The sequence below is a fragment of the Falco cherrug genome, chromosome 1, assembly GCF_023634085.1.
Source record: "Falco cherrug isolate bFalChe1 chromosome 1, bFalChe1.pri, whole genome shotgun sequence".
Taxonomy (NCBI): Eukaryota; Metazoa; Chordata; class Aves; order Falconiformes; family Falconidae; genus Falco; species Falco cherrug.
Genome location: NC_073697.1, coordinates 1,378,691 through 1,497,378, shown reverse-complemented (window position 1 = coordinate 1,497,378; position 118,688 = coordinate 1,378,691). Strand labels below are relative to the sequence as shown.

Sequence of the window (118,688 nt, the reverse complement as noted above, 5' to 3'; positions counted from 1 at the left end):
ATACATCAGTTCCCTATAGCAGCACAGGTATCACTCTGTAAAGGACATCATTTGTCTCGCTGTCTAGTTTATAAGCAATTGCCAAGCTCCAAAAATAGTGTTGCAGAATCCCAAAATGCTTTAGCAGGCATTTCTGTGATCAGGTTGAAATTTTATTGCTCAACTCTCTAGCCAGAGAAGGAATGCTGACACCCCCAAGAGATGTTAGAAAACCCAAAGGATTTCTGCCTTGCTCATGACTTTGCATTGTGACGATTGCCAGTCACGTCAAAAAAGGTGATCTGACTCTTCACCAGGATACGGTGTTCCCTCTCTCAGTCTTTTCATTTGGTCTTCTTTTGAGAACGGATTACTTCCTCAGGAACTGATACTCAGTTCCTGCAAACCAAAGCATGAGACACCTGAATGTTTACCCCTTTCCCTTGATGATTCACCATCTTCCATTCCTTTTCAGTGACTCTTCAGTATTTATGTTCCTACTGGAAAGGTGTTAGCTGAGGAACTTACTAGAGAGGAAGCTTTCACAAAGAAGAATGCTTACTCTGTTGCTAAAGTATATCCGCCTAATAAAAATGCCGCTCTCTGACATTTGCCCTTGTTAAAAATAATTTTAATTTGCTTCTGTTCGCTGCAAAAACAGTAGTGAGGGCCTCTTCAGGAGCCCCTGTAAAGGACAGTCAGATGCAAGTAAGAGAACTACTTAGGAGTCCATAATGTACGTACTCTGTAATGGAGCAAGCTGGGTGGTTTGGGTTTTCATCTAGAAATAAAACTAGTAATTTGTGGGTTTATGTACCATACTGTGGTGGTGTGCTCTCCCCTCCCCTTTCTGCTTAAGCAATAGCCACTGGTGATGGTCGTGGTGGCTGCATCTAGCTTAAGTTGGAGTTTGGGGAGACAGGTAACGCAGTAGTGAATGGCCATCAATCTTCTCAACGGCTGAAGGCTTGTTGAGCGTGTGCCGACTGAAATGCAGCTGGTGTGCAAATGTGACTATAAGTCAACTGTCTGACTCTATAAATAGCAACAGCCCAGGGCCGGTTGAGCTCTCCTGCACGGCAGCGGGCTGCACGCCAGGATCTCCCCTTGAGTAGGGACACCCCTCAAGGCTACTCCACGAGGCTGAGAGATCCCTTGCCACAACAGATTCTTGGTAAGTGATTAACAGCCCGCTAAACCTTGAAATCTTAGCGATGTGATACAAAGGACTGATTGCGCACATACAATGCTTTAGACGTAAACTGTTGACCAAGCCTGGGAGAAAGTCTGGATCCAGCCTCGCCTGAACTCCCCTCTGAGAAGGAGTTTAGAAGGCGAGGGTCTCACTTCTGAATGTCATGACTCGGTGGGGGGGTCTCCCTGATGGTTTTGTCTGACTCTGTGCTCTACGCAGTAAACAATCAAGTGTACCTTGCCACCGAATCTTGTTAAACCACTGTCGCATTTACTATCAAGCTTTGTTAAATCACTTTTATATCAATAAACATACTGCTGCTTCCCTCCTACGAGTGAAGTGCATAACTCATTCTGTGACCAATATCGTTACTGTGTAGTACTTCAAGAAACAAGGAAGTGCCAGGCCAACGGTGGCACCATCGAACTTCTCTATGTAGAATGAGATCATTTCGACCCTCACCCTCGGCTGTGTGCAGCGCTTTTCAGGTTTGACTCGGGGAAAGTGTCATATAAAAAAGGCGCTCTCATGTTCTATACAATGAAATTAGGTTTCGGCGCGCATGGCTGTTCTGCAAAACACCTGTTGGAAGCAAAATTAGATGATGGTAGGAGTTTTTCTGAGAGTCACATCATTGCAAAGTCATCTCATTGCAAAAGGGTGTGTCCGTGCTCTTGTGGCATTTGCAATGTCTGTTCCCACCGTTCGCACTGATCCTTGCCGTCATCCAAGGAGTGAGCAAGACCATCTAGAGAGCTTACAGGTATTCAGCGCTACTGTAATTCCACAGAATGGTAGACTAGCTGGGAGAGTAATCCCCAACTAGCCTGCAGTAATACTATGACTTCAATTGTGGCAACATGCAGCTCTCAACATAATCTTTAAGATTTTGCTACCAGTTAATTATATGAAAATAGAGCCCCTTTGGCGGGCTGAGCCAAGCTGGAGCGGGCATCGCTCCTGTTACCGTGTAACAGGAACAGACAAGGTAGGGCAGGGGTGTTGCTGCCCTGGCAGGACCCTGGGCTGAAACAGGCCTTTGGCACAGCAGACCATGCTAACGCCACATACCAAAACAAGGTAGTAACGACATACCTGACATTAGTCTTTGGTGAAGTTCTTTCCAAAAAACGATCCCTTGTTTAGGCGGAAATGGAAGGAAATGGGCTGGTTACAGCTCTCGTTACGTGGGGCCCTGCTGCAGGGGGGCTGTGGGGCTGTTGGCTTCTCCGTGGGACAGAAGCGTTAAACCGCGTATTGAAACGCGAGGGGCAGGATCTGGGCGAGGATCTGGGTGAGTGAGGGGCAGGATCTGGGTGAGTGAGGGGCAGGATCTGGGTGAGGGCAGGATCTGGGTGAGTGAGGGGCAGGATCTGGGTGAGTGAGGGGCAGGATCTGGGTGAGGGCAGGATCTGGGTGAGTGAGGGGCAGGATCTGGGTGAGTGAGGGGCAGGATCTGGGTGAGGGCAGGATCTGAAGCAGACGTCGAGCCCTGTCAGAGCCCTGTCCGGGGCTGCCGCAGCGCCCCGAGCCGCCGAGGGCCCTTCCCCGGCTGCAGTATCAGCGGTCACGCGGCCGCGGCTCAGCAGATCGCGAGGCGTTGTCGGGGGGCGGGGGGACGACGACCAACAAACGAACCCCAACCCAGCAGCGTGACACCCCAGTTCTGCCGGGGCACCCAGCCGAGCGGTCCCTGCGGGCCGGCTCCGGTGCGGCCCCCGGGCACACGTGGGTACCCCCCCACCGCCGGGCTGAACGGGGCCATGGCCGGCCCTGCGGCGCGGCCACAGCCGGGGGGCGGCCGGGGGCTGCGGACACCGTGCTCCACCGGGCGCAGCGCCTCGGCCGCTCCCCCCGCCCCGGCTGAGCGGGAGCCGCGCCCCCTGCGGCCGCCCCGGCCGGGCTGGCGGCGGGGCCCTGCGGCGGCCCGAGCGGCCGGCGGGCTGCGGGACCGCGCGGGGCCGGGACTGGCGGCAGGGGCGGGGCCGCGCGGGGGTGGGGCCGGCGGCGGGGGCGGGGCTTCGCCGCCCGGCGGGCGGGGCGGGGCTGCGCGCGGGCGGGCCGCTGGGGCGGGGTCACCCCCTGCGCGGGGGCGAGGCGCGTGCAGCACCGGGCCGGCGGCCGGGCGGGGCCTCGGGTCCGAGCCCTCCCTGGGCCGAGTAAGGGCCTTCTCGGGCAACCGGAACGCGCGGTGCGGCTAACGGAGCCGCGCGGGTGGCTCCCTCGCGCCCGTCCAGCCCCGAGTCTTGTTTTTTTTTCCTGTTGCACAAAGTCTCTGGCGGAGCAGAAGCGGCGTGGGAGCTGCGGGGGGCGGGGCGGGGCCGGGCGGCGGGGCGGGGCGGGGCCGGGCGGCGGGGCGGGGCGGGGCCGGGCGGCGGGGCGGGGCCGGGCGGCGGGGCGGGGCCGGGCGGCGGGGCGGGGCCGGGCGGCGGGGCGGGGCCGGGCGGCGGGGCGGGGCCGGGCGGCGGGGCGGGGCCGGGCGGCGGGGCGGGGCCGGGCGGCGGGGCGGGGCCGGGCGGCGGGGCGGGGCCGGGCGGCGGGGCGGGGCCGGGCGGCGGGGCGGGGCCGGGCGGCGGGGCGGGGCCGGGCGGCGGGGCGGGGCGGGGCCGGGCGGCGGGGCGGGGCGGGGCCGGGCGGCGGGGCGGGGCGGGGCCGGGCGGCGGGGCGGGGCGGGGCCGGGCGGCGCCGGGCGGCGGGGCGGGGCCGGGCGGCGCCGGGCGGCGGGGCGGGGCCGGGCGGCGCCGGGCGGCGGGGCGGGGCGGGGCGGGGCCGGGCGGCGGGCACCCTGAGCTGTAGCTCAAGGGTCTCCCGTAGCTCGTCGCGCCGCGGTAGGAGATGGCCCAGGCGGGGGGGAAGGTGCGTTTAGCGGCGGTGTGGGCTGGGAGAAGCCGTGACCCCGCTGGCGGCTTCGGGGCGGGAGCCCCAGGCCCCTCGCTCGGGCTGGTCGGGACGTTTGCGTACGGGCTCCCCTGTTTTCCAGATGAAAGTGGAACGGCAGAAGCTAGAGAACTCGTAGTTCTTTAGTGATTTTTTTTTTTTTGTCAATGATGTAATCAATTCCTTAACACTTTTTCTTTTTTCCTTCAGAACTGAAGAACTTCAGGGCGGGGAGGCTGGTTACTGCCGCTGTTACGAGGCACCAGAGCAACAGCTCCAAAGGCTGCCGAGAGTAACAGCGTGAGGCCAACAGGAGGGATCATGGAGCCAGGTCTTAACAGAGATAGAGGGTTAATGCCATCGGCAATATGCACAGGAGAGGGACGAGGGTCCATGTGAGTTAAGTGTTTTTGTTGTTAGGTTTTTTTGGAGTTTTTGGTTTGGTTTGGTTTTTTGGGGTTTTTTTCCCCTTAAAAAGCAGAGCAGCAGGACCAGAGCTTGGGACAGTCATATTCCACCGCAGCTACAGTGCTACGTGTCAGAGTGACATGCGAAGGCAGCGAGCAGCGATGAATTGGTCACGCGTACAGACTTCTGAAGTTTTTCCAGTGTGTCACGGTGTTTGTTGACTGCTCTCTGGCTACGTCCAATAGTCCTTGGGTGGTATATCACTGTTACGCTGCTGGAGTAAAACTTAAATTTAATAAATAGCACTTCCACCATTAACATGTGATTGATAAATGCTCCCCTCGGCCACTCCTTATTGCTGAAAGAAGCTGCTGAGTTCCTTAGCTCTTCTTGGCTGAGTCATTACACCTACAGCAGAGAGACTATAACTTGTCACCAGTATTCTTTAAAGAAGTAAATGGCTTTGGGTTCAAGGGGATAGCAGCGAGTGTGGTAGAGTGTCCTTGTAGTCAAATTACTGAGACAGAAGATGATGAGGCAGATGGAACACTGGCTGGCCGTCACATTCAAAGGGCTGTGATCACAGGGCTGTAGGTGATGCCCAGCTGATGGCCATTACAGGCAGTGTCTCCTAGGGATCACCTCTTGGGCCACTATCGCTTAATGTCTTTATTAATGACCTGGAACAATGGAATGGAGGGCACACAGAGCAAATAGGGGAGTGACTGACCCGCTGAAGGTCCCTCCGGGTTCATGAGGGACTTCAGCAGGCTGGAGAAATGGGCTGACAGGACATAACAGTCAGCAAAGACAGAGTGCACTACTGGGGATGGAGTATCCAACCCATGCGCTGCTACAGGCAGCGGCCAGTTGGTTAGAACAGAGTGCTGCGGAAACGGACGCAGGAGCGCTTGATGGAGAACGAGGTGGACGGTGCCCTTGCAGCAGTGGGGGTCAGCAGCACCTTGGGCTGGGTCACTGAGGGTGTGATATGGTGGCACTTTTGGAAGCAATTCTGAGCCTCTTTATGGCCCCTGTGAGACTGCACCTGGAGTACTGCACTCAGTGCAACCCAGTACAAATCATCCGTTAACATACTGGTGCGAGTCCAAGAAAGGCCACCAAGGCAGGTGGTGGGCTGATGTACAGGGAGTGGCTGAGAGGACTGGGTTGGTTCAGCCTTAAGATGAACAGGGGAAGTAATGATGCAGTAGCTGATTTTTTCCTCCTTCTGCTAATTAGGTTAATTTAACTTATGTGGATAATGAGTGTAATGCATTGGATCCATGGTATTATCAGATGGTCTTCAAGAGTTAAAAGGACATTTTTAAATTAGTCTGAATTCATAATTCTGTTCATTTTAATGTTGTTTATTACTGCTTTCTTCTGTAAGGCAAACTATATGACCTTTTTCAGAAAAATCATACTCCTGTAGCGATCCAGTCTTGCAACTGTTTGTACATGTATCGGTCTTACTGCAACCAGTTCAGGTATTTTGAGGTCTAAAGAGATCATCAGCCTGTCTAGTTTGACATCCTCTGCCTTGTAGGCCACAGCATTTCACTTGAATTTTCTTACATTCAACTTCCTAAGTGTGTCTTTTTTTTTTTTTTTTTTTTTTTTTTGGAAGACACTGTCTCAGTAAAAAGACATCATGGCCCTATCAATGATGCTTCCCAAATGAGATCAAGTTCTCCTGTTTGTTTTGTTTTGGAGCCCTTTTCTGCACCACTGTGAGCTCTCAGTGTCCTTCTCAAAATGCTGGTACCAACATGGAACCCAACATTCCCATACGAGTCCATTCTGTGCCCCAAGCCAAGGTAAAAAATCTCTCCTACTTTTTAATGCACCATGTGTTGCATGTACAGGGGCAGTACTTCCGGCTTCTTGATGTCAGTGGTAGTTGCAGGAATAAATGAAGCATATGCAATCAGAATTTAAACATTAAACTTCAGGTCAGTTGGTCTTTTAGCTGCATCTTTAAAATTTCTGAAAAGAATATAGCGATCGACAGACATTAAATGAAAATTTTGTTCAGGATCATCAGAAGGATGGGTGTGATCAGAGTCTGTCAGAGGTGGTGTTTTTGGGGGGTTTTTTATTTCATTTTCTTTAATATCGGACCTGCTTTGCCAAGCAAGATGTTTAACTAGAATGACTTAATGATTTTACTCTTCAAATAGTTAAAATTGTTCAAATCACCATATGTGGTTTCAAGACATATTGTGTAATCTCTCAACATTCAATTTCATGCTTATTTATGATGATCTCATCAATGCTGAAAGCATCTCATTTTAGTTGTTTTCAACAGATGCAAACCATTTGATTTAAAAGATTTCCCATACAACCTTTTGTTGTTTAATGTTTCCCCTTCTCTGTAGTGGGTTCGTTTCTTTTTTTGGTGTGTAATATTCATTTTATACAGCTGCCAAAGATCACCCGGGTGTCAGTCAGGTGGGGGAAGGGTAGTAACTGCCAATAAACTAGAAAACTGAAAAACTTACTGATCAGATGCTTAACAAACTGCTGAAATGAACAACTTGTGATTTTTGCTTTACAGGGTGGTTTACCATTAGCCCAAGTTTGGGACAACATGCAGTTCACCATCTTTGTTCACCACATCCCCTGAGAATATAGCTTGTATCCCAAAGGAAAAACTGCTTGTCGGATCATGTAAGTTTGTTTCTCACATCATGTAAGTCTTCGTTTTATTCTTTTCAGATTGCAATGTTACATGGTTTTGGTTTACTTTGGTTATAAAGGCAACAAAGAGATTTTGAGTTTAGAATTTGAAGACATGAGATACAATTTCTTAGAAAACAGGAGATTTGGGGGGGGTTGCCAGTATTTTTTCTTTTTAATATAAAATTGCTTTGAGCTTTTTCCTGGCATGACATCTGTAGAAATTACTCCAATATTCAAAATTGCTTCTGGTATGTTCCTCAGAGCTTTGATTTATTCTGCGCACTGTCACTATACTGAAATTGATGTTCCTTCCTCCATTTATGTAACTGAGATCTTTATCCTGTTGATGAATGTGGGATTGGGCAGGTGTTCTTGCCCTTATTTAATCAATAATTCGCACAGCATTGACAGGTGTCTTTACTGTGTAGGGAACTGTAGGATACGGTGCCAGAGAAGTGGGATATTCATAGTCAGCTCTAGAGCAAGTCCGAGTCCTGTTCACAGGCGTGCTGCTGAATAGCTGCCAGTGTGTTTGGCTGGTTTGGACGTTGCTAGCAATACTCCCAAACTGATCGGTCAGATCAATTTTCAGGTTCTTTGTACATATTTTTCCCTTTTCCCACCACCACCAGTCTACGTTGGTTCAAATGCTCGTACCCTCAGAAGACAGTAATGCTTTGGCATTATGTATGTGTAGGGCTAAAAATGCTGCTTTCATAAGGAAAGATGAAGCCTTCTTTCACTGTTGAATGATAAACTTGTACATTAAATTTAAACTAAAAGGTGATTAAAATAGCATTGTCACTTTTAAATTATGGAGTTTGAATACCTCGAATCTTCAAAAGCTGCTGTTTCTTTTAACATAATTTTCCAGTATTTCTCCCGCCACATGCATCTAGAGATCTCAGAAACAAGTGGCAAAACAGGTCTTCATTTTAAAGAAGGCCAGGTGAAACAAGCTGACAAATCCCGCTGGGATGGATGCATGGACAGTTGGTACCTCCCAGGAGGCTCCTGGAAGGATTACCCAGAGAGTGGGACTTTGAAACACAAACCCCATTCTGATTGCAGTAGTGTTGACTGCATGACCAACAAAAAGAATTTCAAATTTACTGTCTGTTAGGGAACAATTTACTTTTAAGCAAATAAATTGAAAACCTCTTTGAAATAACCATATTCTAAAATATAGCTTTTATTATTATTTCTTAACTTCTGCAATACTGCAATTTACTTGTTTTTGTAACATAGCCTTGTTTCCTTTTCAGCTCAGTTTCTTCCTAGAGCTGGTTTAGTGTTTTTATCAGTGGATTTTTCTGACATAGATGTTACTGATACACATTAGAAGCCACAAAGTATAATTGTTGCATGTGAAATTTTCACTAATTCTGAAAGCGTACTTCATATCTTGACCTACTGTGCAAATGGATGCTGGTCTTCACAACTGTTTTTTGAAATATATTTCCCATCCTCTGGTTTTAGCGATTTTTATCTACAGGAAAGGTGATCCTAGATTTCATTTGCTTCCTACATAAATATGAAATATTAAAAAAAAAAATAAAAAATCCACTAATGCCTATTGTGAAAAAGGTATCTAGACTCAGTAGTTTAGTTTTCTATGTAATGAATGTTTCTTGTGTTAGTGTAATCTTAAATTTTTGTAATTTTTTATTTAAATGATTTTACCCAATGAAGAAATTCAACAACATGGATATCAAGTGTCATATCTAATTTTAAAGGCAGTCTTTGCAATAAGAAGAGTTTATAGCATGACTGAATTTTTTGGTATTGTTTTGGAACCCACCTGGGAAAGTCACACATGTGACTGCAGTCTGTAAAGCTTATAAACGTGTCAGTAATGTTGGTCAGATTCTTTCAGTAGAACAATTAATTTAATTTTGTAGGGATAAAGTGATGTTAAACTTAACTGAGATGTAACAGTAATTGAAAAGCACTAGCTGTATAGCTTGATAGATTTCTTCACTCAGATAGAAATATGACTTTTACAGAAGAGTCAAACAATCATTTGAAGAGGAAGGATTCTTTAATATTACGGGGAAATATTTGCATTTGACTAGCTGTGCCAGACAATGAAGTCACACATTAGCAAACAATCTCAAATTATTTTTGAAAGTGATGAATCTATAGTTTGACAGTTGCAACCACAGTTGTAGCAGCAGACACAATTACAACCTTTTCTGCATGTTCCCCGCACTCACCACATAGGGTACAACCACCTTTAAGAAAATGCAACCTCATTTTATTCACAATTACTGTTACCTGATGGATTCTAGATATAGAAGTGCCCTTTTTAACTTGATTTTCATATTTTAGCAACGAAAGAGTTCTTAACCCTCACTGTCCAATTTAAAGAGGGAGGAGATTTGTCTAAGATTCCATGTTAAGGCACAATTTAAGCGCAATCGATGCAGTTAGACTACATATCGGAAGATATTTAAACTATGAAGTATCAGTAAAAATCCTTAGGTCACAGCAAAAGATTTGAAATATAGTAGAGTGGCAGTTGAGTCAATCCTTCAGATCCCAATCCTCAGTCGTGGGGCTGCATGTTCAGCTCTTACCTTTGCTCTCCAGCTCTGTATTAACAACTTCTACACGCAAGGTTTTTCAATTTATGTGCTAGAAGATAGCTAGCCTTTTATTTGACAGAAGCAACACATCAGATACTGACTGCTGGAAGATTCTTTTAAAAACTATGAATTTTTATTTCTAAAATCCAACTCTCATTCCCCAAGCTCCACAAGGTTAAACAAAGGAAAACATTTTCTAAACAACACCTGCAAAAAGGAAAACATTCTGTTCCAGCATCCAAGTATGTACAAAAATGTTTTTGTACATACAAAAGAGCTAAGTCCCCCACCCCATCCCCCCCCCACAATGTATTCTTAGGCTAGAAACCCTGTAATAATACTCCAGAACACTGACAGAATGAATTTAAAGAGGGGCATTAAAATTAAAAAAAAAAAAAAAAAAAAAAGCCTGAGGGTGGGGAATAATTTTTTATTTTAATCTCCATCCCACCTTTCCAGCAAAGTGGCATTGTTATTTCTAGTTAAACGAGGGCATTGCTTACCTATATATTGACGATTTTATTCAATAGGGTCTGCTAAAAGATACCTTGTGTTATTTCCAGTTGTACAAGTTTCTCTAGAAATAGTTCTGCCAATTTTTAATCGGAACTTCTTTACATTTTATGTAACTATCAGGATTTAAATATTTATTTTAAAGCAGCAGCAAAAAACTGTAACAGATAAAGTCGATTTCTGATTGTATGCCATTAATTAAGCTAATAAAGAATACTATAACCAAGGCATCTTTTCTACAGGTGATTAATTCTAAGAATTATTAATAAGAATAATTAATTAGAGTTGCCTTATGATTAAATTCCATACTATACATAGCTTTAAAATTTAAATACTCTTGGTATTCTATTACCATATTTTTCTTTCCATTTGAGCATAGCTTTAGTGAATAAAAATATATGCAGAAGTATTTACTCCTGGTCTGTCATACTATATGTATATTTATAACTAATACAAAATATAAAAAGAAAACAAATATTTTAAATGTACATAACATATTTAAATAATTGTAATACATTTGCTGTTTGTTCCTTACAAATCCTTTGTGTTTTTTTAAAAAAAGTTTTTATAAATACATTTTAATTTCCATGAAAGTGTAAGGGGGACAGCTGCCAAAGATTAATTTATTAGAAAATAGACTTTTATAATCTAGATATTCAAACCTATCTAAACAAAACATTAGTAAACATCTTTGTACTGCTGTTAAAGCACAATAATCAATGTATGAAACAAAAAACCTAAGCACTTTTTAGATTTTACTTTTGCTGTAGAATCCTGTACGTAAATTTTAGTGAAAATTAAAAAGGGGGCCACAAATGTGTGAAACTGCCACAGGATTTCATTCATTCTAAAACCAGGTTGCAGTGGCTATCAATAAAGTAATTCTATTATTATGCATTTGAAAGCATGTTGATGGATTTCACAGTTTGTTATCAATATCCTGATAGTGTGCAGATAGTTGCTTACTTCCTTTACAAAGCATCTGTTTACACAGAGTTGACTGAAGTATGTCTGTATTGTCTGACAACACTACTCTTATTTAAAGAGAAAAAAAAAAGACATGGCTGTCTATGAAGTTAGGACTTTTTTCTTTGGATTCTCAAATAACTTCTTCTTTGGATTCTCAACAAGCATTTGTATAGAAATCCTTTTCTTGTTCTCATTTTACAGTTTTTGAAGTCCAAGTAATTGCCCTTCAGGAGGAATCAACTGCCATCTTTCTGTCCTTTGACAATCAAGGTTAAATCAGTATTAACCCCCAGAGTGTTATTTTAAGCACTACAAAGTACAGAGGAAAATACCTCATCAAAATGGGTTAAGTCGTATTCCTGTTCCTAGTGGTGAAAAAGGATTCACTTTTGCCCACATCAAAGCATCATTCAGTGAAATAGCAGATTTTCCGTCTTCAAGGAAGAACACTGGACCCTGTACAGCAAAAAAGTTTGGGGAGGGAAAGAAAAAGAAGTACACGTAATGTGTAAAGCTACTGCAACAGGACGCACATTTTGTTCTGAGAAGAACGTGAAAACCTGACAACTATCATCTGTGTTTGTGCAAGACTTGTACCCCACCGACTTCAAGCTTTGATAACAGTTATACATTATAAATTAGTTGAACTTGCCATGTTCCAAGATCTGGAGACCCAACATTTAGTAACCCTTAAATTTTTAGTTTCATTTTTAGTAATGGTGGTGTTTTGTGTATGTTTGTCAATTAGTCTAGAATTAAATTTAACCTGAATTAGAAACTGAGGTAACAAGGGGTTTTCCCTTCAGAATACCATACATATTTCATTGTGTCTGACATTACCTGTGCTGATTTGTGTGCTTCCCCATGTGCAAAAACCCCCAATATAATGCCTCCAATGAATCGTTTGAAAACATGGAGTCTACATGCAGTCTGCAGAATAATTTCACATGTTCACTGTAAAAAGGACAAAATACTAATTTATCTGATGGAAGAGGAGCTATTTGCTAATTACTTCCATTTGACAAAATGTGGTCTCAAAGCTGCAGTTCAGATAAGGAGTGCTTTCTTGAAGAGTTAAGCTCTCCAGACTTGCTACTTAAAGCTTACAAACCACAATTTGTAAACTGCAGTTCAGCTACTATACCTTAGTTAATAAATACTAAGTGATTAGTGAGCTGATCTGCATGCCTAAGGCAATGACTCCTAACGTTCACTAATCCAGAAATATGTAGATGACATGGACAGCGTAGATGACAAGCCGGTGACACCATGTTTGCTATTCTTGTTGGATGGATCGTAACAAAGGTGGCTGTACGTGGCTGTTCGCAGATGTTGAGAGTAAAGCCATAGCCAGGGACCACTGGTCTAACATGGAAGTGTTGGCAGCAAGTTTTTTTAGACTTGATGGTTGCAGTTGTGAATTTTGTTCATCTCTGAAGTCCCACTAGCATTTTCCAATCTCCAGTTTCCGACACAAAACTCTCCCTGTTAATCCCTGAACAAGCCCGTTACTTTTCGGGCTGGGATGTTGCATTGGACAGAAGAAACAGAGTCAGGCTCTTACAAGGGAGCAAATTCACACTGAGGCACTGCCTGGAGACAGGAGCCCGAGAGTAGTGTTTCCAGGCTCTGTGACTCTTCCCTTTATGGAAATAACAACATATACCAAGAAGTATGGTATATACTTATATATGGCATATATTAGGACTGGTATGTTTTGATCATAAATTCTATGCAAGTAATGATCGCATATAGTAAAGAATCACTATATTTGATCTTTAATATCTGACTTTGATTAATCATGATTTACAAGTTTTATAGTATACATTTCCCTAATGATGAATACTAACAACAGAATAATGTTACTATGTGGTTGAAGATAACTAATTTCCTGGTTTTTATTCAAGCTGTGGTGAGGTAGTAGATAAGAAGCTACATGCACTTTAGACAGAATATTTGGCAAAGGAAATCTGTCTTTCCCATGGAAATTAGAAAGTTTCGGATGGGGAAGCTGGGCAATTATTTGATTGGACAATTCTTCATATGGCCTTTCTTGTATAACAGATGTCAGCGCTTGGCCTCTTTCACTTCTGCTACTGTGAGAACAGGGAAAACATTTTTCCTCCCCAGTGATATGCCAACCTCACAACTGGTCAATACCATCACTGAGAAAGAACACGTCAGCGCTCTGAAACCGTACCTGTATCCTCAGCCCTGTCAAACAAGAAATGTGAACATCTGAATGACTAGGCAGATTTGATCCCGTGACATAGTCGGGCCCAACCATTCCTTTCAGAGGCTCCTCCTGTATTCGTGACACGAGCACTGAATACACCGTCCTCTGCCATTCAGACGGCGGGGTACACTGCAATTCATCGGTAGGCCTGTGAGCAAAAGACACCTGTTTCTCAACGATATCTCTTAATTTGTGTTAAAAATGAAGACACAAAGTACTCATTTTTTTACATTCCTATTCAGATTTTACAAAGGAAATACTGTACTTGCAACTAAACAGTGAAATACCAATAGTCTCATTGATGGTAATTTTATATGTTTCCACCTACTTGTTTAATTGAGTACAAGCTCTCCATGCATCTAGTTCCTCAGAAAGCTGTTCAATTTTCAAAGGTACAGATACTTCCCGTCTTTTTAAAAGCTGACTGAAAAGGAATGCAAGTAATTGAAGTCCAAATCTTTTCTAATAGTGAATATTTTCTTAGAAGTAAAACAAGACAGACAGTAGTAATATAAAACTAATTTTTAATTGGATATGGAAATAACTTTATGGAAATATATTGATCCTTCACAATAATCACTATATTAAACCTTAGAAATATTAAATTACTACACATAAAAGTATACATTTTTATTTAAGTTTGGGTTTAGTTATCCCTATTTACACCCTCTTATTAAAACTGTCTTCAACTAGCTCTATTTTTTTTTTCTTTGAGGCCATTCTATATTTTAGGAATATATGCATTCTTATTTCTTAATAATGACAACTTTACTAAAAATAAGGACCCATTTTGCCTATATACAGTAGATACGATAAAAACACAGTTAGAGTAACATGGTTCAACACATGCTCTGGGACAGCCTTGTTTCACCTGATTACTTGTGGAAAACAGTTTCAAAAATTTTGCCATGGATGCATTTTTTATTTATCAAAATATAATACAAGGGTCAGTTATTACCTGACCTAATTCAGCAAACTTCCATTTGTGTTGGGATGCCTTAAAAATGTCCAATTTAAGCATGTAAGTGTCCAGTTTAAATGGGATGGAATCTAAAAATCTATGAATCCTGAAAATATTGGGGGCAATCTGAGAAAAAAAAAATTAAAGCAGTATCGTCCTGTGGTTCTTTAAACCTCAGGAAAACTTGAAGCTTGACAAGCCAAAGTATCACAGACTGAGTCAAATATAGCTTGTTACTAGTCTATTAATTTCCATATCAGAATAGCCCTTCTGGAAAAGGTTATATTTCATCTTCTTGTTTTCCATCCATTAAGTCTGACTGCTCAGGAAAAAAAAAAAAAAAACAAACAAAAAACCAAAACCACCAAACAGTTCTTTTCCCTTTTCCCTACCTCTCACCATGTTTCAGAGATGAGGATGACTAAGAGGAAAGGCGTGCTGTTGAGACATCTGCTGAAGAGGACTCAAAGAAAAGGGGCAAATGCACAATTCTAAGATGTGTTAAATTTATGTTGTTTAATTATCTTTGGCAGGCAATTCTGATAAAGTGTCAGGAGGTGCAGGAAAGCTCAGAATTCAAATAAGGTGGGAAAGGACTGGACAACATACACGTAACATTTATTTTTGATGCAGAGATAAATGAGCTGATATAGCAAAGCTACAGTGGTCAGTTAGAGCAGCTAGGGGAGAAGTAACAGCTAGAAAAATACTAACACAGCTTTCACTATGAAATCAGTGACATCCTGGTGTGACACCCAGCAAGTCAGGTGACAAACCCAAAAGGATCTGACAGTCCCAAATTGTAAGAGAGAAACGGACATGAGTCAGCTGGATAGTAGTATCGTAACCAAAGCAGACAGGAAGCCTAAACAATTGTGGTTGTACTCCGAGTAAGGAATACTAAAGTATTGTATGCAAGCCTGTTTTATTTACCAGATAACATAAAGATTACTGATCTTCATCAAGTCTACTGATCAAGTCTAAGTTGGTTGGTTCAAGTCCAAGTGGGTGAAGCCAAGTCTGGTCAAGTCAAGTGGGCTTGGTCAAGTGAAGCCGAGTCTAGTCAAGTCAAATGGACCAAGTCAGGTCACTTAGTGGGTTGGGTAAAGTCAAGGCAAGTCCAGTCACGTCAAGTGAGCCAAGGTAGGACGTGTGAAGTCATTGAGGTCAAATCAAGTCAATTGGTTTGGGCTGAGCTGTTTCAAGTTAGTCAAGTCTAGTCAGGTGGGCCTAGCTGGGTCAGGTCAAGTCAGGTGACTGGTTGGGGTTGAGGTGGGCCAAGCAGGCAGGACCAGACCAGGTTGTATCAAGTGGGCCAGGTCAAGTGTATTAACGCCTGGGAACATTAGTTCATTCAGTAACAGAAAGGAACATTAACTCATTGAGTAACAAAAGGTCAAGCCAAGTTTCTTAGTGGGAATCAAGCTAGTGCCCAGTCATGAACTCTAAATGCAAGTCCTTTTTGCTATGGAGCAATTCTTGGCAGATGGTCTACACATCAACGCAAGATTAGAACTGTTACAGTGAACATATAATCATGCATGGAGGTAATGCTGAATACTCATCTACTTCTACAAGTTTGTCTTACAGAATTAAGAATTTGCCTGAAATCTGGGATTCATAATTTGCTGCATTAACTCAGAAACTTCTACGTGTATAACGCATAAAGAAAGTAGAGAAAGAGTAGAGAAAGTTTTATATGCAGGTATGGGTATAACCCTTCAACTTTATAACAGAACTGGGAACTCAGATACTTTTTTTTACCTTTTTTTTTTTTTTTTTTGAGGGGGTGTGTGTGAAGCAGGAAGTAGGGACAATGCATGGCATACAGAAAACATAATATTACCTTGTATACTCATAAAGTGCAGGTACAATGCTATTGTACTGTCTTCTGATAGCAAGTAAAGCACCAATGTAACCACATAAAATCAGCAACTCATTCCGAAATCTGTAAGTTGACAAGTATTAATCATGAACAAAACCAAGCATTTGCAAAAATATTAAACAAACTCATATTCAAATTATAATTTTAAAACCTAATTTATCCACCCATCTTTTGTGGAGAATATATGATTTCTCTTTATGCTTACTTTCTGTGTGATGTAATTGTTACAAGAGACTCCATCCGCTTTATACTGATCTCAATTAGTAAATTTTAAATAACACATACAACAGATAGTTATTAAGCATAATCATGTAAAGTTACAAAAACAATGTCGCTATGACCTTTGAATGTGATAAAACTCTAAACGTAAATAAAATTGCCCCTCATATTAGTGTGAACTTGGGTTTTGCCAAGTTCTCCCACAGGCTGCAGGTAAGAGTTACGCTTTTTGCTCCTTCTAGGTCTTCACACATACACCTGTGCAGTCATAGCTTCAACCACCTGTCATAAAGGTGAACCACAGCTATCCAGCTATTTTAAGAGTTAATTCTGAGAATGACAGCTCAAATTTCCTTAAACACTTTAACATAATAATCCATATTGTGTCTGGCACCACTGCTCTTCTCCTTCAGGAAACTGAAACCAAGAGCTTATCAAAGTGAGATTCTTCACTCATTGTAAATGCCCCACAGAGAATGAAGCAATAAAGTATCTTTTTTCTTCTTGCCAAACCATAAACATTTAGGAAAATTCCACATTCTGTTCTCCAGATTGGGAATTAGCCTGCTTGCTGAAGTTCTTCTGTACCCCTCTTCTGATAAACAAAAAATGATACTAACAGTGTACATATATATATATATATATATATATATTTATTAATTCCAGAAGTTTCCTTTAATGAAAATTCCACTTTTATAAGTAAGGAAAATATACTTACTCACTGCATTTATGCAACACTAATCGTTCAGTGCGTATGTAACTTAGAAGATCAAGATATGGACAAACTGAATCTAAAGTCCAATCTGAGCCACAAAGTTGTTCTGTTGAAAAACAAACAAAAATATCTCAAGAAGCAAGCTGTACAAATGACTTAGGCTTTAAAGGTTTCTTCATCCAAGTATCTACCTTTCACGTACTGAATGCCAACAGGGAGAGCCTTTTCAGGTTCTGTGCTTAACAAATAGTACTTTATAGTTTCGAATATATCCCCATCTGCCTGAAATGTCTCTGCCAACCGCATACATTCTTCTACATCAGGAAGATTACACTGGAAAACAAAGATTTTGCCAAAGAATTACTGTAACATTCAAACAATTCTCTAAGATGCATAGATATACTGAAGTTTGCACATAACAATAAGATCAAACGTTCTCTGAAAGAATAGTCATGATTTGAAGCACATACCTGCATATAACGTGCATTAAGAAAGTCATCTAGATCAGAGAACAACATAGAAGGAGAAGGTTCTGCAACTTTAATTTAAGCAGTATCAGTTTCCATTGCTAATGTTTTTGTGAACCTTTAACTACTGTTTAATAGATATGCAGTCTGGGTTGAACCTTAAGGAAGTTAGTGGAGCAGACCCTTCTACTGCTGAAGAGGAAAGTGGTGATTTAAAGGAAATAATAGGCATAAAATGTAAACCCAATTCAGGATAGTACAGAAAGCTGAGGTGCCAAGACATGATTAGGCTGCACTTCAGTGATGAGGAGGTTATAAATCATACTGACAGGTAATTCTGAAGATCATAAGCTATTTCAGGAAATAACCCACGTCATTGAAAGACTACACACAGAGTAGACTTAAAGAACTAAAGTTCTTGTGCAATACCAAAAATGAAGTCAATGAGGACTAAAAGAGCAAAAAAGGATATGTAACGTATAAGACTGTTAGTGACAAATTTATCCTACAAATGTATTTGGCCTTCAGTTTTCTGAAATAAGTATACAAATCAATACATAACCCCTTGTTAGCATTCAGGTAAATTCTTTTTTGTCATACCTTTTCATGCAAGTCACTTATTTCTGCTGCGCATCCCGGATAAAAAGCACATAGTTTTACTAACTGCAGTTTATTATCAGGAATCATCATGAGAAGATCAGCTGCTAAATCCCTGCACAAACAAAAGATGACATGTAGTTACTCTTGATGGTTTTTAATAGGAGGAGACTGTTTTCTCTTTTACATTCCTTTTATAAAGAAGAGTTTACAAAAAAACCCAGCAACCCAACAACTATATCCAGAGAAGAGCAGAAGCAACCTCAGCCTTGGAGACTGGTGCACTAAATGAGGCTTAATGTATTTATTTGGAATACATGTGTTAATTTTCTGTTGCTTTAGTTGGCCGAACTAAACAGCTGTGCAATCCTAAAGCATCAGAACCACCTCAAAGTGAGGTGGGTGTATATGTGAGCAGGGATGGGAAGGTAGAGTAGGGCCCATCCCGTATGAAAGAAGGAAGGATGTTCATGTGGCTCTGTGTCGTGAAACCATCCTCAAACTTCCAGGATAGAGCTCCATGTCATCAGTAAAAAGCATCTGTCAGTCATCCAGAAAGGCTAGTGCTTTGTGACATTACAAAAGAGATTAAACAAGAAAAAAAGGTGACACCTATTTTCATCCTTCTGAAAGAAAAACTGTTTTAACTGACATTTCTCAAATATTCCTAAATTTTTACCATTTGTTACCCCCTCCTTAACATAACAAGCAGCACTAGGGAAAACATGGAAATATTAAGAAATTATTTTAAAACAATTATTCTATTGAGCATTTAATAACCAATTATTCTGGTTGTTCTATAACTCTTCTAATCATGCCGGCATCATTTCTCCTGTGACCCACAAGACTGACTTGCGCCTGTGTAAGGCAAAAACTCTGACCGAGTTCCCTTGGATTTTCAGAATGTGGTCCTTGGCTTAAAAATATTCAAGTAAGCTACTGTCCAATATTTACAGCTTTACTTTACTTTAAAGTAATGATCACAATTTAAAAATTAGAACACTTAGTTCAAGCTTATTGTAAGCATTAGTAAAGTCACACGCATTTCAAATCTCTCTCTATATATAAAGAAGCAAAATACCTGTATCCAAGTGATGGAAAGCTAAAAGGAAGACATTGAAACAGTAATGAACAAAATTTTGTTTTGTATTCTTACTTTATGAAGGAAAAAAATCTAATAGAAAATAACTGAACTACAACAGCAAACCTAAGGGTCAGGTTAAACAGACTTTAGCAATGCAAAAATAGCTTTCCAATGCCTTTTGACAATCTAAAGAAGCTAATGCCAAAAGGTCTTTGGAAAAATCTGTTATCCTATTACTATGCAATAGCTACTTTTCCAAGTTACAGACAGGCTCTTTCAGAATATAGGATATTTCACAAGTTCTTAAACTATTTTCAGGATCAGTTACTCTCATGTACTCATCTTCATAGGCAATTTAAACATCTTTTTTTAAGTGATTAGAAATTGCTCGGCCAAAAAATTGAAATAAAATGTTTATTTAAAAAATAAAGAAGCCAACAAACTGTATTACCTGGAATGTTTTTTTTTTTTAAGAATCAACTGTCAGTATATAAAGAACAAAATCAGGTGACTAAGTCTTGAGTAAAATACCACTAGCCTTCTGAATAGCAGAAGGTTGCTTTTAGTAATATTTAGGTACTAAACACAAAATGAAAACTGTGTTCTTAAAACACTCACACATTTTTCCAAGGCTGTAAATTCAGAAAGATGGGGAAGGGCACAAATGTTTAGTATGACTTATTCTGATTTCTTATTTTAGAGTACTTCTACAAAAAAAATCTCAAAACCAAACCAAAACAAAACCGAAAAAACCCAAAAAACCAAATTTCCACCAATTACTGATTTCATTATTAACCCATCAAGGTCCTTTTGGTATTCCTTGAGCTGTCTACACCTAAATTAGGTGTGTCCCTGCAATGAAATGTTCCCAATAGATGGATATCCCTAAGCCTAACAACCAGTAAGAACAAAAAAGGAGCTTTTCAAATATCAGAGGCCCTGGAACTCCAACTTCCCCACACATGATCTTATACATGCAGCAGACTGAGGGGTATTATGCTGTGCCAGTATCTCTTTTATTACAAAACACAAATAGATTCAGGATATCTGATCTCCTACAGAACAGAAAAACATGCTGTAATGGCTGCAAATTAGAACCCAGGATTGCAGGGTGTAGCTGCAATAGGTGTTCAGTATAGTACATGAAACCCTGTGACAAATCCAGATGTATACTTGGGCAATATGCAGTACATCAATTTAAAACTTTATCATGTATACCATGTAGTGTACACATGCCATAACTTTACAGAAGTTTTATGTACATACACACAAATGCCATACTATTACAAGTACTTGTTATGGCACTGAGATCAGGAGAAGCTTCTGTTATGGAACTGGAAAAATACACTTTTTCTTAATTCTCGTCCAGTGCTCCTATCAGAGGCTACATAAAAATCATTCTTCACAATAAAGGCAGGGAGATCGGAGAAGGATCTTCAAAGGCTTTAAAAGCTGCAGATGGAGTTGCCAAAACAACCCCGTTAGAACTGGTGCAATGCAGACACGCTAAATCCTTGCAAAAGCCAAGCAGCAAGTCATCCGTTTCCTGGTTTATCTTTTTCTACAATAAAATTGCATAAGGCAAGTGAAATGCTCTGTAGAAAGGAGTTGCACTGTTTCTCCCAGGCTACCTCTAGATACTTAAACAAATACCAATCGTAGCAGAAAAATTGATGCTCAATTGCAATATCTGTTTAAGCACACGTTTTCTTTCAAATGTTAATTCTGAAACACCTGTACAGCTACCAAGTATACCTTGGGAAGATTTTCTGCTTTTCATTTGTAGACAAAAACCAGACCAAAACTGTATCCTTCAAAGTAAAACCACAAGAAAGAAAAGAAAATTTACCAGAGGTAAAGTTTCCCCATATGCAACAGAGAAATTACTCCTGCAGAATTAAATAGTAATCCTGTTTCATCCTTAAATCTTGTCAACTGTCTTGTATTCCTAACACCAGTATAACTCCTCTGCCTCTTAATTTTTTATATTTTTCAAGCAAGTACTTAAAAATCACTTCACACATCCTACTGAAGTTTCTGTTCCTTTTGACTTTATAATTAAATTCTAGCCTTGCTTTGTCTGGAGCAGTCATTTTCACTCAGCACAGACTAGGACTTGCTATGCTACCTATTGCCCAAGTACCTAGGGTTTTTTCAGCAGGTTTCATACTCTGTTTGACCATAACTCTTCTCTCATTTACCACGCATACACAATGTATTTTGAGATTAAAGCAGAACATTTGCATGCCCTGTACTTCAAAGGTCTAATACAGCAATTCTTATTCTACCTACCCATGGTGGTTTGCTGTCTATACAGGTTTCAGAACGAAACAACTTTATCGTTTCGTCAGGGGTGGGGGTGGAGGGTGGGGAATAATCTTTGGATTAAGAAATTCTTACCATGTTGTTACTGTCATACATTTTCTTGCTAGTAATTCTAGGGCATAATGTGTTGCTTGTGCTGCACTTTCTCCTAAGACAGTACCCACACTGATTGCCAACTCCAGTTCGTTTCCACGAATCAGGTTTGCCATCGCAAGCTTGCTCAATGAAAAAATTACATCATTAAGGGACACAAGCATTTCTGGGGATTCACCATTTTGAGCATATGACATTCATGAGACTGCTTTTTACAGAAGGACAAAATATGCATTAATTAAAGCAATTTTATATATAATTCAGGTCTCCCGAATGAGTAAATAATTGCGCACCACACGATAATCAGTTTTTAAATAACCAAACAGATTTCCTTTAGCAGAATCTTCCTTTAGTAAACTAAAGAGGTTACATAAATATCATAACGAAAAAGCATGATAGCAATTCCTTCTAGTCTTAAGACATTAACTTTCAGACTATAGTATTTCCCCTCTTTTTTGAAAACAGACTCAAAAAAAGAAACCAAACCAGGAAGGCTCCTGTTCTGACCCTTCCTGGGCAACTGGGGTTGCTGATAGGCATAGCAGAATATTCAACAGTAAAAGACTACTCAATAACTTGAAATATGTCTATTTTGAAATACAGACATTAACTGATTACTGTTTTCTTTCTGAACAGCTCATTAAGATGGAATTTTATTTATTCTGAGGGATAGAGGAGCAAAAACATATTGAGTCAGCAACAACAAAATCCAGAGAACGAGGAAAAGAAGTAATTTGTAAAACCACAAACAAAATGAAAAATAAATAAAAAAATTTTCCTATATTTCATCCCTATTTTTATACTGAGGGGTAGGGGGTTGTTCCTATTTACTTCATCATTTAGCCTACAAATTCAAGATAGAGATTGCATCTTTTGTAGCACAATGAAGTTCCAGTTCTGAATGGGTCTTCTGAGTCACCATAAATGGGAAACAGTAATACTTATGTGTCTATGTATATATGTAAGGTACTTCTGTACCTTATATTTTCTAATATAACAAGATACTGTATATATAAAAATACAATTAAATAACAACATACTACTTTCTATGCATGACAGAAATCTTGAAGTTAGTAGCAAAACTTCCCTGATTCTATTAACTTGAATAATGTATAAAGATCAAACTCTATAAATATATACAAAGCAAATACCAAGTAAAAGTAGTACATTTTAGAATGTGGTACACACATTTTAAAAACCAGTTAAGATGTGGAGATGTAAAAAGGAAGTCAATGTTAGCTTTTCCATAGTTAAAGAGAAAAACAAAAGAAAACAAAAAAAAAAAAAGATTACCTCTATATTTTCAACAGCCAGATGGCAACATGCTGCAAGCACTGCATGGCCATCCTGGAAATACCATTCTGCCAGCTCTTTACTGACCTTGTGCAGAAGCCTGCAAGAACAAAACATGAATTCTGCAAGATCACATAAATGTTGGAGCTCTTTGGCTCTTTATTTACTTACAAGTCACCACGTTTGCTTCTGTACCCTACAATTTCTGTATTTGATTTACAGATAATGACAGCACTAGCTTTCAAAATGCAGTTTGAGCTTCACCCCCCACTTATGCTGGTGCATATTCAGTAAGTCAGTTTCCCAAAATCTACATCAGTATGGAAATGCCTCTTCAGATTAACAGAAGAAAAATGAAATATTTGGATACTCATTCTGTACTTGTAAACTCTACATAAATACCTAATTGCTCAAAACCTGCACATGTAAATGAAGTAATTACACAGCCTCCAAGCTGCTTTTGTTACTACACATATAACTTGATTATGTAATTTAGGATTCTCAGCACTCTTCTAAACAAGGAGAGATGCATGGTTTCTTTTATGGACACATACAATGAAAATATGGCCATTAGTTTATGTTGTCAGAAGCTTCACTGATGACAAACGGTGAAGCTTCAGGAGGACAAGGTGCATCAAACATAGTGTCTCACAGATACTTCTTAATGCTAAATCTTACTGAACTTATCAGAAGTTCTAAGTTAATATGCTACATATTTAAACATATTTAAGTGCATAGGAATGGTCCTTAAATATCAAGCAAATGAAAAGGATAACTATAATACATACATATGAAAAAATCTGTTTGGTGCCAGGAGGCACAGCAAGGGAATTATTCGGTGTAGTTGAGCATCAGTGAGTTAGTAACTGTTATACGTACTAGAAGATGTAATATTTTCTTGTCAAATTCTACGTTGCTGATGCCAAATTAAAGCACTAAAGTTTATCTCCCTTGATGACTTTACTTTCTGCACTAAAATGAACTAGAACAACTTACTCGTTGTAATCATCTGTATTGTTTCCACCAGAATTTGAAGACTCACTTGTTGTGGAGAGTGGTGAAATCTGTATATTTCCCTCACAGGCTGCCTAGAAGTGAATATAAAAATGGATTAATGCACCGATCAAACTGATTATTCAATGTGATTTTTCACCCCCCCCCCCCCCAAAAAAAAAAAAATCTAAGATCTGTAAAAAGCCTTCTAAAGCACGGTTATAAAAAAGGAAATATTTAAACAAATGAACTTATTCATAGCAAAATCTTAGACTAGTTTTATCCAGCCATACAAGAAATTCTACAGAAAAGACCTCTTCCTTCCCATGCATTTGTACAGGATTTTTTCCAGTATTTGAATACATTTAAAATGGACAGTGAGGAATACAACCTTGAGTTTTAAACCTCAAGGAACAAGTGGCTGTGAGTAAAGGATGAACTCCATAATACTCCTCAGTAGGCATGCTAGCAAATCTGCAAAGGTTTATACAATGGCACAAGTTGAACCATTTTGTGCGTGGCAAGAAATTATTTCTAACATTAAATGAGAAGAGATCAGTGTGAGTTAAAAGGAAATTCTTTCATGTGCTTTAGGGTGTAGCTGGGATTGAAAGGCAAAGAAAGTCCTGGTATTTTATTGCTTTAAACTTTTGAGAAGAAGACTATTCTATGAATTGTAATAAAAGCAACCCCTTCAATGTGCCTCTCACAAATAAAATTAAAATATTTCTAAAGCTTTAAGGTGCTTTAAGGTTCAAACACTGTTCTGTGCACTATTCAGCTACTATTAGAGGAACAACAAAGAGATAGACAATTTTTATAGGACAAATTCACATATGTTTTTAAAATTTTATCTTTGAGGCAACTAAACTTTCAAGGACAGGCAGGCATGACAATGTATGAGAGACAAATCTTGAGAGTGTATTTAGCAAACTATACTAAGCATGCAGAAATTAGTAAAAAAGAATAAAGAAATGGTGAGGCAGAGTAAAACAAAGTATCAGTCTCACATGTCTTGTGTGCTCTTTAACTTGTGTTTACATTAAGAAGCAGAAGGGATATATATGCTTTTGGTAATCTCTTTACTGTTTTTTGGATTAATTTAGAAGTTTGATTTCTTATACTGATTACTGCTGCAACTGAGCAGTATCACCCCAAGATTCTAGACAAAGCAGTATAACCAAGACCTCAGGAGAAATACAAGAGAAACCCTACACGTTTTTGATGTTGAGGGCAATACTGACCACTGCTGCACATCAGGTTAATTTTCTACTTCAACCAAAAATGAATATATCAGTTTTCATTATGGGAACCTGATTGAAATTTAGAAGAATCAGGCTCAAAAACCTGTAAACATGAGACAGCTTTTTATGATTTCTGCATAAAGATCGGTCAAAATAATATGAAAGAGTAGAGTATCATTACTTAGACATTTTGCAAAAGTGAACAGAGCTAGCCTATTAAATATGCTTGTCATCTTCAGTGTTAGAAAAACAGCTACATACATCTCCCACAGTTATATGTAACAATACCTGTGCAACAAGAAGAGCCTCTTTAAGCTGGCCTCTTGAAGTAAAAAAAGAAACTAGTTTCTCCACATCCCCGACAGCTATACAGTATGGAATGACATCATCACTTTCTTCCTGAATTAACTGGTCAGCTCTCCTAATTAAACAAATGAATAAATAAACAAAAAATAAAATCTACATATATAATTGATCACTAACCTTATCTCTATGGTACAGGTGTTGGATGAAGCCACATAAAGTTCACTGAAACCCATCTGCCTTTCCAGACATGAGAAGACTTACTAACTGTCGATACTGCACCAAAGAGTTTACAGTTAAATGTTGCAATTTATGCTTAGCCCTTCACCTTGATTCCTGTACACAAAATCACTGCTGAAATTCTCCACAGTTCAACCCCAAAGCTTACTGAAGAAAAAGCAATGTCACTAGTATGCTGTAACAAAAGCCACGGACAACTGACACTAGTATCCATCCCTCCTACTTGCTTGTGTCCTTTTAGGGACAGAAGCTACAATTCAGCGTCATGATTTTATTACCTTACCTTTGCATTAACTTCCTCCAATATTTCATTGATACACCAGGTGCAACTGAGAGTGCTTTGTCCCACTAGAAGAAACAGCAATACATTTAACCTGATCATTTTATTTTATATAAAATAGCTGTATCTTAAACTAGTTTCACGTTTCTTCCATTAAAAATAAATTTGTCAAGAGGTTAAATAAGGTATGAGCTATGCATTTGACTGCACATGTTAAACATAACATAACTGGAGCAAGATTACTCTTTTCTGGACCTGTGACCCATTTTATTACTACCCCATCTTCACTAGGGCAGCTAGTTTTCAGAAACCTTCATACTTTATTGTTCTTCAGTAATGTTCTGGTATTTTACCTCTCCAAGTTCTACCATTAGTTCACAATATCGCTGAATTTGTCCTAATCTTAAATGTATTTCTGCAGCTTCTTTAAGCCTCTCCTCTTTGCTTGGTGCACCAATACCACCTCCAAACTTGGACATTTTTACTGTTGTCAGTTCTTGTGCCTTGGACTGAGGGGAAAACAAAAAGATTAAAAAAAAAATTAAAAAAATAATGGTTTTCTGTGATGAAAGCAAGTTTTCTTTAAGCATGAACTAGTGTCAAACATTACAATGGATTATAAAGGCTATCATTTAAGAAAAATTTTGAGAAAAGGCTAATTGGAAGAGATTATGAGATTACAGTGAACTAATTAGAAAAGTTTACAATGAGATTACAGTGAACTATATATATTAAAGTAACTGCATTAGTTTTGTGGCACACATTTTCCTCTATTATCTTCCTTTAATCTTTTTTATATTTTTTATTCTCAACCACATTCTTATATGTAATAGTAATTCACCCAGATGTCCATCATAAAAAACTTGACATTTCTGAAATTTCACAAAAAATATTTGTGAACATAAAACATACAGAACTAGAAACTGTACTTATAACATTATAATAGACATCCATATAAAGAAAGAATAAAGACAGTGGGCTCAGCCTGTGTCCTGATCTGTCATACTCCATTAACATTATAACTAATAAATTATTTATGTTCCCAACCACTACAATTTTTATATTCTTTTAAGAGATAAGACTAAATTTCTCCACCTGGCAGTGTTTGAGAAACAAGCTGCAACAGGATCACATTTAACATTAAAAAAACGCAAAAGGAGCTTCGTATTTCAATAATTTTCAGGTGTTTAACTCTATCATCAACACATGCAAGATGGTGTTTGGTTATTCATGGCTTATGGCTTTACAATACCACATATGGAGGAGGGAGAACAAATTTTGAACATTCTTTATCAGTGAACTGCAATGTAGACTAGTGGCAGCCGCTGAGAAAGGCAAAGGATCTGTTTTGGGGTTTTTTTGTATGTTTTGTTGAGGTTTTTTTTAACAATATTACTTTTTTACTTGGCACCTGTATCTTTTTTTAGTTTTCATGCTCAAGTCGGCAGTGTATCCTCTCTGTTTGCTAGAAACAAAACCCACACTTGTTCTAGGTCCCTACTTGATCCCAAAATGTCTAGGTGCTGCACTGCTACTACCCATTTTCCTAAGGAAAAATTGGTATTAGCAGCCATGCACAAGCAGCCAGCATCACTCTACTCCTAACTTTCTCTTAAAGTTCTCAGGCAAGATTCTGAGTTAGCAAAAAGACGATAAAAATGCTTTTAATTAACGTGAATGCTTCATCCAGATCACTGAATGCTCAGCAATTATTGTAGTTACTCTAGGTCACCCAAATTAGATAGCCATGAAATCATGTTGCAGGGACAAACTGACTGCTTGCACTTAACGAGTCAAGAATTAACACCACCTTCTCAGGCTAACTGGCTGAGAAAACTGGGTTTTGGACACACATGCAGCTTCATAGTAGCAGAGCAGCTGCTATTAGTACAGTTGACATCACCAATCAAAAAATTCCATCACTTAAGAGTCAAGGTAGGACACTAAGAGTCTGTGATTTTGCAAAAGGGACAGCCTGCAACAGCAAACAGGTGATACCTGGCAGGTATTTAGCCCCGGAGGGGGGAGGTGGGGTGTTATGCATTTGCTGATCTATACCAATAGAGAATATTTACTCTATTTCCAGCCCAGTCATTACAGTATGGGATTCTTTAGTATCCCTGAGAAGTCCCTGACGGAGCCACATATTCCCGTATTCTGCAAAAATTGTATGTCTGGTTGCATATTCATAGACGAGACTACAAATAAATTCATGGCCTAGTACTTGAAGTTCCCATTTCCATCTGAGTCACTCTTCAGCTGCCTATCTGTGTTCACAACGCTTATTGTTTTTTCACTCCTCCTTCCAGACAGCTACAGAGCATATTTCTGCTGACTCTCCATTTTCAGACATGAATTCCTCTGTCCCTGCATCTGAACATAACTACAAACATTATGTTTATACAATCAAATAATTTGACTTTATTGAATATAGAAGTACAGTATATATAACAGGGAGGGCAAATTTGCTTCGTAGCTCACCCTGTAGCCATGCTTTCTTTGCAGTTTCCTTATTTAGAAAACTGCTTTTCTAGGTAATAACTGTCTTAGCATTTTAGCACTGAGTATGAAGTCACGCAGACTTAGCTAGATGCTGTTGTTCTAACAAACTAGTATTGCACAGAGAACTGATATTGCAAAAATATCTTTGGACATGAAACTGTGTCCCTTTTGTAAAGCATTAAATGTTATTTTTAAAGGCAGAAATACTATATGGATTAACAACCATTTTCACATACCATCTATGCTTCACTTACCATTCTAAATCTAATGAGATGTTTCATATGCATAATTCCTTTACAGTAATTTTGTGGAAGCAAACTGTCATCCTGTCCTTTTATTACAGCAACCAAATCCCATAAATTTTTGCTGCCTCCTGGAGGCTAAAATTGTTAGGGAAGAAAAGAGTTGTATTACAGTAATGTTCAAAACAGAAACCTGAACTTATAAAGACAATGGAAAACATCTGTCAGGCAATTCCAAGAAACGGTTTCAGACCATTTCAGTATTAGAAGCTTTACTATGAAGACATGAATTAGTTAAAGATACTACAACTCCTTCAGGCTTCTTGAAGGCTGTGAAGATACAGCAAGATCCGTCAACATATTTTATTATGTGTGGACATATTTGAGGGCTCACCATTAGTTTTCCCTTTTGCTTCCAAAGAAATACAAGCTATCTGGTGGCTCCTGCTGGCATAAACCAACATTCAGCTGCTGGGATGCAGGAGCTGCCCCCAGTACTCATTTACCATTTTCTGTAAAGCAAAGGTGTAGGCCAGGTAAAAGACAACTTCCAGGCTCGACTGGCACAACCTGGTTTATTATCTTAGTATTAAATCTTAAAATAGACACACATGGCATAACTGTATATGCACAAAATCTTGCAGGCAATCAAGGTGATTTTTTAAAAAATAACTTTTAAGCCTTTTTATTGGTCTAACACTTGAATCAATCCTTCTGTAGAACTAGGACAACGGTTTAACATTGAATGAGGTCTAGAAGAGACTAAGTAATTAAAAGTTTAAAAAAAAAAAATCATTAAACTTTCAACCTGAAGGAGGTTTTCTAACAACAGGATTACAAGTTTAGAAGTCCAATTTTTTCTGAGCTAGTAAAAAGCAGAAGATCCTAATAGGAAAAAAAAAAAAAGAAAAAAAAAAGAAAAAAAAAGACTATACCTTCTTTTTTCAGTCCCTTAAAGCTCTTATTTGACTCCGCACAGTTTAAGTGGAACCCTATTTTCTGGACTCAAAAAGCACTGAAAACAGCTTATCAAAAAAATATTCTGTTCTTGGAAAATTTTAATCTTATAACAGTTTTCCTCTCAAATCAATATGGGACATCAAAATTTGTAACTTCTTTAAAACAAGGAATTCCATAAAACTACATTTTTAAGAAAACAGGGAATTTCAAGATTTGTAATTGAGGAAGATTGTTTCAGCATTTCTAAATCATACACTTCAATTTAGCTAGAAATCAAAACTAGTGTTTTGGATGAACTAAGTATTGACTTAGACTACAACAGTGTTGACACAAGATGTAGTTCCAAGTCTTTTTTGTCCTTGTTCTGCCTCAAGCTCAGCTCCTATGCAGGTAAGCACTCACAGAGACCCAGCAGTTCATATTTTTAACTCAATTGCAGAGAGAGGCAGCAGTGATTTATAGGAAATATCACTCTGCAATGGAATAAAGGCAATGGATGGATAGTGGGGCACGCGTCATCCAGATATACAGCTCCTACAAGGTAATACAGCAGTTTTCGCACTGACACTCGGGCAGTTCAAACCTTATCTGTAATGAGGGTGTCCCTTTCATGGCTTAAAATTAAAAACTCCAATGTAGTTTGATAAAACACATATTTTCATTTTCTTCAATAGAAAATTCTTGTCAAATCAAACCTTTCCTATGGAAAATTAAATTATCCCACTATCTCACTTTGTGAAAAATCGGTCTTCATAACTGACAAACAACTCGGTCATGGACATTTTTACATGTAGAACTGTTAAGATACAGATATGATTTCTGCATATTTGCTAAGCCACCTTTAAGAAAGAGTGAAAAACAAAAGTAGTAGAGAAGAAAAAAATTTCCATTTTGGAGACTGACTTCAGAAGAGAAAGTACGCACACTGACACCTTGTTTGCAGAATACTTACTGAAAAACATTCTGAAAACCACCTTAGTTTTTTTCCTCGAGGATTTCCTGTCAATTTTTCCACTTCTTGTTTAATATCCCTGGAAACTTTACCACACAGCAAAGGAGGAGCACCAGATTCCACAGCACGATCTAACACACACACACAAATTTATACATGAAGATTAAAAGAAAAGAAACAACCCCTGAGTATAGTAACATACAGAAAATTAAAACATTGGTATATACAATTTACTTACCTGTATTACCGATAATCTCATCCCAACATCTATCTGCTAAGATATTCATTTGTAGAGAGTGTATAAGAGGTGTCAGTGACCAGAGTCTCACAGTGGAGTCACGAGAGCAAGATGCCATAGTAAATGGACGACTAGGATGACATGTTAATCCTAATAGAGAGGGCATTTGAAAATGTAGTCAATTAAGTTTATCTAATAACCAGTTGGATTATTTCATACATTTTAAAATATTTAAAAATGCATTTCAATGCCAAAATAAAAGAAAATTTTAAAATATTACCATATACATCTGCACCGTGATCATAAACTGTGTCCAAACATGTTCCATCTCTTGTGTCCCAGACTCGAATTGTATAGTCCCAACTGCCGGATATTAGAAGGTAAGGAATTTCAGGATTCCACATCAGTCCCCGTACCGGAGCTGTATGTCCACTAAGAACATTTATACAAGCATCCTGTGTATAATCCCATATTCGAACAGTACTGAAACATGATAAAAAAAGACCTATGTCCATCAAATCATCTACTGAAATTCGATTAATCCTTTACTTCAGCAATATTCTAAACTTCAAATTTATCAGAATATTTGTTTGTAGTATGTTTATCGAAGTTGTAATAGGAGAAGCTGAAGCCAATGCCCTTCATGTTTAGGATGGGGTACAAAACTAGAGACGGTTCACCAGAGTAAGAAACTACTTCATCCACCCCAGAGTCTTTGAAATTCTCACATGCACCATTCTTACTGGTCAGTGAGAGAAAAAAGTTTGCTCATACACCTCCATGTGTAATAAATTTGTTTGTTGGGACTCTCAAGGGGAAAAAAAATAATCCAAGAAATACAAAGCGCAACTGAAAGATCTCTTTCCTATGGCTTTAACAGCCTCAAACTACAGATCTGTTAGTCTAACCTCAGTTCCTGGAAAACATACTGGGTACTATTGAAAGGCTTTTAAAGAATAATGCCATCATCAGGCAAAGGCACAGCCAACATGGGTTCACACAGTGAAAGTCCTGTTTAACTCATTTGATATTCTTCTATGATAAGGTCACCCACCTAGTGGATAAAGGGAGGGCAGTGGATGTAGTTTTCCTGGGTTTTAGTAAGGCTTTTGATAGCATCCCTCGCAGCATGTTCATGGACAAGTTGTCTAACTGTGGGACAAGCAGGTCCACGGTGCGCTGGGTGAAGAACTGGCTGAGCAGCAGGACTCAAGGGTTGTAGTGAATGAGGCTACATCTTGCTGGCAACTGGTTACCAGCAGCGTTCCTCGGGGTTCAGCTTGAGGGCCAGTCCTGTTCAAGGCATTTATCAACAATCTGCATGCAGGAGCTGAATGCACCATTAGCAAGTTTGTTCATGATACCAAAATGGGAGGTGCTGTTGATTCTCTCAAGGGACAAGATGCCTTGCAGAGGGATCTAGACAGATCGGAGCATTGGGCAATGATTAACTGGATGAAATCTAACAAGTCCAAACACCAGATCCTGCACCTGGGACGGAGTAATGCTGGGCACAAGTATAAACTGGGAGAGGAGTGGCTGGAGAGCCGCCCCGCAGAAAGGGCTCTGGGGGTGCTGGTGGGCAGCAGGCCCAGTGTGAGCCAGCAGTGACCCCGGCAGCCAGGGGGGCAGACCCCATCCTGGGGGGCATCAAACAGCGTAACCAGCCGGTCAAAGGAGGCGACTGTCCCGCCGCGTTCGGCCATGGTGCAGCCTCACCCCGAGCGCCGTGGGCAGGCCTGGGCCCCGCCATTCAGGAAGGATGGGAAGGTCCCTGGAGGCCTCCAGAGGGGGACAACAAAGCTGGTGAAAGGGCTGGGGGCATGTCCTGTGGGGAGCGGCTGAGGACTTTGGGGGTGTCTGGTCTGGAGAAAAAGAGGCCGAGGGGCGACCTCCTGGCTCTCTGTGGCTGCCTGAGGAGGGGCAGCGGAGAGGAGAGGGAGGTGCGGCGCTCTTCTCGATCCCTGGGATCCGGCGATCCCTGGGAATGGTTCCCAGCTGCGCCAGGGCAGCTTTAGACTGGACATTAGGAAGCATTTCCGTAGGGAGAGGGTGAGCAAACGCTGGAACAGGCTTCCTGGGGAGGGGCTCCGTGCCCCGGGCCTGCCCGTGTTTAAGAGGCATTTGGACGGTGCCCTGAAGAGCACGCTGCAACTCTTGGCCAGCCCTGAACCCGTGAGGCAGCCCGACTAGATGGCTGCTGTAGGTCCCTTCCAACTGAAGTAGTTTATTATCTTCTGTCCTTCGAATGGGGCATTTGTCACATGGCAGAAGCAGACACCACACTATATCAAATTGTGAAACTCTCATCACAATTACACAAGTAATGAGAAAGAATTCATACCACCTTTCTCAATACTTTTTTCTTCCCTTTTAACCAAGTAAGTTTCCAACACTTCCTTTTATTTTCAATAGTTGCGACTGCTGGGTACATCTAATTGAGCAGACTGCAGAATTAGGAAGTTAAAAGTTCAGTTACTTGAAAAGATCATTGTAATTCTGGCTAAATGTTATTACATTATCAAATATGTTAGCAAAGCTCACTAGTGAGCAAAGTCACCTATTACAGTTTCACTTGTGCTGCAAAGAGGCCGTTTGATGGACTTTGCATCACAAAGCAGAATCCACAAGCCAGAAGGCCATTTTATATATCTACCCGTATTCAGTCCTACAACAACCTGTGCTCATGCGTGACCCTTGTGTACTGTTCCTATGTACTGTATAAGCCTAGGTGCTACACAGGTCATCTGAAATCGTTCTGAGTATGATTATGAACAGGAGTGTTACCAAGTACAACTCAAAAAATCACTTACTTTGTGTGTTACCTGGGACTAAGTTATCCAATGATCCCTTTCCCTCCGTAATCAAGTCTTATTACATAGCCATGACTGGTAATTGAATCAGAATATCTCATGATACTATGAGAGAATTTTGGATTGACTACTTCTTGCTCACGTGAAACAGAGGATTTAAACGTAAGTTCATTGTCAGGTTGATTTCTTTCATGAATCATTACACTACAAACTAACAGATTTTGCTGCAAGGATAGACATCTAGTGCATGGTATTGGGGAAAGCAACAGAAGCCAATACTCGAAACTTGTGATCCTTTACAAAAAGGATTCTAAGCCACTTTCCCTGCAGAGTATCACTGAAAAATCCATCCTCCTGTTTACCATAGTGTGATGTTGTCTCCCTAAAAAAAGGTCATAAACCCCAACAAAATAGAAGTACTTTGCACTCTAAAAATCTTCATAGATTCTACTTAATTATACTTTTGAAAGACATCAAATAAGAGCAGGTCTTGCACTTGTATCTTTTGAGATAATGTAAGCGTGTGGTGTCCTCCTAGTAGTATTCCGGGGGAATAACAAGTATCAATCACTGACTCTACTCTTGGGAAAGCATTTGGAGAGTTGCATTGCTACAGCAGTTGTGATAATCTTAGGTAATCATCCTGCTGTTCAAATACTATATTAAGCTAACAGCAAAGCTACAGTCTGAATCTGAACAAGGCAGAGATTTAGTTTATTATTATATTATTCAGAGTCTTCAAAGGTGCCAGCACCAGTATAACTAAAGATCTTAAGTTTATCTAATGTTCCTGCTTGAGGCTGTGAGTCTTCTAATAGTTCAGAAATACACACCCGTCATCAGAGCCACTGCAGAGGATTCCTTCTCTCAGGGGTGACCACCGTACATGAAACACTTTTGCAGTATGCCCTGTAAAAACTTTAAGCGGCTGATCAGAGCTGGTTGCCAAGTAGTAAACACGAACATTTTTATCCTCACAACCAGTAGCTATCATATCTCTGCAAAAGAAAAATAAAATCCTCTAGTCACAGGGCTCATCAAAAGTACTTATGGGTTTTTTTAATTTAAAAATAAATATGATGTGTATTTTGCAACTAACTTTAAGAAATAGCTATTTTTGCTTCTTCTTTGTCTCTTTATGATGTAACTATTGATAACCCAATTAAACATACTAAACCAGAAAATAACCCGATAAAGATCCATTAGTTGCAACAGAGAACAGTGCAAGCACTGACCAAGCACCCAGCACTCAGCTGTTAATAAATTGGATTACTGTGTAATTGTTTTTTGACAAAAAGTTCTCATGTTGTTATTAGGGATTATCTGCAAAATCTACACATATCACAGTGTATTTAGTTGCCTGCTGTATCTTCAGCTTGTTAAATTAAAAGGAAGGCAATCTAAATCCTTCTTTCCTGCTACTGAATGTCTCTTTTTTTTTTTTTCCCCCCCCTCCATTATATATTCAGGCAGAGAACTCCACACACACCATCAATATTAAAAGATCTTTTTATGGAAGTTAATCATGCTGGACAATGAAATACACTGCTGGGAATACAGAGATGCTACAGACATATCTTATTGTGGAACAGAAACAATTTCAGTGCTCTAATATCACAGTAACTATCACATTCTAAATAACTTTGTGTTACTCCATTGGTAATCAATTTAAATAGTAAATGTAATCAGTTCTTTGGGTTAATTTTCACTTACTTGTTGTTTTGACTCCAGTCACAACCAAACACTGCAGCTGGATGTTTGTACTTGTGAAGAACCTTGCCATCAATGGTCCGAATAATACTGAAATCAATTACAATATAATATTATGAGGAAAAAAAGCATTCTGAGGCGGCTATCCAAAGCCAAGTTTGATTCTGTGCAAATAAGCCAGATAACAAAAACGTATACAGAAAGAATATGAGAAATCTTTATTCCTGCAGCCTCTCAACTACAAGATTAACTACGTATTACCCAACAAAACATTTCATTGGACTTCAGAGTCCATGTTTCTTCACAGGGGCTCTAAAGATGTCCACTGTGGTACCTCCCTCCCTGAAAGGATCCTCATAGCTCAAAATCTATGTTGCAGCTATCACTTTAAGGTACAAACAGATCTGTCGGGCTTTAAAAAAAAAAAAAAAAAAAAAAAGTTGTTTTCTAAAATTTGTGCTCACTATGTTTGAGCTAAAATAATATGGGTAGCAAATGAAAGAATGAACGAGGATTTAAAAGTGTACTGAAACACAATCCATGCAAAACTGTTCTCCATAAGCATTTGCAAGTTTTACAAATAAGCCATTATACTCCTGTAATAATACAATTGCAATTACATTGTTGTAAAATAGTGATACCTAGTCCTTGAAATAACAAACTGAATTTTTTTTTTATAAAAAAGACGACAAGAAAAGTGGGATAGCTTTTGAAAACTGTCCTCCATATCTACAGATAAAAACCTAGAAGAATATTCTTGGCTAAATAAAAATAAATATTCAGTTTCACTATCACAGTGTCTTGGACACTATTCCTTTTGCAAACATTTCCTTTATTTTTTTCTTAAAAATCACGAAAAGTATCTCCTAACAAGTACAGGAGATTATTATATTATTATATTCTAATCCAAATTTTGTCCAGTAAGAAAAGTTTTAAAATTAATCACCGATAGTGCTGTCCAAGTCTACTGACTTGCGAAGTACATTTAGCTTTTTTTTTTTCTTCCAGTAACACTCACCAAAATCCATCACTGCTGCAGGTTGCTATTCTTTTGGAATCTTTATGACTCCAGGCAATGCAGAAGATTCCATTCTTTCCATGCTTCAAAAAATGCAAAATACCTATCAATAAGAAATAATTCACCCCTTTTTCTCTCATCTATTGACTCATATTTTTTTATTTTATTCTCCTACGGGCTTCAGCCCTTTGCTCCCAGTAAAGTATACTGTACAAAACCACATTATAATGAGTCCCCAACATAGCTGGGATATTTGAGAATCCAAGCCCAAAAAAAGTGGGACTGAGGAGAGAGACAGTAAAACTGCCATGTTCTCCATGATCCAAGAGACAAAACTGGGTCAAGCTGAAGATCGAGCAATCCGTAACTATATAAACCTGAAGCTTGAATAAAGGTTAGCTGCTTGTTGGAATAATGAAGTTAGTAGGCATGAATAACGGCAGTACATGAAAACTTCAGTGAGACGTATCAGAACGAGTGTTTGAGAAAAGACATTTAGTAGCATAAGTGCCAATCTTCTAAGTGCTAGAGCTCAGGAACTCTTGAATGTACATACATATATTTGTTGTCTGCCTCCCCCTACCCCTCCCAATTCTGTCTTCTTAAAGAGCATCCTTTGTCCTCTGATGCAGATGCCACAGTTAATTATGTCTGTACTCTGAAGCTTACAGCTATATACTAAGAATTCACAAAATAGCATAGAATGCTACAGCATAGTATTAAATAACTCCTTCTGCCAGCACTGTTCAGTGTGCTGCAAAATGGAGCTTTATTAGTCTAGATTGCAGGGACTCAAATTCTTTTATGGGCCTTACATTTCAAAATACAGAACACAATTTTACATTTTGACACCCAGTTTGAAGTCTGTATGGCCACATACATTTACAAGTTTAAGAAAGAATCAGCTATGCTTTTGCTGTGTATCACTACAGGACCGATTTGAAGATAATGGAGATAATATGGTGCTTCATCATTGTCATGTCACAAACCAGTCCGAGGAAGTAAAAATACCTCTGCCTCAGAGATAAACTGGCACCCACATAATTTTTCCTATAGATTTTTATATTATAGCACCTTTTAAAAACATATGCACTTTGACCCATCTTTGTTTATTGACACTAGAGGGAATGATTAACTTACATTTCATATAGACAAAAAAAAGAAGTGATCTCATCTTACCTCACTGAATCTGGTTATCATTTTGCCTTTTAGGACATCCCAGATGAAGGCACCATTTCTGGATGTTGCACCTGCTATGCAGTTCAGATCTCCTTTAGAGAAAGATATTTGTGAGATCTCACAATAAATATAACCCAAAAAATATAAAACAGAAAAAATATAAATAAATATTGTTTGATTAATGTGTTTCTACTTGAAATACAAGAAATTTAATATAACCAGAAGACATCAATGGCACATACGCAAGTCTGTCATAGTTTAAGGCCAGTATTTGATATTAAGTCACAAATACAAATTTTGACAAAAGCCAGACCTGCTTTCCTACATTCCTGTTTTGAGGAAAGGGCAAAAAAAAGAAGCTGTATTGTTGTAAAAAGTAATCTCAATGCCTGCTGAAAGTCTTGCAGTTGAGGTGACAAGAAAATAATGTCCATAATGCGTATGACTTGAACTAAAAGAGATACAATCTCAATGTTTCAAGCTTAAAGTTGTAGCAACTACAGCATTTTCATTTGAAGTTACCTATGTATTAAGACAAATCAGAAAGAATGCAACAGAACATACAACAGTACCTTGTTTTCTTAATCTTGTACCTGAATTTTTAACCACACTCTACAGGCTGGAAAATCTGAATATATGACTCTATAGCAAGAACCTGAAAACTGAATTCAGGCCTAATCCAAAAGCCACCGAACACTCCTCACCACAGTGACTCTCTATCCCAATACAGCTATACTTTTCCTAAATCGCTGTATGACACATTTATATAAAAGTTTTGACTGTTACTTTATAGCACACCTCAGAGAAAAAGGCAATCTATGCAGGAGGAGTCTAGAAAGGTACATACATAAGATAGAAAGAGATTCAGGTAGCAGAATGATAGGGAAAAAAAGAAGAAAAAGAAAAAAATAAGAGCAATCACTATGTTCAAAGGTCTTGTGAGACCAAATACAAATGGTGGCATGCACTGGATTATATATTACGAATAAAGTACAAGGTGGGGAGGAAATCTCTAGGAGTAAGGAATGTGAAAGAAGCAGGATAAGTTCTGCCTGGGATGGACAGGAACCCTTTGACAGGTTGGCAAGGAACTGAAGATGAAGCACAAGCTGCCTATTAGCTTAAATTTACTTTTTAAAAATATAAGATCAGAATAAAAGACTTGAAAGGGACCACCACCATCCCCCTCCCAGGAACAAACTATTCTCTTAATGTGAGATACTAGTACAAACTGAATTTCAATTCCAAAACAAAGTAACACAAAGGAAAACACCATATTTTATATTGCCATCATTTTCATATTGCAAGACAAATTATCTGTGAAGAGGAATAAGGTGCAAGACAGTCTCTGAAATGAAAAAAGTGCAAATTCATTTTACATACGCAGACTACATTAAGATTCCCATCACAGTATTTTTTTCCTGTCAGCTATAATTTCTTAGAGTTTAAAAGCACAGGAGAGAAAGGCAGTGAGCTGAATTATTTAGATTAAAAAAAAAAAAAAAAAAAAAAAAAGAATGCATCTGCTGTCCAAAGAATTAAAACACAAGAAAGCCTACTTATCAATACTGACATCAGTATTATCAATACTGACATCAGTAACATAAACGTACTCCCAAGTTCAACTAACTGGGTTGCAGAACAGTTTAAAGATTTCCCATTGACTTCGGTGACTTCTCTAAGAACAAGTAGCTGCTTTGCAGAAAAAGGATCCCTATTCTAATAAAGCAAAAGCAGAGCTCTTCAGTGATTAGAATCCTACACAAAGAAGGAAGAGAAAGTAGTAAACACCTATGTTCCACTTTTTCAGCACAAAACAGAATGTGAATGCCTTTAATTAGCTGCTTCCCATGCGAAGAAAACCTTTCATCATCTGCGTAATGTAACGCTAGAAAGGTTCTGGAGATTTTCCTCCCTCCACTCTGACTCAGTATGAAATACCGAGATCACTTCTCATAACGGTAAGCCTCAACAAGGTCTGAAACATTGAATTCTACAGGTTTCACAAATAATACTTGTTATGTTCAAACCATATAAGATACCCTTCTATCTAAAACTAATAAATTTCATAACACAAATCCTGCTAGTCAAGGCTAATACAAAGAATACTTAAACCTAAAGCAAAATAATCTTACCTGGAGCCCAAGAAAGGGAATAAATAACCCCCTCATTACCAGGAGATGTGTAAACTGCTGTTAAAGTATTTATGTCCCAAACTTTTATTGTGCCATCAAATGAAGCTGTAGCAAGAAGATCAGGGTTATCAGGTTTGAATTTGCAATCAAAGATGGTCTCAACATGTCCCTTAAATGAAACAAATATTTAATCCGTTTTTATTACATTTGATTTTTTTCAGAAGTCCAACTCCAGATCAAACTCTAAAATACATTGTATTATAAACTGTCATGTCAGTTATGAGTTCCAAAAACCCCTGTATGTTATAGCTCATCAGTCATAATTAAAAGGTATATAATGGCTTGGACTATAACACTCCTCCCTTTCATAGATCATTATTAAAGAGAGAAAAATTTTGCCCTAAAACAACAAGGTGATGCAATGCCAGGGACTTGTTAGCATTTTCCCTTGGAACAGAGTTGCTAAAAAGTAGAACTAAAAAAGATTAAGCTAAAAAAACAAGCAAGAAAAATTAATTTTTTAGAACAGAAATAATTTTGCCCTTTAGGTAAAAAGTACCTGATGGAAAAAATAAAGCTCTGTAAGTTGATCATGTGCTACAAGTTTTCTAGTATTTCATTCTAGTATTCCATCGACCTGTTTCTAAATACAGTCTACGCCCTACTGCAGTTTAAACTTCAATCCATTCAAAATTTTATATGTCAATTGTTTGCTTTCTAAGACATGTATTTGTAGAATTTAACTTGACACACACATGAGAAACATATAATATATATAAAAATTTTTTTTAAGCCTCAGTTGCTTTACAGGACCAACACCATTAAAAATGGAAAAACACCAACCAGCAGACTCTATTCAAACATGTATGGGAGTACAGCTGAAAATTATTCAAGTTTTTCAATGAAAAGGGAACAGGGAAAGAGGAAAAGAGAAAAATTCCGCAGAATAACCAAAAGCCCAGTGAAGAATAGGCTCACTTAATGTGTGATAAACCCCATTTCAATTTCTGCTTCAAAGAAGATTTAATAATTCAGTCCTTGTCATTTTAAACCGATGGACCTCACCATCTGAGTTGCATATATTTTTCTCTCTGATGTGATTGGAATTTTTATTCTGGATTATAGAAAACTTTCCAGATAAAATTTCTGAGAAGGCCATCAAATTCATATTTCAGTTAAAAAACCCCACACAAAACAGCCCTTAAATCTTCTTCTGGATGAAAACTAACTGCCAGGATACTTCCAACAGAATTCAGTCTTTTGCAATAAAGAATTGCTTTCAACTCCAGAAAAGTAATTGTTTCCTAGAAATTTAGACTCTTATTAATGACAAACTGTTTTACAGTTCTGCAAAGGCTTCATCCTCATTTTTCTGCTGTTAGAAGAAAATGTATAAGCCAAAATAAACCCTCATTCCTAAAACAGAGATGAAACATACCAAATCTCTAAGGAAATCCCACTTTTTGGCTCCCATGTCGTAAAGCCCCACTCCACCATCCATGAAGCAACACACAGCGTGACCAGGAGGAAGAGAAAATGCTTGGTTTTGGGTTAAAGTTGGAGGAGGAACAGCCTCACTTGTTGAGGATGTATGGTGATTTTTAGTAGGATACTGTGATGAACATGCTTAACAAAATAAAGCAAAAGATATAAATAGATTTTTCCCATTTAATAATAAGGAACAATTATTAAGAGTAAAATGCTTTATATTCCAATAAGATTAAACCCAAAAAGAAATGAATTCCTGTATGAAGCCTGGCCCACTAAAGAAAGACCTTATCAAGTGCTTGATGCTTTATACATTTGTCTAGTCCACTGGCACAAGAGGGTATTTTAATTCAGAACTACAGAGCCAACACAATTACAGAGATCAATTTGTATATAACAAAATTCACAAAAAAGATTTTCTTCAACTTGCAGCCATTGCAATGTATAACAATCAAAATTACACTTACACTTTTTCTTTGGGGGAGAACTGAGCACATGCAAACCATGGAAACCAGTTTTCTTCAATTTAAAGTTATCTATAGGTGTTGTACGTGAAACATTCCAAATACGTAACACACCAACCTGAGAATCTGAGGTTTAAAAACAAAATATAAAAAGATGGAGGGTTTTTATTATTTATTATCCTCTTTTTACTGTACACAGAGGTATGCAGTTTAAGGACTGTTTTATGCAAAAATACAACAATGAATTAAGCTTAAAATCCCAAGAAGAATTTTATAAGGAGGCACCATTCTCTCCACGGTAATATGGCTATTAACAACAATAATTAATAACCATTTTTTAAACTTCAGTAGATGAATTCTATGGAATATCTCTCAGTATAAAACATTCATACAGTCTCACTTTCCTCATTAGTTCAACCTGAGCAATAACATCTATTGTGTAGAAAAGTGGCAGGAAATAGATTTTTTTATTTTTTTCTTAAATCATTCTGAAAATAGAGAAAAAGTGGGGGGGATCAAGAAGTGACATCCACTAGGACAATGCATTTTTCTTCCTGTTCCCAAAGTAACTCTTAAACTTGTTGCTAAAGTGTGCATGAGGAAAATATTGAGTATTAAAAAATAGTTTAAAGTCACTTGTTTATGTATGAATAAATACAAAATAAGTAAAAACTGCTCAGTGTAGCAGTTTTCCTGTTCTTTTCTGCAGCTTTATGTAATACATTTTTTTTGGTACAATGCACGTATGCTTTTATTTGTAGAAATGTTAAGAAACAGAAAGATCAAACAAAGTCTGAAGTTTGAAGACTCAGCCCTGTTCTTATTACCTTGGTATAACAGGAAATAAAAGGCTTACCTCCAGTTACAAACATTCCAGGTGCGCTAGAAACCCAGGCTAAACACTGAACAGATGCTGCTGCACTGGGAAAATTAAAATTTGTGATACAGGACAACGATTCAGAATCAACTAGTCGAATACCATTATGTAAATTAGCAACAAGAAGGTAGTCTGTTGACAAAGGGTCCCACTCCAGCGCTGTAACTGGATCTTCTTCATCTGTTCCTTCAAGAGACTCTGGTCTTAAGACGTGTTTCTGATTTTTAGAGCCTTTAAGGGCACAAAAAAACAGATTATCTCAAAATGAAGTATCTCCTTTCAATAGTTACAAGGTTTGCAAACATAATTTTTATCTCTCCCTGAAATACCTGTTTAGTAGCCTGCTCCACTGGCTGCACCAGTGAAATTAACGGCGCTGGCTTCGCAATATTTGACCTAAAGTAGTTCTGGCTCCATCAGATCTGACCTTCTTTTTAATACAGCATAAAATAGAAACCACTGACATGTTTATTAATATGATTTTATACTAAAGAAAAGTACGTTCAATCATATACATTGCCCTAACAATTTCCATGAGTAAAGGCCTGCAGCACAGCCTAAAATACAAATTAGTTAAGTAAATCTGCATACCACCGCAAATACAGGCAAAATAAAGGCAGTGTGAACAAGAAATAATTGTGGCAGTCAAAAAAGCTTTCACAAAAAATTTCCTTTTTTTTTTTTCTTTCTCAAAATGTACGTAATTATGAAGCGTTCATAGATTTTGAAGCCAAAATAGGCCATTAAATGTCTAATTTAACACCTCCACAACAGAAAACATATTTCGCTTGATGATCCATATTATCAAGAACCAAAATTTTTAACATCAGGTTTATTTCCCACTTTTTGCTTTTATGGAGAGCTGGCAAAAATACACAGATCTGTATTTTTGAAGTTGTAATTCCTTTATTAAAAAAACAAACTGATTTTCTACCTCTTTTCTAGAAATAAGGAATTGACATCTTCCATTATTCAGTTTCTAATCTAATGTTCAATTTTGATAATGAAGTATACAATTAATTTGTCATATTATGATAAATGCCAAGACCTACCTATATTACTTAATGATTGATGTAGAACAAAAACTTCAGGATTCTCACTTTCTTTAACAATGTCCCCGGCTTACAAATCAGTTCAATTTTTTTGTTGAATGAAAATCAACATTCATATGAAAACCAAGTACTGACAACAAAGCAGAGTTTTCATTTTTTGATTAGCTTTACAAGAACTAAAGGCATTAAGTCCTCAAGTGATGAAGGCCAGTTATGTTCAAACCCTTCAGTCCCAAGAAAGCACAATCAGCTGGTGTGAGAGTACGGATATTGAGGCTATTCAGTTATACCCATACTTCACAAAAATGTCCAGAAGCCAAGGTCATGGAAACCCTAACTGTTAATTTATATTTTTTTTCCATTAAAAGAAGAAATCAGCACTGAATCATGCAACTGAGTCACAGGTCATTTAAGTAAGCTGTGCATATTTTGAGAACAAACGAAAGGTAAACTAGTACAGAACATTTGGCGCTATATGACTGCTCTGTATTTCTTTAAAAATAGATTACTGATCTTAGATCCTTGCATATTTTTTTCTTCACACTAAATGTTCTGTTACATTAATGGATAGTCTGGAGTTAATAAAAAGAAAATACAGCCAGGAGAGAAAAACCTAAGTAGATAACATAGTGAAAAAAGTAGTTGTGTACTCTGCTAATTATGCAGCAGTGACCCACATTTCAATAGAAAGACTAGAGCTTTCAAGGAGTCAATCACACTGAACTTTCACGCAATTAACAGGAACTTATGGATGTTCACATTCTCTAATGATCTGTAGGTTTTGTAAGATATCCTACACAAGGACTGAAACTTTCAGAAGTAAGGAATAGGATTTATTTATTTTTAATTGATTTGACTTGTTAATTTACTTAGTTGATTTCACAAACTAAGCTCTGGTCCGATAACAAGTCATTCTGCACATTCTGACATGAGGTAGATGAGGCCTGAAGTTCAATCTTGAAGCAAAATATTAGCTTTCTATTCCTTATTTAAAAGTACTAATTCTTTGTGTGTGTTCCTTTTTTTCTTAAATGGAGAACCTATATTAATCCTATTAATACCACTTTCTTCTATGTATTGTTAATTTTAAAAAGCTACCGATAACAAAAGTCAGATGAACTTTGACTATAAATTGCAAACTAGAAACCCGCAATTGATAAAATAGCTTGGATAAGCCTACATTTTCTATTGTATCTGATTTTTAAGCCATATTAAATTAATTTATGAAAGTGTAACCACAGTAATGGTACTTATATTTTGTTATAGTGATACAATCTATTTTTCAAGATTACCTGATTTTGAAACATACTGTAATGAATTTATCCGTTCACCAAAATATTTGTGATCTATTCTAAAACACATTGATGTTTTTATCTAAACAAATCCCTTTTAACAGCGTAAAGAAGGCAAGTCAAAAGAAAACTAATATTGGTCTGCAGTATTTCCAAGTCACCATGATTGCTCCAATGTCATTGTCTTAATTACAAGAATATAATCCTTTGTATTAAATTATTCAGATTTCTTATTGCATACAAGTCTGGGCTTTGAATGGCAGCTCTATGTTATTTCACCTAGAAGTAATTCCTGAATGCGTCTGAATTGGTTATACTAATTTATCCCACACAGTCGAATTTGCTACTCAGTTCTGACAATTACTTTGCAAGTAGACCTCTGCAGATCAGTGATACTTTTGTTACATAAAAATCCAATGAGAATCTTATTTGACTAAGAAGGTTTTTACATCCATTTCTTTAAAATAAGTGTGTTCAGGTTTAGAAAACACTTAATATGGTCCAACAGAAAGTGTACTATTTTTCTTGAATAATTTTGAGAAAGTGGAATTCTAAACATTTTAAAAATAAAAACTTGAAAGCTCATTTTTGAAAGCCAAACTGCAATGTTTCCTTCTCAATTCTAACAGATTTATTAAGTAGAAGTAAACCGCACTACTTAAATCCAGGATTTTCAGCAAAAGAATTCTGTCAAAAATTTTCACCCAACTGTGTATTAACCTTCAACAACAACTCTGTTTGAAACCAAAAATCTTAAAGATGTTAAGAACAGCAAACAAATGTAATGGTTCATTTATTTTTACTTTAAAATTATCTCAATGAATATATATAATATTACAGTAATAATGAAAACTATCTTAAATACAGAGACACGCAAAATTTCTGTAATAATCTAAACTCAATTTCAAGCCAATGCATGTAGGTTTTTCCCCAGCAGTAATGGATAATTTTCAATAAAAGATTTTTCATAGCAACTAGAGTTGTGGTACGTACAAAACTGCCACTGCTGCTAGGTTTTTTAGCCAATATTATGTTTGCATTTTCAGAACATAATTTTGACATTTTAAATCCTTTTCCAATTATTTTTATTTTAATATTAAAATCATCCTAGACAAGCTCCATGACAAGTCTCGGTTTGATATATATTTAGAGGTTATCATATTAAAATTATTTTCCTTTTCCCAATGCCTATACTAATTTAGTCAGCACTACTGAATAAATAATATTCAATATATAACATAATATTATATAATATAATATATAATGTAATGAATATATACTGAATATAGAAGCAAAGAAATATGTTCTCTGTGGCATGCGGAGTGACAACTTAGTAAAGTGAAATGAAGGAAATTAAATTTTGCATGGCTGTTGGAGTGAAACGCTATGTAAAATTAACACATAACTTAAAGAACATTTTTTCCTCACAAAGTTCAAAATCAGTTTTTAGTGGAGGAAAAAGTATCCACCAGGAAAAAAAAGACATCAAAACAGTCCACCTAATACAGCTATCTGTCTTTGCAGAAACCTATGAAAGCGAGATAAATTTCAGCTTCAAATGAGCTTATGAACAAGACACCTTCATGAGACTATTTATGAAGTACTCACAAATGTGCTTGGTGGATTTCAGACAAAAAGAGATTGGTATTTTCCCATATAGTCTTTAACAGAACAGAATCATGAAGGTAATATGAAACGTGACATGAGATTCTACCTACAAAAGTACAGAATACTCTGGAATATGAAGCAGAGAACTCCAGAACAAATGCAAGAAAAGCAAAAGACTAAGCAAAAGATTCAAATCACTATGCAGAAGAACAAACCTGCTGGGAAATACAGTTCAGTAGATGATCATGGTTGTTACCATTCCCTAAAAAATCCAGTTTATTGTACTCATCGAGAATTGCAATGTTATCTTGGTCACAAAAGGGAGATGATACAAAGAAAATGCTCTGCGCTATCTAAGAAAACATATTTTTGTGATATGGAAGGAGCAGAAATAGTATGAACTAAGAAGAAGTTTTATATATGTAAATACATTTTAAAACCTAAAGAAAAAAAGTGCAAATTACACACATATACTGAGAAAAAGAGATATACATATATAAAAATAAATACTTTACCCTGACAGTTTTTACCTGGCTGAAAAATAGACAGGCTTCCATCAGTATGTCCAAATACTACTTTTCCTTTCTTCTTTGGATGCCATCTAAACAGACTGATGTCTGACAAGAAACTATGTGCCTCTCTATGTACAGTTACCCCGCTGTCAGGTCCTGAGATAGTCCAAATGTACAACGGACCTCTGTGGGACACAAATGCAACTGCATCATCTGCGTTCCAGCACCAGCTAAGTGACGCAGGAATTCCTGAAACATACAGGTAAACCTTATGAGAACGAAGATATGAAATTCAGTGTATTACTGCTTGACCCAGTATCAGCATTTGTCTTGAAAAGCTGTAGAAATAATTATTATACATAAAAACGATTAGACTGAAATGTAGACAACTGTCTGAATATCTTACAGTGTAAAAGTAAACTACACATATCCATAGGCAGGAAGTAGGATTATTTCCCAAATTATTTTAATGCTATTTTGATGGACCGTATTTTATGTTACCTATACTTAATTAGTGCCAAAGACAATCACACATATGAAAGATGATAAGCCTGATCCTGTAAACAATAGTTTGAGTCGTTCACCATTCCATTCATCATTTTATTTTATTATAAGCTATTTGCTAGTAAGCTGGTAAAATATTGAAAACTTTAAAATGTCTCTTTTTGCAAAACACAGTAAAATTTAATTTAGAGATAAATATAACATAGGCAGATATTTGTGACAAAACTGGAAAGCTAGTTCTATAATCAAAGGGAACTCCTGATAGCTTTCTTCTGGATATTTGACGGTTTTAATTCAGTTGCCTAACATCTAACTGTAGGCATTACAGTTTAAGGATTTTGGCCTTAACGTCTCCTCATTATCCTCATAACTTAATGTGCATTTGAAGGAATAAATGTTATGACACAAGCTGAAAATTCAAACCTGTTTGTATTTAGACACTTTAATATGGCAGTGTCAAAGAGAGTAAAAGCAGCGTTGATAGGAGGTTTAAACATACTAACCTAAAAGTAAATTAGGTTTTAAAAAGTTTAAAATAATAACATTTCTTTCACATTTAGTCATTGCCAGAAGTAGTTTTTTTTTTTAAACAAGCAACGTATTGGGGAAAAAAGCAACAGTTTTTAGATTAATGCGTTAACTGATACAACATTCCTTTTAGAATTGATCAAATCAGTGTGGGATTTTTCCTACTTATTCCTTTTGCAGGATATGCAAGATGTACAGGATTTTCAGATGTATCTTTAGTACTCTGGAAAGAACAGAGTAGGGGATCCCAAAACATCTTAGAAGATCCTGAGATACTGACTGTTCATGGGTTTACCTATTTTCCAAGAATGCAAATGTAGGAGTCAAGGACACTGAAGAGAGACTGACTGTAAGAACAGAAATACAGGCGCTGGTTTTGACCAAAGGGAATGAATCATAGTGGGGCAGGGAAAGGTGACAGACACAGACTTCTAACCCCCTAAACTTCTATTACAATCTCCAAATCAGAAGTTTCAAGTTCTGAGAGAATATGAAGGTAGACAAGCATTAGGGTATTTAAAGAAAAAATTATTTTCAAATTGACTGCTAATTTATACTTGATTCTGTTGAAGGCTACATTTTACTAGCTTTCACTTCCACAAAGTTATCACAAAAACACACAAAGCTTAAAAATTATTTATCCTTTTATACAGTGATGGAAAAAAATGTTTCTTTTTCTTGCTCAACAAGAACTCAATGGCAAAGTAAATTCCTGAATTGGTCAAGTACTTTAACAAAAAGAATAACCTCTTTCTTTACCAGTTACCAGATGGTTCAGAGCAATTAACTCAAACACACTATCACTATTTTCTAAAATGAAGTGCCAAAAACCTGACAAGAATACTGTGTTATGTAACTGTTAAACATCCGGCCTACCAGGTGCTTAGATATTACTCTATATCAAGTATTTCTGATACTTGTGCATGAAAAAGATGTATGGATCAAATAGATCTCCATGTCTGAAATACCTTTCGTATTGTCCAGCTTGGCCACAACTTTCTGTTCAGTCACATTCCAAATAATCACTAAACTGTCTGCACTGGCACTTGCAAACGTGTCAGGATTGTGGGGACACCAAGATATGGCTGTGATTGTCTTCTTATGCTCAGACATAATTGCCCGGAGCTTGAATTCATTGTATTGGTGATCCAGCTAAACAAAAAGTAAAATTAATTTTAGAATTATGTATTTTTTTAAACTCACTTTAAGTAATGTCTGGTTGGAGAATAGTTCATATAACAATGTTAGACTTACAGATGAATTTATAGTGGATTTAACGATTGTCAGTACCCGACATCTCAATAAATTAAATTCTCATACATTTGACTTGGACAGAAAAGATATTAAATATTCAATGAGCTGAACCAGTACTTAGTTTATCCTCCTGTCACTTATGAACTATTATATTCCATTAATAACTGCACTCAAACACAACCCTGAAGTGTTTTGTTTACAGGCATGGTAACAATCATTTAGTAATCTGCAAGGGGTTAAACAGGATAGAATATGAAAATGAGTTTGAAATCCCTCTCATTTCTTAAATTGCTTGGTACACCTAAGAAAAAAAAAAATCAAATGCCCAAACCTGACACAGTAAATTTTATTTTAATCCTACTAGCAGAATAACTCATGAAGCACATCCTCTATTTCCTGACTTATTTCTCAGTCTGAAAATTCCACATCACAGCATTTCTGTTTTTTTGTTAGGTGGTGTTGTATAGTAACTGTGAACTTCAGAGGACCATGGTGCTAGGCAGTTCAGATATGCAGAAAGAACTTGTTCCAAATCAAAGAAAGGTGGGACACTAAACCCACAACTTTGCACAGTGGGTTAAACTATTTCAAAAGATACTTTTACACTACTGCTTCAAATGAAACCATGGAATTGTTTCATTTTTCTCTCAGAATCTGCTCTTCTATCACTTCTATCACAATCATCTCAAATGTTTGCTGGACTGAGAGCCTGTCTTTCAATAATTCTTGACATATACAACTTCAAACATAACATTTACATCAATCTTTTGCACAAGCTGTAATAAGGAGAAAAAATTATTTGCAAGGAGTATCTTGAATGGAAGACTGAATTTTAAATAGGCATCTTCTCAGCAACAATCATACTTTCAAAAGCATTGTAGAAATATTTATTGAAAGAGTTCAAAGTGAGATAAACTACAATGTAAAAATGTAACCAGTCTGTTAAATAATCTTACCTGATAAATATAAATAGCAAGGGTAGCACAGTAAGCAAATCTGTCCCCACTAGCAGCACATACATCCTTGTTCCATGGCTGACATCCAGCAGCTAAAAGTCCCACTTGTTTAACCTGCGACATTTTTGCCTTTAAAACAGAAACTTATTAGACTACAAGATAACAGTGTTAAAGAACAGAATAATACATTTTTGTTCCCATAAATAATGTATTGTATATGTATTTTTAAAATATAGCTAGCCTTTATGTTTTAACAGCAACATCTTGTGTTTATGAGGTAAAATGAATGTATCTGAAATAAAGCAAAGCAGACGTTTGGAGGTTTCAGTGCTACACAAGAAATGGACTTTGATACCACGCACAGGGATCCACTTTAGAGAGGAAAAGCTGGGGACAGCCCATGATCACTTGAATAGTTCTTGATTTGTAAATCAAGTAGCTGAAGCTGTTCTTCATCACTTCTACTTTCTTCTGCAGCTTGGTTTGACACTTTCTCTATTCCAGTGTAATGCCCCCTCTGCTCTCTTCTTCCCTTTATCCCCCAAAAAATAAACCATACGCTAATAATTTTGCTTTAGGTTAAGCAATGTGTCTAAAAAGGTCTTCAAAGCACCTGCATAAGAACAACTATGCATCACTTATTATCATCATCCTTTTTGGAGAGGCTTTCTAAATTTTCTTGATAATTACCGTTTAACAGAAAAGTTGTAAACTGGAAAATAAAAAGCAAGGCTTGGTGTAACATTACTGTATTAGCGTATAGCAAAGTGTGCTACCACTGTCCAAACCAAGCGTCAAGCTTACCGGTCCTGCTCATAATGAGGCAACAACCGACTTGACCACCAGAACACCAGAAATGCTTTGCTCGCCCAGAGCCGTTATCCGCCTAGCTCCCATCTGATTCACAATAATGTCAAACTGTTACCAAGAGCACACACGAGCCTCGCCGTTTTTCTCTGGCCCATTTACGTACCCTACTACGACCAAGAACGTACACATTTGCAAAGGTATCGTTAACTCCTGGGTGGGTTGTACAAGACGATCTCCAGAGGTCACTTCCAACCACAATTGCTCTGGTACAAAGCTGGTACAAAGCCTGCTTCACCAACCTGCAGAAATGACTGTGGCTTTAGCACCACCATGGGAGGCTCTGGTGGCCAAACAACTGCAAGTGAGGTTGACAAGGATGACTAGGTGGACCACAGCCTACAACAGCGAGGGGATCCAAATGGCAGAACAAGGTCTAAATAGCTGCAAAAAGGATTTACTTCTGCATAGAAGTCAACCCAAACAACTGGATTAAAAAGGGACACCTTCCACTAGACCAGGTTGCTTCAAGCCCCATTCAACCTGGTCCTGAACACTTCCAGGGATGGGGCATCCACAGCTTCTCTGGGCAACCCGTTCCAGTGCCTCACCACCCTCACAGTAAAGAATTTCTTCCCGATATCTAATCTAAATGTACCCTCTTTCGGCTTAAAGCCATCATCCCTCATCCTATCAGTACACGCCCTTGCAAAAAGTCCCTCACCAGCTTTCTTTTAGGTCCCCTTTAGGTACCAAAAGGCTGCGGTAAGGTCTCCCTGGAAAATTCTTTTCTCCAGGCTGAACGACCCCAACTCTCTCAGCCTGTCTTCACTGGAGAGTGAAGTCCTCCAGTCCTCTGAGCATCTTTGTGGCCTCCTCTGGACTCAGTCCAACAGGTCCATGTTCTTCTTATGCTGGGGGCTCCAGAGCTGAATGCAGTACCCCAGGTGGGGTCTCATCTCCCTCAACCTGCTGGCCATGCTTCTTTTGATACAGCCCAGGATTCAGTTGGCTTTCTGAGCTGCAAGCACACACATTGTCAGGCCATGTTGAGCTTCTCATCTACTTAACACCCCCAAGTCCTCCTCCGCAGGGCTGCTCTTAATCCATTCTCCACCCAGCCTGTATCAGTGCTGGGGGTTGACCCCGACCCATGTGCAGGACCTTGCACTTGACCTTGTTGAACATCATAAAGTTTGCTTGGACCCGCCTCTCAAGCCTGTTAAGGTCCCTCTGGACAGCATCCCTTCCCTCCAGTGTGTTGACCACACCACACAGCTTGGTGTTGGTGGCAAACTTGCTGAAGGTGCAATTAATCCAAGTTTTCGTGTCACTGGCATAGATGTTGAACAGCACGGGAACAAGTACACACCCCTGGGGAATGCCATTCGTCACTGGTCTCCCCTTGGACATCAAGCCATTGACCACAACTCTTTTGAGTGTGTCCATCCAGCCAATTCCTTATCCACTGAGCAGTCCACCTGTCAAATCCATGTCTCTCCAGTTTAGAGACAAGGTTGTCATGTGGGACAGAGTCAAATGCTTTGCACAAGTCCAGGTAGATGACATCAGTTGCTCTTCCTTCATCCACCAACTTGGTAACCCTGTCATAGAAGACCATGAAATCTGTCAGGTGTGATTTGCCTTGGTGACAGCCAACATGGCTTCACTAAATCACCTCCTTATTTTCCATGTGCCTTAGCGTAGTTTCCAGGAGGATCTGCCCCATGATTTTGCCAGGCACAGAGGTGAGACTGACTGGCTTGTAATTCCCCAGGTCTTCCTTTTTTCCCTTTTAAAAAATGGGCGTTAGGTTTCCCAGTCTGTGGGAACTTCACCAGATTGCCACGACTTCTCAAATATGATGGACAGTGGCTTAGCCACCTCATCCACCACTTCCCTCAGGATCCATAAATGCACCACATCGGTTCCCATGGACTCGTCCCACTTCAGGTTCCTTAGATGGTTTCAAACCCGATCTCCTACAGCGGGCAGTTCTTCATTCTCCCAGTCCTTGCCTTTGCCTTCTGTGACTTGGGAGCTGTGGCTGGAACACTTGCTGGTGAAGACCGAGGTGAAAAAGTCGTTGAGCACTTCAGCCTTCTCCATGTCCCAGGTAACCAACCAGGTCTCCCATTTCCTTCTGGAGAGGGCCCACATTTTCCCTAGTCTCTCTTTTATCACTGACATAACTACAGAAGCTTTTCTCGTTGCCCTTCATGCCCCTGGCCAGATTTAGTTCTACCAGGGATTTAGCTTTCCTAACCTGACCTCTGGCTGCTCAGACAATTTCTCTGAATTCCTTCCAGGATACCTGTCCTTGCTTCCACCCGCTGTAGGCTTCCTTTTTGTGCTTGAGTTTGTCCAGGAACTTCTTGCTCATCCATGCAGGCCTCCTGGAGTTTTTGCCTAACTTCCTCTTTGTTGGGACACATTGCTGCTGAGCTTGGAGGAGGTGATCCCTGAATATTAACTAGCTTTCTTCAGCCCCTCTTCCCTCCAGGGCTCTATCCCATGCTACTCTATGAAGAATATCTCCCTGATGATGCCAAAGGCCACTCTCCTGAAGCCCAGGGTAGCAATCTTGCCATGTGCCCTTCTCGCTGCCCTAAGGATCTTGAATGCCACCATTTCATGGTCACTGCAGCCAAGGCTGCCCTTGAACTTCACATTACCCACCAGCCCCGTCTTGTTGGTGAGCACAAGGTCCATCATAACATCTCTCCTCATTGGCTCCTCTGTCACTTGGAAAAGCAAGTTATTGTCAATGCATTCCAAGAACCTTCTGGATTGCTTATGCCCTGCTCTGTTGTCCCCCCAAAAGATATTGGGATGGTTGAAGTCCCTCATGAGGACCAGGGCTTGTGAACATGAGATGGCTCCTACCTGTCTATAGAGGGCCTCATCTGCTTGGTCTTCCTTGTTTGGTGGCCTGTACCAGACTCCCATTACAAGATCACCTGTCCCTGTCCTTCCTTTAATTCTGACCCATAAGGTCTTGGTTGGCTTCTCATCCATCCCCACGTGGAACTCCATGCACTCCAGCTGGTTGCTGACAGAGAGGGCAACAACCCCTCCTCTTTTCCCGTGCCTGTTCTTCCTAAAGAGCTCATATCCTTCCATTCCAAGACTGGGATGGGATCTTTAGGTCAAACAGATGAGACTATTAATCTTTAAAGACACGGAGAGTTATGTTCAATTTACCATGTGTTAGTACATTTTCAAGCCCCAGAAAGGAAGGGGAATTAAAAAGCAAAAAGGAGACTTCAAATGCCATCAAGTATTTTGAGGGAGCAACTGTTGGTTAAGTGCAAGGGTTGGCTATGCAATGCACTGCTGTCTAACGGCCCTAGGAGAGATACGCTGCCTGCAGATCACACTTCACCTACTTGGTATCAGCTGTATGGAGGGGGAAATATTTTTCTGAAACACATTAATATTAAAGGTGCATATAGAAAAAACTTTGTACAGGTATGGTAATAATGACCTATAATAGCCAAGGGAACCTATTGGTCAATACTGAAAAAAGCATATTATATAAATAATAATTAAAAAATCATTTTAATGCATATATACAAGGGATTAAAATGAAGTTGAATGATCAATTTTATCTTCCATTTTTCTTGCTTGGGGTATCTACTTGGTAGACAAAGAGTAATGAATAAATATAAGAAGCAACCTCCGTGAGATTATAAGTCTCTTACTTTGGAAGGTGTGAAAGGGAAAAAAAAACAGAGAGAGAGACTTATTTTGGGTGCTGCTGTAGCAGATCAGGATCAGATTGAATGTCTGGGACTAATCATCTCTAAGATATCACTGACTGTAGTTACAGTGCTTAATAGTTCTGACCAAATTCTAAATGCCTAGAAAACCCCCAAACACCCATGTTTAACCTCTGAATGAAAATGTTGGTAAAGGAGACTGTACAACAACAGAGCAGAAATATATAGAAAAACAGGTTACAAGGTACAGCTCTGCTGCAGAGTAGTGCTTTGGCTATTAGACCTCCTTTCTGTCTCTGCCAACGATATTAATTCTTCTGACTTCTGCAGCAAATACATTAGAGATTCCAGAGAACAGTTCTATAAACTGCACCACCTTGCAGCTCATTTGCAATCCATCTCATGTTATGAACGACATGAGTCCCACAGAGAGGAATTTATCTTCTTAAAGAATCAGCAAAGTGACCAAAATTAGACTCCAAATTTCCAATTTTGCCACTTAGTGTTCTTTTTACCATTTAGTAAATTACAAGTTCCAGAGGTCACTTCTGTGCAATTAAAGTATCAATTACATATATACCCAAATCCAAAGATTTCTGATTTCAGAACTGCACTACAGACTTTTTCCAATCACAATGAAAAAAATAACTGGCACCACCAACAACCACTTTTTCTGAAATCAGTCATCCAGTTGATTACATAACTTACTAAAATGCAGAGTAATATCTTGAATATCTCTGTTTCCATTCTTGATTCCAGGGAAAAGATAATGGTTAAAAGACTAGATATGTTAGCAAAAACATAAGGAACATTAAAAAAGCCCCAGTGAATTAGAAGAGAATTAGATGTACAATATTGGATTATCATAGGTTGAGTTTGTAGGTTTACCGCATGTAAGAGTGATTAAAAGTTAACATATATTGTAGACACTAAGAATGCACAAATAACTATTTTACAGTAATCACAGATTTGTCTCATTTTGAACAGATCTTCTCTTTTGCCTTCTTATATGGGAGCTAAGAGGTTCCTGATTTGATGAAATTTAATCTGTAAGAAAGTATTAACTTAAATCTTGTTTAATTTGCCATTTGGTTACAGGTAAAATTGATCGTAAAGTTAAGATGTCTTACAGATGCTAAAACAATTTCACATATGTTTTTTTCAGAGTAACAACAAATTGTCTTGTAGAATGGTGCAGTAATCTGTATTTAAAAAAAAATATCCTGTTAATATATTCAGTACATCTTCCTTTTGGCCTTGGTATAAGAGACAGAAGTTATTCCTGACTACATGAAATCTAGTCTACAGGAAAATACTACACTAAGCAGCTGCAAATAAGGAGGATTCCAAGCCTAAATGTTGAAATCTAGAACAAAAAGGTCCTCTGCACTGCTTTTAAAATTACCATGACCACAAAACAGACTTGCACTTTGGGTCTGGAGACAGTTCTCCACTATAGAGCTTTCTTCTCTGTGTTTTCCACGCAGCTGATTAACAATGAAGAGTCTTTTATGTATTTTCTTCACGTCATCAGGACACCTGCATAGTTTAGGGTATTTTAATGGTTTCTAAATGCATATGTCACTGCTTAGAATTTAGGCTACAGTAATGATGACCAAAAAATCATTGTCATCAAATAGCTATAAAATTATTTAAGCCTACTTCTAAATGTATGTCTGTAAGCATTGCCAGATATGACACATTAAGCACCGTATTTGAAATACAACAACACATTTGTCTTCTCTTGGTTCTACATTTAAAGACAAAAAGTAACTGATTTTTTGGAAGAAATTCTCCAATTGAAGCCTCATTCACAACTTCAAACTAAACAATCATTTTTTGATAATGTACTATTTTTCTTAAGAGTCTGAAATTCAAATGAAAATGCCTCCTAAATAAGACTCAGCATTTAGATGAAAAATGCTGCTTTGTGGTATATCATTATTTCACTGAGTTAATTCATGCTTAAGAAGCATTATTAAACATCGATTCTTCATATAGGTAACTTTTTAACATACACTAAAATAGGAAAAATCTAAGTATTCAGAGTTGTATTATAGAAAGGAATGTGCACTTTAAATAATAATGTTTGCTGCTTTAAACTTGTTAATATTCGCTGCTCCCTGTAATGAGTTACACTGCTTTACAAAAAATATAGTAATTAAGAAAAAGCATTCACTTTGAAATTCAGTACAACAGTATCTAGAAGAAGAAATTACAATTGTGTGGCACACCGACTTATTCTAAGAATTCTGCATTAAAGCAGTTTTCTACAAATATTTTCAGACACTACAGATTCCTGTTGAACATACTCATAGCACAAAGGAGAAAGCAGCATTCATTAGATCAGCCTGAGTAAACTGGCAGAAAACTAGAAATGCAGGATAACTGAATATATGTATGATTTCACACATTTTTACATAATTGAGATTTTTCATACTTTGTTAAAAAACTATTTTGTTTCAATATAAGGACTGTACCAGTATTAATATTGGACTCTAAAGCATACACTGAAAAAAACTCCGCATGTAAAAAACATATACCACACTGGGAAAGCTATCAAAGGATGCCCAGTTTCCAAGGAGATGAAGGGAAGAGGGAGGACAACAAAAACCTTTCTTTTCAATTGGCATGAGCAGCAACATTTTAAGTCCTTCCTTGTTACTAAATATAGAAAAAAAAATATTCAATTTTGTATACCATAGAGTTAATATTATTTTAAAACAACTGCATGGACATGGCTATATATCAATAACTTCAAGATAAATGCCTAATAATCCCTACCTTAGCATAGGTATCATTTTTTGTAAACCACTTAAGAATGTCCATGTTCATTCCAATACCTTGCTGCTCTCCAAAATGCAAAATCTTGTCCTGGTTGTAGAATGAAATCGTTTTACTTGACAGATGAAGGAACTAAACCTTGATGTTCACCGAATAATGCAGTTACTAAAGGATGCAAGAGCATTGTGTCGCACCACACACACAACACAGCAGTGTCAGTAGCCTGGCAACTGCAGCTCTTTAACAGGCACCATTTTAATTTTAACCTAACTCCTTTTTCACTGCTTCAGCTACTCAGCGTATTTCATTGCTTGTTGTATTTCCTGATTATACTACAATGGTATTTACAGAATAATAACAGCTCTTTACACTCATCACTTAGCACCCTTTAATTATGAAGAGGTGTGCTTGCATGTTGTTAAGTATTCATAAATTTATAACCATCAAGCACAAGCAACAGCATATGCTTATTTTGTTAGCAATTGTGGTCCATATCATGTATGACCTGTCCAAATGAGTACATATGCAATATGGCATGCACACAGAAGTGAATATACAGTAGCCTTCTGTTAACCAATATGCTTCTGTGCATACAAACCCCTAATTTCTGAACAGCTATATGCAGTAAAGTGCTATACGCAATGCCTTCTGCTTCTGTTCATTCTTTTGTCACTATCTTCCAACGAAGTTTGTATGTTTTCTTATGTGGAAAGCATGCTGTCACTCCTGTATATTTGACATATAAAACTGTTATATCTCATCCAGACTATTGTCGCCAGGTACCAGTATCTTTGTCAATATGTCAATGATAATGTAATAATTAAAGATCTTCTTCAGTGACATAAAAGTGATGTCTCCTTAAAAACATTGGGTATATTTACCCATCTTTGTGGGAAAATCCATTGGAAATGAAAACGTGACCTATGAACCACAGTTTCAAATTCATTACTCTATCTGATGGGACCAGTTTGAAGCACCAGTTAATGGACAGTGAATTTATCTTGCTAAAACCACAAACACCTTCAAACCAACCAAGAAACATCCAAGTGCAAGACAGTGTGGAAGCCAACTTAATCGTAACTATGCCTGCCTCAACAACACCGAGACTCATGTATTAACGTTAAGTGTAATTAATACTAGCCTTCTTCCAATGGGGCTGGAAAACATTTAGCACAGTATAGTGATGTTAAGAAATTGAATTCTGATTATTATATCCAGACCCATGAAATAAAGGATAATTGGAAATATTCTGGGCATATGCAGCTTAAAAGTCAATGGACAAATTTAAATTACTAAGAATAAACAGAGCAATGAAATTTCCAAAAACTTCAATGTTTCTGGAAGGAGCATTTCAGAATTTAGGAAATGTACTATTCTATGCTACCTATCCATTACCTTTATATGTATTTATATCTATTACTTTATGAATCTGGGGAATCTCAAATTTAAAAGTAAGTACATCAGAAGATGAAAAGAAATCTTACACTATGAAAATTCTGACAATATCTATATTGTCCAAGATCAGCTGTCATTAATATTAATAGACCCACAAGGAAAAAAAAAGCTTAGAAAAAAAGATACAGATGGTGGTGTTGTATTTCAGTTGTACTCTTTAAAGAACCAGATATCTCAATTATTAGTTGAGCTACTCCTTTAAAACAAAGACTCTTCCTACTTTGCATGGAGTACCACAAAACGATAAAGAATTTTCAGTTCTTTATACGGACAATCAAACTGCAGTTTCTAATGTAGGTCTCTAAACAGTATTACTGAGACTATTACACACTACTTCAAGCAACTACTTCTGGGCAAAAGATGAGCAAAACCTGACTATATTAATCATGACAGTCACATGTAGAACAATGTAGAATAATTACATAGGTTTATGCACCTACTGCTCTAAACAAAGGTTAAACCTTTCGTATTTCCAGGAGAATTTAATCTAGGTAGTCTAGTGCTTGTAACAGTATCAGGTTGTACCACTATGCAGTACCATTCTGTGTGAAAATCAAATTGTTTTTCTATTTTTTGTATGCAATTCAGGGCACACAGACTATCTGTGGCACCCAGAGAATCAGATTAACGAGACACAAGAGAGTTCCTTGCAGAAGGCTTTGAATTTTAGCAAGATTCTTCTAAAATGCCAGAAACCTCAGCTAGACTCCTACAACCTACATTTGCAGGTGACATTTCCTAACTTAACGATAACCTAGCAAATGTTCAAAATGAGTGTACTCAGTTATCCAGACACTGACTAGCAAAAGAACACTATTATTTAAAAGATCATTCTAAATAAACAAGTGCTCTACTAGTGTTTGCAGCCATTTTAAACCTCCACAATAAACTCGGAGTCAAATAGCTACTAGAATTTTTTTAACTACAGTATCTCTAGCTTCACAAGGGAAGAAGTTGTGGACCTCTTGCTGAAGTCTGGAAAAAGTTTGAATTCACAGTCACAGCCTCAGACTGTATTTTACAGAAACAAACACTTGACATTAAAAACAAAGATATTAATCTAAGATAGTTACCCTGCTTAGAAAACCTAAGGCCAACTATTTAACCTTTAAAAAATAGTAACTTGTGGTAGGTCTTACAAAGGAGAGTTTCTGACTGTCTTGACTATGCTACTTGTGCAGTTTAATTAGAATATCCTTTACTGTACTACTTTAACAAGATAATCTACAAAGCAACACTAGGGCTTGAAATAGGGCATGGAGAAATGCTGGTATTTCTAACATCACATCACCGGCTACGCTGAACTACATACCTAATCAACCCAAGACATCCTATCTAGCAGTGGTAACAAAACCATCATCTCTAAGTATTGGTTAGTTGTATGGTACCAGAGATCTAGTCTTCAGATACTGTTACGTAATACAAAGAAATACATACAACCATGTCTGATCTCAGCATAAAGCATCTAAGCCTCTGTAAGAATATTGTTCTCGTCTTCCAGCCCAGAGCTACCACAATCACCAGAAAATTGCTTTTCTGCTGGCAAATTGCTAAGATGCTTCTGATTTCAGATAAAGTTACCTCTTGACACATCTCACTCCCGAATCCCTGATGAGCAGCTCTTAAAAGATAACTCCACATGTGGAACAGTCATATCATGAATAACACGCAAAATGAGAACAGTGAAGTATTAAAACCTGCTAGTTTTTAGTACTTATAATCATATAGCTGGCATTACAGAGTAATACACAATAACACAATTAAAGCAGCTCCTGGCCTTTATGTTTCAGTAGCATCTCTAATTCATTAGCTAAGAGTATACTATCAAAATGAGAAATAAAAATTACAGAAATATATGGTTACATAAAGGAGCTTGGTATAATGAAAGAAATGTGACTTATATTCACCTCTCACCACAAATCTATGAAAGCAGCAGTAGATCAAGCTTGCCCAAAACATGCAGTTAATAAACATTAAAAAAATCCAAGATATACTGCAAATGTTGCTATAGTAACAACCTCTCCTCCTTGGAAAAATGTTCATAAAAATATACAGATATCCAATGTATAACTTGAAAATTACCCTAGGTGAATTTGATGTCTCCCAAATATTTTTTACTCAATTACTGTTTATAATTATTTTAGTTTACTCCATGCACAGTACATTAATTCCTCCTAATACAATACAATTAAATGTTTGATTTCTATCTCATTACATATTAAAGAATTACTACTCATTAAATTATGCAACCTGGAAAAATGCAACTAGCTGGCCACTAAACTTCCAGTATCTTTTATGCAGTTAGCAACATTAATTTGCAATAAACTTCATTTTACATGTGTTTATCTATGATTCAAGACGTTCATCAAAACTACTAAAAATCCCTTCTTAGCACCACTATGGGAATATTACTTTTGGTACTAGTAATATAGTAAACAGCAGCTTAAAGAAGAAAAATATAAAAGTAGTAAAAGAGAAAATATTAATTTAAACAATTCTTACTCGTTGTTGTCCTTCATACCAATCATCTTCATCAAACCAGTGGGAAATGTAAGTCATCCAAGCCATGACAGAAGGCAGAGTTGAAATAAAAACTAAAGGACCTGAACACATGTAAGTACAATGATCCTGTGCTAAAATTTACTCAACATTATAACAAACTACCCAAAGATCAGATCTGAACTCTGATATGATTCTACATTAATAAGCTTTACATTTATAAATATATAATCTAAAATACTTCAACAGCAATTTAAATGCCACATGTAATGGATTCTGAAACGGAAAACAGAAATCAACACTGAATCAATTACTAAATTTTATATTCCAGTATTTTAAATTAAAACAGGTTAGTGCTTCAAGCTCCATTTTACAATGCTTCTGAGCTCTGAAAATGAGGTGCTGTTTGAGTCTCCATAAAAATTATTTTCCTTTTTTTCAAATGTACTGTCTGTAAGAAATGTGGTTCAGTGCACAAAAGCTTGTATTGAAATGTAAAATACCTTCAGAATCATGGGGAGCGCTACGTTTTGGTTACGCAGGGAGGGTTTTCAACTGGCACAGTAGGAGGAGCCACGATTATCGCAAGTGCCAAACATCTTATGTTTAACATTTTTTTAAAAAGAGAAAAAAAAAAAAAAGCATGAGAAAAAGATCTGCATCTCCATTGTTAGCAGCCAGCAGAGCCTGAAGGGCTCAGACACAGGCACCAGCACCGGCTGGAAAATTTAAAAAGTCTAATTTTCACTAATTCATTGTAATGCATCTGCTTCTTTTCTCTCCTTCAGGAGAGTTTCACTTATCTGACTGTATTTATTCCTTCTGCAGCTAGTTATCTTTTTCTGGTACGCTCCCAAGTTTTACATCAGATTTCACAGTGCATTATACCAATGAGAACAAGAAGTAAAAAGAGGAATAAAAGCTGTATTGTTCACACCACAACTGAGTACTGCAGCAGCACACCTCATCAACTGTGCCGTTTAGGAGACATTATCATACAGATCTTCCTGACTGCACGGTTGCAGAAACTGTCAAATCCTCAACAGATATTATGCAGACCTAAAAATCACCAGTTTCTTCGAGAAATCTACAACCCAGGCAACATCTGCCTTTCTGTACTGGGTTAACAAGCTGTTACCCAAAATTCCTAAGAAATGCAAAAGCTAGACTGTGAAGTCAATTGTTTAATCAAGAAATAAACTAAACAAAGTAAGAAAAGAACAGTTGGAAGTACCAGATACTAATCTAGAGTTACTGGTTAACACTACTCACCATTTCCAAAGAGCAATTCAGTATCATTTCCCGTCCTACTCTAGCACACGTAGTTTCCAATAAGGCTATTGTATATTGTATAAGTAAACTACATTCTCAGATACACAGTGGGGAAATAAAGGCAGGCAGCAATACTTCTCCTTTCCAACCTCTTACTCAGAAATGACATCCAAGGGGAACCCCCCCCACCAAACAACAAACAAACCACACAAAATAATAAAAATTTTAATCAAGAAACCCACTATATTTAGGGGAAGCAGCATTCCCAGATTAGCAGATAATTATTATTTTTTTTGTGCAGTTATACAGTCCTCCAGAGGAAAGGATACATACAGAACAGGACACAGAGGTATTTCCCATCATACTGCTGAAATTTTTCAGGTTACTTGCCCTTTCAGACTTTGGCTCAAACATAAACAATGCAAAATACACAAAACTGCATGGTCTCATAAACTACATGGGAAATATAGGATTAATTCAGACATCTTTATACATACAGCTGAAGAAATGCCTCACTATATCCATGGTCTATGACTAAATGATAAAAATGTTACTGATGTACCACTCCTATGAACAAAAATTTTACAATTTGCTAAACAAATCCTATCCACATTATTACTGCTTGTTACACCCCAAAATCATAGTTTAAAATAAATTAATACTGGCGCATTTAGGAAAGCCTTTGCTTTCAGGCTGCTCTGTCTGTTATAAGGTCACATATACATAGCACATATATTCAGAAGCTTGAGCGAAGTCTTACATGTAGCTCAACAATAACAAATCTGTTTGGTTTACACCTATAGCTGTTCCACAATATATGTGAACTGAATTTTCTAGTCTCAATACCAACCTATTAGAATGATGAGTCTCTCAAAAGAGACTAACACCATGGTTCACATTTTCAGAATCATCAGGAGAGCATGGGCTAAATTAATACGGATACTGTATTAACTGGTGCTACCTTCGGCTCAAAGGTACAGATGCAATTCAAATAATCACAGGATAGTCAATGGGAACTTAAACTGCTTAAACTGATTTGTTAAAATTACCTGTAAATAAAGTAAAAAGCTTTGTGCTAAATTACACTTGAAAAATTAAGACAAGAAAGACTAGTAGATGCAAATGCATCACGGGTCCATTGCATTTGTTTGCCTATTCCATCACTCACCTCCAACTGCTGGAAAAATTATTATACTATAGGTATAATACTCCAGTGGAGGATGAAGGAAACTATGTACTAAATATTACAATAAAAATATGAAAAATCTCAAAGTATTCCATCCCTTAAATGTTTATAATTAATCTTATTATAAATCTTATTAAATGCTTTATAAATAACTTAGTATGCACTTAACCCAAAGCCCAGATGGTACGTTTAATTAAGTGTTCTTTGCAATCAGTTTTAAAGACAACAAAACATATTATGATGTCAAAGTCAAAAAACTGGATTTTTGTTCAAGCACTGAATGTTAATAGGAAATTTTAATAGATCAGACCAAAAGAGACATCTATACGGCCTTGCAATCAATTACCCAATAAATGTATTTGCAATATCCCAGAGGGGATAAAAAGATATAACAGATCTTATTCATTTCATGCAGAAACAACTGTTTAATTCTTCAGCTGTCAAAAAGAAATGGAATGAAGCTGCATCAGGGGAAGTTCACTTTCGATGTTAGGAAAAGGTTCTTCACCAAGAAGATGGTTGGTCACTGGAACAGGCTCCCCATGGAAGCGGTCACGCTACCAAGGTTATCAGAGTTCATGGACCACCTGGAAAATGCTTTCATTCATATGTCTTAGTTTTAGGTAGTCCTGTAAGGACCAGGGATTTCAGACTCAATGATCCTTACAGCTCCCTTCCAATCTGAGATAATCTGTGATCAAGCCTCTGCTGTAGTTTTTTCACAATCCTCTCTTTGGAACTTTGGAACATTTCAGCCATAGTATCATTTTACCCTTTTCAGGGTCAGGACTTAACTCCTAGAAGGAACATACTGGTACAGTAACTGCATTTTAGAAACGACGGTTGTTACGCATATGTAATAACTAATAGCTAAATATATGCTACAACGAGAATAGTACTGTCAATGTATGTTACAAGTCAAAAAGGTCTGTCACTATTTAGCACTCACAAATATTATCTTCTCATCATTTGAGGTGGAAATTGCAATAGCTATTAATGTTGTAATATAAGATTTCTAGAGAAATACATATAATTCCAAGAGCATACTTTAAAGTAACCCAAGATATCTTGCTGGGTTCCGCACTTCACCTTATTTACATTGCCATGTAAACTTGAAAAGGCAAGTGAGATACACAAAATAAGCCAACTAAAAGCATACAAAAATAGCATTCTAGATTTAATGCAGTTCTGGGTCACTTCCCAATGCTTAGCACCTCCTGCATCCACAGTTGTATTAGCACATATTCAAGTACATTATCCAGACTGTCCACAGCCCTCATCAAGTCCCACTGTCATACTTGGTTTGTGTCTCAGGGCTGTGAATGAGCCAGTGTGCTCAGGAGAAGGCCAACTTCTACAATGCCAGAGAGGCAGCTGGACAATACAGGGCCATGGACTCTGCTCTCTCCCCTTCACGTAATTGTGCAGCCTTTATTCTTTATTTCTCAGTCTAGACTCTGAGAGAGACTTTCTGTTCGGAGCAGGGCCCTTACCTGCCTGCAATAAGACCAACAGAAAGCAGTGTAAGCAGGCTACTTAGCAGAGTATGGCAGCCAGGAGCCAAAGGTGACCACAAAGTATGCAGGGGGTGATCTTGCTGACGAGGGACACAATCCCTCAGTACTCAAAAACAACAGAACAGGGCTAGTGATGGTAACCAGGTTCAGCTGACAGTCCAGTGATCACCAGGTAAGTTCACAGGGCCAAAGTAAATCCAAGATCACGACAGGAATTCAGCAGGGCAAGGTCAGAAGCAGCAAGGCATTACAGGCAGGCCCAGCGTGGCTATGGCATAGTTCAGGCACAGACCAGGGCAAAGGCCTGAGCTCCGGTGCAGCTCTAGAGCCCCGAGGTGGAAGGTGCATGGATAGAGGCCCCCACAAGATTTCTCCCAGCTTCACTCTTTCCACACAGTCTGACCTAAGGTTACTCAGCTGCACCGTAGCAGAGCTTGCCTTGTAAACAGACAGTTAAACCCCTGCCATGGGGAAGAAAGGGGGTAACGGGGGAGACTGCAGAGCAAGAATTATGGGCTGGTCAGGCCAATTAAAGCCTGTACGTTGGTGGAACAGATGATGCAGAGGAGCAACACTCGACGCCATAACATCATCAGGTCAAGCTTACAGTCTTGTAAGCTCACAAGAGGTCACTACACTGGCATTCTGACCTGGAAAGAGCCACGGTTTGGGTGCCTACGGCCAGTGTTACCTTCTCAAGGTGTAACGCTGCAGTGCAGAGCAGCTGTTGCTGGCCATGGTTCTGGAAGGTTCCTCAGCTCACAGAGTCTAGTGTCCCTCATCTCAACAGCGTCATGAAAACCGGTATCTTGCTGCCATGACAGGAGATAGAAAACATTCTTCTAGAAGGCAGTTTCTCTTTTTTCTTCTCCCTGTATTACTCTGTTTGGTAAACTTCAAGTGAGGAAGACAGAAGTGGAACAAAAGATGGTTCATAAGGTGAAAGCTACACTGTGGAGATGGAGGGGGTGAACTGGGGAGCTCCAGAGTATACCAACAGCTGCCTGGATGGTGAGTGCACCAAGCCCACCAGCAGAAGGCTGTATAAATGGCAGAGACACTAGACCTCACAGCCGCAAGCTCCACAACTGTGAGTTACAGGGATTCAAAGAAGCTTGCTGACTCAGGAGAAGAGTACAAAATAGGCAGATGAAGGAGACTGATGGAGTACGTAGTTTATTAGCTTTATGGGTCATACAGGAGGTAATGTTCATATAAGGCATTTCCACCTTGCCACACAAGCAACTCCTATGAGGATCGTAATGCATGTAGCGACCACAATTCTAGGATCTGCCATCACAAGCAGTGATGTGCCACTGTAGGATATAGAGAATGGACAAATAAGTTTAGGAATCCTTCACATAAGGTGTTGATACCGGGGAAAAAAGGTCTATACTCTATGCTAAACATTCCCCCCCCTTTCAGATTTACTGGTTTGTAACACGTATAGCCTCAGAGATATTGACTGAGATTGCAGAAGAAATTTCTTCTCAAGTTTATGAGCATCATCTGTCAAGGACAAAAGAAGTCATACATATTCACAGAATTACTGCCCAAGGAACACTGTCTGAAATGACAATGGATCAATGTGGCCAACAATACAATGTTCTTTAATCCTTATTTGGATTCCTAAACCAAATTATTCTCAAAAAAGTTCAGTATTGAACTGATCAATGTGATTCCAGCGCCAGAAAGTTCTCCTAACTTCCAGCAGGAGAGGATTTCATTCCAAGTAAGGACTTTATTGATGATGACAACCTTCAGTTACCTTAAGCGTGGACATTAGGCAGGACAGAAAGCTTAAACCCTATGAAATTTCCTCTAAGATATGATCCAGCAGTAGTAAGATAGTAATTGGGTTTTGCCAGCGGGTTTTAATGATTCTTCCTTATAAGGAAGGATGTGCAATGTGTAAATAGTGACAATTAGTGGAGGTTACTACCTGCATTACCACAGATAAAACAGGTGAATACTTTGCCCCAAAGTTTGATTGACTAGGCATAAATACAAAAACCCTAAACCAGTCAGAAAGGTAAAATGGAAGTGATCCAAATTGTGATGCTTTAGGATAAGAACATTAAAATGCATGGTTCAAGTTCAGTGCTACAGAAGTCGATAATTACAAAAAACTTAAAAAATAATCAATGTTTATCTTCTATTTGTATTTGATATGAAAGTTGAGTTACTTCTGGACACTCCAGTACAGGTATCTTCTTATTATGAGTACGCCACTACCCTGCTCTCTACAAAAACATGACTTTAAAAGACTCTGAAAGGATATGCCGAAAAATATAGTGGCCTCGATCTCTACACACTAAAAGATATTCCCAAATATAACATACATGTATAGTTTACCTTGAAAACAAAGGATAAAATCAGTAACATTAAGTAGGATTCAAAATTAAGAATTGCTTTCAATTAATAGACTGTATTTACACCTCAGAAATTGGTATTTTAGTAAGCTTGTCTCTAGATTCACTATACCCATTTCCGTAATGAAACTAATTCTCTGTCAATCCACATAGACATTATTTCATAGTACATCCCATCATAGCTCTAGAAATTATCTACTGAATTACTATATGCTAAAGATTAACATGCTAGAACTTCCCATTTTCTCTTCTAACACATTTTGAAGCCACAAAACTCATTATAGGAGTTAACGTTGTTATAACTTAAACATAGAACAAAAAAACCCCAAGAACAAAATACTTTAAAAAAATCCTTAAATTACAAGAGTATAAAATTTCATTAATTTCATAATTTATATAACATTTTGTAAACTCGTTACATTAAACAGCTACAGTGAAGAACTCAGTTAAAAAGCTTCAGGTTTTATTTATTAATTAGTGCTTTAAGAACCTTTATATTGAGAATATGAAGCATGTAATGAACCCAAATACCCTGAAATAAACATGAAAACACAATCTTTACAGTAAGGCTGTGCAATAAGCAATCACATGACAATGACACAGGAAACCTGTATCTCTGTGTTCCTATGTCACTTGAGGTCAGTTAAGAATCAGATTTCCTCTACTCTTTCCAAGCTGTTCAGGGCACAAAGACAAGCAGGGCTTTAAATGGTTGCCCTTTTTATTTTTCCCCTCATTTGTCCCTTCCCAACAAGCTGTATGGATTTATCAGGACAATATGACATACAGGATAGCCAGGCCACCCTCACAGTGATTACAATAAGCTGTTAGTAACAGATGTGCAACACCATCATCATCACCAGATCTGGACCAGGATGAGACTTTAGAACAACCTTCTCACAAGAATACAAGGATAAAAACATAGCTACTTTTAAGATTGAGCTTTATCAGTTTATGGAGGAGATTAGGCTCTAGCTGCCAACAATAGCAGTGGATTGGACTTGATCACGTATCTTCCTAAGGACGTTCTGTAACTGGATCTTGAAAAAAGATTCAATGAAATTTCATAGCCTTTTTTTCTAAGAAAATAAATCAAAATCTTTTAAGAAAACATATAAATGAGTATGTTTATATACACAGTATCACTGTTACTATGGCTTACCAGATGCTTCCGTTTAAGTTCCATGAAGAATACAAATAATGTTTTAAAAAAGGGAAAGTTAAATATCTCTGATTTTCAAATTCCTTGGTTAAAAAAGACAAAAAGGGCACACAGCATATATGGAGAAAAATTATAATCTTATTCATAAAGCTATGTCTATACTGAAATGCTTGTCTCGGTTTCATAATTACTACATATAAAATTTGAATGTACTGAAAGCTGAAAAGTGCCCCAGTGTTATGATTTAACCCAGCAGGTAGCTAAACACCACACAGCTGCTAACTGATAGTTCAGTCTGCCAACAAACAGTTAATATTGCAAGAAAGATGTTACATACGTTATTTGTGTCATGCTCACAGGATTTATCTATGTCTAGCCAAGTCATTCCATTCTAACATGTTCTTCAAAAACATGTTATATTATAATAAATTTAGATTATGATAGCGCAAATCCCTGTCTGGGATGATAATGAACACAATTGAAAGGAAATATTTAAATAATAATCACTTTTTAAACTACATTCTGCTGATTTGGACATTAACATAATAATACTTGTTATTTAATTTACATTTAAGTACATTTCTATGACAGATATAAGAAATAACAAAACCACTTCCTCAGTATATTTAACTCAACATACCAAGAATTTCTTTAGCAGAAAAAAAATTCAGCATCTGAAGCACAAACAAGCCCACAGAGAATGTAACTTGAAAGTAGGGGGGAAAAAAAACTAAAGAAAAAAGGAGAAAATTCTCTCTAGCTGTGAAGCTCAAAGTAGTATTTAAAATCCCTCGTATCTGGTCATGTCCCTATGCTATTCATCACATGTATGTACTTGTTAACAGATTTGATGAGCTGATAGGCTGGATAGCCAGTGTGGATGACATCCAGCTGTATATCGTCTTGTACAAACCGTATCCTGTCACACATCTGCTAATAATAATTTTCCAAATTTGCAAAACTAGCTAAAGCTGGACATAGGTAAGACAGAGCTGACTTTATTAGAAAAACAGATCTACTATTGAAAGTTTGCCTCCAAGTTAATGTTATAAAACATGGAGATTTTCTGCCCTAAGGATTTTTACAGAGCAGTCAATTTAACAGTTTTGCTTAGACACTTCAGGGGCCCCTTGTGCTCCAATAACCACAGAAGCATAAAGAACCATGAAAAAACAAACACCACAATCACCTCCAAAAAAAAGAAACTTCTTTAACTGCAACAAGATCGCACTCCAATCTCTGGAAACCTGAATGGAATAGAACTAAATGTCTGTTCATAGCCAGCAGGTTAAGCCAGCAGGTTAAATATAAAAAACATGCTGCAGATTAGTAACAAATTATTACAGAGGTCTTCTCAACACTAACCTCACACTCCAAAGTGGAAGTGTTCTTAATTTTTATTTCCTGGTATCTTAACTTAGGTATGGAATTGATCTCTGGGATCTGACATACTCACTTTCATTCCATCATTACAGTCTCCCACTGCAGGTATTTTCAAACAATAGGTAACAACTAGAAGGGGAAGTTAAAAGAATTAAAATACTAGCATTAATTAGTGCTCTTCGGCCTTGATTTACCTACACTGTGTTCGTGTGAGTCGAGTCTAGCATAAACAACCGCAAATGATTCTTTAACAAGATTGAAAGAAAGAATACAGAAGGTCAAAACCAAAGAGATTAGGGTTTAGACTATCAATAAACTAGGCAATTTATGTCTCATTAAAAGGCTACTGAATAAAAGGCAAAACCAGGTTGTCTAATGGCACAAGTAAATACCAACAATTACATCCAAGACAGAAACAAAACAGACCTTAAAACATACAAGTCGAAGGGATGGGGTAAACTCTATCCCCCCAAAAACCCCTGCAAGTACGTACAGATGATTGGTTTCAAGAGACCATGAAATCAAGTACAAACTATACAACTACAGTACAACAGACAGAAGAGACAGTCAAAGAGAGAGGGAAAAAAACCATACAAAAATTGGATGTGATAAACCATTGGAGAAGTATAAGGCATTAATGGGATGTGGCCATGAAAAGATGTACAGTGAACTGTTAGGAAAGTTACTTTCAACACAGAAGGAAGCCTCACACCATTAAACTAGGTAATGATACACTACATTTGGTTAGCATATTCAGGAGAGATGGATTTAAACATTTTAAATACAGCATTTGAAAAAAATGATGGGAAAAAGTAATTACCAGAGATACGGAAGTGTTATTTAAGTCAAGATACCACACAGACTAAGCAGCTGGGTTCAAACTGGCCACAAAAGCTGGAAAGTAGATAAAAGGTTCCCGTACCTGAACTGAACTTCTAGCCAGTAGAAGCATTAAGCAAAAAAACTTCATTAAGTAGGGAAAAGGCAGTAATAACTTCACCTGCATGAGACACAATATACAGCCCAAGAAAAAAAGATTACAATAGTTTTCCATTTCAACAACTGGCCACTGACTAGAAAGATTCATCACTGATGAAGATTTTAGAAATGACTAATTATCAACTTGTCTGCTTACACACACCTTCCCATATAAAACTGAACAAAGTAGGTCAAGCGAAAAATCTAAGCAGGAGCTTTAGCAGAGGTAACAGTGCAATTAAGGTCATCGCCATAAATGAAAACACCACCAAATGACAGAAAGAACTGGAAGAGACGAGTTCCCACACTTGAGACTGTCCTGAGAGCTAGCATATGATATTGTTAACAACTATTAAAAAAAAAAAAAAAAAAAGGCAAAACTGTACAAGCCTTTACTGCTAATCTATTAAATCCCACACACTGCAGCAATTCTCTAACCGGTGCTAGAATAGGATAAGGAATAAATACCCGCAGTGGCTTCAGCCAGGGTGTACCGATTATAGGACTTAAATGGGGAAAAGCCGCCATCTTTCTCCAGTGCCCAGAGCACAGCTCAGCTGCTACCATAAATAACTGCTAGCCTGTACCACACTATGTCACTGAACTGCCTATACCCCTATACTGGTGAATTCGCAGTTCTCGTAGCCAGTTGCTGTAATTGAAATGTTATATTGATATTTGCTTCTCTTCTTGTACTGCATACTTTTGCTTTATATAGCAAAATATGTCACATGATATCTTCACCAGGATTTGCTGGAAGAACTCTTATTGTCCACATCAGCTGACTGCCAGATTGCAGGAAGACGAACTATCGCTTTCCCTAGGTTACCTCCTATTACCACTGATAGAAATAAAATACTGTCTAATGGTCCATTTAACTCAGTGGGCCAAACTCAGCGAGTACTTTCTTATGTCGTTCTTGCTATGAGGAAAAATTCCACATAGCAAATGGCCAAATGGCAAGTTTATCATTGTGTTATGGGTCCTTTGAATAGCCAGAGATACACAATGAGTCCAAGACCTGGTGTAATAGAACACACAGAATGACACTTCCGTTTAAAGAGAGATGGAAGAAGACAGCAGATATCTCATCGGGGGAATAATTAGTAAGTTACTAGAAAAATCAGTAAGTAAAACAATGCTTCCAAGACATTTTATATTTTTTGCATTATCTGTATTACTCCATACACACTCCGTACTACCTTTGCAGTTTCTTTAGATCACCACGCCTCCATATGGGTTACAACAATTAACCAGAGATGACTACAGTCTTAATTGAACCTTTTGAACAGCTCTGATACACAAAACATAAATAACGATAACACAAAGTTAGCTTCACCGATTTGCTCAATGCACTTGCTCTGTAACAGAAACCTCAAAATAGATCAGTAACCTATACAGTTGTGTCTTTAATCAGGAAAGAAACTGCACAACCTAAATTAATTTCCCCTGGTTACAGGCTACAGAAAAATTATGAAGTGCAAAGGTTAGCAATTTGAACTTACTTTACAACAATGAAAAATATGCCGTACTATGAATAACTTAAGCAAAATAAGATTTTGCTAAAGTTTCAAGAACACCTGATTGTTTACTCTATGTGTTTATTATCAGAATTCTCTGTCCTAAATGCTCTTATGAATAGCAGGAAACAAATTTTTTCAGTGAAGGATAAACCCAGAAAGCTCTACATGCCTAACACAGAAGGGACTGAAACTCTACTATTAGTTAGAAAGAGACGCAATGGACCTCCTAGCGCACGGTGATTTTGAAAGACTGAGTACACAGGATTCACAAAGACAGTCTTGAAACAACCAGTTTTGGGGCTTGAAAAGGAAATTTCCAGGTATTTACGTTCTATATCAAGCAGTGGTCAAGCCAATTATTAGGAACAGTATAGTCTTTATTTATTTTAAAATCCAGGGTTATGATTTGTACTACAGCATTCCGAGCAATTAAAGATCTCAGTCAGACTTTTGAGTTCATGCCTGCATTTGCAAGCCTTTCAAAACAGTTTCTCAAATTGTTGCATGACTGTATTTCTATGTAAAACAACATCTCTTAAGACATCACAAGAATTTATTTAGCAGAAGAAACTTTAAATACTTATTTATTTACAGAGCCTGCTGTCTTAAATTTGTTCTCCAAGACTTTGTTTGCTTAACCTGTAGTTTGCTTTTGTACTTGAATATTTTTTTAAAATCTGTAAGCTTGTTTTTGCTCCCCCTCCAGCACTTGTCCCAGCTGGGAAAAGCCTGTGAAGTATGAGCGAGCCCGAAGCCTTCCCTTCCCTCTGCGGAGGGCAGCGTCTTCCACCGGTCTGCTGCTCCTACAGACCGCTGCCTCCGCATTTCCTGGGTTTTAAATCCACGTTTCCACACAAGCTGGTTCGCACAGCGATGCGCACACTAGAGAAGTCCCCAAACCGGTGTCAAACCCCAGCAACACCGTCAGCCCGGCCCTGGATACTGCAGACAACGGCCCGAGGCCCCGAAGGCTGCCCGGGCCCCCCCCGGCCGCAGGCAGGCGCAGGGCGGCGCGGCCCGGCCAAGCCCCACCGAACCGCCGCCCGCGGGACAACCGGGCCCTCACCCAGCTGAACCGCCCGAGCCGGGCCGCCAAACGCCGTACCCACGCCGCCGTGCCCACACCGCCCGCCCGGCCCGGCTGCCGCGCTCGGGGCCCGCTCCGCGGCGGCAGCCGCCAGCCCTCACCTGTCCACCCGCAGCGCCGACAGCGCGCCGCCGCCGCGCAGGAGAAACACCGACCCCGTCTCCCGGGCAACCGGCCGGCCCGCCCCGCCCCCGGGGGAGGTGCCGGCGGGCGGAAGCCGGGCGGCGCGCGGGCCCTGCCCCGGAGCCGGCGGGCGCGCGCGGAGTGCCGCAGCCCCCTGGCGGAGGGCCGCGCGGCGGCCGTTAACGGCAGCGCCGCCGTGGCCTGGGAGGCGCTGAGGGGGCGAGCCCCGGCCCCGGCTCCGCTCCTTCGCGCGGGTGTCCCCGGGGCGGTAGCTGGGAGAGGGCAGGCTGTCCGCAGTGCCGCCGAGGCGATCGGAAGCCAGCCTCGGGGGGAGGGGCGCTCCGAGGGTCTCCGGGCAGCGCTGACCCCGTGGCGACACCGTCGTCAAGCTCAGCATTGTAAGATGACACGAATCTCGAGCCATTTGGCTATAGCTGTGCCTCGTTCGCAGAGACCGTTGCTCCGTGCTGAGGGACGGCAAAGAGCTGCCGACGACCCCGTTACAGACCGAGTAATCCCACCGAACAGGAGTAACAAACGCATTCCGCGGGATCCGACCCCACCAGCCTGCGGCCATCAGGTACAGAGGTGGACTTTTAATCCACAGACATTTACTGGCCAACATCTGCTTGTTCTTCTTTTCTGCTACTGCCCTCCTTTAGTTGCTGCACAGAACTTGTCTACCAAATACCTTTTTCCTTTAATATTGTTCAGGCAGAAAAATTTGCCGATTAACTCACTACATCACCATTACCGTGTCAGTGTAATAGTGGGGAGGTAGCCCATGAATTGCAGAACTACAAAAATAGGTCTTGATTTCTTTCATTAGAGCTAACTTAGTCATGATTTCTTTCATTAAGGCCAACTCCTCTGTAGCTGCTACCTATGCATGTTCAAATAAGAAAAAATGTCTTCCTACTCTGTTCTCTGGACAAATAGAATCTATTGCTTGAGGAGACCAGTCCTGCTGTGAAATTCCTGACCTTGCCAACAGATTCTTCTGTAGCAGAAGGAACTGAAGAGGTGGATAGGGTATCACTTTATATATGATTTACTGGGCGGAGTATACAGCTCCAACACACATCACCTGCAAGTGAAAACTTTTGCTGAATTTGCTTCCTTCCTTAGAAACTTGTGCTAAGTTTTAACCTGTATGATCTTGAAGACTGTAACAATCATACTTGTTCATACCCAAAGCCCCAAGCACTATATTCCGTATCCAACAATAGTCAGTACAAGAAGCAGATGAAGAGATTAAGGAACAAAGCCATACAGCCTTGCCCTCTTTACATTACCCCTTTTGAGAATCATGAATTAGGGATTTGGTCATACAAAAGGTCCCACAAGCACTGTATTCCACCTCCAACAAGCTTCTAGTGGAAGTAGGTGCAAAGGATATAAGGAAAAGTATTCTTTCCCTCTTGATGTTACATCTTTTGGCAATTACAAACTATGAGATTCTTAATTCTATATTCAGATCATGGATATGTACCCCTGGCATTTATCTATCCCCCTGAAGTTTTGGTCTCCAAAACATCCTACCACACTGAATTCTATTTTTGAAGTCCTGCAGAAAAGCATCTGCACGTGTTACTTTTAAAATATCCATGTGGTAATCCATGTGTTCCCTTTTAATGATGGCTAGCAAATAATTTTCTATTCAATTTCTGTGTGTCATTCATGCTTTCATAGATCTTTTCAGCCATCCCTTTCACTGGCTGAAGAGATCTAGCCTATTTTGACTCTTAGATAAAACCTAATCTATGAATTGAGATGGCCATCCTTGTTTCCTTTGTCTTTATCTTTTCTAGTTCTACTTCATTATTTTGAGATAGGCAGTTCCAGTCACCCTAAAGATTATTCCTGGAAAAGAGATGGTCTGTTGGTCATAGGACAGGTTCATAGGATCATAAATAGTATGATGAAATAATTTGTTTTCAACTGTATGTTTCCACACCATCTCTAAGAAGGTGTAAGTTCTCATTTGAGTCTTTTCCCCTGATTAAGGCACTTAAAGAGCCAAACTCACACTACAAGTTTTGATTTAGAGGGTTCGCTAAAGCAGCATGTATATCCAAGCCTCTTTCTTCATGAACGTTGTAAGAATTGAGTATTTCTGAGGCCTCTCTCAAATATGGTTGGAATTAGCCTGTGGATTCTGAAGTTATTGGGTCACAAAAGAGAACAAATAGGTGAATACAGACATGCATAGATACTGTGACACTAGACTAGCAATGTGGTGTGCAATCTTGTTAGTATTTTATACCAGGGGTTGTATTTTACACTGGACAGGTGTAGTGGGTTAACCCTGGTGGTGATTTATTTTGGAAATCCACATGGTATACTTATGTGCAATCCATGTACAGATGCTCATTTTTTAAAAATGCTGTTTTATCAGAAAGGCCTATGTCCCTGTATTTTAGGCTTGGACTTTAGGGCAGAGTACAGCCCAGGTACCTCTTGAACCTGACTGGTCTGAGGAATGTTTTTCTGGTCTGGATTTTTTTTTGTACAGACTTAAAGAATTAGAAAAAAAGTCAAGAAAGTGGGTGTTCAGATCACAAGATATACACCTTGTAAGTTGCCTGCAAGACAAATTAAATTGTACTAATTGCAACAGCTGAGAAAGTCTGATGGCACATAATTTCTACCCTTATACACACCAACAGCTGTCTTAGTTTTTCTAAGGAGAAATGTTAAAAGGGCATTTTTATAAACAACATTGCAGTTACCTTTCATATCACCTACGATTCACCCAAACCCGAGGCACAGCTGTGATCTCCATCTACTGTCAATTCTCTCTCAATCAACACACACACCCACATAAGATTTATTGTCTGCAATAATTATACTTACTTTACATATAAAATAGGAGCTCAGATGTTTTCCATCATCGTATTTTGGTACTAAGTATCTCAATAGTTGAAATAGAGTATTTTTTATTTTAAACTGCATAATATGAGAAGACAAATCTCAAAGGTGAAATATTCTTACCCAAGTAATGATTTATAAAATGCATTCATAGTTCATTGCCATAGTGAAAATACACTTGGGGCATTCATTTACAGAGTACTTTTAAGATTTTTTTTTTTTCTTAAGGCAGAGTGGATGATTTTAAGAGTGTTTTATTTGGTATTGTGACTGTCTTGACTTAATCGAGCTGCAAACTCTACTAGCGTTCTTGTAGGCCGCCCTGCCATGCCTTTTCGAAGATAGGGCACCTCATCTTTATTCGACATCACACCAGCTATATCTAAATGAGCCCAGTGAGAGGCAGTCACAAATTCTTTCAGGAATGCAGCTGCTGTGCATGCTCCTCCAGCTCTGTGGGAAGCAGAAAAATTGTATTGTTTCTAAAGCAACACCAACAGCGTGAACATTAAATGAATGCACTGAAAGAAAGGGGCACATAAAGGACACTGGCACACCTTACCTGCTATACTTTCCAACGTTACTCAGATCTGCAAGAGGACAGTCTGTTACTTGTTTTGTGTAATGTTCAAAGAGAGGCATTCTCCAAACCCTGTCTCCTGTCAAAATGCTGGCCTGAAAAAGAAACAGTGATAGTTTTGGCAATTATTTTTTTAAAAACTGCATTTATAAGCCCCACTATCATGCATATTTTTGTTTAGCTTTGATCAGTATAGAAGTCTTCAGCCCAATATAATACTAGGTATTGGGAAATACACTGCAAAACAAAACAGTGAATACTACTTTTTTAGATACTTAAGAGTCAAAAGGCAAAATCTAAAGACTGCGCGTTTTTTCATTTTTTCCCCCCTAACAATACAAATCCTTCCCTGCAGAGACTTCCTTTAGCCATTCCACTTCAGCCACTCACAAGCCTCCCCGAATTTCTGTGTTAAGCAAGATCAATTATCTTTTTAACGTGAACTAATTACCATCAGTAGTTCAGAGCTTATGCATATGCAATAAGTGACCAGAACATGCAGATTTGAGATGATGTGCATGCTGTTTGCTGTATATTAAACCTTACTAAAGAGCTAGTAATTGTCATATTTTCAAATACAGTACTAACACCATTCCTAATCCAATAATATAACTTTTAGATTTGCATAAAGTAACACTTTCAGTAACACACAAACTTCCAGTAACACCTGCTATTACTAAGTTATTACTATAATCTAATAATAATGCAGATGGCCTACTTCATAAAGGTGAGTCCAAAGCCAAGATGAGTTTGTGAACACTCCAGTTGCAGCAGACCCCAACGCAACATCCATGGCACCTACAGATACACACCTTCAAGGTTATACAAAGGCAAAGGTAGACCTGAGCTATTCCTCTGCATCCTGACTCCTCACAGAACTTTCCATCTTTAATTCCCATTATCAATAATTTCTGAAGTCTGCAAAAAATATTTTAGTACACTTGAATTTTTAGAAGTTTAAACATTGTCAAAACATTTAAATAAACTAGCAGGACAAGAATTCATAGACATATTCTGTATTTCATTAAACTAGATTTTCTGTTTTCAGCTTGATGTTTCTTAGCAATATTTCTAATACAATGCATTCAATAATAACTGTGTGTTCTAAAAAAAAAAGTGTAAATTATATTTTCCATATGGAAACAATAAGAGTGGACTTTTTCAAATTTATAGACCTCTACAATTTTCAAGCTGATACTTCCCCTTTTGTGAATTTCACTTGAATAGGTTTTTGTATAGCTTAATTTACTCAAAGTGGAAAATAATCCTTATCAAAATACTAAACCATGCCTAAACCAGAGTGATTACATATGTGTTTATTTGATGCCATAGAACCGCTTTTCTAATACAGTGAGAATAAAAAACAAAAAAAGAAAGGTAATTTAACAAAGTGGTATGTCAAAGAAATTTCTACAGGAGCTGTCCTTTTTGCTTGGTGCCCAAGCAACCCAAACACAGAATAATCTATAGTGGGAGTAAACTCCTCCTCCTTATCATGCCCTTTATATGGGAATACTTTTATACAGGCCAATGATCTTAAAATCAGTTTCCCTTCTATTTATTGAAATTTTCCTCAGCATTTGAACTGGTAAAACTGATGGAACATAATTTAAAGCACTAGTAGAAAACATACAGAAAGCTAATGATTTTGTTTAGCACATTCATTAAGCAACACAACGGACTCCTGAACTACTCTTCCATGTTTGTTCTCATTTCAGCTAGTCACTTCACCCATGACAGCTTGTTACTGCAGTTCATGAGATGCATACATAAGGCTGCTGTTTTTAAATTTAAAATTATAACCTCATTCATATACAACTGTAGAGATGAAACAATTGAAGCATATTTTATTATGCCTGAAAGCATGCACACTGTGCATAAAATAAGAGATACTTCAGTCAAACTCTTAGGAAGATGATAACGACTCTCCTGTTACCTAGTTTCATGGAGACCTGAGCTAGCTCACATAATGGAGGAACTGGTGCTGGCTAGGTCAGAGCTCAGGCAGTCCAAAAGCCATTCACAAAGAAACTATTTTGGCTCCAGCATGGCCAGTGCCATATGGACTTGGTAGGATTCTTCCATAACCATGCCAGCATCTCTGCATCATTTAGCCCTGGGAGTTGGGAGGGCTTAGCTCAGAAATGGAAGCACTGGGAAGCTCTGCAGAAACGTCTGCAGAAAGTCTGCGGTTTTCCTGCTTTTAGGTTCCAGCTCGGCTGGGCTGGCCCAACTTTGTTGACATTGCTGTCCCCTGCATGCCAATACCCTCCCTTAGTCCTATAGACACACTGCAGCTGTATAAGTTATTAGAGCATAAACTGTGCTACCTGTTGTCCTACAACATGTAAAATCATCTCAACTACTTTCAAATTCAGGTTGGCTTTCTAAACAGAGTGCAACTAATCCACAGCCCAATTAATGACAGCAACAAAGAACTGACTTGCAAAGTGAGCTGGGGGGGAGATTGCTTACCTGTTAACGTTGCAGCATTCACAATAGCCCTTGCATTAAAATTGTGGGCATAACAGAGAGCATCAGCTAACAGCAGTCTTCCTTCTGCATCTGTGTTATCTACCTTCAGATGAAAAACCAGTAAAAACAGATTAACTACTCAAAATATCCCTTTCACTGACTTATTTCTTACTTATTATTTTAAATACCTGTCAGGTTATAAATGCACTGCCACAGGCCCTAGGAACTTCAAGTAATAAAAATTTACTCAAAATAAACTACAAAAAAAAAGAAAAGAGACAATACTGATATACAGTTATATTTATAAAATAAAATTTGTAGCTGATGTCATCTTTCAGCAATGCAACCTCCTCTACATGCTGGGCCTCTGTACTGCTGACCCCTCAGAAGAGCCTGGAGGCTGGAGATGTGCCCCAGGGGAGTGCAGGGGCTGGTTACCATTCCCAGCAAAGCCCTGGGAATCCCAGGGGCTGGTACTGCGCAAGCACAGTGATCTGGCAAATGGAAACTGCCAAGGAGGAGAGGCTTGCCTTACCAATGTCTACAAATATCTTAAGGGCAAGTGTCAAGAGGCTGGGGTCGGGCTTTTTTCAGCAGTGCCCAGCGACAGGACAAGGGGCAACAGGCACAAACTGCAATGCAGGTAGTTCCATCTGAATGTGAGGAGAAACTTCTTTGAGGGTGACAGAGCACAGAGACAGGCTGCCCAGAGAGGTTGTGGAGTCTCCTTCTCTGGAGACATTCAAAACCTGCCTGGATGGGATTCTGTGCAACCTGTTCTGGGTGAACCTGCTTTAGCAGGGGTTGGACTGGATGATCCCTAGAGGTCCCTTCCAACCCTGACCATTCTGTGATTCTGTGCCACAAAGAAGCACAGATGCAAGCCTGGAAACAGTTCTTTGTTGTACTGCTTTCTCTTTGGATCTTGAAACTTATTCCCTCAAAAAAAAAAAAAAAATCCACCAAAAAAAACAAGAGCCTCTTTGCTGCTTTCCCCATTCAGGGAATGCTCATAATGAATTCTGCAAGATTAACTGCATGATGTGCTCTGAGCTACTAGCACTTTCTTGCATATTTCTTCCTGGTGGTGTGATGTGTGCTCGGTCTTTTCCCTCAAAGCAGAGGGTGACTGAACTCAGTTTTGGGACAAGAACCTCAAGGAACTAGAAGGCTCTTACTCCAGATAGCAGGGAAGTGTCCTGAAGGGTCTGCTGGAAGCAATTAATATGCTACTTATTCTGACCAAGAACCTGTATTTATGAGCATTGTAACCACCACTTGTGCTAAAACAAAGACTGTCAAGCACGTTCACTAAATGCTCATACTTTTCAGCTCTTCCTAGCAATTTATAAAACACGTCTAATCTCTCCAATCTATATTTCAAAGAATCTTATGATAGCAATTTCTAATTAACAGGCTTACGTATTTTTAAACTGCATTTGCACTGCTTATCTTTTTAAAGGGTCTTTTCAAACATGTATTCTGACTGCAGTCTTATAACTTGGTTGATTAAACCAATTAACTGAAAGTAATCAAAATCCAGGTTTCACAGGCATACCTGTATTGTTTTTCCATTCTTGGCTCTAACTACATCCCCAGGCTTGTTTGCCTTGCCACTGGGCATATTTTCACAGAGGGGTGCCAAACCTCAGAGAAAAAAAGTGCATTATTAGTTTCTTTCTCAGAGAAGGTGTAGAAACAATACTGAAAAGAAAAAACAAACACCTCTCTAAGAAAACAGTACTATTCTCATCTTCAATTTATGCTGAAAATCCAACACGGTCACTGAAAGATACATGGTCCAATTTTCAATCAGGAAAATTCCTCTGCATGTTGTACCACCACATTCTCCCACCGACACCATTTTAGGCTTTTACCATTTACCACTGCGATTTAATTCTACTTTATGCCCAGACAACCGAGATCAGAGAAGCAACAAACATTATCCTTATGTCTGCCATATATGAATAATTAGTCACATGTAAAGGGATTTCTTTCTTTCTGAAGATAAAAACTTCTCAAATTAACACTCTGAGCCAGTCAAGCTCTGCTCATTGTGAACATTGTTTAATGTCAAGAGGGGTCCAAGGACTTGCCATAAGACTCCAACCATAAGAAGATCAAATAGAGATGAGCAAAAAACCAAAGAGGGTCAGTGTTAAAACTCTAACTATGAATGGGATAATAGGATGAAAGGCACTCCACCATTCCTAGGAAAAAACTGCTCCTGGCACGTGGAATAAACTAACTGTGGACTACCTCTTTTCAGTAGAATTATGTACACAGACTTTTGCTCCAGATTTTGCCCTTCCCATCCCGTACTTGTTCAGTCAGGAATGTAGTGCGGCTGTGTGTTTCACTGCCCTCCACCGGCTGAAGCGTATTAGTGACTACAGTACTAGTTTCCTGGAAGTCAAGGTTCTCAAACATGAAACTTATCCTAGAAAAGCTCAAACACAAGAAGGAAGTTTATGGGATGTGGGAAAAGGGACAGGCCGCTCGGGAGAAATACAGGGACATGATCAGAATGTGCAGGGAGATGACACAAAGGCTAAGGTCCATTTGGATTTAAGTCTGACAAGAGATGTCAAGGACAAGAATGGCTTCTTCCAACGTCAGTTGCAAAAGGATGATGAGGGAAAAAGAGGGACTGCTTCTGAACAAGAGGTGGGTGCCCTGGTGATGAAGGATACAGGGAAGGCAGAGTTACTGAACGCCTTCTTTGCTTCAGTCTTCACTGCCCAGGCCACCCAGGCCCTGAAGGCAAGAGAGAAAGTCTGGAGAAAGAAAAACTTTCTCTCGGTGGAGGAAGATCATTTAAGCCAACTTGACACCCAAAAATCTATGGGCCCTGACGGGATGCACCCTGGGGGTGCTGAAGGAGCTGACAGATGTTACTACGAAGCCACTCCCCATCATCTTTGAAAGGTCATGAAGAACAGGAGAGGTGCCTGAGGACTGAAGAAAAGCCAATGTCACTCCAGTCTGTTACAAGGGCATGAAGGAAGACCCAGGAAAGTACAGACTGGTCAGCCTCACCTCCATCCCTGGACAGGTGATGGAACAGCTCATCCTGGATGCCATCTCTAAGCATGTGGAGGAAAATAAGGTTATCAGGAGTAGTCAACATGGCTTCACCAAGGGGAAATCATGCCTGATGAATAGCCTTCTATGATGGAATGACTGGCTCAGTAGACAGGGGAGAGCAGTGGATGTTGTCTGCCTTGACCTCAGCAAGGCTTTAGACACTCTCCCACAACACCCTCACAGGTAAGCTCAGGCAGTGCGGGTTAGGTGTGTGGACAGCGAGGTGGATCGAGAACTGGCTGAATGGCAGAGCTCAGAGGGTTGTGGTCAATGGCGCAGAGTCCAGCTGGAGGCCTGTAGCTCGAGCAGTGTTCCCCAGGGTCAGTACTGGGTCCAGTCCTGTTCAACGTATCCATCAGTGACCTGGGTGACGGGACAGAGCGTACCCTCAGCAAGTTTGCTGGCGACACAAAACTGGGAGCAGTGGCTGACACACCAGGAGGCTGCGCTGCCGTTCAGCGAGACCTGGATGGGCTGGAGAGCTGGGTGGAGGGGGTCCTAGTGGAGATCCACAAAGGCCAGCGTAAGGTCCTGCACCAAGGGAGGAGTAACCCCATGCGCCAGTACAGCCTGGGGCTGACCTGCTGGGAGGCAGCTCTGCGAAGAAGGACCTGGGAGTGCTGGTGGGCAGCAAGTTGCCCATGAGCCAGCAGTGTGCCCTGGTGGCCAGGAAGGCCAGTGGGATCCTGGGGCGCATTAGGAGGAGCGTGGCCAGCAGGTGCAGGGAGGTGATCCTGCCCCTCTGCTCTGCCCTGGTGAGGCCGCACCTGCAGTGCTGTGTCCAGCGCTGGGCTCCCCAGTTCAAGAGAGAGACAGGGAACTACTGGAGAGGGTCCAGCAGAGGGCTATGAAGGTGATGAGGGGACTGGAGCATCCCCCTTGTGAGGAAAGGCTGAGAGAGCTGGGCCTGTTTAGCCAGAAGAGCAGCCAGAGGGGATCTTACCAACATCTACAGATGTTTCAAGGGCAAGTGTCAAGAGGCTGGGGCCAGGCTCTTTTCAGCAGCGCCCAGCGACAGGACAAGGGGCAGCGGGCACAAACTGTAACACAAGAAGTTCCATTAGAATGTGAGGAGAAACTTCTTTGAGGGTGACAGAGCACAGAGACAGGCTGCCCAGAGAGGCTGTGGAGTCTCCTTCTCTGGAGACATTCAAAACCCACCTGGATGGGATTCTGTGCAACCTGTTCTGGGTGAACCTGCTTTAGCAGGGGTTGGACTGGATGATCCCCAGAGGTCCCTTCCAACCCTGACCATTCTGTGAGTGGATTATGTATCATTGCCAACTGGTGTGGCCATGGTTCTTGAATCAGCTTATTTAATTCTAGGTGTGCAACATTTTTGCAGAAAAAAAATAAGCACTGCTTGTACTTAAAAATAGTATCAGCAGCAGATTGGGTTTGTTTTAGATTCCTGCAGAGATATTCACCTACAGAAACAAGAGCTGATCCCTCTTCCTGTTCAGCTGTGGCAAACACAGAGTCAGTTAAGCTAACTCCTCATTTTTAATTGCTTTTACAGATATCCGTATTCCTCCTTATTATGATCAGGACTTAAAACTTCAGTAAGTTTTTTGTCAAGTTTGCTAACAATCATTTCTCTTCTGTAATCTAAAAATCATGCCTTCAGAATTTTAATACTGTGTTGCAGTATTTTATTCAAGCAAAGCTAATAGGTTTTTGATAAGCAAGTAAAAACGGAAGAGAGGCTGAGCAAGGGAGTAAGAAAAGTAGCTCTGCAAGAGGCTATCACAATTCTATATGACTGTCCTGGTTTCAGCTAGGATAGGGTTAATTTTCTTCTTAGTAGCTGGTGCAGCACTGTATTTTGGACAATGTTGACAACACAGATGTTTTTAGTTGTTGCTTGGTGACGTTTATACTAAGTCAAGAACTTTTCAGTGTCTCAGGCCTTCCCATCGAGAAGACTGGAGAGGCACAAAAACCTGAGAGGGGACACAGCCAGGACAGCTGACCCAAACTGGCCAAAGGGATATTCATACCATAGGACATGCTCAGTATGTAAACTGGGGGGAGCTGGCCAGGACCAGCAAATTGCTGCTCAGGGACTAGCTGGACACCGGTCAGTGAGTGATGAGCAACTGTATTCTGCATCACTTGTTTTCTTTTCTCCCTTCCCTTTGGATTTTATTCCTCTTTTCTTCTCCCTCTTTCTCATTATAATAGTTACTATTAATACAGCTTGGGGTTTTTCCTCCTATTTTAATTATTAACTTGTTATTATCTCAACCCTCAAGTTTCACATTTGTTTCAGGTTCTCCTCCCCATCCCTCCAGGTAGGGGTGCAGGGAGCAAGCAAGTGCCTATGTGGTATTTAAGTTTCTGGCTGGAGCTGAACCATGACAATGACCGTTACCACTACTGAAACTAGAAAATTACTGTCTAAACAAGACCTTGTAAAACTAAGATTTTTGGCTTCTCACAGAAACACACTTACCGATTATATTAAGAGGTAGATTTAAAGCTGCTGCTGTCACAATGGCTGAACAGATAGTTGCTGCGCCTCCCATATCTGCTCTCATCGCATCCATACCAGATGATGGCTTCAGTGAAATGCCACCACTGGAACAAACAGCACAAGTATCATCCAATATGCAGAAGTTCTATGTTGCATACGTTGATAATATACTGTCCATCAGTATGTTTTAGCACCAAGTATCAGTAAATGCTAGATTGGTGTTTTCAAATATCCCTGCAACACCCTAGTAAACACACTGAAAGCAACGTATCTGGGTTTTCATTTCAGATAGAATGTTCCCGAGTTACTTTCTCATAATTAGGACACCTTTTAAAAAAAACAAAACCAAAAACCACACACAGGTAATCTGCAGCAGACTAACTCAACGGTCTTTGTAGTAACATAAGAACACAAAACACTTGGTAAAGTCAGCATATGGAAGCGGAACAGACTGATAAATTCTTCAGTAGTTACGTGACATAAAAAAGAGTTAGAAGGAACTGCTGCAAAGAATTAACTATTTTCTGTTAAGTATGATCTAGACGTTCAATGACAGACTGCAATTCTAAACATGTAAATTCTTTTATCTAGAGCTTTGCTCAGGCCAAAAAAGAAGAAACAGCACATTGTTTTCTTTCCCCCTGAATTTGCATTTTCCCCTTACAAGACAAGGGAATATCAATTCCTACTTTGTCTATTCACATTTGTCTTATCCCCCGGAAAAGCAGCACAATCTACTATACAAGGCAAGTTCGCTGGAATGGCATTTGAAGACATGGTGAGCAAAGAAAAAGCATCTCCTCATTGAACATGAATAGCTGGAAGGCATGTTACCCCCTCTAGTCACTAAAATATCAGCATACATACCTGTCAAATGTAACTCCTTTTCCTACAAATACCAATGGGGAGTCATTTGTGTTAGCACCCCCTAAATAGTGAATCTCCAAAAAGATGGGAGGTTCAGCAGAACCCTTAGCTACACTCAGGAATGCTCCCATCTGATGTGTTGCTATCCAAGACTCTGGTCTGGAACAGAAAAAAAGATTTTGTTTTTATTTTTTTTTACTTAAGACACTTTGACCAAAATGATTTTGTTTGTTTTTAAGAGATCACAACTCCTGAAGGTTTGTACACAAACTTAATTTGATTTTATTAGTTATTGTCATTTAAATGCAAATTTATTACTTTGTGAAACAGAAAAATACTTCCTTAAAGTTGCTGCTTGTTTTTTGTTTTGCCTTAAGAAAAACAACAAAACAGCTTGTCTACATTTTCTATATCAGAAACATTAAACTTTCACTTGCCCATGAAACCGTAGTCTCTGAAGGCATATTAAGCAACAATTTTGCAGGTTACAGCTTAGCTTTCTGCTATCAGGACGGTTAACTATAGACAAAGTTGATTTCCCTCATTCTTTTGCTTTTCAACAACAGTCCCCTTGCACAACCAGTTAGCCCAATTCCACCAAAGAGCAGTGATTAGAAATTCAGAAGCATTAGCTGGGCAAACTGAACCGCAAGGGCTTTTATGGCTCCATCTCAATGTTTTTGAAAGCTAAAAAAATCCCAACAATAACATCAATAAGAAGAGGATGCTTAATTACCACATCCAAACAAAAAAACCCACTTGGGAAGAAAACAAAAGGTATTAGAAAAAAGGTACCTGGTATTTGTCCTTTATTCACAGAGTCTTTATCAGGCTTCCCTTCACAGCACATGTGTTAATTAAGCAGTAATTGACTGTATGACTAGCTGACAGTTAATCATTTTACTGTGTCACAGGCTGAGAGGAGCTTGCAATCTAGGCACCGCTCCATACTTTTTTGCCAAACACTTCCCCTGCTTTTGCTGTTTGAAATGGCAAAGCGAAAATGACAGCCCACTGCAGACAGGATTAACCCGGAAGGTACCTTACCCTACAGAGGAATCATTTCAACAGAATTTACCTTATATGGACCTTCACATTGCTGAAACTTCTAAGCTTCTGTTCAATTTGTTCGGCAAATTTGATTGGAGTTATATAATTAGCTGGAGCCTCCATAAGGTACCGAGCGAGGTTCTGACCCTCAGCGTAGATAACACCTTTTTGCCAGGCTTCACTTTCAGCACTAAACAACACCATACAATAATCAGGATCATAAATGTTTACAAAAGTAAGATGTTGTCAGTATCCATCTGTCCTCTCCTGTTTGAAAATGCAGTATCATTAATTTGGGGCAATTAAGAATGTCATAGCAATCTTACTACAATTAATTTAGTATGAGATCCAGGGTGCATCTAATATAGTAGCTCATCTCTGGTTCTAGTCAGTGTTAAATGCTTCACAGAAAGCTAGAGGAATCCTAGAGCAGACAGACGTAAAATTATCTAATACATTAGGTCTTGTCCTAAGCCTTAAGAGTCAGAGATTGTCTTAAATCCTCAAGCAAAAGGTTTAATATCCCTTCCAAAATTTATCATCACATTAATTATAACAGCTCTGAAAGTTTTTATTTATCATATAAAGCCTCCAATTCTGTTTTTCACTTTACTGAAATATGATTGTGATGCAAGAGTGGAATTGGTATCTCATTTCACAGTGCACTCAAGGCATTTCGCTAACAAATGACAGAGCAATATTTGAAGAGCTGCCTGCACAGGAAATGAAGAAGTCTCTCTGGTTACTTTGCAACACTACCAATACAAAACCTTTCACTTCACTGAGACAGAACTGGAAGACTTATTTGCTTTAAAAGATATCACAAAACAGGGCATTAAACTCATAAGGATTCTGCCTCTCAAAAGAGCAACACAGTGAAGGAGAAATCCAGGAGAAACACAGAAACATTGCGTGGATACGGAGGGATGGAATTAAAAAACCAAATCTCAGCTGACACTCAAGCTGCAAGTAGCAGCGTAGGCAACAAGAGAACTTCAACAGGTACATCATCAGCAAAAGGAAGGTCAGGAATAATGCTGCCTGCCCCATTTAGCAAGGGAACAATCTAGTGAAGACTGAAGTTCTCAGTGCTTGCTTTGCATCAGTCTTAATAATTAACCTCTGCTTCCAGATTCCCCAGTTCTTTGTGCTTAGTAGCAGAGTTTAGGGAAGAAAGGTACACCCACAGCAAAGGAAGCTAGATTTAGGACTGCGTAATGAAGCTGGGCACGTACAGGTCCCCAGCAGCAGGCAGGATATATGTGTGAGTGCTGGGGGAGCTGGCTGGCGTCACTGCAAGCCTAGCGCCTCTCTGTTCGAAAGGTACTCGAATGTGGTCCCTGTTGACTGAAAAAGGACAAAGCCCCATATTTAAGAACGGCAAGGAGGATATAGGGAACTACAAGCCAGTTATCCTAGACTAATCCCCTAAAAGTTTATGGAGAAAGTAATCTTGGAAGCCATTTCCAGGTACATAAAGGCCAAGGCGTTCACTGGGAACAGTCATAATAGATTTATTTGGGGCAAATCATGCCTGACCAACTTGAATGACCTTTATGATGAGAGGGTTGGCACAGAGGACCACAGTGGATATCATTCTTGATGGATGCCATAGCTTGGCTTTAGTAAGGTTTTTACATAGAATCATTGAGAAATCATGAACTGGAGGGGTAGAGACTATAAAATGGGTGAAAAACTGGAAGAACTGTTGGGCTCAGAAGACAGCGAACAGCTGAATGATCTTGCTGGCAGTTAGTTATGCAGTGTTCCTCAAGGGTTGGTATTGAGGCTGATACCTTCATCAGCAACTTGGACAATGAAATGTATCCTCAGAAATTTATGGACAGCATCACATTGCGGGGAGCAGCTGAAACAGGGAGTGTAGGGCCACCATTCATAGGGGCCTTGACAGGCTGCAGGAACGCACCAAGGGGAAGTTTAACGAAGACTGGCTTAAAGTTGTACGTGGGACAGAACAGCTCTATGCAACAGTCAGGCTGGACACCTGACTAGGCAGAAAGCAATGTTGCAGAAAAGAACCTGGGGATCCTGGTGGCCAAGCTGAACAGGAGTAAGCAGTGCATTACTGTGGAGACAAAGGCCAGCTGAGCTGGATTAGAGCATAGCCAGTGTTATTTACCTCCATTTGTGAGACTGCATCTACCTACATCCACTTTAAACTTCCTGAATACAAAACCAATACTGATCTACTGGAGAAAGTCCAAAGGAGGGCCCCTAAGAGGGGTAGGGAGCTGGAGCACATGGCTATGAGGACGAGCTAAGAGAATTGGGTTTGTTTCACCTAGAGAAGAAAAATTTAGTAAAGATCTAATTGTAGTCTTTCCTTTACCCTTAGATAGGGTTTATAAAGAAGATGAAGACAGATGCATCTTGGAATTGCACAGTAAAAGGGTAGGAGACAATAGTCTCAAGATTCAACAAGGCAAACTGCAAAAGGACATTAAAAAAAAAAAATCACCATTATTGTTGTTAAGCCCTAGAACAGATGGGTCAGTGAGGTTGTGGAATTTCCATCTCAGGAAATATTCAAAACTGGACTAGACAAAAGGCCTGAGTGAGCTTTAAAGTTGTACGTTAACTTCCAGGTTATCCCTAATCCAAGCTGGGGCTTGACTAAATGACCTCCAGAGGTCCTTTCCAACCTAAATTATTATATACAAGAATTATGTCTAGTGTCATAAGTGGTAACTGGACCACCTATGTTTTCAGGAAATGTTTGTTTACTATAAATGTGATCAGCTCCCAAACTACCTGCTGTATCATAAATGGGAAAAGCATTGCATGTAGCTTATCAAGACATGCTTAAGCTGAGAGGTTTTTATTCTATTTCACTAACTTCCTCACAAATAACTTGTTCCTGTATAAAGTACACACAGGAAACAACTCTCCTCTGCATGACAAAATATCCTATAGGGAAGGTCCAAAGTCCATTCTTGATAATTGTTCTGGAACCAAAAGCTCCAATACAACTTTCTATTCTCAAGTAACAGTGATACCCATTTAAAGGCCAGAAGCAGCCAAGCTTCTCTTCTTGCATTATACTCTGTGAAAGAAAATACAACAAATGAACTATGTAAAATATATCCTTCGTGGCATGGTCTGGTGTCAGTTCGCATTTCCTAGTTCTCAAATGGATTTATTCATTTATGGAGTCTAAAATACTTCTGCTCCATGGTTTTGGCATGCAATACCAACAGAGGTCCTTTTATGTCACAACTATGCTTCAAGTAATTTTTTACTTTTTTTTTTATTCTGGCCCTTCTTTTCTATGAAGCAACTTTTATTTACCTTGACCTCAGAACACTAAGGAAACATATGAAACAAACAGGGTAAGTATACTTGAGATGTAAAATACTTCAGGAAATTCCTCCTACTCATTAGAATTAAGACAGATATTGCTGCTAGCCCTGTTCTTTCCATTTTACATTGTTCTCATGTACAAGCATGCACACAGTTTTATAAATAAACAAAGCGATAAATAAATAGGCAAGCTTTCCTTTTGCCATTACCTTCCATGAAGCTGAGGAGTAACTACAAGTTTCTTTTTTTGCTTCAGCTCATTATATTCATGCAATCCAAGGACAGAGCCTTCTGCAGCTGCCTGAGCATCTCCACAGGGGTCTACTTCAACACAAGGGATCTCCAGATCCTGGATGTGTCTACAGCCAGCTGAAAAACACAGTACAGGAGGCAGAGTATTGCACAGAACAGCAAAACGGGCATCTGAGGCGATCAATATGACATTTGAAGGAAAAAAGAATAAACAAAGTCAGATATCTTCAGTTTAAAATAAATCAATTAAGAAGATCATGCAGTAGAGTAATTAGAAATGCTAATGACCATATACTGACAAATTTTAACTAAAAATACCACTTGACAAATGGTAATGATGAAGACACTTCAAAATAAAAATCTAAGTCCACAGTTGTTCCAGTTCCTTGAAGCTTACTCTATAGCAAAGAGAAGCTCTATTATTCTGGAGTGCTATGGATTATGACTACCTATAGTCATATCTATGACTATCAGAAATGTACTGTAATTTAGTTATTTGCTAGTAATAGATGACTGCTGTTTTCTTCCAAATTAGTTTATACACATTTTTATAAACAAAATAATATATTCCATACATTCTTTTTTGTACCTAAATAACAATGTTTTGGCAGCTGGTGAGACAACATGGGCTGGCACCTTCAACATACAGCTGTCATACATGGTGACTGACCTCCAGTCTCAGATTATAAACTGCGCAGTGAGAATTCTTTTTATTCTTGTTTTATACATGCTTAGGTGCAGCAGTCATCCTTGATTAAGACGGAGGCCTCCTCTGCCTACCACAGATAACATACCAAACCATACTACTAAGATGCTGTGAAAGTTAAAAGTTTACAACACAAATATTTCAGTTACAAACTAAGTGGCAAAACTAAATATGTACATCCTTAAGCACAGCATGAGCATAATGTGAATTGGTGACGCTCTCAGACTTCAAAGTAGCAGTAATTAAACAAGTGCCCTTTCAATATCACACTGTTTAGGAAAGTTATTTAATATAAATAACTGCAATTACCTGCCTGCAGATTGATTTACATGCCCTGTAACTCCTTCCTTGTTAAGGAAAAACTTACATAAATATCGGTGACAAGTAAACGATTTACCAAACTGTACAATACATTTTGCATTCCAAAACAAAACCACATCTAGACTCACTCTTGAAAAACAGAACATGCTGCACCACTGCAATACATTTATATACAAAATGCTTAAGAAACTTTAAAAATAGTTAACCTGCAACAGCTGCACGAATATTTTCTTTGCCTTCATCCCAGTTTTCTTGGTCATTTACTCCAGCATTCTTCTTACCCAAGCCAACTACAACCACACTCGGAAAGTCCTAGAAGCCGACACACAAATGGATTCACTTTCCTCACTGTTACAGCCACAGCAGTTATTAAAAAAAGCCCTTACTTTCCAAATCAAACCAAGGGCAGCATCAAAATAACATTCAGTACTTTCTCTGTTACACACATTTCTTCACGAGAAGTGCCAGTATGGTGCCACTGTCTTGCACTCCCAGTTACTTGCTATGGGTGTGCAACCAGCTGTTCTGTTGTCCAGTTAATAGTCAATTACATGTATGTTAGCAGATAGGGCTTTACGCTCAACACATAGCAAGCTTGATACTTCTAAGAGCTAGTCTCAGAGTCCGTTGAAAGCAGATCCAGCTTTCCAGCTGCAACAAATGCCACCACTCAGCTGGAGAAGTGTAATCTTTTTTGGCACAGTTGGAGGAAATAAAATCACTTCAAAGGCTGAGTCTTTGAAAGCATGATTTGCCAGGTAACAAACCAAAGCTGCCCAGTGGTACACAGCTCCAGAAGTCAGGAAAGCAATGTGGCACAGACTACAGATTACTAAATGCTTGCTTTATAAGCTGCAAGCAGAAGGCGAAAAGGAAGAAATACTGAAGATTAAAGGAGCCTTTTAAGAATGAAGTCAGTTTTGGATAAAACTCAAGGTTATATATATGAACAGATTTCCCACAGCTCTGAAGAAAAATGAAATTACTCTCAGCCTTTACCCTTCCATCACAAACTGCAGCTCTGTCAGATTCTAACAATCAGCTTTCAAACTGCTACACCACAGTAAAGTCTTTTAGTCCACAAGATGCTGAAAGCAGTGTTAGCCCTCCAGAAGATCAATGCCTCGATATTTTTTTAGTTATCTTTATTTTTACACACTTAGATGAGTATGTAAGGCCAAATGCTACTGCCCTCTCCTGCGGAGATTTGCTGCTCAGTTCAGAGGCCATCCTGTATGCACAAATGGGGTAACAGGACCTTCACAGGACTCAACTTCCATGAAATTTCCAAGAATCTTTCTGCTGAGTCCAGTATCGCATGTCTGGGGTCTCCACACAGGAATTTATACATGGTAGGCAATACTCACTACAAACTGATACATTTAAAATCCTTTAAATACTCCTAATGTAAGATTTGGTTACTTAGACAGGGACACCTAGTGTCATATGACATGTCTTCCTAGCCTCTAGCTATTGCTCCAGAGAGGCACAGATCATACTATTTGCCAACTCCACGTAGGTGCATTAGATGCATTACAGCTTCTCAAACCACCAAAAGTCTAACCTGAAGCAGATGAATCCCCACCTCATACCCTTGTGATGTATCATGTCTGTGCAGACAGAAGTCCTGCTTTCTGACGAAAGCCTATGACAGGGCTGCCTTGTGTTAGAACCGTCATGTCTGGAAGGTCTTTCTGCACCTCGGTGCACACTTCTGCGCTCACTCCCCCTGAACACAGGGGGAACAGTAGAAGCCTGATCCAAAACTGTTGTGCTTCAGCTCATTGAGTAAGCTGTTACTCAGAGTACACCACCTTTAAAACAGGCTTGTTTACTACATTTTCTCACTTTGCAGCACAGCGGAGATTACAGCATCATGCAAAGACATGCAAACATGGGGAGTGCAGAACAGGAGGTCTGAGTAAGAACCACATCTTTTGTTGGCAGGGGGGGTGGGAAGAGAAGAGCATTTATACAAGCACATCAGTACACTCAGCTTGAGGTAAGATACAAGGGCAAGCCTCACACACTAATCAATATGCACACAAAAATCCAAAGTTCATACCTGATGCAAACCATGGAATACGCGTGTTTTGCCTTTCTTCAAAGGTGGCCCACATCTAGGACACAAAAAGATTATTCCAACAAAGAAGTCCTTACTAGTGATAAATCTTACAGTACTACATTCACTCCACAACCACGCAGTGCTCCTCAACACTACTGGGACGCTTGGCTCAGTGCGACTCACAGCATGGGCAGTCCCCACGGACAGCTGGCATGTTTCCTCAGTACTTGGTTTTCCCACAGAAGCTCCCCTCCCTCCAGACTGCTTGGCCTGGCAAACACCAGCCTGAGAAGTGGTATGGATACAAATACTAATATTGATTAAAAAAAACCCCACACACCATTCTTACTGGTGTTTATAGGTACTTTTACCCATTTCAGAAGCTTATCAGACACTTACACAGCCAGAAGTTCTCTCAGCTTTCCAGACACAAGTCTGTCAAAAGCATCACCTGCACTAGTGAACTGGGCAGGACCTTCATCCTTTTCACTTGAGTAGATTCCCAGAACAAGACCCTAAAAAAGGGATGCATGTTAATGTAAACAACGTGAAGTTTAGTTTGTGTATTCATCTAACACAATGCACTGAGTAACGCTTTAGTAAACCAGGATAAACTACTACAACTACTTTTAATTGTGACAAAGAAATTACATACAGCATAACTGAACTGTTGTCATTTGCCTAACAAGCAGAGACAAAATCTCCTTCACTCTGCAATTTCCAGTACAGAAGAGGTTCTTCCCCCCTTCCTCCGCCCCATGCGGATCTTCCGAGGGCCACAGGGCCGGGCACCGCTCCCGACAAAGCCCACAGGCAGCCGGCGAGGGGCCGGGGCAGGAGAGCGGCCCGTCCCCGGCCGGGGCTTCTCCGGGGCGCAGCCCCGCCACAGGCACGGCGCCCGCCGACGCCCTCCCAGCCGCAGCCGCAGCCCGGAACCGGGGGGCACACGGCGACCCCCAGCCGGGCGTCGGGCGCGCTCGGCCGCGGCACCCAGCAGGAGGAAGGGACCCCCGCCCCCCCGCACCCCGCGGGACGCGCCCGCCGCCTCGGCTCACCCCGGCCGCCCCCTCACCTTCCCGCCGGCGCCGTGGCCCCGCGCCGCGCGCTCCCGCAGCGGGGCACCGCAGGCCAGGGGCAGCTGCCGGCTGAGGCAGCGCGCGCCCAGCCCCCGCGCCCAGGGCAGCAGCATGGCCGCGCGGCGGGCGGGCGGGCGCGCCCATGACCTCATCAGCCGGCGCGGCGCGGGGCGGGGCCCGCCGGGGGGCGGGGCGGGGGCGGGGCGGGGGGCGGGGGCGGGGGGCGGGGCGGGGGGGGCGGGGCGGGGGGCGGGAACAGGGAGCAGCCGGCCGGGCTGCGTTGCTCTTTCGGGGTGGACGCGGCGTGGGGGGACTCGGTTTCCCCGTGGGTTTTCGCCCCCTTGTGTGCCCTGGGTGAGTCTTCGCGTGTGCTGCGGATGAAGCTGCTTCCCCGGGGGGTTCACCGCAGGCTTTACAGAAACATTCCTGGTACCCGTACGCTATATTGAACTGGCATATTGGAGATTAGAATGTAAATGGTATATGGAAAAATAATCAAAGCTTTATTGCAAATGCAAAGACAACAAATTGACGTTGTTTTCCACGTGGGATGGTGGTTTACTTGTATAATACCACCACGCCTGTCTGGGAAGAGCTGATTAGGTTCTAAGAGAAAGCAGTAACAAACCCAGAGTAAAATTACAAAGAAAAAAAAGTGGTCAGTGAAAACAAAAGGCCAGTGAGAATCACTGGGGTGGTATTTTATCAGGGAAAAGTGACTCCAGAACACTGGGTCATCGGTGTATGTGTATGCATGTATATCAGAAGAAGATTTATGCTTTTCTAGCAAAAGCACTGTATGGAACACAACTGTTTGGAGTTTGCTAACACTTACTCTATCCAGAGTTTCAGTGGCACTGAACATGCCCTGGATTTTAATGTCAAGTGATCCGGATTGGGTTTAGTTTTGGGGTTTTTTTCCCCTTCCCACCCCTAGAAAATATTTGAAACACATTATAAGTAATTTACTTCAGTATGTGGGAATTTGACGCGACACTATGTGTAACAGTTTGCTTGTCCATGCATCTGTAACAGAACTGGCCCTGTCACAGCAGCAGAACATGATGGAGGAGGGCAGCCGGGCCTGGTCTCATAACAGTATATTGCAGTTCCCACCTGAAGACTCCTTCTGTTAACTGCTACAGAAAGAAGTAACAAGTCTTACTAAGGACAACTTATTCTAGCAACTGTTTCTACTGAGGGTTCTGCACACTTCAGTGACAAAACTAGTAATTTGGGTACATAAAATACAGGTTTAGGCACTTTGAAAATACTTGACCCTTACGATAGTACTTTTGTGAGGAGGGCTTTCCAAATAAAAAAATAAAGCATGTTTGTATATCCTGACGTGTTCTTAAAACACTTTGAATTCCTTTTCTAAAAAAAGTTGCTATTTTTTTCAAAGAGCTTTTCACAAGAATACAGTTACTAGCGGTCTGATGAAAAGTAACTGACTCCAAAACAATTTCTTTAATTTAGATGATCACTTTTTCATTCATTCAAAGTCATTCTTCAGTTACATGTAGGTTCTATTGCTAAAAAGTTAGTGTATGTTCACTATATTCTAAATTATGTCAAATTCTAAAAGTGACATGCTTAACAGCATATTCTTTTCTCTGAAATACTACTCATGACCCCAAAAACTGGTTGAATGCCTGTCAAAATTATGGTACTTCCTAACAAAGCAACTTTTCCATCTGTTTAACCATTTTTATTCATTTTAACACTGTTTCATCACACATCACTTTTACTTGATTTCAGATAGACATAAGACAAGGTTCTGAAGACAGTATGTCAGATTCTTACTTTCCAGGTTATCTAAAAGCACTATTATTTAGAATTCTGTTTACCTTTACTTCCAGAAGCTGCAATGAAACCTTCATCTTGCAGCTAATAATATTTTTTTCATAGTCTACTAGCATCCTGTAAACTTGACTCTTCTCATGCCTTGACTTAGTGGGGTTTGATACTTTCTGTTTTGAAAACATTTCACACATACTTAGCCTGTGCTTCCCCTTAACTTTAGCCTCACAGATTATGAAGTTTTCTTTTTCAATGCAGCGTTAATATCATCAAACATATCTTATTTTCCAGATAATTCTGTTAAGGTAGTTGGCAAATGTCCAGTCTTTCTGTTTTGAAATAACCTTATAGTATCCATGAGTTGTGATACACACATTTTCTTTCTCAACAAAGAAAACACTTGCTTTCAATGAAATCCTATTTTTCCCAAAAGATCTCAAAATGCGAAATTTCTAAAAACTGCGAACAGCATATATTCACTGCAGGTGTAGGTTAGTTTTGAGAATAATGATACTTGTAGCATTTGTCCCACTTTCCCACACATGTTAATGGCTGATATTGTAGACTGACATCTTCGCTCATTTTTAACCCAAAATCATCCATCCAAATCAAAAGCTGAAAAGTCAAGAAGCTGTTTCTATCCTGACTTGATCAGAGTAGTTTTGTGTAGATTTATTAGTACATGATATCTTCTGCTGTAACATTTGCTTCTTCTGTTTTAGTCTTAATTTTAGGGAAATTAATCCCACTAATGGCTACTAGCAGCAAATTCACTGCATGTGCTGTGGCACTTGCCACACAAACCCAAAAACAGTCTTCAAACTCTTCTTCTAAGATAACAAATTGAAAGGCATTTTCCCGAAAATTGGCAATTCTTTCTGTGAGCTGATGAAGTTTCACAGCAGCCATAAAGCTGGTGACTGCAAGTACTATAAATCCACCTGCAACAAAATGAAAGAAGTATTCACCATTGTTGTCAAAACAAGACAGACATTTTGGTTGTGCTTCAGAAGGCTTTACTGCATACAGCCGTGAGCGCTATACAGAGCAGGGATAGACTTGGGCATGGCTTAAGCGCCTTCAAAATGCTTACCCTTTACTGTAGGGCCAAACGTCATACCAGCGTTTGTAATAAAGCCCTTTTATCAGTGATAACAGTGCCTAAAGACTGGCATTTGTAGCTCCTGTAAGAAGTTGACTAGACACAGTAAGCCAAGATGCCACCTGACAGTTCTGATAGATGAGAATTCACCGCTAACTTCATTTTATTGACAAGTATTGAAGTCAAGTAAATACTTAGGAAGGCAAGAGAAGGAACTTTTAACATTTTGTATGAATGTGACTGGTGTAAAATACTGGTAAATTATTTTACCTGCAAGGAAGTTCCAAAGGCCTACTCCTGCTGGACCTTTAATAGCCCGGTAAGGAACTTTTATTGCGTTAAGAATGCAGAATCCAAAACTGACCAGAGAAAAGAAAATGGCCACACAGAGGAACATTATAATCATCACGTGCAGGCCTGTATTCAGCTTTTTCACCATGTGTGGGAAAACTGTCAAGGAAAAAAAATCATCTGTTCAGTGTATATTTTTTCTTGACAACAGTAAACATCACACTCTGCTGGTGCTACAAACTTTAATTATACTTAAAAAAGACTATTTTTAACAGAGGCAATTAATTCAGGTAGTTACACACATCTTAGTTCATGATGCTTTATTTGCCACTATATCAGAGAAACCAGGGATATTACACTATGTGAATAATCCTTTACGTAGGGTCTGTGAATAAGGATTCAGCCTTAATTCCTGATTTATTTATCTAGTTGTGTAATGTCTTTATCTCTGCAGCTGTATTGTCTGCTGCATTCTTTCCTGTTTCTTTTTCACCTCTGCTGTCCATACAAAACTTTTTTTAAGCTTCCCATTCCTGTCCTATGCGTTTAATCTTATACCTTTGAAGTCTGATAGTCCCAGTGTCCTTGTCCAGCCCTTGGCTGCCTACAAGTAGTATCACTCCTTTCTGTATTTTCTCATGTTACTCTTCTTTCTTTCTCTCCCTCTCTTTAATGCTGGCTACAGTGAGATCTACTCTGCTTTCATACTTCCTAATCCCACAGGTTTCCACTTTCAGATTCTCTCCTTGGTTTCTCATGTGGTGTTTATGGCCCCTTTCTGCTCTTCTGGGTATCTGGCAGTATTTTAGTTACATCTGCAGAAAGGTTGTGAAGTGTTGCAGCTGGGTGGGCCTTGGGTGAAATGCTCACGTGTTGCTCTAGGCACGAGGTCTTCCAGCAACCTGTTGCTCACCTGCCTCTAAAGAATGGCAACGTCCTCAGTTTTGTCTTCACTGAGGGAGTTACTTTGTTGGAGGGACAGATTGGCCAGCAGCAAGGAAGTGTGGAGCACCTGATTATTTAGTTTATGCAGCAGCCTTTTAGTAACAGCATCAGAAGAAATGTGAGTGGGTAATTAAGAGGTGACATGCTGACTGACAGGAAAAAGAGAAGGTGATAGAGAAGAACCCTAAAATACAAGCTGATCAAAAAGAGCCCTTTGGGTAGTGTAGCATATTTTGTGCATGTTTTGAAGCGCTAAGTGCCTAATTACTAAAAAGTTTCTAAAAAGAAGGTACATTATATTATAAACAAACAGATTGCTTCCTATGCAGCGTAACTGAGAAGAAAATCAAAAAAAGCCACTTAAAAAGTTGGCAGCAATAATTGGTAGATGTCAGGTGTACCATTTGGTCATCATGACATGACAGAATTCTAGTAGATTATGCAGAAAACATCATACTGTACAAATTCCATACAAAAATTCATGATTTGACAGTTCTACCTTTTCAGTAGCTCATTCTGCAGTTGTAGCTGGGCTTGGTATACATGGGACCTACAAAAGAGACTGACGACAAGAAGAAAGGAGGGGAGTAAATCAGAATCAAAAGTATGTATGAGAAATGGGAAGCCAGAAACTGGCTTGCTTTTTTCCTGGAAGACAACTGGCAGTGTAACAAGGCACACAGAACTTAGCCTTCTTACAAACCAGTAGAGTTTTTAGAGTGGTTATAAGGATTCTCTTGCCTCTTTTCTGGGGCTCTCGGCCAAGTCCCAAAGACCTGACCAGTGAGTCTGCATGGCGGCCCATGACACATTCCAGCTGAGCTTGCGTAACTCCTGGCTTCCCCACAGCTTATTCTTGGCTCGATTCAGTTGGCAAAACATAAACATCTTCTGCCAATTTAGATGCCCTAGGGCTGCCGTAACAACCATGTGGGTCTAATGCACATGTCACACTATGTATGGGACACCTCCAGAAGCAGCAGCTGGAGGCCAGATGATACACCTTGGGGAGTGTAAAATAGCACTGGACCCCTATTATGTCAATTGAATCATGCTGTCACTGCCCCAGTTAAAAGAGAGCGTGCCAGCTGTAAGCCTACTCTAGTGAATGTTAACACAGTGAAAAGCAGTGTACCAATAACCATATAGTACTGCAACTCGGAGTTCCAAAGTGCCAGAGCTACTGCAGTACTGCAGCGTACGAGGTGCTGGTGCTCCGTCATGCTCTTTGCTGCCTGGGCAGTCCATTTACACTAACACATTCCCCGAGAAAAGTCTCCCATGTCTTGTTCCCCGGTAAGCTCAGAATGCTTGGTGATTAAGTGGTACATTCAAAACAAAAAAAAGTCAGACCCAGAACCCCCGAAGTCCGCTGACCATTGTGCAGAAGTACTTAACAGCTTTGTATACTGTTGTGATACCATTTTTAAATCAATATTGTGAAAGTATCAAACCCAACAGAGCTATTAAAATGTTTAAAAAAGAAAATCTCTGGGACACTTGTTTACCTATATGCACAATTGTGCCCACTGCACTTAATGACACAATTTTACAGTTCTAACAGGGAGAATTCTTACTAGCTTCACTGAGAGCTTTTTTTTGGTCTAAGGAGTATAGGATCATGTCCTCCAAATACATATCAACGCAGTCCACGGTGATGGTGGAACATAAGGCCTTCCTCTCAGGTTGCACAGTAATTAATCAAAAGGTTTACTGGCTGCTTTTTTCCTCATTCTCTCTGACAGGATAGGGTGAAAGAACTGGGACTGTGTTTCTGAACACCCTGAAGAGGAGCAAAGCAGAGCTGGAAGAGCTTTGACCTGATGGCCTGTCTGCCAGCCAGTCAAACCGACTAGCCAAAGCCTTTATTTGAGCATGACTGCTATGTCCATGTCATGAAGTTGCAGCTGCAGTCGGAGCTTGCACAAGACTTGGTTAGTGTAAAAGTGACTGGTCCAGATTCACCACAGCTTAACAGCTGGTCAGGCTGATCTAAGTTGAGGTTGCTCAGGTTTTCTTCTCTGTTCCCTCTGAAGTCCCACAGTCCTGCTTGCCTTCGAGTTTTTATAGTGGTGCTTGTGCAATTGTGTGGTCAGCCGTGATTTTATGGGAAACTGATTATTTTTTTTTTTGGCAGGTTAATTTTTTGGCCAGCTTAAACTTCCTGAACTACCTCACCACAGCAACTACCAGAGCCATTGCAAAGGATGGGGCAGGACAGCAGGGCTAGGGAGAAGGGGAGACTGTGGGAGCTTCCGCTCATACTAATTTAAGTTGTAATGGATCTGCACACTGAACTGAAAATCTTCAATGCAAAATATCATTTTCACTACAGCACAGAATGTGTGAAAACTGGAAATCATCTGAAGTACAGACCATCTGAGTGATTTTAAGACTTCAAGAAAATCTTTGACATTAAATGAAATGCATTTTTAAGAGTTTCTACATTTTTTAAGAGTTCAGCAATATTTTTCTCTCCAAAGTTACCAGAAAAGAAGGCGAACATTTCTTCAACATGTTAACAAAGTTAGGAGTATCTGCAGTGGCAGACATCTGCATTGGGACAGCTAGGGAAATAAAGAAATATGGCCAGCTAAATAAATCTCTACTTCTTAAAGCAAAAAAAAAAAAAAAAAAAAGGGTGGGTGGGTGGGGAGGAATTCAACAGAGAAAGCAAGGACAGAGACACAGAGAGACCACAGAACAACACTTTGCATAGGAAAGAGTCAGTCAAAAGGCAAGTATGATTTACAGGGTCATTTCCAAATGACTTTTACCCCCTTCATAAGACTAAAAGGAAATCCTCAATCTAGCCGTGGGGATTTTTTTTCCCATCTGGATTCCAGGATTACAGACCATAAGTGGAAGAAAAGTTAGCCTGAAAAGATAGAGATTTTACATTCACACTCAGATCTCAAACCATAAAGACCACAAGTCAGCCACAAATATAAATGTAATAAAATTAATTTGCATTCTGTAAATTCTGTAAACAAAAAGAATAGCATTTTTAAAGTTGAACTAGGCATTGAACTAACGATTCAACCAAAATTGTACTTACTTGTGAACTTGGAACGCCGTCCGCCCAACCCACACTGGCGTATTTTACCACCCTGAAAGAGTCCGTAGTAAATTTCTCCAATGAACTTGACCAGCTCTGGATCTGTGGCATTGACCAAGTCAGCTCCTGTTTTGCAAAGGATCTTGCCAGTCATCCACTTCGGGGTCCCCATTGCAACAACAATCAAGATGAAAGACACGAAACTTACTAGAGAAGCCAAAGCAAATAAAGTCTTTTTAAAACAGCCAGGCATCCTAGTGGTTTCAGGGAATCATCTCCAAGGCCTCTTTGCAGCAGTCAGGCACGTTGCGCATTTTTTTCCTCATGCTCCGAAATCCGCAAATGAATAGCAGTCATTTCAAAACACATCTCATTGTATTTTGAAGCTCCAAAAATTAATATGTAAGGTTAAAAATCAACTCAAAAATATATTCTGCTGCGACAACATCCTGAAATGGTTGCAAGTAACAGCTTCATTACACTGTAGCATGGTGATGCCTGTTTCTGCAGAAAGTAATCCTATATTGCCTGGCTAGTGTTTCATTGCAGGTTTATTTGTCTCGCTCAAATGACATCATGTTCTTTCCTGTAACCTCACGGGAAGGAAATCAGGAGCAGAACCTAGCTTTTTAGATCATTAGAACCGCGGGTAAATAGCATGTGTGCAAGGGACACAGCATTAAAAGCACGTAGTCGGGCGCCAGGCCGGCGGCGGCGTCTGGGCCGTGCGGCCGTGCGGAGAGGCCCGTCCCTCGGCGCCTGTGTCCCCGCCGCCCCGGGTTCCCAGTGTCACCGCTCCAGGGCCACCGGCACCGCGCTCTGCGACTCGGCGCCTGTTCCCTGGGGCGCAGGGACGGCGCCCGGCACGCCGCGGCTTAACGCACGAATCCGCGGAGGTAACGCGGGGGCGCAGGGCCAGCGGCGCGGCCCGGCGCTCGGGGCTGGGGCAAGCGGCGTCACTCAAGCTACAGGTGCGATCCGGGAGCACTCCAGAGCACCGGCCGTAGTTACCGCCCCTTCTACGGTTACCGCTACTCAGGGCCTACAGAGACCTTTATAAGCGCTAATTAATTAACGCTGGCAGTATCCCTGGGGGGTAGGTAACACTAGCCCGCCCACTGCCCCAGCTGGGGAGGCAGGCCGAGCCGGTGGACACCGCTGTCGGTGTCGCCCCGAGCGAGGCCCGGCCGCCGCGGGCCGGGGGGGTCCTGAGGGAAAAGCCTCGCGGCGGCACCACGCGAGCCCCCGGGGGCGGCGGGCTGGGGCTCGGCCGAGGCAGGGACGCCCCCCGCTCCCCCTCCTGCCGGCTTCGGCACGGCCCCAGCCAAGGCAGCACTCGGGCCTGCCCCCCAGCGCCGCTGCCGCCCCCCGCCCGCCCCTCGCGGGGCAGCCCGCATGCGCAGGCGGGGCCGGCCGGGCCGCGCTGGGGCTGCAGCCGGAGCGGCGGGCGGCGAGCATGGCGGCGGCTGGCAGGGTGCTGGTGTACGGGGGCAGAGGGGCGCTGGGCTCGCAGTGCGTGCGGTACTTCAAGTCCAGGAACTGGGTAAGCGCCGGGCCGGGAGGCGGCGGGGCGGGGAGCCGCGGTCCCCGGGAGGGCGCCCGAGCGGCTGGGCAGCGTGAGGCGTTTCGGAGAGCGGGCCGGTAACGCGCCGTTCCTCTCGCTGCGGCAGTGGGTGGCCAGCATCGACCTGGCGGAGAACGAGGACGCCAGCGCCAACGTGGTGGTGGAGCCGACCGACTCCTTCCCCGAGCAGGCCGAGCAGGTGGGTCGGCGGCCGCTGCCCGGGAGGCCGGAGGCGGGCGAGGTGCTGGCGGCGCCCGCCCGGTGCCCGCCGCCGCGGTGCGGGAGGCGGGGGGGATGGGCCCGGCGGCGGGGAAGAAGCCGCCGCTGTGAGGGTGGCGAGGCCGCCGCAGTGCCACCAACCCGGAAAGCCTAGCTTCTGATCGTCGCTTCTCTTTAATTTTCTTTTGTAATTTCTTTTAATGGCGCGCGGACATGGATATGCAGAAAGGGCTCGATCTGGGGTTTTGCAGGTCCCGCACATAAGGCGGTTTTGCATTTATTTATTTTTTTTTTCTCCCGGTGACTTGAAAATTTGCACACCGGATCAGATGAGTATAACGAAGTTGTATAAGGACATCTTAAACTGCAACGCTTTTTTTTTTTTCTAATGTCATGACTCTTTAAGTGTGGTGTGTGTGGCTGGATGGCATACTCGAAGCAGACCGAAAGCTTCCATGGGATCCCTAGAGAATGTGCTGGTTTTCACGAAGGTAGATATGGGAGAATTCAGGCTAGCCTAAAAACTCTGCATCATTCTCAAGAGATAGGATTTATTTTTTAAATTCTAACTTTTTAACCTGCGTCTCTCACTGGTAAGTTCAGTCACTAGCCAGTGTTTTCTTTATATCTACACAACTTTTAAGATTTTTAAAGGGTAATATGGAACCTCTACAATTTTTCAATGCTGAGCCTGTTTGAAAGCCAGTGGATTTTTTGTCTTTTGAGAGATCGATTGTTTGCTTTTCACTTTGGTGGAGAAAATTCAGAGCTAACAAATCGATTACCACCAGTGAAGTCTTATATTTGAAAGAGAAGAAGACACTGGATGTCCAAAAGTATAGAAACTCAGATTTAGGGGCCGGGCCAGACTGGAACTAGTGGTTGTAGCCTAGATATAAGCTGTAAGAAGGCTAATCTTCAATCGTACATTTCTTGCACTATCATTAGAAGTGACACCAGTGGCCCTTGTCAAACCTGGAGTTTCATTTCCCATATTAAATAGCAACATACCTGGAGAAGAACCTGTTAAAAACTAAGTTACAAATAAAAACTTTTGTTAATGATATAGGTAAGGGTCAGACTTTTCAGTCCTGCTCAAATCCATTATTTCCAGTGACATCACACACTGTATAGTCTGACTTCATTGATCTGACTTTCATTTACAGTTATCTTTCAACACAATTATTTTGTTTTCTGTTCAAAGATCATAAATGTTAGTTTTCTGCAGCTCTTTAAACTGCCATGTGTTGTGTTATGTGGCTCCATAAAAGTAACTTTAAGGCAGTCTTGATATTTACTTTTTTCCATTATCAGTCCAGTGTTTTTGATATGGTTTTTTCTATATATTGAAGGTGACAACAGAGGTTGGAAAACTTCTTGGTGAAGAAAAGGTGGATGCGATCTTGTGTGTAGCTGGAGGATGGGCTGGAGGCAGCGCCAAAGCTAAGTGTAAGCCTTTGGTACATGTATGCTGGTTAACACATGAATGGAATCTGAGAGGAATCCTTAAAAATCATAGTGATAAATAAATCTGAGATCTTCTTTCTTCCTGAGTCCAGAAGAGGACATGAACATAACAGTACAAAGTAGCTGTCACAGTACTTCTCAGGGCTTCTCTTGAGTGTTTGTTGTTAAATTTGCAGAGCACTTAATACTTTGTGATGTATGAGTTTTCATCAGAAAAATCTTGATGGGCTTTATGAAGGTGTTAAGCATCTATGAACTAACTTTTGCCAAGGCTGATGGTCTCAGGCAAGTAACATAAGACCGTGGCTGGGTAGAAACACAATGTTGTTTCCTAATGCATTGTTTTATGCATAAAACCTCAGTTGCCTCCCGCAGTTCTCTGCGATGTTACTGTGCAATACGGTATTGGAAGGAGCTATCTAATGACCTGAGAACAAGCTACAGAAAAAAGCCTTCAGTTTAAAAAAAGCTTTTAAATATGTGATATTCAGAATGAAATCTTATTTATCCACTAGTGCAGAGATAAGAGGAAAAAATAACTTTGTGTTCTGACTGGAGTAAATCTGGTGAAATGCGTCTTTTTTTGTTCCTAGCTTCCAGTTTGGACGTTACAGACAAAGATCTCTTTTTAAAGAGAGACCATATGGAAAAGCATACAGACTTACACCACAATTGCATTATATTAGATTGTTATTAGTGTACGCCTTATTTTAAATAAGCTGATTTACTATAATCATGATTTTAAAGTAATGTTACTGGTAGGCTGGCAGGATATCTTGGCATAGGTGGTTGGCCTATGTCACAGAGTTATCTGTGCTTATTCTATATTGTGTTATGGAAGTGGTTCTTCGTGAATACTAAAATATTTGACATGGCTAGTTACTGTTTTTATTTTCCTGCGCAGGTATTGGCAATGAAAAACAATAATGAGAGTTCATATTTTCCTTTCATTTGAAGTTATTTTTGTACCTTCCCTGGTAGGCTGCCTTACCAGAGGTTGCACTCCAGTATGTAGGGGCACTGGAATGCACATGTGGTACAGTGCAGATGCATACATCTTCGATGTTTCATACCAGCCTACTACTGTCAGATATACAGATTGTTTCTTGGTTTATGAAGTAATCTGATGATAAGAAATATTTTTTTGTTGAACTCCTTTATCTCTTGAATTTTCTTCTTCTATCTGCGTACTAATGTAATGCAGCTCTCTTGCAGCCATTGAGGAAGTATGGAAAGGGACAGATCATGCTACGAAGTGAGATGGGGCTCATGTGAAAATTTTGAGATCCTTGACAGGTCGAAGCAGCCCCTACAGGAGTTTTAAGAACTTAGTTCCATTAGTTCTCCATTAATGGTTCAATCGTGTGTGTGTTTGTTGGTTTGTTTTGATTGGCTTTTTTTATTTCTGGTAGCGAGAAAGCGGATAATTGCCTAGAATATGTGCTGTAGAGCTGGGACTTGGAGCCCAAAGGGAAGGGAGATAGAGAAGATACAAATTGGTATTTCACCCAGTGTGGAAGTAGAAAATCATAGCAAGCGTGTTTTCATAGTCCTGTTCCATTGTGCTGTTGCACTCTGACAGTAAGGAAATTGGTTATAAGTCTTGTATCTTTGAGTTAACTTCAGTAATTCTCTTTCTATTCAGCTTTATACAATAACTGTGATCTGATGTGGAAGCAGAGTGTTTGGACGTCAACTATTTCCAGCCACCTAGCCACAAAACACCTGAAAGAAGGCGGCCTGTTGACTTTGACAGGAGCTCAGGCTGCTTTATCTGGAACCCCAGGTAAAATGCAAAATGCAGCATGGTAAGTGCTGGGACATCAGCAGTTACAGCTTTCTGTTTGTCTGAGCGTTCTTGTTTGTGAAGCAACAGTTTCATTCCCCAATTTCTTGACATCTAGTACAAATGGAAAATTGCTCCTGAAACACTGAAGTAGAGTGTAATTTTACATGTAGGAATACTTAATCTCTTGAAGCTGGAGTGCAAACAGGTAGAATTGGTATGTAATTTGACATGCATTGCTGAAATGTACTTGGCTAATACATGATACAGTATAAAAAAAGTTGAGAAAATAATGAAGAATAGAAGCACACAGTGAGCTGGAAGTATGGTGCTTAAAGTTAAATCTCCATATTTGTGTTCTGAAAGTCCTTAATTGTTCGATTTTTCCCTTAGTGATGACTCGGCTGATTCTGTTAACTGTGCTTGTCCTGTTCCAGTCTACATTTGCTGCAGACATAGATAAGCTTGTTGACCTTTGGCTTTGTCCTCCACTAGCTATTTAATATGGACTTGATTTTTGTATTTTCTTGATTTGAGTTTAATATGAATTGAGTTCTTTCATCTTGCTCCTTGCCATGTCGGTCTGCATGGAGGAAGAAATGTGGAGCAATTTAAAATAAAATAAAAATGCACTGACACACAAGCCCACAGGCATGGAGAGGAAAGCTTTTGAGGCAAATACTCTTATTTCTCAATCTTTTATTAGTGACTTCAGCAATATTTTGATGAAACATAGGTACTAAAACTTCTAAAACATACAACATTTATGAATATTCCTGAAAGCTGTCTCTAAAGCTGTTCAGGAAAAAAATGCTCTATTTTCTAGTTAATGATTTATTTTCTGTGTTTACAGCTGCATCTGGCATAGTCCAAAGATAAAAGGCTTCTTTTATGAGAATAAGCAGAGGAATAATTTACTGTGTACTACTGACTGACCATACACAAATGAAAAAATGTGAACTCTGTCAAGCTTTCATGGTTTTTTGTCTAGGTGGTTTTGGGAGGTAGGGACCACAACACAGGAATCGGTGATTTGCTTTCATGTTTTGAACTGGTTGGTTTCAACTAGTCTGGATTTTTCTAAACAAACCACAGCATTGCTTTGGGCAAACACATGCAACATATTAACATCAGGAAGAATTGTGAAAGGATTGTTACTCAACTTGCACAAATACGACTTGTTAGGCTTGTTACTACTAGCTGTTATGGAGGGAACAATCTTTTTCTTGTTTGCTGTTAGTGATGGTTTTTTTTTCTTTTTTCAATTTCCCATGTGAAAATGTTGACTCGCATAGTGCAAACTGAAAAATCCTGAGTTATATGAACAGTTACAGAAGCAGTCTGATAGTGATGGCTAAGAAATATAGAAGCATGAAAACATTTAAGAAGACTTGGAATGTTTAGTTTGGATGACATGAGGCAAATATGATAGAGATGCAAGTATTTTTATTGTAATAGTAATTACAATTAGCTACTGCTACCCATGATTCCTCCTAATAAAAATCAATGTTATACAACGTGTCTAATTCAATATAATGGAAACACTTCTACAGTGCAAAATTACCTTTGTAACTTTAATACAAAATACTTTCTCAGGAACATTGGAAAGGGGTTGTGTAGTTATACAGATGGCTAGAAAGGCATCCTGTTGTAGTAGACAAAATACACATTAAGGACATAAGAAAATGTAATTGTATCTGGACTGCTTGGCACATGGGTACCATGAGACATCTCCGACCTGTAGCACTGATGTCTAGATCTTGTACCTGACCAGTGTGCCTTCTGCTCTCGTTCCTGTTGCTCTTACAGTGCTAAATGCTGTCTGCCTAGAATGCACCAGGGTTCAGGAAGAAGTTTGCTTTACCTGCAGGTTGTTCAGTAACTTCCTATTATGAGGATGTTTTTGTGGTTTTCTCCAAAGTGCCTGTCCGACTTGAGGTGCTGACCAAGTGAATTGCAGTTCTCAAGAAAACTGAGCTGAATCCGCTTGGGTGCAAACTTGCAAATACCTTAGTCATACAATTAAAATTAATGGATGATTACTTTATTAAAGTCTGTGAGCATCTTCATACTTACTGTATTAGATCAGTAAGGTTAGTCCCATAGGTCGCATCCTCCAGGGTATATTTGGATACGTTAACTAAACATACTTTACTCGGTAAGCTGCTTATTTCTGTAGTGCTGAGTAAATGTGAGTTCTGTGATAGTTCCTGGCTTTTTATTTTTTTGTTTCTTTCTTCTTTTCTTTTTAATATGTGTATTTTGATGTGTTTTAAATGTCTGATTCTGTTCTGGCTGTAGTATGTGGTCTTAATATTCCATCAAACAATCAGAGTTTGTTGTACTATTGATGATACCGAGAACTGTTTCAGTTGTGCTCTAATTTGCCTGTTTTTAATTGTTAGGGATGATTGGCTACGGCATGGCCAAAGGAGCAGTGCATCAGCTTTGTCAGAGTTTAGCTGGTGCCAATAGTGGCTTGCCATCTGGGTCTGCTGCTGTTGCCATTTTACCGTAAGTGTTTGCATAGTTGCCTCTGCCTGTGTTGTTTGTTTTAATTACTGCTGTAACCTCGAGTCACGTGGATATGCTTACGGTGTCCTGCTCACAGTACACAAACATTGCTTCTCAGACCTACTTACGGTTTCATAGAGAAAGGAGGCATCTTGAACGTATGAACAAAATTATATGGAAGTCACTCTGAAAATGCTGAAGATCTCTTCCTTTCCTTTGCAAAACAGTAGTGGCTGTTAGGATTAGAATTTGATTCACTTTCAACCAATGCAACTGTAGCCATGCATTAATGTGTGCATTGTTGTAGGGTTTTTTTCTGTATAGACAAAGCTGTGAAAATGAAATGAGCTGTTCAGCATGGATTTATATTTAGCTGTGTGGTCATAGTAAAGCAAAAGATTACTTGATGAGTTTTGACTTAATGATACTTAATGAGGTGGTGCATATCTATGCTTGATCAGTAAAATTAGGTCAGTTTGAGCATATGTGAAAGGTTTCGTGTGTATTTACTTGTCACAGCTTGCTTTATGATGAGGAAAGCTAGTAAAAAGTGGACAGCCTAGTAGGTCTTTGCTATGTCTAAATTTACCAGTTCTGCTGCAAAAATTAAAAGTATTTTTCCTGCCAGGTCTGTATCTAGTTCTGGACCCAAAAATTAAGACTGAAGAATTCTGTATAGGGATTTAGAACTCTACCTGAATTCTCCCTCCTTTGTCTTCCTTATATACATGCTCTTATGCACATCTTTTCAGGTCAGAGAGCAACAGCCTTAAAAGGGTTTGGATAATTTGGCACCGCCTTCTACAGGGCTTTGCAAACAGGCAGACACAAAGATCACTGGACTTTTGGGCATTCTGCGCTTGCCTAGCTCTCATGCAAAACTGCTCTTGAGTGAATTTTTGAGAGAGTAATTGTACCTTGGATTGCCATCAGCATCTCAGTAAGGGAGTTGTGGAAAGTTCTCCCCTTAACATCGTTGTATGTAGTGTAAATATGTATCATCAAAGTCAGAACTTCCTGTGCTTGTGCACTTTAATGTCTGCAATTGCAGCTGGTGTGAGACTTTGAAAGCATGGATGCTGTGCATGTGTGCTGTGCAGTACGGGCAAACAATCATATTACTGCCATTCCCTGTTTATATGAGAGACTGGAAGGGACCTGTGGGCTAAGTGATTGCCCTAATGGGCTGGATGTCATCAGTGAGCCAGGAAGGTGAGGGGCTGTAGGTTGGAGCGTTTTTGATACTTATTGAAACTGATGGCTGTATAGCACGTGGAGGATGCAAAGGAAATCTGTGCCATGTGGTATACAAGTCAAGCATATTTTACAGCAGTGAATAGAAGCAGGTGGTGCTTATCAGAAACATGATGTACAAATAAAAGGCTTATCTTTTTTTAATCACAGGGTTACCTTAGATACACCAGCAAACAGGAAATCAATGCCTGGTGCAGATTTCAGCTCCTGGACATCCTTAGAATTCATTGCTGAGTGAGTATCTGTTGAGCAATTCTTCACTGTCACTCTTGCTGCTGCATCTTACTGCACATTCTTTCTAAATAGCTGTCTTAGATTTGGGTGGGTTTTTTCCCTGTCATCTCCTCATTGTGTATGTTTCTAAATCATGTTGGGTGTATTGCACAGGCTTCCTAACTGGAGAAAATTAGCCCAACTCAATCAGCTTCAGCATCTCTACACCAGTTATTCTGACAAGGGAGATAGCTGTAAGCACTTGGAAGCCAGAGAATCTCATAAAGCCTGTAGACAAACTAAATTGTAGACAGCAGTTGCAGGAGACAGAATGGCTTAAAGGTAAACTGCAAATACGCATGTAAACTTTGGGATTTTTTTTCTTTTAAAAACTCTTTACTGCCTGCTTTATGGTGTGTTAGTTCACTTCTCTCAGCTGTCAAAATTCCTGCTGTTTAGAGAAACTTAGTCAAGATTTTTTTTTTTGTTTTCAATCATCTACAAAGGCTTGTCCTAAATGATGTTGCAAAATGCTGAAATTTCAACTGTAGCTTATGTAACAGTAGGCTGAGATTTTAAGGCTTGCTGTTTCTCATTCCTCTCCGTTAGAGAAGTTACAGCATAAGTACTGCTTTCTGTGATGTGATGGGGCAAAGATTCTCCTGTGGCTGAGCTGTCAAAAGGAATAATACAAGGACACAACTGTCTTGCCTCTTTGAGGAAAACCAGAGATGAATCTATGTTCATATATTGTCAAGGGCTTTACTCTTATGCATTTTTAAAGTCTTTTAGAACTGACTCTGAAATTATATTACCTATTGCTAATTGTTCAGAGAAGACTTTAGTTCTGACATTGGATTTTTTTTTTTAGGATTTTTAAGTTGAGTGTCAGAGTGGGGAATGGTTTATGTTGCAAGAAGCCTGTGCAGCTGTTTGATGTGGCTCTTTAAAAGGGCCCCATAAATTGAATTTAGTTGGCCTAAAAACATTCAAAAAAAGATCTTCAATTTATTCTGCTCCAGAGTCTGCTTAGCCAGATACCATGGTTTTACAAATTCATTTTTTAAAATTTAACTTTTAAGTATTTTTTCCTTATGGAAGAATTAGGTTAATTAGTTTGTTTTGTTTCTTGGGTTCTAATTCCCAACTTCAAATCCAGCCTTGAAAACTGAAAATCTCACTGGCTGTGGAAGAAAAACATCTGATGTTAAGTGTTGGTAACATCTGCATCTTGGGAAGGATGCAGGAAATCTTTTTCTGTATGCCACTTGAATTTTGTGCCCTGGAAACAGCTGTGTCAGCAGCTGCCATGTTGGAATGTACTGATACATCTGCAATACTGGAAAGGTTAATGGACCTGAGAAATACACTGCACTTCCTGTAGTATATTTTGAGTAAGAAGTTTGTATTACGTTTTGGTAAAGAGTGTTCTGGTGTGCTACCCAGAAAAAGCCCATCTTAATTGGCACTATTTTGGATGTCTTAAGGCTTTGTGCTTCTGCTGGGCAGCTTTCACAGCTCGATATAATGGGTTTAGCAACTCTGTTTAGCCATAAATCTGTGTTTCTGGTATGTACTTTAAAGGCAACTTAAGTAGCTTCTCCTTCCCCTTTTCAAATATTTTTTTTTTTTAACTTGGGGGGTGGGGGGGGACGCTTGCCACTTTGGCTTGCCACTTCGACATTTTAAGCTCCTGGCCTTTTCCTTTGAGATGTTCTGAAAATCCTGTGTGTGCGCACTGTAAAGCCCTACAGATTTCTCTGAGCCTCTGTCCAGCTCTGAGGGTCTGAATCCAGTAATCGCATCACTAGTTTACAACATACATAGAAATCACTAGAGGGGGCTGTAGGAAAAGGAGAAGTAATAGTCTTTTATGCTTCCTGTCAATATACCCGACAGTAGTATTTACTTTTCCCCTTCTCCTCACTCTGTTTTATCCATTTATTTTAAAACAGAACCTTTTACAACTGGATAACAGGGAAGAATCGACCAAACTCGGGGAGTCTTATCCAGGTGATAACTACAGGAGGGAAGACTGAACTCGTTGCAGCAGCACATCTTTGATGTCAGTCACTTGAGCTGGTGGAGCTTTAGCAAAGGAGAAGCTATGGAAAATCTGTGCCAGTATAATTTGGATGGTCTTCTGTATCCAGTAATTGTAGTTATGTCACTAATGGAACCAAATTTCAAGTAATATTTCTGTGCTGTCTGTTTTGAGCTATCAGCATTTATTTACCAACAAGTATCGCGTATTTGTCTCTAAATGAAAGTTGCCACTTCTGAGCATTTTATGTTGACTTACCTGTTTTGTCTGAAATGGGAATTGTGCTTAATTATGTTATGTAATAACATAAGGGTTGGATTTTTTTCTCATAAGTGTTTCTGGCAACTTACTGTGAATCTTTCAGTGGTCTGCCTTTTTCTGTCTGAGAACATAACCCTGCCTCTGCATATTATGTTGGCTGTAATTATAGGAAACACTGCAGCCATATATAACGTCCTAGTCTTGTAACATTTTTCTTGTTAAGTTCCACTTGAGTTAATGGAACTGTATAGAGATTACTCATGTGAGAAGGAGTTCCTAATCTGCCTTACAGTTTATAAGCTGCTATCAGGCCTACAGTTGTAAGATAAAAGATTTGTTCTGTCAGATGGCTAGGATGTCTTTGCGTTGGTCTTGACAGTTCTTTACCTTTTCAAAAAGCAAAGTGATGTAAAGAAGTACTAGCGTACATACACTTCTGTTGGAATACGGAATTTTTGTGCTAAATAAACATATATTGTTTTACGTACTGAGCTGTCTCCATCGTTGTAACCCAAATATCTGGATAACATTTTAATCTGTTTAATTGAACTTGCAGTTCAGTTATGGCAAAGGACTTAATTTTCTTACTTCCTTCTGATAATGCTGCATAAAATACATTTCTGTGGTAGCAAAACGGCTACTAGCTGTGCATACAGGCAGGCAGGTCTTCCGCTGGAGCAAATGTTTTCTTTAATCCAGCTATGTTACATTGAAAATACAGTTTGGTTACAGAGTGAAAGCATCGTCTACTCTGAGCATAGACTTACATGGAATCAATTCTGTCAGGTTTTTTTAACATCTTGAAAACAATTGAATATGCAAAGTAACGTATGTTCTCTCCATGCACTACTACTATTAACTTCAGGGTTTTGTTGGGGAAGGATTTACTATCATGGGTCAGGAAACTTTTCCCTTCTTCCCACTAGGAAAGGTTCATATGGCCCGTGTCAATTTCACCATGGTTGTACAGCTGCATGATTGCCTTCTTTGATGTGACTGTCCCTTTGCTTCTTTTCAGTTGCTGAATACAAAGGTGTAGAGGGAGGTCTATGTCCTGTCAAACCAGTCAAGAACTGTCAATTTATGAAGCTGCTCTTGACTTTTCAGCCATCTTCTTCGACCAGCAATTTCTACAGGCTGAGAGTGTAGACAAAAACTGCAAGGCACTGATGAAGAATGAAACACGGTGTTGATAATTCTGGAGAAGGGGAGAACTGTTGTACTACAAGCTTGCATGATTTGAAGACTTCCCTCTGCCAAGCTAGCTGAACTTCCAAGTTGCTTTCAGGTTGCTGTGTTGTCGTGCAAACATTTACTGAATTGTCTCAGAAGTCCCTGAAGAGCACATCAAACGACTGGTGAAGGGAGTGCAGCTGGCATCCCAGGTGTACAGTTACACAGCTCTGTGGGAGCACAGGGCCGAGGACCTAGCAGGGATATTTTTGCAGAACTTGCTGTGGCGGAAGATGGTAACACAGCAGATAGGACTAAGATGGGCAGAGAATTTTTTTTATTTGCCAAGGGCTGCAGGGGCTTTTCAGGCATTTTTTTGTAGAAATGTGCACATACCTTAATGTTATTATTAATAACCTAGTGAAAAAGGCAAATGGCTGGTCACTGGTCACGTGGAATTAAGTTGAAGGTTGTAACTTACCAACCCTGAGCTTATATGGGAGGAAAGAGGGAAACCAGGTCTTTTTGATAGAGAACAAAAGGCCAGAAAGGCCAGAAAAAGACAACGAGGTGTGATCCACACACTTCAGAAGCTAGATTGATTCTGTCCTGTCTGGAAACACCTGATGGTCCCGGTAGGAAAACCTGAGGCAAATCTGTAATTCTGACCTAGATGCTTCAGGTATGTGCCAATCGGAGAGAGAGCCTCGGAAACAGGGGACGTCTACAGTATGCTAAGGAGAGGGTTGCTAAGCTTGTGGAGACCTGACCTGGTTAGTTGTCTCCTCCATGCCATATTGCATGAATGTACTGGTGCAGGTCTAGAAGCAGAACAGCTGTGTGGGGACAGTATTGAACATGAAGCAGTGTCAGCAGTCACTCTGTGGTGCTGTATGTGTGCAGTTCTAGCTCCAGTGCCAGTTCAAGGCCTCACAGGGGTCTGCTGTGCATACGCTGGCTGCTGCTCTCACCCAGCTGATTAAACGAAATGTTTATTGTAAGACAGAGTAGCTGTATAAACTTATGAGATGGAAGAAACCCATGTCAAATGGACATGTCCTCAACTGAGCTTTACTTCTTCCAGTCTTGCTTGAACGGGGAAGAGTGGTACAATGTATGAGCAATTTCTCCATTCCATGAAAGGTGCCTGTCCTGGTGTCCTTGTTCAACTTCTACCGGTGTCCCCTAGATAAGAAGTGGGAATATAGCTGTTGGAAACAGTAATATGTTGACTGTAGCAATGTAAGAGTGGTGAAACATGCTTACTGTGAAACACTGAATAGTGTTAAAACATAATTGTGAATGGAAGACCTGACTGGATTACTAAATTTTGTCAATTGCAGGTATGAGCAGAGAGATACAAAAATGGCACTGCTGAAGCTTCAGAGTGAGAACAAAGGTGTTGATGAGTATGTGTCAAGCTTGCTGCTAGAGGTGAGAGATTTAATCTGGGGAGTTTGATGGAAAAGAGGCTTTATGTGATTGGTTTCATTCTGCATCTCTACAAACTTCATTCCACTTGAGTAATTGTCTAGGTAAAAAAGCCATCCTGACACTGCAGTCTGGGCTGCCTGGCTCCTTTAGCAGGCTCAGAGATCTGTTGGTGCTGCAATGAGGAGAGGTGCACTCTGTGGGAACTGCCGGGCGTTCATCCATTGTAAACACACAGACACAATCGGAGACTGCAGGTCCGTTGTGAAGATTTTCAGAGACTCACAGGCTGGTTTGGGTTGGAAGGCACCTTGGAAGATCATGAAGTGCAGCCCCCCTGCCATGGGCAGGGGCACCTCAATGCTTCTTACAGAAATACAATACCTGAAGAATTTCCACTCTAGCGTTGCTGAGAGCCCCTGAATTGTTTAGCATATTTTATTATTTATATGACGCCATCAACAACAATATAATTCTGCAGCAGTAAGAAGTTTATCCTCTACTAATTGGAGTGCAATATTTATTAATTTAGTATATTTTAAGCAGCTGAATTTATTCAGGATTTTTATTTAGGACTGTACAACTGATGCCATACTGAAAAACTGACATGCACAGAGGCAATTTGGTAAGGCACTTTTCTATACGACCTTCTTTCAAAGATGCATACTACTGTGTGCTAAAGAAAGGGATTGGTGAGGTCTGGGGAAAAATAAATCGTGGAACGCAGATCAGTCCTGCTCTTACTCTCTAACCCATTTGTGCTTAGCATTCTGGTTTTTACAGGTGTAGTAGTCTACGCCTTGTTCTTAGAAAAGGGATGTTTCCAGACCTGAGCCAATGTGCCTTTGAAAAGGTGATGCAATTGCATGGTACATCCATGCACCTGTAGATACAAATACCCCAAACTGGGGCAGCTCTTTCATGTGGCATCAGATACAAATGTGCAGAGGCAATACATGGCTTTGCCAGAATGCCATGGCAGTCTGTTCTGTATGAATATATTTTTCTCCCACAGATTTAGAAAAAGTAGATTTTAATCAAGCACAAGTAAGTATAAAAGAGACTTGTGCAGTAGAGTATCGGTATTATCACTACAAATCCAAAGACCTCTGAGTACTGGGCAAGAAGCTGGTTTTGCCATTTCAGGTATGAGTGGGTGAGAACCTGAGCTGCTCTTTGGACTGAGGTCGCCATCCTGCAAATCCTGACCCATGGACAGTCCTGTTGCTTTGCAGGACCTGTGTTTTATTGCAGGACTGAGTCTGAAATGTTTTCAGACTTCACTGTGAAGTGAAAAATCACATATTTTACCAACAGATTTAATTAGTTTTTCAAAGTTATATTTTTATGGGAAAATTAGTTTTCTACCAGTTGGCTAATAACAATTGCCACAAAATGAAGGTTTAAAATCATGTTCTGCACATTCAGCAGTTGCAGTTCTACATTAACCCAAAATTGCACTTTGAAACGTTTTGTTGAAATAACTCATTATGTTTAACAAGCACAGTCTTTTTTATAGTGGAATGAAAACCGCCACCACAACAAAAAATAATGTTTATAATCGTGTTTCTTCGTCATTGTATTGGCTCACTGGAGGAAAACAGATGGGGAGATGCTTCAGACTAACCCTTGTAGTGTTGAACAAGGTGAGAAGTAGGCAGACATCTGAAAAGCATTACAGAAGTCAATAGAAAATGTCACTTGAGATTTATATCCCCCTCTGACACTCTCGTTCTTGCACTTCCTGAAACACCATGCTCTAAAGGATTTGCTTTAAAAATCCTGCCAGTCTCAACACTGTCTGCGAGGACTCTCCGGGGATATCATCGCAGACTCCCACATCGGAGTTGAGGCTGCCAGCAGAGGGCAGAGACTTCCAACGCATCGGGGCGATTTCTCTACCGCTAGGAATACCGAACTGTTCTTTTTGGCAGAAAGGATTTCAGTTGTGCCCCAGCCTCTGCTGAGAGGCTCATTCTCCCTTCTTGTCTTCTTGCCCGCAATCCAACCATTCTGGCCTTTCTTACACCAAGCACACGCAGCCTGTTACGTATACCACTTCCAGAAACTGTTCCATCTGTTTCAAACAACACAAAAAAGCAACAACAAACCC

General features: G+C 39.8%; 4 protein-coding genes and 2 long non-coding RNA genes across 8 annotated transcripts; 3 read left to right on the top strand and 3 right to left on the bottom strand.

The window, feature by feature from the left end:
* Positions 1–2,755: 2,755 nt before the first annotated feature.
* LOC114016376 (uncharacterized) lies at positions 2,756–11,996 on the top strand. 2 transcript variants are annotated; one of them, XR_008730680.1, is made up of 5 exons: positions 2,756–2,902; positions 4,262–4,446; positions 6,090–6,279; positions 7,020–7,132; positions 11,416–11,996. It is a non-coding gene; the product is annotated as an uncharacterized LOC114016376 (long non-coding RNA). The 2 variants fall into 2 exon arrangements; XR_003560797.2 differs by lacking the exon at positions 2,756–2,902 and having other exon boundaries at positions 4,045–4,446; positions 6,176–6,279.
* WDR17 (WD repeat domain 17) lies at positions 9,167–74,366 on the bottom strand. The gene is made up of 30 exons (XM_055700911.1): positions 74,282–74,366; positions 50,434–50,562; positions 49,192–49,375; positions 47,210–47,440; positions 42,707–42,958; positions 41,854–41,976; positions 41,337–41,524; positions 39,899–40,067; positions 37,764–37,855; positions 36,585–36,667; positions 35,570–35,656; positions 34,690–34,854; positions 31,324–31,526; positions 31,044–31,193; positions 30,806–30,936; positions 28,906–29,031; positions 26,503–26,658; positions 26,153–26,217; positions 25,615–25,747; positions 24,086–24,177; positions 23,090–23,189; positions 21,779–21,918; positions 19,376–19,396; positions 18,298–18,409; positions 17,422–17,563; positions 17,234–17,336; positions 16,258–16,359; positions 13,779–13,874; positions 13,415–13,598; positions 9,167–11,670 (listed from the first exon to the last, which is right to left on the bottom strand). Exons 2-30 carry the CDS (start codon positions 50,554–50,556, stop codon positions 11,551–11,553), a joined length of 3,873 nt encoding a protein of 1,290 aa, XP_055556886.1. The 5' UTR covers positions 50,557–50,562; positions 74,282–74,366; the 3' UTR covers positions 9,167–11,550.
* Positions 74,367–77,225: 2,859 nt separating this feature from the next.
* On the bottom strand, positions 77,226–95,598 carry LAP3 (leucine aminopeptidase 3). The gene is made up of 13 exons (XM_055700912.1): positions 95,447–95,598; positions 94,774–94,889; positions 94,375–94,429; positions 92,516–92,621; positions 91,240–91,399; positions 87,738–87,899; positions 86,660–86,818; positions 85,772–85,896; positions 81,788–81,876; positions 80,230–80,332; positions 78,473–78,552; positions 77,737–77,849; positions 77,226–77,627 (listed from the first exon to the last, which is right to left on the bottom strand). The coding sequence occupies exons 1-13, from the start codon at positions 95,561–95,563 to the stop codon at positions 77,429–77,431; spliced, it is 1,584 nt and encodes a 527-aa protein (XP_055556887.1). The 5' UTR covers positions 95,564–95,598; the 3' UTR covers positions 77,226–77,428.
* A 117-nt stretch (positions 95,599–95,715) lies between these two features.
* On the top strand, positions 95,716–102,893 carry LOC114016385 (uncharacterized). Its single transcript, XR_003560808.2, has 3 exons — positions 95,716–95,804; positions 101,337–101,525; positions 101,729–102,893. It is a non-coding gene; the product is annotated as an uncharacterized LOC114016385 (long non-coding RNA).
* Positions 97,140–103,481, bottom strand: CLRN2 (clarin 2). 2 transcript variants are annotated; one of them, XM_005441179.4, is made up of 3 exons: positions 102,650–103,481; positions 98,626–98,805; positions 97,140–98,194 (listed from the first exon to the last, which is right to left on the bottom strand). In XM_005441179.4, exons 1-3 carry the CDS (start codon positions 102,900–102,902, stop codon positions 97,929–97,931), a joined length of 699 nt encoding a protein of 232 aa, XP_005441236.1. In that variant the 5' UTR covers positions 102,903–103,481; the 3' UTR covers positions 97,140–97,928. The 2 variants fall into 2 exon arrangements, 1 of the variants encoding a protein (XP_005441236.1); XR_003560807.2 differs by lacking the exon at positions 97,140–98,194 and adding an exon at positions 100,091–100,153 and having other exon boundaries at positions 98,670–98,805; positions 102,650–102,784.
* A 555-nt stretch (positions 103,482–104,036) lies between these two features.
* On the top strand, positions 104,037–114,458 carry QDPR (quinoid dihydropteridine reductase). Its single transcript, XM_055700913.1, has 7 exons — positions 104,037–104,192; positions 104,320–104,412; positions 105,785–105,881; positions 107,545–107,685; positions 110,091–110,199; positions 111,604–111,687; positions 113,622–114,458. Exons 1-7 carry the CDS (start codon positions 104,106–104,108, stop codon positions 113,728–113,730), a joined length of 720 nt encoding a protein of 239 aa, XP_055556888.1. The 5' UTR covers positions 104,037–104,105; the 3' UTR covers positions 113,731–114,458.
* The last annotated feature ends 4,230 nt before the right edge of the window (positions 114,459–118,688 follow it).

Coding starts and splice junctions, on each gene's coding strand:
- LAP3 (XM_055700912.1), bottom strand. CDS start 95,563: ATGCTGCTGCCCTGGGCGCGGGGGCTGGGCGCGCGCTGCCTCAGCCGG. Junction 81,877..85,771: donor TCTACCTCTTAATATAATCG/GTAAGTGTGTTT, acceptor TTTTTCTCTGAG/GTTTGGCACCCCTCTGTGAA. Junction 77,850..78,472: donor TTTGGACTCACCTTTATGAA/GTAGGCCATCTG, acceptor TTTCTTTTTCAG/GCCAGCATTTTGACAGGAGA.
- QDPR (XM_055700913.1), top strand. CDS start 104,106: ATGGCGGCGGCTGGCAGGGTGCTGGTGTACGGGGGCAGAGGGGCGCTG. Junction 110,200..111,603: donor GCTGCTGTTGCCATTTTACC/GTAAGTGTTTGC, acceptor TTTTAATCACAG/GGTTACCTTAGATACACCAG. Junction 111,688..113,621: donor TCCTTAGAATTCATTGCTGA/GTGAGTATCTGT, acceptor ATTTTAAAACAG/AACCTTTTACAACTGGATAA.
- CLRN2 (XM_005441179.4), bottom strand. CDS start 102,902: ATGCCTGGCTGTTTTAAAAAGACTTTATTTGCTTTGGCTTCTCTAGTA. Junction 98,806..102,649: donor ACGGCGTTCCAAGTTCACAA/GTAAGTACAATT, acceptor TTTCCTTGACAG/TTTTCCCACACATGGTGAAA. Junction 98,195..98,625: donor CCTTTGGAACTTCCTTGCAG/GTAAAATAATTT, acceptor ATTTTGTTGCAG/GTGGATTTATAGTACTTGCA.
- WDR17 (XM_055700911.1), bottom strand. CDS start 50,556: ATGTCGCAGGTTAAACAAGTGGGACTTTTAGCTGCTGGATGTCAGCCA. Junction 31,194..31,323: donor TCACGGTGCAGATGTATATG/GTAATATTTTAA, acceptor CCTCTCTATTAG/GATTAACATGTCATCCTAGT. Junction 17,564..18,297: donor TAAGTGACTTGCATGAAAAG/GTATGACAAAAA, acceptor TTTGTTTTCCAG/TGTAATCTTCCTGATGTAGA.